This window comes from Sander lucioperca, chromosome 5, assembly GCF_008315115.2.
Source record: "Sander lucioperca isolate FBNREF2018 chromosome 5, SLUC_FBN_1.2, whole genome shotgun sequence".
Classification (NCBI taxonomy): domain Eukaryota; kingdom Metazoa; phylum Chordata; class Actinopteri; order Perciformes; family Percidae; genus Sander; species Sander lucioperca.
In genome coordinates, this window is record NC_050177.1 from 26,310,640 (window position 1) to 26,425,934 (window position 115,295).

General features: G+C 39.8%; 7 protein-coding genes across 18 annotated transcripts in view; 3 read left to right on the forward strand and 4 right to left on the reverse strand.

Moving 5' to 3' along the window:
• Positions 1-279, reverse strand: part of LOC116048264 (rho guanine nucleotide exchange factor 17) — a 57,012-nt gene extending 56,733 nt beyond the window's left edge. For both annotated transcript variants that reach the window (XM_031297257.2, XM_031297256.2), the window contains exon 1: positions 1-279. This exon is cut by the window's left edge. The gene's annotated coding sequence lies outside the window, so the exon portion shown is untranslated.
• A 3,024-nt stretch (positions 280-3,303) lies between these two features.
• Positions 3,304-16,435, reverse strand: LOC116048261 (P2Y purinoceptor 3). 4 transcript variants are annotated; one of them, XM_031297248.2, is made up of 4 exons: positions 16,273-16,435; positions 16,040-16,138; positions 4,815-5,260; positions 3,954-4,626 (listed from the first exon to the last, which is right to left on the reverse strand). In XM_031297248.2, exons 3-4 carry the CDS (start codon positions 5,249-5,251, stop codon positions 3,954-3,956), a joined length of 1,110 nt encoding a protein of 369 aa, XP_031153108.1. In that variant the 5' UTR covers positions 5,252-5,260; positions 16,040-16,138; positions 16,273-16,435. The 4 variants fall into 4 exon arrangements, with proteins under 4 accessions (XP_035857147.1, XP_031153108.1, XP_031153107.1 ...); XM_031297247.2 differs by having other exon boundaries at positions 16,250-16,334; XM_036001253.1 differs by lacking the exons at positions 16,040-16,138; positions 16,273-16,435 and adding an exon at positions 9,868-10,079.
• Positions 16,436-25,895: 9,460 nt separating this feature from the next.
• On the reverse strand, positions 25,896-52,878 carry fam168a (family with sequence similarity 168 member A). Of its 6 annotated transcripts, none has more exons than XM_031297249.2 (9): positions 52,621-52,863; positions 41,854-41,961; positions 41,107-41,198; positions 38,662-38,742; positions 34,635-34,780; positions 34,022-34,048; positions 32,861-33,047; positions 30,129-30,342; positions 25,896-28,847 (listed from the first exon to the last, which is right to left on the reverse strand). In XM_031297249.2, the coding sequence occupies exons 2-8, from the start codon at positions 41,913-41,915 to the stop codon at positions 30,143-30,145; spliced, it is 795 nt and encodes a 264-aa protein (XP_031153109.1). In that variant the 5' UTR covers positions 41,916-41,961; positions 52,621-52,863; the 3' UTR covers positions 25,896-28,847; positions 30,129-30,142. The 6 variants fall into 6 exon arrangements, with proteins under 6 accessions (XP_031153109.1, XP_031153113.1, XP_035857148.1 ...); XM_031297253.2 differs by having other exon boundaries at positions 30,129-30,255; positions 52,621-52,846; XM_036001255.1 differs by lacking the exon at positions 52,621-52,863 and adding an exon at positions 52,341-52,519.
• Positions 52,879-53,817: 939 nt separating this feature from the next.
• On the forward strand, positions 53,818-61,438 carry kbtbd3 (kelch repeat and BTB (POZ) domain containing 3). The gene is made up of 11 exons (XM_031297246.2): positions 53,818-54,300; positions 54,674-54,959; positions 55,055-55,220; positions 55,956-56,138; positions 56,862-57,035; positions 57,124-57,414; positions 57,714-57,956; positions 58,082-58,372; positions 58,500-58,649; positions 59,138-59,290; positions 61,151-61,438. Exons 2-10 carry the CDS (start codon positions 54,685-54,687, stop codon positions 59,258-59,260), a joined length of 1,896 nt encoding a protein of 631 aa, XP_031153106.1. The 5' UTR covers positions 53,818-54,300; positions 54,674-54,684; the 3' UTR covers positions 59,261-59,290; positions 61,151-61,438.
• LOC116048263 (sarcolipin) lies at positions 61,390-62,924 on the reverse strand. The gene is made up of 2 exons (XM_031297255.2): positions 62,660-62,924; positions 61,390-62,186 (listed from the first exon to the last, which is right to left on the reverse strand). The coding sequence occupies exon 2, from the start codon at positions 62,075-62,077 to the stop codon at positions 61,982-61,984; it is 96 nt and encodes a 31-aa protein (XP_031153115.1). The 5' UTR covers positions 62,078-62,186; positions 62,660-62,924; the 3' UTR covers positions 61,390-61,981.
• A 5,360-nt stretch (positions 62,925-68,284) lies between these two features.
• On the forward strand, positions 68,285-80,997 carry alkbh8 (alkB homolog 8, tRNA methyltransferase). The gene is made up of 12 exons (XM_031297245.2): positions 68,285-68,502; positions 69,319-69,452; positions 69,564-69,664; positions 69,900-70,031; positions 70,447-70,542; positions 71,407-71,511; positions 72,467-72,537; positions 74,830-74,936; positions 75,283-75,440; positions 77,141-77,415; positions 79,325-79,474; positions 80,067-80,997. The coding sequence occupies exons 1-12, from the start codon at positions 68,365-68,367 to the stop codon at positions 80,829-80,831; spliced, it is 2,232 nt and encodes a 743-aa protein (XP_031153105.1). The 5' UTR covers positions 68,285-68,364; the 3' UTR covers positions 80,832-80,997.
• Positions 80,998-83,372: 2,375 nt separating this feature from the next.
• Positions 83,373-111,702, forward strand: cwf19l2 (CWF19 like cell cycle control factor 2). Of its 3 annotated transcripts, XM_036001432.1 has the most exons (20): positions 83,375-83,509; positions 84,419-84,529; positions 84,888-85,004; positions 85,221-85,337; positions 85,662-85,781; positions 86,154-86,247; positions 91,495-91,613; positions 95,077-95,362; positions 95,399-95,686; positions 95,902-96,130; positions 98,531-98,651; positions 100,458-100,559; positions 103,713-103,841; positions 104,474-104,611; positions 108,226-108,438; positions 109,806-109,922; positions 110,079-110,234; positions 110,700-110,780; positions 110,896-110,997; positions 111,359-111,702. In XM_036001432.1, exons 1-20 carry the CDS (start codon positions 83,417-83,419, stop codon positions 111,497-111,499), a joined length of 2,874 nt encoding a protein of 957 aa, XP_035857325.1. In that variant the 5' UTR covers positions 83,375-83,416; the 3' UTR covers positions 111,500-111,702. The 3 variants fall into 3 exon arrangements, with proteins under 3 accessions (XP_035857324.1, XP_031153103.1, XP_035857325.1); XM_036001431.1 differs by having other exon boundaries at positions 83,373-83,509; positions 95,077-95,686; positions 98,540-98,651; XM_031297243.2 differs by having other exon boundaries at positions 83,374-83,509; positions 95,077-95,686.
• Positions 111,703-115,295: the final 3,593 nt, after the last annotated feature.

The window sequence follows — 115,295 nt, forward strand, 5'->3', positions numbered from 1 at the left end:
ACGTAGGTGAGTGCTGCTCTTCTATCAAAACTTACATGTTGTCGATTCCCGAAACCGCATCCGTGCAAGGAGGAAAAGCGCTGCAACTTTTTTTTTTGGCCAAAACTTTCCCAACCTGTTCACAAACACAACTTTTCCATTGTTAATCCCTTACTACTTCTAAACCCATCGCCAGGTTAGCACGCCTGCACGGGCCCAACGCATCATCCACTGCTAATTTCCCGAACTGTTTGTGGATTCCTTATTTTTGGCATGATTTGGTTTTCCGTGACTTATATTGTTTTTTGCATGTTAATGCCTGGGATAGGGCAGAGGGGATGGGCGGGACTATGAGTATAGGGGCTGTCATAGCCCCCTCGGGGATTGAAAGGAAAAGACTTTTTCTTTTTTGATGGGAGAAGGCAGATACTGTGGACAAACTAGTGTAATTATAGCCCTTTCCCTTACGAAAAGGACAGTAGCACTGTCAGGAGTTTCATACAGGAAAAAACACATTTTAGAGCAACATTTAAGGACCTGCAGCCTTTTTTGTAAATATCCCTAGGACCATATCACTATAAACACACTTAATTTCTAAGATACAGTATAAACTCAGTATTTCTGTCTTTAGAGGTGAAGGGTCAAAGAGGAAGCCAGATAATATAACACTGATTTAACACTACATAACTGCATATTCAGCCAATAGCTCAATACAACAGTGTGTTATGATAGTGTTCGTGAATTAGTGTCAAAGAAAAACAAAGAAAAATGTTTTCACTCATGCACAATAACCCCTCTGTGGTGCTTGCCATGTGCCTGTCTGGTTAACAGGTCCTTTTGTTCCAGAGAGGAATTCTGTGTTCTGTTCCCTCAGAGATGAGTAGCTGCTGACTGCAGCGCCCTCCACAGGCTGACCTGTTAAATGTCAGGTCACTGTGGTGGTAGATCATGGCCTTTTGCTAAACTCCTTACACACATTTAACACATTAAACATATAGCACTGCGTCAAAGTAATTCCCCTACTTATTCAGTTTGGAAGCTCGGATTCAAGTTTTGGGATATATGTATTCTGCCCAATAAATTCCATGGAAATCTGTAACACACACTGCCAGGTGAAATTGTGTTAATGGAGTGTAAAAGTTCATGTTGTGTTGTGAAAGAGATGATCACAATATACATTCATCAGAAAATTACTTTCCACTGAATGAAGAAGGTAGTAGAAGACATTCATGATAGGCTGTGTGAGTTTTTTTTAATGGCTGTTTTCAGTTACGTTTTGACAACATCCGAAACATTTACACAAGCAAGCAACGCAAGGGGGCTGTATGAAAAAGAAAAGGAAAACACATAAATGTTACTTTGTCATCAACGTAATTATTTATGTCACAAAATTATAATTCTATTCCTGATACTACGCTGTGGCACAATATTTTATAAAAAAATAAAATAGAACTCTTCTAAATAATACTGATTGACACAAATATCTAGGCACGTGCATATACTTCTTAATCTCTCTAAACTGATCACACACACACACACACACACACACACTTCAGACAGATGTGGAAAAATATTAGACATTGCAAATATTCAACCAAACAGACACATAAACAACAAATTCACTTTGTGCTGAAGCCTGGAGCCCAACATACAGTATATTACAGTACTACCTTACTCACGATGCATGCTGTACACACACAAATACATTAAAACGTTTTTTTTTAAACATTTTTAAGTACATGACCTCATATTGTGGTCAAAATGCTCCCTGCATTTAAAATGCATGAACATTACATTCACAGTGGCGTCAGAGCAATTCAAAGGTAAGTCAAAGGTAAATTAAATGTTTAAAAAAAATCTGAATAACAGATTACTTTAGTTGTGGTCGAATTTCAAGCTTACAAACTCATGCTTTGTAAGTTGAGGCCGTGGTATCCCCGAGTCTCATTCAGGTCAGTGTCCAACATAACCTTTCCAGGCAGAGGAGTAATTCAACTCTGTTTCCATGGAAGAAGGGGGACGTAGCAGCTGTATGATAACACAGTGCTGCTCACCCTGCCAAGGCCATAGAGAAAGTAAACACATAACACATTTAGTCTGTGCTGAGATATTTGGGTGTCCACAATACCTTTGTTTACTTTGAAGGTTCAGCTAAACTTAACACCTCCAGCATGAGTTCAATGGGAGAAAAACTTGCTCTGGTTTATTGGCATGTCTTTAAACCAGTTACAATCGTCATGGGCGGCGCTAAGCACCGGACGGAGCCACGGTGCCTGTGCAAAATAGCCTCGGCAAGGAACTTGTTTTGGTGGAACGTGTACGTTCAAAAGTTGTGTTAGTCGGGAAACAGAAAACTCAGATAGTCTAGCTAGCTGTCTGGATTTACCCTGCAGAGATCTGGGGAGCATAATACTCATAAATCAACAGGAGTTTAAAATTCCAAAACAAAGAAAGCTGAAAGATGATGGACATCCAGCTGAAAAAAGAGGGACATCCGGCAGAATTTCTGTCGGCACCATAACAATCCCGGAAGTGGAACGTCGTGGATATAGACTACCAAATCATAAGCTCAGTTACATGGTATATCATAATAAATAGTAGAAGGAAGTTTAATTGTGTAGACTGTACACATTTAAACTTTATTGTATGCAGTTAGAGTTAGAGTAAACAGTACCAAGTACTAAAAAATTCACATTACTCTTTATAAGTAGAGCTCATATTCATAAATTCCTAAAATTCATTATTTGTTCTATGATAACACCTAACTTCCATCAGCAGAATTGATTTCTTGGATCAGAAACCACAGGGTTGAGCCTTAATATAGACCCTGCCCTGAAGTCCTCTAAGCATCTAATGCATATGATAACGACTCTTAAATGTATTAACAGTAGCACATACATCTGAATGGATTTTCTTTGTTCACTCGAGAATTTAAAGAACACATGGAGAAAGCTAAAGACTGATGGCCTATTTTAGGTGGTATGAGCTGGATATTTAGGTTTTGTTGGCATCAGTTGATCTCTGATTGTAGTAGCTAAGATCTTATCTTATTGGATAACTTGTTAAAATCAGTGGAATTTAAGGAACAGAGCCAGCATTTCAGTGCTGTGGGGTTACAACAGGGGGGTGCACACACCATCCAGTGGTGAAAACATGCAACAAATCTTACAACCTTTAGGGACAAGCAGAAATATTTATGTAATAGTGCATATACAAATGCAATTTCAACATGCAGTCATAAACATTTACAATCGCTTTGAGCATTTCACATGGCTTTTGCCATATTTGATTTTATCCCAAAGAATAAATGTATTGATCTTTTCACCTCCACATCACACATATCTCAACATCTTTTACCTTTACTTCTATATAAACTGCAGAGGCCTGCTAAAGTAGAAGAAACTCTTCATTATTTTGTCACGTTACAAAGTGTGAAACCAAAATTATTTACAAAAAAACAGTTTCTCCTTTACTACCCAGTGCACAGCGGAGACTGAAAGTAAACATTTCACAGATAACAGTGACAATGCAGGATGTGAATGCCCTTGTCTGCTGACAGTATAGTACATGTACAGCACTCCTCAGTCACAATAATAATGAAATAAAGACAAGATGTATTCTGTAATCTCAATGAGAAGTGTCCCAAATGCCTGAATTCCCCAAAACAATTGGGAATTTTTCCTCCTAGTTTTCTCAGTCTATGTTTACCTTTCATATGACAAGATTACAACCTTCATTTTGCATTTCAGAAGTCTTCTTGATATGCCAGTACCTCTACATTTCTTTAAGACCCTCTTCGGAAGGTATGGTTCTTTGTTGCAGTGAGTACGAGGTAAAAGCATAAAGGACTTAACATTAGAACATGCACGAGGAAACTCGGCAACCAATCCATGTACCACTTTGCAGCCTCCTAGGATCCACCAGTGGCGAAGCAACAAGGCTTTAATAAAACACTGTTGCGGAATATTGTTGGCTCACACACTGGTGCCCTTTTCCCTGAGGGTGGTGACTTTGCGCATAAACCTTCTGGTGCTCTGGCGGTAGCGTGGCTGGGTGAAGTAGAACAGAATCGGGTCCAGAAAGCTGTTCATGCTGGCAAACGGCCTGGTGCTTTTATAGATGATTGAGAACAAGTTTCTGGTCTCGCAGGGCGCGTCAGGCAGAGTACGCACCACCAGGTACATGGTCTTGGTGAGGTGAAACGGCAGGAAGCTTATGCAGAACACCACCGCCACCACAATAATCATCCTTACCGCCTTGTCCCGTTTCTCCCCAGTCGCCATGGAGACACCCTGGTAGGAGAATGGGCGGCAGAGGATCTGGGCCATCCGACAGTAGCACACCATCACCCCCATGAAAGGCAACAAGAAGCCGAGGCAGGTCAGCGCTATGCCGTAAGGATAATAATCCACTGAATTCTTTGGCGTACTTAAATCATAACACACCGTGTTGTTTCGCTGGATTCCTGTCGCAGCAAAGTGAAACGTTGGCGCGCACAGGGCGACGACGACCAGCCACACCCCTCCACAGATATACCACGCCGACCTGCGACCACCTTGCTTGTGCCACATCGCCATAGGATGGCAAATGCCCACATAGCGCTGCACACTGATGCAGGTGAGGAAGAGGATGCTGCCATGCAGATTACTAAAACAGGAAAAAGGAAATACTGTTGAGTCAAATCTTATTAGGCTGGTTTCTTCTGTACTGTGTTGTGAGAAAGACTAAAAGTGTTCTTATTTAACTGGAAAGTTAAAAAAAAGAAAATGATGGAATGCTTTTAACACACAGTTATACACAGAGACAATTAGCCAGTATTCAGTCAAATATCTCACCTGTAGAACTGAAACCTGACCAATTTACAGGCAAACTCCCCAAAGGGCCAGTAGTCATGACTGCCGTAGTTGTAGATGAGCAAGGGAAGGGACATCACATATAGGAAGTCGGCAATGGCCAAGTTGAGCATATATATGTTGTTTTTGGACAGATTGGGCCGAGTCCTCCATATCTTTAGTATGACAGCAGCATTGAGAGGAAGTCCGAGCAAGAAGACAAAAGTGTACACAGCGGGGAGTAAAATACGTTTAAAGTCTTCCTTATAGGTGCAGCGAAGGACTTCTAACCCGCTGGTGTTGCTGACGTTGCTGACGCTGGCGATGAAGCCGTTTGCTGCGTATGGCTCCGTAGGCCATACGTTGGTAGAGAAGAAGTCCAAAGGGAAGGTTTTCGAGATGAGGGTGTCAGTCGAGAAGAGGTTGACAGAATGTGGCATCTTCGCATCCTGGAGGAGACACAGCGAGAGTCATGAGGGGGTTGTTTACTTTGACAATAATGTCAATATTTTAACGGACAAAAAAAAAAAAACCAAGAGTGATTGTGTTTATATGCACAAAAACAAATGTGATTTTGCACAGTCTATTGGCAATATTAAAATTACATAACAGGAGAAATTCCCACTCAAAATAAAATGTGTATGGATGTTAAAGCACACACTGTACAAACCACACATTACACCAGTTTTACCTAAAACAAATAACACATTATAACATTGACATTAAGTTATATTTTTATATGTTTATATAAAAATGGACAATACAGATAAACATTGTTACAATGGAGGAAGTAATGCAGCACATGTAATGTATATACAGGGCATTTAGCTGAAGCAAGATGCTGTTCGTGGTTGGCCTTTTAAATTCCGGTCAAATCAAATCATAAAGCAAACAAATAGGTAAAATAGATTTAGCATGAAATTGACACACTGTGTGCATGTGTATATGTGTGTATCTATGTATTTTACATGCTTGTGTATGCATTAAAAATATTTTTTTTTTAGTTTTTCAGTGCCTGTGTGATGACTGTATTCAGGTGTTCAGACAGAGAGAGAAAGTCTCCACCAGAGGGCACAAGAGATTACTGTTTGTTTGATTTTGCCATCAACATCTGCAACATCACAGGAAAGCAGTCGTCTTGAGCCCCGTCAACACTGGACTTTTCCTATAATTATTATTTTACTGAAATGAAAGTACATAAGCAGTAGCAATCAAATGTAGTTAAAGTAGTAAATGTACTCATTGTAAAGATTTTTTATTTTTTTTTTTAAATCTCCCCAGGCCTCTTAAAGTTATTCTATATCCTATATCTAACTACAGAAAGTCTAACGGAAGGAATATCTGTCTGTGTGTGAGTGTGTATGTTCGCCTTCCGGATTTCTGTCATTGGAATATCTGGAGAACCGTTCATCTTATGCACTGTACTTGACACTTGGCGGGTGCATTGCTGGGTACCCAAAAGAGCTGGGCGATATGGAGAAAATCAAATATCACGATATTTTTGACCAAATACCTCGATATCGAAGCAATATTATAGGGTTGACAATTGGTGCTTTCAGAAAATTTTTACACAATGAGATTTTTGATAAATAATCATCAGGACTTGCACACATGTCGAATTTGGTGAAGGTTGGACACATTAATAAATTGTGAATAAAAATGAGTGAGCGCACAGTAAAGGTTGGGGGGAGTATGTCTTCTGCAGCAGGCTAAAATGCCTATTTGGAAATGAATACCTCCGCTAAGTGTATTTCACCGTGTGTATGTTTCTGGCGGAAACATGCTGGATAAATTAACGTTATAACTGAACTCTTCTTCACTTCCCTCCATGAGCACGAGCGGATATCCTACAGGAACATCCTCACTCAAATTGTGTAAGTTTACTAATTTATAACATTAATGTTACCGCCAGCAAAATAACTCCCCTAATTAGATCTACGTTTTAAAGTTACTTTATAACCATCAAGCGACCAAGCCTATTTGGAAATGAATACCTCTGCGGCAGTGTTAATTACGTACACCTTTGCTCGTTGTTACAAGGTGGTCACTATGTATTTAGTAGGAGTACTAGTAGTGCTAAATTACTAGATTATACTGCAAAATCATGGCCTAGCCAACCAGCCCATTAGATTATAATAATTGAATCCTTGTATCACTTTATAACTATGGAAGCCGGAAAGCTGCAGGTTTTGAAATGAAAACCACTGCAGACTGTCTGGTGGTCTCCCACTCACAACGTACACTGTCTGGAACAGGTTGTTATACTCAGAGATTAATCAACATCTTAGTTACTGCTCCCACCACCAACATCAATCATATCCATTACCTTCATGGCAGCATGTGGGCGAGTAAGTGATTGTCTTAAGCCACTTCCTTTAAAGCCTCGTCAGACTGTGACTCACTGCATTTCGCAACTAGCTATGTGTGTGTTAGCGTACATGTGGAGTGTTGTGTTAAACTGCTAAAAAAAAATTGTGTGTCAAAAAAAAAAAAAAAAAAAAAGTGTGAGTCTGTAAGAACTTGTTTTAAGTTAACTCCTCTGTGTAGGTGCGTGAACAGTTTGTTGTGAGCAACAGTGACGCATGATTTCATAATTCCTGGAAAAGTAATTTGAAGGAGGAGGAGGGAGCAAAGTGCCAGCAGACAATACAAACATTTCACTACGTTGAACCAATGAGCAGGCACAGAGGAGTAACAAAGATTTTGGAAAGTGCACCGCAGTTTTTGCTGATGACTCATTTTTCTAGTGTAATTCTGATTTTTTTTGATTTGTCGACTAGCCCGTTTCAAGAAAGACCTTGAGACCAATTTCTCAGCTATCTTAAAGCCCAGTGACTTAACTCAAATCACTAAGATTTCTGAAAACACTGCACTTGCGGGCTCTTGTTTGGACTGAAGGTGCCTTTTTTGGCCAGCGCTCATGCTCATGTTTAGGCATGTCTTTAGTCAGTCTTACCTCTAGGGATAAGATGTATATAATGAACACTTTTTGTGACTTTTCTGACTTTGATATTAAAACTGCAATCCATACTGTAACTTTTCACATGTGCAGCCAAGGTGATGGCGCCTCCTGTTTGTCACTTTGTGGTTGTTGGAATTCATAATGTTGGCAATGCATATGCAGTTAAAGTGTCAAAGAGCGAGCAACAACATGAAACCAAACGTGTCATTTACTTTACTAAAAAACTAAACAGGTCACTGGCAGGTCTCCTTTGTGTAGTATTACACTGTAAAGTTTCCTACAATACAGAGGAGGGGAAAAAAGAAAGAAAACTAACTCATTCTGGATACTACAAGCCCTCGCAAGCAAATCATTGATCTACAAAGCAAAGCAGGAATAACAGATGAGATCTGCCAACTGAAACACGCACAGCTCTGATTCCCATATTGAATATCTGCCCCTCATTAAGACTGCCACTGTGGTGCAGATCATCATATACTGTCTCACTGGAGGAAGATATTGTTCACAAGAATTAATGAACTGTTGAGTGTCAATTTCTTTTTAAATTAATAAGGGAAAACAGTCAAACTGAAATGTAAACCTCTTCCTGAGATATCTTATCTGTTCAAAACATGTTTTGCTTTGTTTAGATTGATATGAATGAGTGCAGTTGATAAGCCATATTTGATCACTGGCTTTTATGATTAATCCCTAATGGGTTTTAAGTTTGTAATTGTTCGGCCGATAGTCAAACCACAGATTGAAGAGGAACAATGCAAATTCCGTCCTGGTCGTGGAACAACGGACCAGCTCTTCACTTTTGCAAGGATCCTGGAGGATCTCCATCCACGTATGGAGAAGGCGTATGATCGGGTCCCCCAGGAGATATTGTGGGAGTTGCTGAGGGAGTATGGGGTGAGGGGGTCCCTTCTCAGGGCGATCCAATCCCTGTACAACCAAAGCGAGAGATGTGTCCGGGTTCTCGGTAGTAAGTTGGACTCGTTCCAGGTGAGGGTTGGCCTCCACCCGGGCTGCGCTTTGTCACCAATCCTATTTGTGATATTAATGGACAGGATATCAAAGTATAGTCGTGGTGGGGATCTCATCACTGCTTTTTGCAGATTATGTGGTCTTGATGGCATCATAGGTCCGTGACCTTCAACTGGATCGGTTCGCAGCCGAGTGTGAAGCGGCTGGAATGAGGATCAGCAACTCTAAATCTAAGGGCCATAGTTCTCAGCAGGAAACCGATGGAGTGCCTACTCCAGGTAGGGAATGAGTTCTTACTCCAAGTGAAGGAGTTCAAGTACCTTGGGGTCTTGTGGGGCGAGTGAGGGGACAATGGAGGGGGAGATTGGCCGGAGAATCGGCGCAGCGAGGGTGGTACTACGTTCACTTTATCGCACCGTTGTGACGAAAAGAGAGCTGAGCCAGAAGGCAAACGTCTCGACCTACCGGTCAATTTTCGTTCCTACCCTGACCCATGGTCATGAACGCTGGGTCATGACCGAAAGAACGAGATCCAGGGTACAAGCGGCCAAAATGGTTCCTGAGGAGGGTGGCTAGCGTCTGCCTTAGAGATCATCGTGAGGAACTCTGAGTAGAGCCGCTGCTCCTTTGCGTCGAAAGGAGCCAGTTAAAGTGGGCGCCTCCCTAAGGAGGTGTTCTAGGCACGTCCAGCTTGGAGGGGGCCTCTGGGAGGACCCAGGACTAGGTGGAGAGACTATATTGATGTATAAGTATAAAGAAATATTGCTCTTCTAAAAACAAGGCAAATAATTTTAAATTACACAAAGGTTTACAAGTGTACGGGTTAAGACTATTTTTTGGCAAGATTTACCTGATGAAGGTCTAAGACTGAAACGTAGTATTGTTCTAAATAAATTATTGCTTGCGTGATGGTCAGTGTGTGGGACTTTCTCTAAGCTTTTGATCTGCTACTTTTCATCATATCCTACGCACCTGCCCGACAAAAGAGGTGTGCAAAAAAGCTTTCCTACGTGGCAAGATTCTCTGAACATCAAAATGAAGTGTGAAATGAAGTCATTTCAAGCCACATGTTTACTCCATTGCGGCACTAACCGCAAATACTAATTAAAAACATTGCTCACCGACCTTTGCAGGAATTCATTTGACTAGGTCATTATGGGTGTGAAGGAGTCATCTACTTTTGCTCTATGAAAACAGTGCAGCTTTTTCTGCCCACATAGTTGTAGTGTTTTTGGTAGATTTTCTGAAACTGTGGGAAAACAGACATGTATTCTGTAACAAGACATCTGAAAGCTTTAAAGCTGTTACAGTTATACCACCTTTAGAGGAAAATCATGTGATTATAATGCAATAGTTTTTATTCTCAGTTTAGAATAAATCCATTTCATATATATATATATATATATATATATAAATTGATATTTTACCATAAACTTAAACTGTTTCTTGGATAAAGTGGAGCTCTCCTAGTGGGCAACCATTGCCACTTGTCTGAGAAAGAAAATTGCTGTAAATGCTCAAACATGGTGTACAGTACTTCTGTAAATGTTACAATGAGCAGATTAAAGATCACCTACACTGCATGGCAATAAATATAGCCATTCATCAAGTAATGTGGTCAAAGGTAAAACCGCTCTTCCATGCTGCATTTCCTGATACATCTGAGCATCTGTAAAAATCTGTTTACCCTTAAAAGCATCGTACTGTATTCGTCCACAGCCGAAAAGCTTATTGGAGAATGCAGGCATCGTAGTTGCGCGCTACCTCTCGCATGCTAAGCGAGCGCTCTACCATTTGAGCGAATTCCCCTGCACGCTATACAGAACCACCCAATGACATGTAATTTAGCAGTACACACCCACAGTCCTGCCCACAAGAGTAATGTTACCAGTCAGCGACAGTGACGCTGCCTCAGTCTACACTCTATTTCTCTCTCCCTCTCTTTTACACATGTTTTGACAAGAGAGACAGGTTGCTGCATACTCTGCCCTCAGGCCTGCCAAAAGCTAAGAGCTGAAGGTGACGCAAGATTATTTATAAACCACGATTGCAAGAATGTGACTGCAACTCAGGACAAATACAGGAGATTAACATATCAAACATAACCCCGACAGGGGTTGTAAATCAAACACCACAAATAAAGTTTGAATGATTATTCAGCATGTGGATTTGGTACCGTCAGGACTTTTGAACCCTGGTTAAGGTAATATGAGTCAACCGAGAGTATTTCAACATTCAACATCAAGCTCTGATTAATCCCTTAAATGCTAAATCCCCAGCACTAAACAACGGACACAGCTAGTAACTAGCAGCTGAACATAGAAGAATAACTTTATTGTCATTATGCAAGCACAAAGAAATTTCTATTGTGTCAGCCTCAAATTGTGCATTGTATTAAGGACTTTACACATATTTACAAAGAATAAAATAAGGCGCAAATGAGATAAGAGAGAATAAATATCAGCGCTAAAAAGTAGTACAGAATCTAAGCAATATAAGGCAAAAAATAAAGGCAATTAGAGCTCGGCAATATGGATAAAATAAAATATCACCATTTTTTTGACCAAATACCTCAATATCAATATTGCGGTGATATTGTAGGGTTGACAATTGGTGGTTTCACAACATATTTACACAATGAGATTTTTGATAGATAATCAACGTGCATATAATGACTAAGCAGGTAAAGGCAAATAATAGAACAGCTAGAACAGTCTGGTAAGTTCAGAAAATGACATCACTTCACTGTAATGTAGGCTTGTCAAACCAGGAAAAGACAACACTTGTGTCATATTACGACAAAGACAGAGACATGGTCTCGCATGTACAAAACATGCATGCACACGTCAGCACACAACCATATACTATATCCTCTATACTGAGATAAACAACAAACATTATAACATTTTATCAACAAAGACAGATGCAGCTGCAATGGAAAAACACACACACACAACTGCGTTTGTCTTAATTAGGAAAAAAAAAACACCTATCATCTTGGCTAATATGTTGCAGGCTAATACAAGTCGTTCAATCGTGAGGACAGGCACTGTGGCCAGTACACGGGAGACATTTGAAACCAATCAGCTGCACCATAAATAGACACATGGGTGATGAGGAAGGCTGGTGTTCAACGCACGCACACGCACACGCACACGCACACACACACGCACACACACACACACGAGAATAAAACAATTGCTTGTTGCATATGACCCAACTGCAATCAGTCAACGGTCCTCATAAACAACTATCAAACTCTCCTCAGAGAGCACAGGCTGTCTCTCAAATAGGAAGCAAGCAACCCAAACATTTCAACTAAACCTCCCCTTTTGTGGTATTCTCTGAAACATTACGCATTTCCATTGATTTCCACAGAAGAAGTTTTAGGTACAAATATGGACAATATTTACATGGCTAAAAGGGCTTTTGCAGGAATCTCTTAGAAGATCTCCTTCTGGCAGACCCACACCAATAGCCAGTTACTTCTAGTCCAGTGAAAAGGAGATGGACAGGAGCATCTAAAGTGAAATGGATCACACACACAAGACAATACACAGCGCTCCGCTGGTAATAATTTGTCATAACTTGTGGACAAAAACGTGTTGATGCTCGTTGCTGTAAGGATTTGGACAGAGGATTTTATCAGGCGTGTAAAGACTGAGACAGCAGTTTAAGCTGGCCTCTGTGTGATATCAAGGCGTTGCCATACACAGGGGGGAAGTGAACGCAGCTCCGATGAAACAATGTAAAATCAGAGACAGGATAGTAGGGCATCTGGCACTGCAACCTTCTAGGTTCCTTCTAGCACTTCATTCAGCTTTGCTTTGCTCTAACAGCTCAATAGCTAGCTAATAATATATCCATTCTGCCAAAATCATTTTCAGCCAACACAGATAATTTTGTTAGCCTGGTTCCAGATTTCTGAATCGCCATTCACATCTCAGATTTGTTCAGAGAAGCAAACGACCAATCAGAGTTTAGTAGGCAGGATTAAGATTAAGGATGTCATCCTTCTGCATAGATAGCTAGCATCCCAATTACTTTAATGAAAAACTGTGACAGAATAATGGGGCGATAAGAGCGGATGAGATCAACCACAGCTGTACAACTTGTAAGCCGACTTACAGAAGTTTTAATTGTATCTGTGGCTTCTTAAAAAACAACCCCTATGTAGTACATGCCAATGGTACAACTGTACGTACAAGTAAAGTTGAATTAATCTAAATTAACGAAATTGCTTTAGGCTAACCTGTTGTGGGAGAACCTACTCTAAATGTCTCCAACAAAGCGCTGACCATGTAAATTGTTTCTGTTTTGCCATCAACAAGCACAACATCAAGCGTATTTGAATCGCTGAACGATTTAGGAGATGTTCAATAGCCTGACAAACAGCACTGGTAAGAAACTTATGTAGCACGTTGACACACACACACACACACACACACACACACACACACACACACACACACAATGTCCAGTCCAATTTCATCTCTCTCATTTCTGTCCTTTACACTGCTGATAATAAGGTCATGTTGATAATGCAAACATATTTTCAACTTCTGTTGCTGCCCAGGCACTTGTTTTTGCTCTTGAACGGTAATCATTATTGGTACCTTTTAATGTTGATAGAAAAACATGTTTTTCCAAACAGGCTGCTGCAAGCTGTAACAGCTTGATGCACACCTCTGGTGAGACAAAAAGCTTACCAGAGTGGCAAGTAGTAGTTAGCCGGTGCCCTGTGGTGACTGTTGTCATGGGTTTGTGGTGCAGAGGGTATGTGAATGCAGCTCTGGTAAAAGCAGAGTCAGTAAAGCATAAAGTACAGGAGACAGGACAAAAAGAAAAGAAATGTCTCTACTAACTGATTCCCCAATGCATCTCTGACAATCTTGGAGAATTATACAGTGTCTTTTTTTTTAACATAAGCTCTGGTCATTCTAAATGCTACTCAGACCAGAGAAGTCAGATTTTATCTTGGCTCATTCGTATTAAATTGCCAAATTTAAGAAGACATTTGACTGGCATGTATTGGATGGCTGCCATAATAAAAAGACTGAGCTTTTGATTATATACTTAGGGAGATAATACTGTGCAGTTAACTTTGTCCTATAAACAACCTTGGCTGTTTTCCCTCTCTCTACCCCTCTATCACCTCCTTATCTCTGTCTGTGTGTCTCTAATGGCCCTGACACACCAACCCGATAATCGGCCATCGGACAGTCTGGCGAGGTCAGTGACTCGAGTCGGTTCGGTGTGTTCCGGGCCGTCGTCCGTCGGAGGAGCCGTCGACCTTCATTTGGGCTGACTTGCTGGGTCGGAGGGCGGGCAGTCGGACTCAATGACCAATCTGATTGGCAGAGTGCTAACCCGGAAATAACGAGCGGGATGAGCATGACTAGAGTCTCTCAAAATCGGACGAAAATCTTTTAAACTGACCTTTATCGATCTGAAATGAAGACAGATTCAGCAACTGCATGGCCTATTTCGCTTAAATTGTTTTCAGAAACACGTTTCGGGGGAACTATCTTAGTAAAATATGAGATCGTATTCTGAACGAAGCCGCTATTATGCCCGGTTGAAAAATCTGGGAGCAGCCAGACCCACGTGACGCGTTCGTCCAATCAGCTGCCGGTTTTCATTTTTTGGGCGACAATACAGATTACCGCCGCCTGCTGTTATGGAGACCTATTACATCTCGCTCACGCGCAGAACATACGCTCAAGTCGGCGTCGCTTCGGTGTGTTCCCGAGGTCCAAAAAGTGCCTCGGGGAGCCAACTGATCAGTCTTTTCTGCCAACGGTTAGCCGTTGGTGTGTCAGGGGCTTTAACCAGTGTTATATTAGTCTCTTCCCAGTCAGACAGACAAAATACCTCCAGAAGCCTGACCATTGCCTGGCAGAAAGGAATCTTTACTAAAATCACAATCACCATGCCAAAGCTTCATGGCGAGTGTGCCAGGTCTTCACACAAGACAGCCCATCCAAATGATTCCTTGTTATTACGTCTGTGATGTGACAACTTGTTTTTACTAGAATTGGGTACAATTCCCTTGCTGCTAAAGAAAGTATTGAGAAAACAGTGTGACATATAAAAATGTGTTATTATGAGTTCATTGCAAAAATCTTACATCTGTATTTTTTCCACTGGTGTCATCAACAGCAGAGATGATGTAACGACTGAAGGGACGCAAATCATGTGCACGCAGAACTGAAACAAATATCCAACGACAGGAAAATTGGAAATGTAATTTTTCAAGCAATAATGCAACAGAATTTACCAATTTCCCACTTCTCAATTATAAGGATTTGCTGTTTTTTTGTTGGTCTGATGTGACAGTAAACTGCACATTTAGAGGTTTTAGACTGCTGGTCGAACAAATCACGACATTTGAAGACGTCACTTTTGCCTCTGGAAACTGGGATGGCTATTTTTTCATCTCCAATTCAATGTAACATAAAAAAAAGTCTAAAACATATTTATCAAGTCACTTCTGCAAACAAGACATTATTAAAATTTTCCATCTGTGATGTCAAAAAGTAATGTTTTCTCTCAAGCTGAAAAAAAAAACCGCAAACCAAATTCATGGGAAGAGTGGAAGTTTCCCAGCATGATTTTATGGCCTCATTTGTTTTGGTTTGAGACTTTGGCCTCAATAATTACAATTATCTTTTGGCTTCATTTTCATTGTGATGGTTCTGCAAAACCTGACACTATACAGTGTGTTCTGCAAGTTTCACATAGATGCTGTCACAACTACTTACACCTGGAATAGTATGTGCACAGTAAAAAAAAAAAATAATAATACTGAGGCAAGCCACTGTGCAGTCTGCATCAGATTAGTTTCTTGGGTTGTTTCTTTAATTTCCCAGATTTAGAGAAAACAGGGAAGGGATGCAACGAATCTGATTTACAGCAAGGTGGCTCTGATCAGAAATACAAAAGACAAATCTTCCTCCACCATAACAGAAACTTTACATTTGATTTATTTCAGTACCTAATCGTCCTACTGTTTAGTGTATCTGGTTCATTCCGTTCAGTGTAAGTTCCCAAAACATTACCTGGCTGTAGTAGGCTTATAATTAAATAAAAGATGTAGGAAGGGGTCAGATGTCACCACAAAACTATAAAAAGGAGCTAGCTAGAGCAGATATGATAAGACTGGTATAAGCAACACAGCCACGCTAAGCCCCAATGGGAATATGAAGTTCTCATTTGTTTGATTAAAATGCCTTAGCTAGATATTTATTTCAAAGTGAGAAAAAGAGGCAAAAAACTGTAAATAAATACAACTTACCCTGAATGACAGCAACAACAACAAAAATGAAGTGGCAACATCAACAAGTTGGCGACTCCATGATAGCCTACAAGACTCGTCCTGCTTCTTCCCTCTCCTCTGCAACAAGACAAGTTCAGCGTGGTGGGAAAAACGTTGCGGAAACAAATAAATCACTATGAAGCTGTTTTTATTCAACAAACACCGAGTAAAAGTGTGGTTTAAACTCGCCGCTTCTCTGTCTCCGGACCTACCTGCTGTGACTTCGGCTGAGGCACACACGCTTCACACACTGTTGCTACCTACTACTGCTGTTGTTGCTGCTGCTGCACAACGGCGCGCGCTACACAGGGGCCACGCACGCGCAATGAGTCTCCAGCGCATAACCAGGGCAAAGGGAATGATTCAAAATGAATGTCTATGAGCTTTTATTTTATGCAGTTATTTTGAACCTGCTTATGCATCATTTTTCAAAACAATCACCACTTGTTTTATGAATGCTGGCAGGTGTACTAGCCTGTATCAAACATAGTTCCGGTCAACTATTTGATCACTGTTCTAAATCAAGGCGCTTGGACTAGTAAACCGCAAGTAATATTGGCAACAATGTATGCCTCATGCCAGTTAAGTCAATGTTGAAATCGAGGATTAAAATTACTTATAACAAACTTCAAAAAGTGAATGAATAGTTTGAATAGTTTTTTTCCCCTTTGGCAAGTGGCCATTACCTAGGATCCAATTAAATATTGAGGTCATGAGCATTGACATTAAACATTGACAGCTTTTGGCAAAACATCACTGAGTAACAGCTGGCTTTTGTGTGTCACCGTGTCTCTTCTCGTTGGGATTTTATGAGACTTTTATTGTGCTACTCTTATTTGATTTGGGAACATTGCGGTTTCCTGCTTAGCCTCCGGTTTCAATCAGAGTGTATCTGATAAGATGTAGCCACAACAGAGACATACAAATTTGGGATGCCGCAGAACAACCTGCTATAGCTTCCAGTAAACATCACAAAGCACTAATAATTCATTGATTACTAATTGATGTCAGTTTTTTTTTAACTAAATAGGTGTGCATGGAAACAGTTGTGGCTGTTGCCTCGTGTGCCTTTTGTTCCTTCAGATTTGCAGTAGCCTACTTAATGAATGTTTTTGAAAAATAACTTGATATGTGTGGTGTGTTTTAGATATTTCAATTTTGAGTACCCATGTTAAAGCAGTGGTGAAGTACAGAATATACAGATAAGAAACAGCAGGCCAACCGGTGTATTTATGAAGTAATGGTTGTGCTTTAGATCCCATCTGGTGATTGCAGTTAGAGACCTGAGATCTGAAGGAAACCACTGTTGTCCAATGGCTGTGTTTTCAAGCTACATTAAATACTGTGGTTTATTATGTCCTCTTGCTTTTGTTTTCAGTGTTGTGGCCATTGAGTCACAGCCATATGGCCTCACTCTTATTCCCAGTGAGTCTGCCTTTCATAGTCTAATCATCTATTTTTAACAAACTTATAAATAACAGATGTTACTTAAAGGAGGATAACTGTCTGTTATCATGTTGTTATTTAGCCATTTAATCATTATTTAGAATGATTGATTTGAACAGACTCCACGCGCTGTAACTGTCAAATCCTAAACCTGGAGTATAAGTGGCAAACCTTCCATAACTGAGAAAGACGTGAAAGAAAACCAACTGTTAATTTAATTTGATTTGATTTTATTTTATTGGGATCTCCATTAGCTGGGGCCGTAGCCACAGCTATTCTTCCTGGAGTCCACTCACAACTTGTGCAGCTATACATTGCCGTGCATCATTACATTAAAAACAACCACCAAAAACAACATTCAATACATCACTGAAAGAAAAACTACGAAAAAAAATAACAAGACATAACAACATTCAACACAACACACTACAACACAGGACCTAGTTTAAATTATTCATAGATCATAGAGATGAGATTATAACATTGTTCACTAATAATATGACCAAGCAAATGCACACAGAGACCCCTCAATGATACTGACAGCATTCATTAAATGTCATCCAATACAGAGTTCTGCTCAGCTAGGAGATGTTCTTTAAGTAATACTTTGAATTGAGGTTTTCTATTTTCTTGAATAACATGACTAGGCATTGCATTCCAATTAATCATAGCTCTATATATTACGGTGTTTTTTCCTTTATTTGTTCTTACTTTAGGTAATGTGAATTTGCCCTCTGTAGCATGCTTAGTACTGTAGTCATGTTTATCAGAACTAAGACTAAGTTGCTGATACAACACCCTCGGCTGTTTAGTCACTAAAATATTTCTGGTAAAGATAAGCAATGAGGCAGTTAATCTGTTCCTTACACTTAACCAGGATAAGCAGCCATGCATTGCATCAATGCTTGATCTGAGTGGGCACCATAGTACACAGCGTGCGGCCTTATTCTGAGCAATTTGCAATGTCTATATAGTTGATATGGCATCACCTGACAAAAACCCCTGAACAATAGTCAAAATGAGATAGGACAATCGTTTTAATGACGTTTCCCATTACATTTTTATTGAGAGATTTGAACATTTCCTTATAACTGAGAGACCTCTACCCATTTTTTTTACCACCCCATCAATGTGTTGAGACCAGGATAATTTACTGTCTACTATAACCCCAAGAAGCTTGGCCCTTTGTACCTGTTCAACTACCTTACCTTCAACACATAAATTTAATTTAGGTTCACTAAACAACAGATTTTTTGTTCCAAATACAATGCTTGTGGTTTTAGATACATTAAGAACTAGTTGATTATTTGTTACCCATTCCAATGCTGACTGCAATTCCTTATTCAAAACACTAGTAAGGCATTCAGCTGTAGATGCCGCTATGTATATTGTTGAGTCGTCAGCATACATCGCCATTTTGTAATGGATAATATGGATAATGATGTGGATTGAATCAAGTGTTGTTATACTATATTACATATTATATTATATAAAGTGTGAAAGTATCCAGTATTGTGGTTATGACTTTTGAATTCAAGTGTATTGTTCACAGGAATTAGCTGGGAAAGAGAGGAAAAAAGGATGACTCATTCATTATCTGTTAGTTGCTTGTACAAAAAACACTTGGCAAGAAAATTGTCTGTCATTACCCTCGACATAGCACAAAACTGGTTGTTTTGCAACATCTGCATATAGGAATTTGTAGAATTTATAGAAACTTTGATACAACTGAGGTGGCAACAATGTATTTCACAGTTGTAAAGATATTATAATAAACATAGAGTTCAATATTGTGTGATTTTAAGGCCAACTATAGCAAACACAAAGCAGATATGAACAGTGAAAGATGACAAGGGGGTAAAATCTATCTATCTAAATTATCTGCAGTCTTTCTGCCAATTATAGAGAAAATGAATTATGAAAGTGGATCCAACCTCTTTTTTTCTGAATGAGATCGTTTGTCATGTTGAAACAGAGACATGTGAAGACAGGGAAGTTAATGTTCTTTCAGTAACAAGTTGCTGAAAGCTTAATCAGCAAATTTGGTAATGATTAGCCTCTTTCCGACCAAGTAGTTACAGGAACGTAGTTATAGGAACAGTCCACTTCTAAACAGTTCTACTAACTACTCTCCCCCAAAACCGGTTTTGCCATTTGCATTCACACTGGCCAAGTGGCCATAGGAACTGACCTTTTGTTATTATAATCACAGCCATCTAACCACCACTATGCGGAAAAGGGAAAAGACCCTGCCCTGAAGTAGGAGCTGAAAGAGTTACAGGGACTGTGGCCAGAGGAACTTAATAATCTCCAAATTGGTCCAGTCGGAACAGGAGAAAAAAGGTTTCTAGGACCGTTATGTTCTAGGAACTGCAAAAATCCCGCTTGATGGTGTTTTCTGCCTCCAACGGCACCTTCCAGGCAGCTAACCCTAAACATAATCATTGCCGTGCTGCCTGGGAGGAGACGTTGGGGGCAAAAAATCCCTCCAGTCGGAAAGCGGCTATTGTGGAGCAGCGAAAGACCCTCTTTGATCTAAACACGTCATTTCAGTCCTCCACCCTTCTTTTCGGTTCTGCAATTGCACAGCTCGAAACGCTCGACAGTAACAAACGCATCCTTGTGAAGGGGAAACTGTGGGAGTGCACAAGTAAAAGGGTTAAATCTGGACCTAATTAAACAAAAATTGTATTTAGAATTTTATTTTGCACTGCTCACCATTGGGATGGTCTTGATGGCTGCAGAGTAACCGTTTCACTGTCAACAACCCAAAGCTGAACCAAATAGTCCTTGTATGTGTTTAGGTTTCCCACAAAAGACTTGTATAGACTTGTGTAGACAAATATTCTGATTACCCTGACATACAGTACATGTACACCACTTGAGCTAAAACCTTCATTTCAAACTTGTGCATGAGTGGCTGTTTTCACACACTATTACCGTGTAAATGCCATCAGAGATGGAATGTTTTTACAACCTGCATCTGGTTTTTCCAGGCTGTCAACTGTCACTTGAACTTAAAATCCCTGAAACTACTGTCTACTGTCAGACCGAATTGTGTGTGATTATGTGTCCATCCAAAGTATGCCCAGTACTGTCTGAGAGAGGCCTCTACAGGATGTTATGATTTGCTTTTGATGAGTTGTCTGCTTAAAGAGCTGTGTGTATTTTGTTTGTGTCAGCTGAATATTAATATTAATATGCACTGACAGCTTAAACATGTATACATTGTACAGCACCCAGTCTAGTTTTTAACTATTAAAGATGAACCACAGTATATTAAATGGGAAACCTGGAGGGAAAAGACACAAACTTAATTTGAAAATAGTGTCAGTTGTTAATACATTATCAGGTGTGAATTTACAGAACATTGTATTCCTTCCTTCCTATTATCAGAGATAGGAAGCGAAAGCCTGAGCAGGTGGCACTGCTGTGTAGAAAAAGGCTGTATGATGGGGAAACAGCATACTTACACAATTAAAACAACACATCACATAAAGATCACATGCTCTCCTATTGTGAAATAAAGAGTGCATACTGCTATCGGACGCTGTTGACAATAGAATGATGAATGTTTCTACACAAATACCAACTAAAAAGACGCTGTGATTGAACGAAAGCGCAAGAGACTGGAAAATAAAATGCAGAGACAAAGCTGCAGATGCCCAGGTGCAGAAATTGTTCAATATGGTGCTGTGAGGCCATGTGTTGCTGCATGCCCTGGCCTGCAGATCCCAGTGGATAAATTAAATCATTAGTTACTCAATAATGAACCTCTGTGGCCACTGTCATTAACACTCGCCTCAACTTCATCTGGCAATTCAAAACAACGAATAGCTCAATATAATATATATATATATATATATATATATATATATATATATATATATATATATATATATATATATATATAAATAATATAATAGCCCCTTTTAATATATGCTTTTACTCATGAATATGCTTTTATCTGAAAATCCTTTGACTGTAAAGTGAGACTTTTCAAAAAAAGAAATAACACATCTTTCCTCTTACGGAGGAACAGTTGAATTTAGAAGCAATAAATAAAATACATGCAGGGGTTTACTGCAACTGCCTTACTTGGTCTGGTATGACCAGTAGCTAATGTTATTGTTGTACAGTGGATTTTACAGTTTTAACACTTCATACCATATTGTCACTTGTTGCAACAGTGGCTGATGTTCAGCAGAAGTTATAAGTCTTGGCATTGATTAGAGCTCTGATAAGCCAGTGTGGAACTGGAAGGAATAAACAAGATGACTAGATAACAGGGAAAGAGAAGTGGACACGTAAATAAAAGAAGAAAATACTTCTTGAAACATCCACAAAGGTTTAATATATTTATGACACTGACAGCATTTTTCTTATTACTGTCAAAACTGACTAAATCTTCTAATCCGCATCGTAAGCAGCAACCACTATTGCCAGTGATAAAGATATGAGACGGTGTGTGTATGCGTGTGTGTGTTTTTCGGTGGGGCATTGTGCATTTAAGAGGTGTGTGTCAGTTTGTTCAGTAGTGCGTTTATCTGTGTGAGTGGTGGTTATTGCACAACCCAGTTTGGATGTCTGCTGATGGATGTAGGGAGAAGTGAAAGAGTGAGTGATCTTTGCTGTCAGTCTTTTTCAGCCACTGAGGAAATAATGCTTTCAGGTTCTTCTATTTGAACACTCAACTTTCACAAAAAGTATCACAAACTTTCAGTCAGTGTCAGTGTCCTCACAGCAACCTATTCCACAAAGAAAAGCAAAGACTGCAATGTTGATATGTTATTAAAGGGAGAATATGCTCACCGATACTATTGTTTTGGAACTTTAAGTCAATACTGTGGTGGGCCTATGTCATGCTTTACCTGGTCGCTTGTTCTTGCTCTCCTGCAGGTTAGATGGAACAGTTCACTTACCTGGCCAACACCTCCAGCCACTATAAAAGTCATTACCTCAGCCCCCTTCAGATACTCTCTCCATTGACAATAAAGTAATTTCTTTGTGACGTTTTTTCTTTTCTTTACAGATATAATCTTAAATGTGTCTTGTGGAGTTTTCTTGTAAACACGTTTACATTCAGTGCTTTTCACCAAAACACATTGCTAGTATCCTCATAACGTTTTCAAAAAAAACAACTTGGGAGTCTTCTTTACTGCCTTTGGAGGAGGCATTGCTTGAGTCAAAAACTCAACATAAAAAAAATGGGGCATCAGTTTAGATTAAAAGTCAATTCTAGACCTTGAAAACAGTTGACAAAGAATTCTCACCACAAATTATACACTAATCCCCATCTATGAAGCCACACCAGCTTTTTTTCATCACTACAGACTTGGTCTTTCTGGATAGCTATACAAATACAATTTAAGTTCACAAATCAAAAGTGAGCCTTACATTTTTGCAGGAATATGTGTGAATCCTAGCCTAGAAATCTAGACGCACCCTAGCGGCAGCAAATGTAGTTTGCAGCCAGGGGGTCTAGCAACTCTCCATTGGCTTGCGAGTTGGAAAAGCCAAACTCTAGCCGGGCCAATCACATCGTGTATAGAGTCGGTGGGTGGGCTTAACATAATGACGACAGAGTTACGACGGTTCCGCATGAATTCCCTGCTACTTGAAAACAAAGAAGATGGCTCCTGGCGAACAGCGGTCTTTCGAATCGGCTTTGGCCGCGACTCTGGAAGACTTGGAGTCAAGCTTTTCTTTGAGAAAAGAACAAAGAACGGCACCGAAGTCATTCTTAAAAAAGGAAGATGTGTTTGGAGTTTTGCCGACCGGATACGTTTACTCTATCAACTAGCGTTGCTCTGGTTGGCTATGAGGGCAGAGGGAATTTGAAAGACAACCGTTTATCCCGCCACTCAGATTGAGCCCTGCCAACGGTGAGTTCCCAGACCCAACATCTTGATGTGGGTCTGGCTTGTCAGGCTATGTGAATCCAATTAAAGGGCAACAATTCCCTTTGATGCTTGATTTGTGACTCAGGCAGAGATTTGCATAATGCTTGACCTACAAAGAGTCACGCCCCTTTAATAAGGTGGAAGTTCTGTGTTAAGGTGAGGCTCAGAAAAAAAAGTCACACAAAACAATCTTCCTTTTATAGGAAAATTTTAATAGTTATTCAATGTTCTACATTTTACAGTAAATATACAATTACAAACTTGGCTTAGTTATAGTACTAGATCACTAACTGATCTTTAAAAAAAAAAAAAAAAAAAAACTCAACAAAAAAAAAACAGAACATAAAAAAACAAATTAAAAACAGATTTACACTTCATATCACAAGCCTGACGCTGGTCCTTCACTCTGGACCAAATAGCTAACATACAGTTCACTTCTCTCAACGCTGAACAGACGTTGGGCTTCAGTTTTAAACACAACCTTACGGTAACAGATATACCATAGCATGTGCAAACTGGGTACCAAACTAAAACTTCCAAAGATGGGGTTGTTCCTAATACTCAATCCAGTGAGGGAGGGAAGGGGGGTATACAAGTATGCTTTTTTTTTGGAAGACAAGGAATTTCCACTTTTTGCATCACATTTAGTGTCAAATTAAACTAAAGAGATATCGTTGACAAATTTAAATTAAAAAGCTGCAGCAGAACATCAAAGACATGTAAGAGCCTACTATTCACTGGGATAGTAGTGTTTTAATTTATACTTGTGAAAAAAAACTAAGACTTAGCAACTGCAAGGCAAAAAAAGACAAGGGAAGATGGAAGGAGTGTTGTGAACGGTTCTGGTTGCATTTTCCCTGTAAAGTGAAGAAGCGTAGTTTTAAAATTAACTGGATTAAAAGCTAAAAAGAACTGAGTAATCCTCATTAAAGTTACCACCATTCAACGTTTGGAAATGTCACTGAGGACAATATGATGGGAGGAAAATAAACCCACGATTAAGACAACTTTGCATTTCCCCCCCTCTGAACACATCAAAGTGTTCAAATGTCCATTTTCCCTTAAGTGCAAATTGAAATAAATGAGAGGCAAGGAATGGAGTGAAATGAGGAAGCAGTTTCACCACCCTGACAAAACCAACCTGCTCTGTGGGAGTCTTTAACTTCAACTACCCCAAATGCTCTGTGGGTCTGCCTCTCTACTGTGAGAAGAATTAAAAAAAAAGAAAAAAAGAATTAGTTTTTTTTAAGAGCATTGGTCCATTAAAAAAACTCTTCTTAACACTCAACTCAAAATAATCAACTCCTATAAGAACAAATAAAACCTTATTTTGTGTCTGAAAAAAGGACTTTCCATTTGGAAAAGACAAAAAGATCTCAGTGCTTAGAAGGTGACATCCAATTGTGATTCTCGAATTTAAATGACACCAATAAATCCTTAATCTATCAGTCTGGTACAAAGCCTTGAACCATGGCGATGCCACTTCCATACACTGGCGACATCTAGTGTTTAAAAAGGCTCAGTGGAGATTTCACAAATAAATGGATTATCGTTGTTAGTGACACCAATTTAATGACTATGATATAGTTCATTATGACTGCTACTGCGACAGGGTGGCGAGGGTTGCAAAGGTCAGACTGAAAGCACATAGAGACCAAAAAAATAGAGCACAGGGTTAAAAGTGGACATGAGAGGGAGCAGAACATGTGATCCGACATCATTTTGCATCCCTGAATGTGATAAAAACTGAATATTTGAATGGCTGGAGGGATGCAAAATGGCCTCTGAAGTGAAAATAGGATAAACACAGAGGATAGAGCAAGAAAGATAAAAGTGAGACAGGCAAAATGCATTAACAACAATGTGAGGAATAGGACAGCAATAGGAAAACACAGATTCACAGGAAGCTAGACATAACAAGGACTCTTTCACCAGTTACTTAGGAGAGGAAACTAATATTTACTTAACTGTTGGTGAAATATGGCACAGAACAAAGGGCGTGGAGGCTGAGGGTTTTCATTCATCATTCAATACATCTTTGCACCCACAGAACAGAAACGGACAGCGAAGATGGCCCCCAAAAGCATCATGGCAACCATTTTTCAGTCGACCAAAGAAAAAACAAAAAAAGCTGCTATCCATTTCAATTCTGTCATTAATCCTCCGCTTCCTCAAGGTCTGTGAATTCAGAATTAAATTGTGGGATTTGGTGATGAGAATTTCCACAAGTTTGTTGACAGACCTTGTTCCCCTCATCAGTAACCGACATGTAGAAATGCAGAAAAGGTAAAAAAAATATATATATTAAAAGCACAAACAGTAGCTGCCACACTGATGCAACCATGCTTAGCTAGAAATACATTACTGTACCACTTGCTGTATAAATATACTGCATTTTTTTTTTTTTTTTTACTTAGAGATCCAATGCTATAGTGAAATACACCTGAATATTATGCATACCCATTATGCTCAATTGACCAGAGGGAAAGAAGAAAAAAAAAAAAAAAAACATAAGACTATTGAGAAACACTGACAGAAGTAGTGGTTGGTTAAATAAATCCTAATGACGAGTAACATTACTGCTGTCGCAAGAAAACACACTTTCTGTATTCTTTTCAGTTGTACTGGCTCGAGTTAAAATGTACAAGATCCTTACTTGGTGGGAACACTATATGACCCATAAACATCCATTTATCTTGTAAAATACAAGGGCCGTTTCAAAAATAAGGCTCAAAGATCGACGGTTTTCATCCGACAGCGGTATTATGCAATATTTTCTTGAGAATTAACCTACTAGTGTACAAACATCTGGACTAAGAATACCTCAAACACTCAACCTTATCGTTTTATTTTTTAATTACAATATAAATTGTTTCTTCATCTTGCACTACCAAGATAGGTACCTGTTACTTAGCATTAAATTATTAAATTTTTTTTTGTCTTATGTTCTGCAATATTTCCACAGTTATTCAATACTCAAATGTTTGATATGTTCCTACTTCTCTTCTTAGCAGTAACTGCAATAATTATTGAATGGAGGCTGCATACAGAGCCTGTAATCCATATTTAGAGATTACAATAAGCTTTTTTTTTTTTTTTTAAATCAATTCAAAACACTCAGAAAATAATTACTGTATGTTAACAGTTTGAGGCGTTCCCTCTTATTTTATTGCAATATCAAACCACTTCATCTACATACCCGCGCAGTAAATGCTTTTTGTTATACAAATCTGTACTCTACAGATCATGAACTTGTAATTTGAGTTTTTTTTTGTGTGCGAATCCTGAAAAATACCACACGCCTCACTTAAATATTAAACCCCACCACCACTACTTGGTATGTTTGTAGTGTTTGATTAAAATGGGTCATCATACTGCCTTTGCACATAAATGTCTCTACATGTATAAGCATAAAAGGCAACAGAAAATGAATAGCTGTATAGGGTCCATGTCTCATTGGCTCAAATATTATCCTCATCTGACGACTATCAAGGTTATGCATGGATTTTTAAAAAAAATGGACAATTATGTTTAAATGCAGTCAGTAAAAGCAGATGTGTCAATTTCCAGGAAAAAAAAAAAAGAAAAGACGGTGAACAAATGGATTAATCTTTTTCATAAAAAAATTACTTAAAGTCTAAAAAGCTAACTGGACTGAACCAGTTTACAACTAAGTGGCCGCGTCATCACGGCTCTGCACTCTCGCTAAAATGTCTTAATATTCTTAAACTGTTGTAGCCATGAACACTAACACCAGCACTTTTGACTACAGTGCTCTTGCAATTCATATGGTAATACCGACAAAGTTCAAATTTTGACCCAAATTCAGAGTATAACAAATCATCCCTATGACATGGACCAGATGTACACACACTACAGCCCTCTGATTTGCCATCATTTCTTCCTAAATGTGGTGCACAACCACCCATGTCACTGGTTTGGTCTTTTCAGCACTCACGGAACTGTGAAATGGACTAGCGGACTGAAACCTATCCATTCATCAGCACACATGAATTTGACTGGTCCACTATTAACTGTATACTCGAGAGTGTGGGTTTCTATTTGTTGAGTGTTTGGTTATAAAGTCCTCACCTGAAAGAAGGATGGAAGAGGAGGTGATGTAATCACAGTGAAGAATCAATGTACAATACATGTAGTGCAAAAATAGCAGTGTTTGGGTGGCCTCTTGCAGGTGAGATGTCCCAAACTCAAATGTCTTGTACCTTGAAATGAAATGACCTGACTGTGAACATGTGATCTCCTCCTCCTTCCTTAAAGTCTGCTCTCTCCATCCTGTCCTGCTCTCCTCTCTTTGCGCCAACACAATCCCTTTAAACTCCTTCTCTGCTGTCTGCCATGCACACCCCTAGAAACCCACGTCGTGTGTGTGTGGTGATCAGTAACAACATAACTGGAGGTATTGTATAGTAAGTGCCACTAAGTGATCATGTGTTTTTTCCGACACAACACAGGAGCCCCTGTGTGTGTGTGTGTGTGTCCACCCATGCTGTTGACATGGTTATTATAAAGATTCTTACAGGTTAAGGTTTAGATTTCGATAGTGTCATAACATACTAGCCTGCATAGTATGTAGCATGTAGTAGGTGAAGTTTTCTTAGTGTGTACTATGCTAATGTGGACACAGTGAGCAGCAGCATGGGTAGTGGTCGGTAAGTGATCTGCCTATAGCACTCACGGACACGTAACGGCAGGGATGATGGACTGACTACTGCCTGACAGACAGCTAGGCGCTGGAAGACGACTGAGATTAAACTGAAAATGAAACAAGGCGGAAAAAAAGGATAAAGAGAAGGGTAAAGAACAAAAGGTAGGAAAAAAATGTCTACAGAAAAAAAAAAAAAAAAAAAAAAAGTAATTCAGATGTGTAAAAGTAAGAATATCAAACAATTAAATAAGCGGAAAAACTAAAATGCTTATTATGTTAAAACACTGTGCTGATATCTAGTTGTTAGAAATGTGGCAGCTTAAGTCTTCGTAGTGACTGATGGAGATGATAATGAGTGCACTTCTGAGAATAAGTGCCCAATATTTTCCAGCCAACTGAGCAGCAGCAGGAAGGACCACACACACCAGCACAACACAGAAACAAGTGACAGGAGCAAGTGACACCCGTGATTGGTCAAGAGTCCTTCTGGAGTTCCAATGACAGACACATCAACAGAAAATGAGGAGATAAAATAAAAAAAATAAAATAGCCATACAAAATAAGGTAATGACTGGTTGGCAAATGAACAGAGAAAAAATAAAAGCAGCTTTTGTAAAAACGTTAGAGAATGTCGCATACTAACAGTAACAATAATTGTAAAGTGGCTGTTGCACTTTAGTTTTGTTCTTGCAGACAGGTGTTGAGTCCCCATGGTTACCAATGGGAGCCCGTGTAGGATTTGAGAAGTTGCATACGATGGTGGACTCCAGATCTGGTGGGAAAGAAGAGCAGAAGCACACCTTGGTGAATGATTTAAGGCCGACTCAGACCTCTGAGGAAAAGAGGGGTTAAGAAATATGGGTAACGCTTTGTAATCGCCATCACTTATGAATGGCAAATTGATAGATAACTAAACTTAAGTTATTTTACAGTTAAACAATGAAATGATAATTCATGTTTACGAATGATTAGTAATGCCATGCCGTTTTATGTTCTTTAACAATTTATTGTTGCACACGACATATTACACATTTGTTAATGATTAACAAATGATTTGCAAACCTTTAAGAAATAGTTTGTAAAATTGTGTCAGTTTTAAATAGTTTGCAAACATTATTTGGATGCTATTATAAAGTTGCAACAGATGATTATAATAGATTGTTAATGCTTAATAAATACTTTGTAAAGCATCTATTAACAATTTAGATCGCTATTATCAGTGCACAAGTAATCCTCTTTTATAGATCACCCAAAATGCTTAACTACTAGTTATAATAAACATTCAATATAATAGCATTCACATAATGATTATAGATAGTTTACAAAAGTATTAACCACTCACAAAGTATTAACTATCTAAATTCATAAATGTTATATTACACTGAACTAATGATAAAATAGCATACATTATAGCAATAATGAGTAAACGGTATTAATCATTTCATTGTTAACAGTAAAATAACTATAACATATATAAAATGTCAAGCAATTATAATTCTATTATGTTTGCATTCTTGTCTTTTCATAGTCATAGTTAATATTTAATAATAAGCTATTGCACTGTTCAATCCCTGCACTGTTCTCTTTTGCACTACCACCATTGCACACAGTCTACCATAGCACCTTTAACTCTTTAAATTTGTGATTTTTAAAACTTTAAATTTCGGTGAGTGATTTTTATGTATGTGAGTTATATGTGTGTTTGTTGTGGTATGGTTGTCTAAGCTACTGGATGCCTAAAATGTCCCCCGGGATGGATGAATGGATGAATGGATGAAAGAAAGAAAGAATGTATGTATGTATGTATGTATGTAAGTCAGTACGTACGTTATGTATGTATGTATGTATGTATGTATGTATGTATGTATCTACTAATTGAGTTAATTAACTAATTGGGTGAATTAACTAGCAATTTCCCACTATTAATTTTGTTTATTAGGTTTTACCAAAATGCGAGGCAGCACAGTTGTTCAAGTCAGAGAGACAACAGACGAAAGGAGGAGAGGAGGGGTGTGGTGAGGAGAAGGCAAACAGCAGGTGGGCAGACACTCACATGATGGGTGGGCTCTACCAGTGAGGTGGTACGTAGCTGTACCCAGGTGTCCCTTGGGCCCTGTAGGTTGGCACAGTAACTGGGTGTCCTCCAATCTGGGCGTGCTGGGGCGTTGTCAGCAGGGTCCCTACAGGAAGTAAACACCACCACCATTGATGAGCTTCAGCCATTTTTGAATCCATCTGCTGAACAGCTATGAAGGCTTGGTTTGTTGCTGTAGTTGTGGTCATTGTCAGAATCAGAATCAAAATGAGCTTTAATGACCAAGTAAGGATTAACACATACAAGGAATTTGACTCTGGCTTTTGTTGCTCTCAGCGTTCATACACAGAAATAGACATGCAGCTAAAAGCTAGGACAACAAAACTTAACAAGGTAAATATATATAAATATTTGATTATGTACAGATATAAGTATATAAAAAAGTGTATAGAAAGATAGTACATACACATGCATATCCACATAAATATGCATTCACATACGTACATACACACATGTAGACTAACATTACATAATGACTTTCATGTTTTTTTTTTTTATATATATATATATATATATATATATATATATATATATATATATATATATATATATATATATATGTGATATCAGGATCACATTTTTCTACATTTATTTTTAGATCAATTTTGCTATATTTTGCCTGGTTTTTCCACTATGTTAGCAGCTGTGGCAATTTACTTATTTATTGACTCTATCCACCTGCCTAGTACATATAAAAGTAATACTAAAGAAAGCAGAACGAATCTAAATTATTGATTAATCTCATGATTACCTTCTTAATCAATCTCATGATTACTTTCTTAATCAAATCAGTTCTTAGTCTACAAATTGTCAACAAATGGCAAAAACTGCCCAACAGAAGTTACCAGAGCCAATGATTGTGGCTGGAAATGCAGTGATGTTGATAGGTTTTCAGTCCACGGGAGTATAATCTTTTTTACCATCCTCCTGGAACCGTCCCGAAATACAATCTAAGCCGTCCCGAAATGATTGTGGACTGTCCCAAATTAAAAATCTTTGTTTCAGTCACACCACAAAGAAGGACTCTTGCAAAGTGGGGAAAATGGATGAAATAAAAAAACTTCTTTCAGGGAGCAGAAAATCTTTACCTGTGGTAGATCCTGATAAAACATTTTAATGGTCCTCTCTGTCGAATATAAATGTCCCACTCCTGGTCACTTAAATAAACCTAAATCTCATGTACCATTTCTTAGCTAACTTGACAATACTAACATAGATTAATACACAGTTTGTAATGCATCTCCCCCCCCCCCCCTTTTAAAAAGCTACCTCAACCACTAAAGGCTGAAGGAACTGCAAGGGGAGAGCAAAAATTCACATTTCCCTGCAACCTTAAGGAATGGATATTGAATAATCTCTTTTCATTGTTCAATGGTCTTAAAAGTCAGATGGTCAGTTTACCCCCAGATGGCTCAACTTACTCACTCAGATCAAAGTCATATTTTGAGGCCCCTTTGACATAGACGCATTCTTACAATTTCATTTGATAGGAGACATCCTGAAATAGATATGCAAGACAGTAAATGGGAAATAATATTTTGGGGCATGTTCAGGTTAAAAAAAAAAAAAAAAAAAAAGGGGGGTAGAGAAGAAGAGTTTGAGGAAGTCAATACTGTTAGCAGTGGAGTAGATTGACATGCAGTGTGTGACCCGAGAAGTTCTATAAAAGCTTACCTTCGCCTATCGTGGTCTCCTGTACAGCGGAGCAACAGAAGAGCAGTATACACGAGCTACGGGACAGTAATTATCTGAAGTGATACCGTGAAGTACAGTGATGCAAATATAGCTCCTGTCGGTAACTAACATGCTAATGCTAAAATTGATAAAGTGTTAAAAATGCACACACAAGCATTTACCTATTATCTGTAGATTAGAGTCTGTGGGAGGATTTCAGACTGGACACTGCAGGTCCTGTGTGTGTGTGTGTGTGTGTGTGTGTGTGTGTGTGTGTGTGTGTGTGTGTGTGTGTGTGTGTGTGTGTCATCAAGGAGGTTTAATAAGAACTGTGTGGAGGTTTCCTTTGTGGTTTTGAGGTTTCTTTTGTCTATTTCTATGATTCAACGGATTTGATCACGATTTAGCATTATCAGGGAAAAAATAAGGACACATGGCTGGACAAATGGATGGTGAGTTTACTGCGTCCTTTCGGATTTGAATGCCTCAGAGACGCAAGCCGCGTACCTAGCAACATCACTGAAAGTTTGTCTGACCAACAGCCCAAAAACCACACATTCACTTTACTATCATTGAAGATGAAGAAATCCATCAAATATTCACATTTGAGATGCTCGACCCAGAGACTTTTTTTTGCCATTTTTGCTTTGAAACTACAATTAAATTGATGATCAAAATGGTTGCAATTGAATTTTCTGTCAACGATTCAATTAATTGTCCAATTTATATCCTGCTGTTTTAGGGTATACAGACCTGACCCAGCCAAGCACATACAATCTATCAGTAAGCCAAAACAAAAGGGAACTCTTAAAACAACACTTCCACACACATTCAGAGAGCAACATTAAAAACACATGACTATCTTCAGCATAAATAAATGACTTAAAATGCACAGATTACAGTCAAGAGAGAACAGAGAACAGTGAAGACGTCAATGCCTGCCAACAAGCCAGCAAGTTATCTCTGAAAAATGAAATAAACAAACATTTTGGAGTCAGTGGTGGTTCTGGTCTTACCTGCGCTCATGGCCATGGTTGTCCCAGCGACCATCCCCATGGCAGCCATGCCGTTGTTGCGAGGAGCAGGGACAGGGACGGGGGCAGGGTAGAGGGCTGTGGAGGGGATGCTGTTAGGCTGCACCACGGTGGTGTGATGAATCACATGTGGCTGAGCCGCATACACTGGCTGGGTATAGTATGCTCCCTGTCAGGATGAACACTAATATTAACATTTCCACAAACAACACAAAACAACCCATCACTTCAATTCAAACAATTCTTTCTTCAGTCATCTCATCCACACATTTGTTTTAGTGATAAACTGAAAATCCAAATGGCATTAATCAGGCCGATTGAGATAATCGGAATAGTCCGATGCCTGCGCTTAACAGGCAGAGTTACAAAAAAGGTCTTCAGCCATATCTGCAGGCAGCCTAGCCAGTGTGGCTGCTGCAGAACGAAGTTGGCGTTTCTCCTTGTGTCAATGTTGCTGTTCTACGAGCAGACGTCAGCGTCACGGTAGCAAGCCCCCAAACACCTAAACTAGCTTACAGGGTTTGGAAAAAAGGTCCTAGTCCCTCTCCTGAAGGGTAGAACATTCATCAGATTTGTCATTTGGGATGGTTGTGGGACAGTAAGCAAGTTTAACTGTGAAGCCTTTTAGGGGTCGCCCACATGACACCGGAATGTTTTAAAAACGTTTGATTGCATTTTCAAAACAATGCAAAAAGTTATAGCCTACAACTAAACACTGACTAAACAGAGACAATGCACTCAATAACAGTGCTAAATAAATGTTCATTTAAGTTTAGCAATTGTGCGTCTCATTTGTTATTATTAGTAAATTGTTGCATTTAATTAGATGCAAAAAAAACAACAAAAACAACATGATATCGGCATTATATACTGTATCATACCGTGCCGGAATTCCGTAATTTTAGAGGCAAGGCCACTTGGCCTGCAGCGGGGCAATTTGGTTTTAGGCCACAGGGGCCACATGCCAGGGCATGTAAGTAAGTTAAACAACTCGATTTCACTAAAACAGACAAATCCATTTCTAAAAGCATTAATGCCTTTTTTATTAAACAGTGCAACATTTCTAAAGAAATAAAAACACTTTTTTCTATCAAAAAATGTATTTGTACTTCATATTATTAGAAAAGGTTTAGCATCACATACCATCACAACCATTGTAGCCTCAGGGCACTAAAATGACCAAGTAATATTGAAAAACAAAACAAAACTGATTAATCAGAGTCCTCATCATTTGATGATGGGGAATCAGGGGGTGGGGGGTGCTTCTTTGGCCCATAAGGACTTATGTATATTATTGATTGAGACCTTTTTAAACACGAAACACGTTTCAAGGATACTAGTATATATGGCTTATACTTACATCACAGCTATAAGGATATAACGTGTGAGAACATAAACACTATATGAAGTTTATACATGGCCACTGTAAAATTCCTGCCCCGATATCGGCCATTGATGGCACTGCTCTTTAAATATCGGCATCGGCCATGGAAAAGGCCATATATCGGTGGACCACTTATTTGTTTAAAGCTGAAATTCATAACTATGATGTCGCAAAATCGCTTCACCTAATTGTACCAATATGCTGTAAAGTGTAATCAACTAACCAGATACGTGTGTATATTTACCAAAGTGATTAAGTTAAATGGCACTGCCAACTGACAGGTGTAACACGACAAATCTGATGATCAGTTTTCAGTGGCAGAGTACAGAGTGTGTCTCTAAGGTAAAGTTGTTAATCATTCAGTATCCTTACCTGTGCGTATAGGTTCTGCTGAGGGTAGGCACTGCGAATGGGGTACATGGCTGTTGGGTATGGGGTGGGGGTGGGGGTGTAGGGAGGGGGCGCTCCATTTGACTGAGTGGGGGGCACTTTGTACGGGGTGCCTGCTGAAGTATATCCTAAACAGAGTAAAAAAAAAAAAGAGGGGAGACAAAAAGAAGGATTTAGAAACACATTACACTAGAGCAACCCACTTTATTAATAAGTTTCTGACAATTAAGAGTCAGTGATAATTCTCTGTGGGTTCGTCACTACAATCGACCCCTCTCACATACAAGTAGTCATGTGATCTATTGCCAGCAAAAACAATTTAATTATAGCAGCAAGTTATTACAATTCACCGTGTTACCACCATTTGAAAAAGAAATTCTGAACTGAACATCAGTTGGACAAAAGATATAATCGAAATACTCTAATTCAGGGTCTTAGTCAGTCCTTAGATACGGTCAAAGGAAGATGTGAGTCAGCAGTACTGTGTTTTATGAATAATTCTACTCTATATACAATAAATATACTGTATAAAAAACCCTGAACATCAGGGTTGGATGCGGACCAGTAGAAACCAAATAAGTAAAATAATTAACACAATTTTGTCCCTCCTTTAAAAATATATTTCAACTTTCAAATTTAGTAAATTATTCTGCAACCATTTTGATAATCAATTATTGGTTTAAGTAATTTTTCAAGCAAAAACACCCAACATTTGACAGTTCTATCTTCTAAAGAGGAAGAGTTGGCTACTTTTCCTTGTCTTACATTGTAGTAAAATTGAATATTTTGGGGTTTTGGACTGTTGCTGCTCAGACAAAACAACACTGTATGATGTATTATAAGACCAAAAGGATGATAATCATTAGTTGCATCCCCCATCCACCAGATGGGGGACTAGCGCTGTCTAGTAATGGGACTTGAGTCTCAGAACAACACAGCCAAGGGTTGTGTGTCTTAAAAGCCTAAATTAGCCTTAGTCTTACCATGCTCTTTGAAAATAGCGTTCTACAGAAAGTAGTTCTGCAGTCACTGTATAGAGTATAATCACCTTTTTATGGAGCATATAGAGTCAAGCAAACTACCATCTAAGTGGCACAAACCACCATTTAACTGACACTACACCAAAAAGGTTGAAAGGCACGAGGTCTACTGAAGTACAGTGGAGGCATTTGATTCAAACCACTGCATTAATGTCTGCTGTCAGCTGGGCTCGGCTCTGTGGGGTGCAGTACCTCTGAGCCGCCGCTCGGAGGAGCCTGAAGGTCAAACATGCTACTAGCTAGTTGCTGCTGCGGAGCTTATGAAAGCGCTTCTCTCACACAAGGACAAGGGAACAAAGAGATGCTGGAGCTGCTGTGTGTGTGTGTGTTGTGTGTGTATGTGTGTCCTCTCACACACATGCATGCAGGGCATTAGAGGACAATGGTGTGTGACAATTACACAAAAGCCTCGCTGATAGAAAGCAGTTTGCCTATTCAATGGTCTTGAGAAATAAAGACATTCTCCAAGACATGTTTCTAATCAGAGCATAGCTAGCTTGTCTGGAGGTTGACGTTTGTCTGGGAGACGACATCTGAAAGACTTTCATTTCACCATACATTAAGCACTGCAGAATTCATAGAAATAAATTTGCAGTTAAACAGTATCACTGCTGATTTGAAAACAAACAACAAAAAAAAAACAGCCTCCATATTTAGGTCTTTTTGTTAGAACAAAGCTGGGTGAGCTTTGCCAAAGCATACCTGATATTTTGTTAGACTTCCAAAAGATAAAACCAAACTGGGGGGAGGGGACGAGAGGAAAGAGGCTTCAAAAGCAGCACAGATGAAATCTACAATCCCATCCTGCCTTGGTAAGATAATTGAAATTCAGGAGAAAAGGAAACAATTTAAGTAGCTATTTTCTCCCCTGTTCAGACAATTACATCTTTTATCGATTGATAGTAATTATTACTTTCAAAATGTTTTTATTTAGGTGATCATCTACCTAATGCTTAACATAATACCAGTTACTCAAAGGACTTCATTACCAATTTACCATCCATTTGTCTGGAAGCACCTGAATATCATCTTTAAAGTCACAGACTTCGTTGCTCGTCTTCAAGATCCTTTTGTAAAAATATCTTATTAACTTATTGATTGCAAAGTAATATTTTATTTCACATTGACCTTTTAGTTATTTTAAGGTTTCCTTTTTTGTGTGTCCCTATGGTCTCCCTATTGTCTCCCTTTTTTTTGTTGTAATTTTGACTTATGTATCTGATGTTGTTAATTAAACTTGACCGTTTCTGAGTTTGACATTGTATGAGCCTCTCCCTTTCTCCTTTGCAAATATTACCTATACATTTTTTATATAATGAATTAACAAGTCTGCTAATAAAGCCCAACTGGGACTATGACATTTGAGACTACTTGAGATGAGAATTTGTTGTTGTTTCGTGCTTTCAAATTTCAATTTAAAAAACTTTGATACCTGCCTCAAGCAAATTCATATAAAGCAAATAACTGTATAGTCAAAAAAGAAGTCTTCCTATAATAAGCTTTTAGAAGACACTACAGCTAAGGAGACAGGTGGCAATTTATCTGTGTAGTAGCTTTAAGGGGCCTTAAAGCTACTACAAGCAGGTGAACTAAGTTTTTACATGCAACACCTTATAAAAATAAAAAAAAAAATCATGATATAGCTTTCACCCCCAATTATTCAATTAGTAATTGCCAAAATGTTATTTGTCAATGGAAGTCACTACAAAATAGAGGTTAAACCCATTTCATTTCATTTCATACACAAGCTTTGATCTCATCTTTGACAACTCCAGTGAGATTGTTTTTTAGTCTGGGTTTCTAGGCCGAAAGGTTCAAGACCCTCGTCACACTAAACGATCTTTATCTATACAGACACACCATATCTGGAAAGCAGCGAGACAACTGTTATTCCCATCTGCTATGGGGACCAGACATTGAGCCCCAGCAGAGCACGTATCTGCTGCTATAAGGCCACTGGCAGCTGTTACCGGCTAGCGTCCCACTCACTTCACCATCAATGCCCTTTAGGTTGACCACTTACTCTATCCTGCCTTCACATTACTGCAACCTGTGTGGAGCTCTAAACAACCTCGTTTGCTCAAAATATACTGAGATGAAACACATTTTAAAACAATAATTGTGGTATTACATCCATTTTTTATTCAACAAAATGTTAATCACAAATAACTCAATTACTAAAAATGTGGGGAAACGATTTGCTTTAGGTTGCGTATGCATAATCAACATCAGTTCAGTGCAGCAGTGTAGAGCAGCAGCGGTGATAGATCATCTGACTTTAAATTCAAATTCCATCAGTGTGTAATTTATTAAAAACGTGTTTTCCCCAGCCTTAAACTAAACACTGACTAACTTTCATTTCATACCAAAACCTTACTCAACTTCTTCTTAGAGTGTGAACTGAATATCATGATTACTCATCAGCAATATTTAATATGAATAATAATAAACTGTTAAGATATCCCTCATGGCCAACAGTTTTTATTTGTATTTATTTTTGATTTACTTCCGTAACAGTACTGTCGAATCAGGTTTGCACAGAGGATGGCTGCATTATTGTTGTTAACCTCATGAAATGGGATGTTTAATTCTCAAAGGGAGCCACACAATAACGCTCTTGGCTTTTTTTTTTTGGCTCTGTAGTTTTTACATTTTTCTATTTTGTATTGTGAAAATAAAGAAAAACAATAGGCAATATTATCATATCTACTCCACAAAGGGCAGTCATTAAAACACATATCCTTGCAGTTTAATATTTGTCTAAAACGTGATAATGACGTAAAAATCATCTGCATGTACCAGTGTGTCTGTGTGACATCCCTTAACATTACATTTCAATGGATCCCCTACACTCACTGCCATCTTTGTGGTGTGATTTTAGTGAACTGAAAGCAATTCCTCTCGAGATATTACCTTGTTAAATATAAACAAAGTCATCAACTGGTGTGCGCGTGTGTGTTAGGGCTTACCTGGTGGATACCCAGGACTGCCCGTTTGATAGAGGTTGGGTGTATAGGTGGGAGCCGTGGCAGTATACCCTCCTGGATAGCCTGCAGGACATCACAGACAACAGAGAAATATATCAGAAACCATAGCTTAACAAACAGAGAGGGACACACACACACACACACACACACACACACACACAGGTAGGGCAGTTATTTGGTTTGGAGCAGGATGTGCACAGATGGCGTTCATTAAAAAACTGTCTGCACCAATAACGCAGTCGGCTGAATGCGTCTTACATACAGACGAGACACACCTGCCAATGGTGTGGGGGGGAGGGGGACGACACACACACACACACACACACACACACACACACACACACACACACACACACACACACCAAACAAAGCTTTCACAGATAAAAAGGCGCAAAGAAGGAGGGAGAGAGGAGAAAACTAGGAGAGTTGAGAGACGGCATGTAAGTGAGCGAAGTGCAGCTCATTGCTTGCTATTATTGGCAGTCAATCTCACAGGCTATCTGTTCTGTAGCCTTGAGCCTTTACTATATCTAGCTGCTGTAGGTTGGGCCAGTCGTAACAGGTTTAATACATATCAGCGTAAATCTACGATGCAGCAGAGTCTGAGGGTTGTGATGGTTAACTTATCTGAACTCATTTTAGTCTAATATGTTTTTTATTATAGATTATGCAGGCAGATTTGACAACCAAATCAAAACTAAATAAATGTGTCTTTTTGACAACACAGTATAGCATTAGAGGTATGGCAATTCACAAAATCCCAAGTTAAATTCAATGTGTTATTACCAACATTTGTTTTATTATAGCCCTTCTGTTGCATTATTCCTGGTGTTGTCTGCTGGTCACAATGAGTGTGTAGTTCAGACATATCGGGGCTCATTTTCCTATATTCAGAAGAGGTCATTTACTATCAGTCAGATTTGAAGATAGGAAAATCAACTTTCATGGACTGTTTTATCATTTAAATGAGTGTGTTGAGTGTTTCCACATCAATGGACACACATGAGATGGGCTGCTTACTAACTGACACTCATGTGGAACGAAATTAAGTCTCTGACAGGAAATATTCCTAAAAAACGTGTGGGACACATGTGTGTCTTCTTCACATGCAAATGCAAACTAAACATGAGCGGAAGCCCATAACTGTAAGCTACACCAGTGCTCTCATTTTAACCGCATATAATCTACTTAAATATGTGTGCAACTTGATGGTGAATACATAATCTAAACATTCATCGTTCCTGCGGACACCTTTGACCTGCAGTTCAAACTCTCTACTGTGTTTTGGAAAATAAAAATCCCAAAAGATGGAGAGAAGATAACTCTACAACACCATTCCTCAGAAGAGACTGACTGGCTGGTCTTTAACAGGGGAGTTTTCAATCTGTGTTCTAGAGCTGGGCAATATATCAATATTATATCGATATCGTGATATGAGACTTAATATCGTCTTAGATTTTGGATATCGTAATATGGCATAAGTGTTGTCTTTTCCTGGTTTTAAAGGCTGCATTACAGTAAAGTTATATCATTTTCTGAACCTACCAGACTTCTATTATTTGCCTTTACCCACTTAGTCATTATATCCACATTACTGATGATTATTTATCAAAAATCTCATTGTGTAAATATTTTGTGAAAGCACCAATAGTCAACACTACAATATGGTTGCGGTATCGATAGAGGTATTTGGTCAAAAATATCGTGATATTTGAATTTCTCCATATCGCCGAGCCCTACTGTGTTCTATCTTTTTATTTGTAGTCTGTGTCACTTTTCTATTGTATGCATGCAACTTCTCTGGATACTACATTATTGTGTACAGAGTCACAATTTTATATTTTGGATCTAGATTTCAGATTTGTGTCTTTGTCAGTCTTCTCTATTGCAGCAGCCATATTTTGTTTGTTGGGCTTAAAATGCTTTGTTCAAATGCCCTCTCTCTGAAACACATTCTATAGATTGTGGAAAAAGATTGACGTAGTCCGAGGCCTTCCCATAACTTCTGGGTGATGGTGCCATCAATATCAAACACAATATGCATTTAGAACCCTATTTTGTAAGCCGCATTGCAGTGTTACTGTACAGTCTGATGGTGCAGCACTACATATTTATTATCTATCTTCTGGTAGTTTGTGTAATAGTGTTGTGTAGGGAAGTTAGTTTCTGGATGCATGCAACAGAAACAAAAACAACAATAAGTAAACTTCGCTAGAATAACACTAACCAATTTATAAAAAATAAGGGTTTTCTCTGAACAACTTTTAGAAGCATCAAGAGGCCTTCACTGACTCAAAATTCAGCAGCAATGTTGTGTGTCACTTGCAGCCACCCTTAAAAACAGGTTTATGGTGGTATAGAGGATGATAACTGTGTGTGTGTGTGTGTGTGTGTGTGTGTGTGTGTGTGTGTGTGTGTTAGTCTTACCTGTAAAGGCCATGTTTTTAGGGTTTCCATATGGGGTGCCAGGCTGAACGGGGCTGTAGACTGGATTCATAGCTGAAGCTAACCTGTTCTTACTGAGAAAGAGAGAAAAGGACAGTGTGGAGGAGAGGGCAGGGGGATAAGAGAAGCCAGAGGAAAAATGGAGAAATAGAGATGTAAGCCGTGTAAATTGGAAATAAAACGGTTACGTTTATCAAGCACACATAAACACACACACACACACAGACACACACACACTCATCACGCACATAAATCCCAAACTCAGATTTTTAAGGCGACATCTGACAGCCGAAGGATTTTGCCAGCATGCAATAAAAAAATAAATAAAAAAAATCAAGTCCCCTGAATCCTCACCCTCAAGTAGGCTCAACGTAAGAATGTATTTAAAAACACAGACTTTTGGAATAAATAAGGCACAAGTACTGACAGAAAAGCACAAGTACGCATGGATCCACTGAAAATAATGGTTTGGTTTTCTTGAGTGGCATTACATACAGCTAGCCAAATGTTGCACATCTTCCTTAGTTTCACTACTGCACCAAACAAGGCAGGGCGAGCTCTACCAGCCTGGTTTCTCTGGTCTCACAATGTAGACGAGAAGACCTCAAGTGCTCCAACTTTCAACTTACCTGGTCACGGAGAATATGGGCACGGGATATTGTTTACGTGTGTGTGTGTGTGTGTGTGTGTGTGTGTGTGTGTGAGTGTGTGTGCATGCGTGCCCCGTACCTCTTGTGCGTGTCTGGTTGATACATGAAACTGAATTTGTCTGTGGGATGCCCGCTCGCCATTCTTGCTGTATGCAAATGAGGAAGGAGTGGAAGTGGATATGCAAATCTGAAATTAAAACAGCGAGAGGTCATGATTACAACGAACACAGGAAAAGGAAAAAAAAATGAAATTAAAAAAAAAAATTGAAAAAAGCAAGCACCAGTGCAACAGCAAATGGTTAGTGACCGCAGCAGGGGAGACAGTGATTTAAAGCAGTTGTGTAAGTGACTGCTGTGTCTTTAGCCACCAATACATGCATAAATGTGCTAAACACAAAACAGTGTATATAAATATTGTAATAATTGGACTGTGTTTGCTTCCATTTTTAAATCTCTTATACCATCAGTTGTTTATGTGCATACAAAACAAGCCGTTTCTAGCAGTACTGGCTGATAAAACAGCCTTGAGGTAATATTGTATTAATTCCTGTGTATGTAAAGCCTAGGCTATATGATGTGTGCATGTCAAAGAGAAAGTGAGACGTATGTATGTATGTATGTATGTATCTCTCTCTCTCTCTCTCTCTCTATGTGATGTGCTGTACACAACATCAAATACAAGCAGCAAAGCAAACATTAAGACAGCCAAAATGAAAAAGCACAAACACACCCAGTGATCGGGCAAGTGACAGAGAACAAAATATAGTACAAATAGGTCAAGTCTTGCACCGAGCCATGAATACGCATGATCAAGTGAGCATGAGCCAGAACCACAAGAGCATTACACAAACACAGAGCAGGAACAGCTGAAGGAATAAATAAAGAAAGGGAAGGTGTGTGAGCTGTGTGTCGTTTGAGTTTGTGTGTTGATTTGCACTTCTGTTTCTCAAAGAGATGGGAGCCGGTATGTTACGGCAGTGATCAGGCTGGTTCTGTCTGGTTTTCAGTGTGGCTCTGCATGAAATTTGTTGTGGCAGTCTATCTGCACACAGCACATCAACCATTCACCACGTACAGACTATCAAAACTCATTTGTCCAACTCTGCTTCCTGTAGATTTGTGAATTGGATTGTACAAAAAGACGTACTTAAATTTAACCGATCCATCCTGGGCTTGTGCTTCATGGCCAGTTAACAAATCCTATAGGCGATTATAGCTTCACTGTCATAATTCCTGGACATACACTGTAGCGTAGTGATGCCAAACAGCACCAACTGACACTTCAAATTAGGCAAGGAAGCATTTCAGTGCTCCATCCAAAAACACTGACGTCAAAACGCCCAGAGTCATTCTGAAACTGAATGCAAGCACAAACATGTGGGTGCAGTTGCTTTTGAGTCATTTTACAGATGAATTTCTTAAAAACACACATATGCACGCCTTAAAAATAGTCAAAAACATGAACCTGTGTGTGTTTGTAGGTGTGTAAAAACAACAAGAGTGGTGATATGTCAACTCTGGTTCATTACCCAAATTCATATTTCATAACAAAAGAATGTGCCAGGGGAATTCATTATCATATTGCTGAAGACATCACATAGTACATTCCTCATTAAGCTACTGTATCTCTTATGATTTAAATCCTTCCTCTGGGGCAACTCTGCCTTCTACTTTTTATTCCTTTCTGCCGTTCTTCGTTTAATTTATCATTAGATTTCTCTACCTCACTTAATCAGTCTCTTCATGCAAACATTTAATTCTTAACATAAGATTAAAGCAAAAAGCAAAGATTATTGCAACTGTGCCACACTGCAACCGAGTTGATCTACAACGATCTGCACAAGGAGCAGTATAACACAATAACGAGACTCCTGCTAGCAGCTCTGTGAGGCTGTACTTGGGGACAGCGGTGCTTTGAGCTAAATGCTAACATAATGCTAAGATGCTCACAATGACAACGCTAACAATGCCATGTTTATCAGGTATAATGTTTACCATCCTAGTTTTTGTGTGGAAGCGTGCTAACATTTTCCATTTGGAACTAAACCTAGTACAGCTGAGGCTGATGGGAATGTAACCAGCATGCAGGTATTTGGTCATTTATCAAAGTGCTAGACAAATCAGAATTTGGAACAATGGTGGTCCAAGATGAAAAGTTAAGTTGGTACAGTTCATCCTGAGGGGGGGCCTTAATGTCTGTGCCAGATTTCATGGCAATCCATCCCAAAGATTTCGACAAAATTCACTCAAAACAACAAATGTTAACCCATAAAATGTAATGGCAATCTATCTAGCCTAATTGTTACGATTACGTTAGAGCTATTTCAGTGTGGCGGACCGACGGACTGATTGCCATCCCTAAAGCCAATGCTGAGCCTGTGAGCATGGCTTTTTGATAGTTTTTTTTCCCAATTTCAAGCACCATCATTGTCACAATTTAGGTGAAGACATCATATGGCCATTAGTCAACTTAGTGGCCTCTCATCTTGACAGACGATTATCAAACAAAATCATAAAAATTCAATCTTACAGCAAACCACATAAGAGCTTTAATTAAAAATATTACCTTAATGGTGGTTATTCAAGTGAGCCAAGTTGTATGTGCATGTAAATGTGTAGTGAGGAAAGAATGCCCATTAACACATGGACAGGTGGCTAAGCTAACCCCGAGGTCTAGTGCTACAACACAACACAAACCAAATTACAGCTGTGACTGAATAGAGTATAGAAAGATGCGTTTGTTCATCTGTTACAGCCTGAGAGCCAGAATGTGTAGGCAAAGGTGATGAAAAGTGAATGGGTGAAAACTAGAGGGGCACCACAATGCGTCTAATGAAGGTGTGTGTGAGGAACAGAGGACGGCAGAGATGCATGTGATGAGTAGGAGTGCCTGACCACAACTCCCTTTGTTTTCAGGGGAAGAGGGTGATGGGCCCTTCAGGCTCTCTATTCCTAAATAAAAGCCTATTTCTAGCCAGAAGACCTTCTGTTCATCAGCACACTATGATTGTAAAATACCATTCTCCAGAGGACAGATTCACCATAAAAGAGACAGTACATTTATTTGTAGGTCAGTGTGAAGGGGCAGAGATGTGTAGGCCTACACATCGCCATGGTTTATGCATTTTTAAAGCATAGCCTACTTCATAAAGAAAAGAACCGCAAAAAAATTACACCGCATTGTTGGTTGCCTGAAAATATCAATAACACACCCCTGCTTGATTATAGAGAGTCACCAGCAAACAGCAACTGCTGATGGGTACTCGGACCCAACACTTGTTACAGTTAAAAAGGAACTATCTGCCATTTTGGGGTGTAGACTAATATACATCACTCAGATAATATCAGTTGCCATCTCTGATTAATGCATTATTTTTTCGATGCATCTACAGCTTCAACTTACGACTATTTTCAGTATTGAGTAATTAGCTGATTATTTTCTCGATTAAAATCGATTTGTTAATACATTTTATAACATAGTGAATATTTCACAATCTTAATTTACCAGGACCCTTCAAATGTCTTGTCTGTTGTTTTTGACAATACTCCAAAACCCAAAAGATGTTCAATTTACGATCATTTGAAAGAAATAAGAGTAAATCCATACAATTGAAAAGCTGGAACTGGAAAATGTTTCCATATTTGCAAAATATAAATTACTAGATAATCACAATAGTTGCCCATTACTTTTCTGTCAATCAGCTAATCACCCTCAGGTTCCCAAACCAAGTGACAGATTATTAGGAAGACAGTCCAGTTATTGTTCAGGACATCGTTAAGCTTAAACTCTATTAGTGGAACTTCATTTGGGCTGAACTCACAAGCTATAGCCTCAAGGCCTATGTACAAAAACACAGCATGCAACAAAGCTGGGTGTATTTGTGTGTGTCCATCTTAAACTGTTCTGTGTGAGCTCAGTAATGTGACAGTCAGGTAGTGCTTTGTTTCAAATCTGCAAAGATCATCTCTCTCTCTCTCTCTCTCTCTCTCTCTCTCTCTCTCTCTCTCTCTCTCTCTCTCTCTCTCCTCTCTCTCTCTCTCTCTCCTCTCTCTCTCTCTCTCTCTCTCTCTCTCCTCTCTCTCTTCTCTCTCCTCTCTCTCTCTCTCTCTCTCTCTCTCTCTCTCTCTCGCTCTCTCTCTCTCTCTCTCTCTCTCTCTCTCTCTCTCTCTCTCTCTCTCTCTCGCTCTCTCTCTCTCTCTCTCTCTCTCTCTCTCTCTCTCTCTCTCTCTCTCTCTCTCTCTCGGCCGCGTTTCACTTGGGTCATATGAAAAGGAAACCAAAATGAAAATAACAACCAAGGACGATAATGAGTCACACATGTAATATACTCACAGGCAGCAGCTTCTCAAAAAGTTTGCATATGCCATGGGAGTGTAATCATCTTTTGACATTTTAATGACCAAACAAAACTCACAACTCGTTTTCAAATGTGAAGTTTTTCCTCGTTGACACTAAATATTTATAGAAAAAAATATTGTGCTCATGTACAGTAGGTTGACAGGGCCTTTAACACAGCACTAATCATACTACAGCATGATATCTAACAAAGCACAGACCTTAGGGACAGAGAAACTAATAGTGCCTGCTTTCACAATCAGAACTGACCTCCATAATCAAGTCCGAGACCAAATCCATCTTACAATAGTGCTCAAAGGCAGTGTGATGGAATCAGAAATCCCCCTCCACACAATCAGACCTGCCCTGCAGCAACAAGCTCCAAACAGCCCTAGGCTATTTTAGATCTAGGACAGCACTATACACTTTGGGACAGCATCTCCCCTTTTCTCTGTGCCGGCTTCCTCCGCTATTCTCTTTTCCAAAATCATCCAAGTTACAAACCTCATGGGTCTGCATCCCTGGATTATGTGACAATATTGTGCCGGCCCACTGAAAATGGAAATGTTACATTGAAATATATACCCTTCAACATTATCTATTTATAGAGATTCAATTTCTACCCCCTCCTTGGTTACTAACACACACACACACACACACACTTGTGAAGAGCTACATTATAGTAAATAGTATGGAAAGTTTTCTAAGATGTTGACACTGAGGTCAAGATTTGTATGTTTTGCCATGATACAGTTTGCATTTAAATGTAAGAGTCTATGATGCAGAAAAAAAATCTAATCTCAGTTTAAGGTAAGGAGCAAAGACGGTGGTGACAAAGTTGTCCCAAACAAAGAGTCCTTACTTAATGTGTTAATTAGAGGCTTCTGTCTAACTTTTTTAAAACACAGCATCAAGCAATTTGACTTTTAATGAGCTCTTCTCACAGCATCTGGGGAATTATAACATCAATAGTAGGCCTGAATGATACTGGAAACAACTACAGCCATGCTAGTCGCCTAGTGAGGCTGTAACACTCATTTACACCAGACAACAAAATTGCTGAATGGAGAGAAAAGTGTGTCGACAGATATCAATACCACATACCATCCACACTACCACGAGCCCATGTAAAATTCGTCACTTAAGGAGAGCCAAAACATCATGCAAAAGCTTATGTTCATCATTGCCAACCAAGTTAACTTTTTGGGGGGCACTTGAAGGCATGGCAATTATAATTATAAAGCGTGTGGATGAAATAAATCTTACTTTCAACACCTTCGGACGGAGCCGTGAGCCACCTTCACCCCAGGCTTTCCCAAGCCGGTCGTGGCAAACTGCTACGGGAGAAATGCGGGGAGACGCCTGACCTGTCGTGAACACCCGGGGCAGACTGTGTTGACTGCCACCCGTTGAATTTGTGTACAAATATTTTCGGTATGAAACTGTTGCAGGGCTGCATCTGACCATGTTGTGTATTATTGTTGTGACTATGTATAGGTCTGAAACAGCCCTAATAAAAAGGCCCTGGTGCATCAATGGCTGCCTGTTGCAGTATCTGCACACTTACTAAATGCATAAAGCTTAAAAGGTGCTCCAAATTAATTAATGAACCAGGTGAAATACAATTATATTGATTACTTGCAAATGCTACATTAAGATGGGAGAGCAAATAATGAGCTGCTGGGCAAGTCCAGGTCCAAGTTTGTTTTTTTACGATTATTTTTTGGGGCATTTTGGCCTTTAATTGATAGTACAGTTGTAGACAGGAAGGGGGGAGAGAGAGGGAAGACGTGCAGCAAAGGGCCGCAGGTTGGAATCGAACCCTAAGCCCCAATTTTAAACATGTTTAACACTGCTTTGAATAATAATAATAAAAAATGAGTTAAGGACAAAGGCCTTAATCTTGCAGAAACTTGGGATAACAATTCAACACTTAATTTAACTTCTAGAATCTACTTAAAAGTAGCTCCTATTAGAGCTGGGCAATATATCGATATTATATCGATATCGTGATATGAGACTAAATATTGTCTTAGATTTTTGGATATCGTAATATTGTGATATGGCAGAAAGTGTTGTCTTTTCCTGGTTTTAAAGGCTGCATTACAGTAAAGTGATGTCATTTTCTGAACTTACCAGACTGTTGTAACTGTTCTATTATTTGCCTCTACCCACTTAGTCATTATATCCACATTACTGATGATTATTTATCAAAAATCTCATTGTGTAAATATTTTGTGAAAGCACCAACTGTCAACCCTACAATATCGTCGCAGTATCGATATCGAGGTATTTGGTTAAAAATATCGTGATATTTGATTTTATCCATATCGCCCAGCCCTAGCTCCTATAATTAACAGGCTCTAATAGCCAGTGGTTAAAAAGTGAACCCCCATTCTTCCAAATGTGAGCGTACCTGGATTAATATTCTGAATAATCGGACCCTAGGAGGTATGGGGAGGAAAAAACACACACAAATGAACAAGCATGCAGACACACAAAAGAGAACAAACAGCTTTATGAGCAATGATAGACAATTAATACCTCCAGGCAATATTAACAGCAGACAGGCATTATTGTCTGCGGTGGGACTTCACAAACACAGCGAGGAAAAAAAGGCCATAATGTTGTAGATAACGTAGCAACCAGTAATATTTTACTGTCTCTTTGCACAAAAGCACCATTATTAATGAGATGGGGCTTTTGAGAGTTGGTGATCAATGCCAATCACTTTCTAAACATATAGAGCCAAACTAGGTCTTCTGTGAAAAATACCTATTCAAATAGTATCCCAGGTGTAAGCTAGCTCTCGATTAGATACAGCAGGGCCCTGGGTGTAGAGTCAAAACAAAAACTCATTGTCCTGAATCCATGCTAATACACACCAAACCTAAGGACCGTGCCGTCTTGCAGTAGCAGCATTTGATACAAGACAAGCTGACAGATGTCAAGGTGCAACTTAAAAGGGGACTTTTTATGCTTTTGGTGATTTTCTCTCATTCATATACTGTTCATAATATCGGATTTCCATGTTAAACATGTCCCAAAATATCCTGAACGTATGTAAAATTGCTTCCTGCAAGACAAAGGCCCAGGTTTCAGTCTGCTCTACGCTTTGTGCGTTTTTCTTAACTTTCTCGACAAGATGACATCTGCTCATCGCAGATATCCATATATGGATGCCCGATCTGGGCCTCAGCTCCATGTTCAGCTGGCCCCAGCACAGGAGCAGAATGTAGTCGATTCTATACAAGTTGCTACCTCATTATGGTAAGTGTTACTGGTCTGACATAACTAATGTTTACAGTCCGGATAACACTTGAGGATAGTTAATACAGTAATCAATACACTATTACTTTGATCACTTACTAACTTGACTAATGTTTCACATCTTCTATTGGTACTAAGGATCAACGGATATGTTTTTTTCAGGGACCATACCCATTATTAGTGATCAAGGAGGCCAATAACCGATACTAACTGATATGCATTTGCCAACATAAGCATGTTAAATGAAATGCTGCAAAAGAGAAACGTGCACATTCTCCTTTTGTATCAAGCAGCAAAAAGTTGTAGCATGACGAGTTCAATTGTCTGACATGACATTGCACGCCCTACGATGTGACTTTTGCACATGCGCACATCACAATGTCAACGCTGAAACAATATATTGTGAAGCCCTAGTTTGAACTACACTGCAGACTGGATTCTCTACCAAGTGACAAACAGTGATGGCTGACTCATATGAAAGGGTCCAACGTGAGGTGAATGCAGCAGTGTTGCCAACTATTTTCCGATGAAAGTAGCTAGCACTAGCTCCAAGTCACCAGATGATGACATCGCGCATATTTTGCATAAAGCTTAGTGGATGTGTCAGCTGACCGACTGGGTAATTATAAAGGAAGAATGCATTTGCATGCAACTGGCAGTTGCCAATATATTTGCGCAGGTGTGTGTGGTTAGGATTGGCATTGGGAAATTGACATTTTACAGACTAAATGATTAATCAATTAATAAAAGGAAAAAATAATTAGATAGATGCATACATAACGGATACAAATCAGTAGTTAGGGTCCCAGTTTTAGTAATGAACTTGAATGATGAGGAGGGTGAATCTGGAAGCTGCCGTCTGTAAGCATCTTGTTTACTGATCTCTGATGAGCAACTTAAGTGGTTCAAACCACATGGGACAAAGTGGTAGAAAAACAGTTATAGAACCCACTCACTCTCGTAACGTTAAGTGACTCCAGCTTTCTATAGCCTGACAGTTTTACAGCTGCATTGTACAGCCCCCTATTCATACACATGAGACTGCGCTCAACGCATGCCACCACCCCCCCACCCCCCCTTTTCCCTAGCCTGGCAGACAGGGGTCACCTTAGATTGAAGATAAAATTGAACTAGCCAATACTTCAAAGACACTAACTGATATGTATCCCAACTGAGATCATATTTTAATCATCTGCAAAAAATATAGATTCACTTAAAATGACACCAATATACTGTATTTTTATGTGGATTTCTCAAGGATGAACATTGTCCTTGCATTTAATATGGCTTCATCAGGGGAATGCAATTCTGCCAGCTGCTTTTTAAAATTTCACTAGGGTCTAAAAAAAGATTGTCCACAGCCTTTACCTTTTACTTAGTTTACCTATAATGCGTGTATTTTTTGGGGGGTAGGATCAATATGACTAATGTTGTTTGGCCTCATGAAGCATAACCTAATTAAAAAATGTTAAACAAATCACATCACTGAATGCCTAACATACATGGAGCAGTGAGCTTCTTCCTGTCTCTGCAGAGTACAATTTGAACTGTACACAGATAAAACTGTGTTGCTCTGGTGCGGGCCAAGAACAGTAGCATCTCAGAAATCCCTTTAGACAGATAAGTCTTCTTGAATTAAATGGGATTAGTAGTCAATGACTAAAGCAGGTAATCCCCCCCCCAAAAAAAAAAAAAGAGATGATCGCAAAGAGGATTCATTTCACTGATAAGACTAGTCATAAGAGAGAAGAAGCAAAATATGCCTTCAGCATTTTGTGTAATCCTGTCTCTTTTGAACTATGTGAGGCTCTGTTGAGTTTTTGTGTCGTCAGTGAGTACAGCGATTCCCTGTTAGACGGTTGCATCTCTACTCACTGAACTAGTTGATGACTCAATTAGACAAGAATTCTGATCATTAATTTACCGTTTAAGTTTATCAAGCAGAGATGCCAAACATCTCTATGTCTAGAATGATTTTCTCTGATTATTGTCATTGTAAAATAAAAACATTTTTTGTTTTTGTTTGGGAAAGTTGGTCAAACAAAACAAGCCATTTGAAAAGGGCATTATTTGATAAATTGTAATGGACATTCACCATTTTCTAACATTCTGTAAAATGAACAATACTTGTTTAATCAGAAACTGGTCAGCAACCAATCAATACAGAAAATAACCATTGGTTGCTGCCAAGATAAAATATGTAAAAAAAATATATATATAATAAAAAAAATGCATTATAATACTTATTCTAACAGTAGCTGGTGTCTTCATGTAACCAAAATTGAACATCAAGAGGAAACATGTTTATTATGAACCTACGTGGTGTGCATAGACTTAGTGAAGATGTAACGTTAACGTTACCATATAAATCAAGTGTGCAAATATTTTCATTATGCAGAATAGAAGGTACACTTTATTTTAAACACACTTTTAAAAACACACTACAGATGCAACACAAAACTTCGATAAAAACAAATTAGTTCCACTCCAAAATACGATTGTTTTGTTTATAATTGTGGCTGTAGCCTGGAGGATACAGTCTAGCATGCAGGCGTTTTTATTTACCATCACATACGTGATTCATATGTAGATACATCCATCAGAGTATGTACTGGCAGTGCACCGCATTCCTGAGATAGCAAGCAACGCAAAAACAGCCATGGTTGGACAAAAATGGTCACACTCAAACAAGCTTAAGACACCATTTTGAAAAATCCACCGATTTCTAGATAACAACTCCGAGATGCCATCTTGCCAATTATCACCAGATTAGCTACTGTTAGCATGACAATTCAACCATTCCGAAGCACTCCATGCAGGAATCTATGCGGGTCACATAATACTAACGTTAGCTTAGCTTGTCTGCTAACCTGAAAAGGCAACCGCTAACCCGTAGCATCCCTCGAAACACGCTGTTCAAATTGCTAATTAGCGAGCAAACTGCAATAAAATATACTCACAAAAGATCAGACCGGACCGCACCGCAACCGCAGCAGCTACTTTTTCCGCCTGAACGCAAACCAGTAACACCAACACCCGTACCGATACGAGAACTAGCTAGTATAAGTTTGATTCTGTTGTTAAAGCTAGCTGGTTTAGCTTAGCCCGCTAACGTTAGTTCCCCCACTGTAGCCACCACGGAGGACAATTGAAGGGATACAGAGGGAAAAAAAACGAACAACTAGCAAGTCGACACATGGACATTCCTGTCCTCCATAATAAACATCGGACGAGACTTACCAAAGCCACTAGGTAGAACAATAAAAAGATTCCCCGTGTGCGTACGTGATCTCTCCCGTGAGTCTGTTCTGCCTCTGGTCGGTGCGGACTGGCTCTGCTACAGCAACGTTTTTTGTCGGACCAGTGGCGCAGAGAAGACAGCTTTCACCCGAAGAGACGGCCACCGTGTGGGGGATGGGGATGCACTGCCGGGAGGGAGAGAGGAAGGGAGGGATGCAGGGATGTAAGGAGAGAGGAGGGGGTCCGACCCACCGATAACATAATAGTGGAGCGGCTTTGATACTAGACAAATAGTAGATAAGATAATAAAGATAGATAGATCGATATAGTTCAGACTTATAACCAAAAGAAAAACAGCAAATGAGTGGCAGAATATCCCTAGTTTCTATTGTTCATTTGACTGATTATTACTGGTTCTACTCTCAGTTACCCAATAATGAAGCATTCGATTGTAAGGGTTAGCTAGTGCGACTTTTAAATGATATTCTACTAATAGATAGCTTACATAATAGATCATTTAGATGAAGGAAGATGTTCTAATCGAGACATGTATAATGACACTGTTACTTCTTTGTTCTGCTCTGTGGGTTCGCAATTTTATCGATTGAGTTTTTGGTTTTTGTGTTGCTGAGAAATTACATATCAGTATGCCGTTGCATTATTACCAGGAGTGGCCTAACACGCGCTGTAGTAGCTATAGTGTACGTTTACTGCTGTTAGCTATATATATTTGTAATCAACATTTCCAGGCAGGAAAGTGTGTTATTTGGTCAGCAGCACTGTGGTGGTTGAACGGTACTGCAGAATGGCTGGAAGTTCACGTTTACCAATAATTCAGAGACTTTTGCTAGCCACACATCTTGCTTCACAGCAAGGCGACGCCATCCAGTGGTGATGAGTTGCATTGCACCACAGTGAGTCAATTTTATGAACATACACGGCCAGGATCCCTGCCTGCCTTTTTGCACATATTGTACAGTTTTAGCTTGAATGCAATTTATTTGATCTACTTATTAAATACATATTCTTAATAATAAAGCCTTTCTTGTGATGTGATGTGCATTTACCCCCTACCACTAATAAGAAAAATGTGTCGTTTTTTAAATTAGGTATAATGTGGGAATGGTTGCTGCATTTAGTTTAATATATTGCAGGGGCCATTGCAGTTACAATTGGTAAAGGAAAAACGTTAAAAATAAACGACGCCTTATCTGCAAAGCATACAAAACGAACAGCTCCAGCGAGCTATTACACAGACAAAGGATCTACTAGTGACAGCCTATTCCCGTCTGTAGTATTTGTGAACCCTATTTATCTGCAACTAATTACGGTTTTAAACCTCAAACTAGTAGGCTGTACTAGGCCTTTAGACGTCAAATGAGCACACTCTCACCGAGCTTTTAGCCAAGACCATAAAGCGTCCAATCAGAGAGAACTACAGTTCCCAGCTGCCATTCCTCTACCGCAAACAAAGAGCCGCATACATTCACATACAACTCCAGGGCTTTTATAAAAGAGATACACATCTCAAACAAAACAGCGCACTTTCAGCAAAAAGGATGTTACCGACAAGTATAACTGCAAAAAAAGAAAAAGCTATCCGAGTCATCGCGTGATTTCACGCTTCCGGAAGTTGGAATGGCATGAGAAAGAGAGAGAGCTGTCCTAGGTGCTGACACGGTGAGTAGTGCATGCCCTGCTTCAGAATTACATACGATACCTGTATGTTTCACATGTAGTTCTATCATCTATAAATTGCTTTTAACAGCGATACGTTATTTAGTTATTTAAGGTAGTGTGTATCTGCATTTTGAACTGAATAATTGTGACAATACTAAATGTGCAAGACACAGGTCTTTCTTAAACTGTTCTCAGAAATAATGCGTTCCTCTTTCTTATCTCTACTTACCTCTCTTTGTGTCTCTTACACACAGACACACACACACAAACACACAAACACACATATTCAAATAATATATGAGGACAAACTTAGACTCACTATATTCTGTGAAAATGCATTATGACTTGCGATTATTTTCTTTTTTATTGTCAGAATTTGGGAAGATGGATGAACCCCAAGAGTCATCGTCCTGTATCACCAATGCTCACAACTCCAGCAGAAGCCCCCCCAGTAGTACACCTGGCAGTACTCCACAATGCAACGGTGTCCCAGAGTACCGGACCCTGCTGCAGGTGCCGGAGTCCCACGGACTCCAGCTGCTGGGCGTGCTTAGATCATTCAGGGAGCAAGGCTTGCTGTTTGACTTCACCATTAAGGTCCAGGATCACAGTTTTCCCTGCCATCGCTGTGTCCTTGCAGCATGCAGTGATTTCTTCAGGTATTCCATCTATCTATCTATCTATCTATCTATCTGTCTATCTGTCTGTCTGTCTGTCTGTCTGTCTGTTAATATAGTAACTGCTCTGTGTTTAGGGCCATGTTTGAGGTGGATATGCGAGAGCGTGGTGATGGTTCAGTGACTCTGGGTAACCAGAGTCCAGTGGCGGTGGGTTCTTTCCTGGACTTTGCCTATTCTGGAGAGACACTCATCACTGATGGCAATGTAGACATGTTGTTTCAGCTTGCCTCTTTTCTGCAGGTAGAAATACAAACACTCTTTCTTTTTCTTTTTCTTAAACATACAGTACATCTGGGTACCTTGGTAGCTCACCTGGTTGAGCGTGTGCCCCATATACTAAGAGTCAGTCCTTACCGCAGTGGCCCGGGTTCAAGTCAGACCCGTCTTCAGCTTTCCTATCAAATAAAGGCCAAAAAAGCCCAAAAATAATCTTAAAAAAAAAAAACATAGAGTACATCGTACATTTTTTTTGTGCCATAACCAGCGCCTCCTTGCCAGGCTTAAGGTGTTACTAAACAAAAACTTCACAATTTGACATGTCACAGTTGTAGAAGCACAGGTGTAAATAATACAATTATTGATGGCTGAATTTATTATGGTACACCCGCACAGGTGTTCACTTATTTTGACTAATTAGGCCTCCTCTCAGGACTGTGTGTACAGACTGTTTCATTAGCATTTTGGAGCGTCTATTAGCATTGGAAAACTTTATTACTATTACTTTATAACTTATTGGTACATGAACTTTGGTGACCTCATGTAATTCCCAGCATAGCTCAACCCAACTTCAACCCAAACAGAGTTCTAATCAAGCAAGCGAAAACACTTGTGTGGGTGTACAGGGCCTTCATTCAACAAGATTAACACTAACAGATTAACACAAGATTAACAGTTATTAAAGAAACAGTTCTTTAATAAGATACTTTGCTCTAAAGTGCAGTTTTTTTAAAAAATATGTATTGTATGTGTCCTCAGGTGTCTGTCTTGTCCCAAGCGTGCAGCAACTTCCTGATTGGAACCATGGATCTTTCTAATTGTCTGTCCCTCCTCTCCCTTGCTGAGGCCTACGGATCGGCCTCTCTCCTGCAAAGAGCCAACGAGTTTGTGGTTCAAAACTTCTCTGACCTTTCCAAAACCCAAGACTTTCTGGATATGCAGGTGCTGCTTAAGAACGGCAAGATAAGGAAGTTATTTTATCAGAGAAGCTGAGGTTTATATAAGGATGAATGTAGCGTATTTGTTAATAAATCCATACATTCCTTTAATTAGTTTACACCTTGATTATATATTATGAATGTAGTCTGCATTCTTTCTGCCTGAGCAATGACTTTAACCAGTTTTTCGCTCATTCTCAGTAATTAAAATGACAGCTCATAATCATATTTCATAGCCAGTAAACTGTAACTCTTGATCCAACTCTTGGTATCTAATGTTAAAGAAGGGACATTGAGAAAAATGACAGCATTCATTTTAAATAGCATTTAAAAAAGATATAGCAACAACATTTGTCAATATGTTTCAGCTGTCTTAGCCTCTCTTAAATCTTCCACATGCTGAGAAACAAAACATGTTATGATTTAGATATAAGATATAGCATTTTTTATTTAATGAAATGATTTGAAATGATTTCTCTTTTATGTCAAATGTCTGGCTTAAAAGTATACTGTGCACCTAACTTATCTTATTTGTAAACACAGGGCATTACATTGTTCAGTTAATTACACTTAAGAAATCAGTCTGGTCCTGAAGACCTTGAGTGGGACCTTTCTTAGTGATAATAGTGTAAAAAATGATTTTTATTTGACAAGATACCCATCCTGCGTATATCAAAAAGCCTGACTGAACTTACTCGGTATTTAATATTTCAATTGCTTTTTATAGGTGAATGTGTTGGAGTCATGCCTAAGGTCAGATGCTCTAAACGTGCCCAGTGAGGAGGCGGTGGTGATGTCTCTTCTTAGATGGACACGCCATGATCTTTCGGGAAGACAAAAACTGTTGCCAGGCTTGTTATCGCTAACCAGACTCCACCATCTACCTGCAACTGTAATAAAGGTATGAACACACTGCATGATCTGCAGGATTTTGGATTTTATATGTAATTGTCTCATCCTCCTGTGTCACCCCTCACCTTCTCTCTCAGACTCTGCATGACTCAGACTCTCTCCTCTGCAATGGTGAGTCCTGCCTTGCCTTGCTCTCAGAGGCTCAGAGCAGGCAGGATCAGTACAACGGCCTGCTCTCTGATGCCAGGCCAGCCACCACACAAAGCTACATCTACATCCACAAGACGGAGGAGAATGGAGAGATCCGCCACACCTTCTGCTACTGTCTGGAAACAGACCGGTGGAAAGACCTGGGAACAGGGCATGGAGAGGTGACAGCTACTATGCCAAACCCACCGGGATCGTACATTACCAGCTTTGCTGAGAAGGTACGTTTTAGGAGTCCTGCTGCTGTTTAGATTAGTGGTTCCCAAACGTTTTGCGTTGTGTTCCTTCAAAATTAAGCAAGCTCAACTTGCTTAATTTTACAAGACCCCTTATTACAAGTTATAGCCTTGGTGCGGGCATGTCTTATGAGCAGTTCAACCAAAGAGTAAGTTTTCTTTCCAGACCTGGGAGCTGTTTCCAGACCTCAAGGGGGGGGGGGTTACATTAGCTTTAAATAAGCATGCTCTCCGTTATAGCTTACAGAAGTTCCTGATCTTCTCGTCTTTCCACTGGATCTAAGATATTTGTGACAGGTGGTTGCCGGGGGAACTGTTGCCGGGCAATACGTCTCCACGTGGCCGAGCCGTTCCATTACGCCACGGACGAGGTTTGGTGCTTCTGTCCTGTTACCCTAACCTGCACGCCTGCACCTGCCATGCTGAAGCCCAGAACCACACACACAGCTGTAACATGCCTGGACCGAGTGTATGTCATTGGAGGACGGACCACGGGATCCAGAGGGGGAGCTCCCAGTCTGCTGGAGGTAACAGTGTCTCTTTTATGTACGATTGAGACCATATTGTTGGTTCAGATCTTCTTTCATTACTAGATTATTAAGTGTGGATGTTTATGTGCAGTACAGTCATTCTTTTCTATCATATATTCTAGGTAGAGTATTATAACCCTCTGACCCAGACCTGGAGCTCTGTCAGCCCGCTGCCAACTGCCATCTTCTACCCTGAGGCCAGTGTTTGTGGCAGTGTTATCTATACACTAGGGTCAGAGGTGGAGATCACAGACTCCTTTAACCCCTCACTGGACTGCTTCTTCTGCTATGATGCCCAGCAGGACCAGTGGAGCCGCCTGGTGGCAGAGTTTGGCCAGTTCTTCCATGCTACATTGGTCAAGGCGGTGTCAGTTAACAATACACTGCACCTCTGTGACCTGTCCACTTACAAGGTGAGCCATCAGGGCACTGATGAACGAATGAGTTGTCAGTCATTAAACAGGCTTATGCAGTTTTACTAGCAGGACTGTTTACATAGTGAAAAACAGAGTTCAAAGTGTGACTTTTTTCCCTATCCAGGTCTACAGTTTTTGTCCAGAGACCTGTGTGTGGAAGGGTGAAGGGTCATTTGAGTGTGCTGGGTTCAATGCCGGAGCAGTGGGTATGAGAGACAGAATCTACATCCTGGGTGGAGACTATTCACCGGACGAGATCACTGATGAAGTTCAGGTAGGAGAACCTTTACATTCAGAGAAGCTGCCCTAATTTGACTTTTATTGGTGGTGTTCTAAGTCCTGGTTTCATGAGCTAAGGGTGGAGGCCACTTGATGTGTCGACATATCTAAATATATGCCAGTATGTCTCTATGTGTGTACTGCATGTGTACAGTATGTTATATATAATGTATAATATTACTATATATGTATCACCATTACACAATGAGGAGGAATGGATGTGAGAGAGGGGATGAATGTATGAGCCCAGGAGACGGTAGAGATGGGAGATGTATACACAGGATTGAATAAGAGAGGGGATAAAAGGAGGGATGATCAAATAAATAGTGAAAGGAAAAGGGGTAGGGAGAGTGGGTTGAGATCTTCATTTAAAGTTAATGTATTGCTATTGTTAATGTAAGATGTGATTAATTTATACTCTTTGTTTTTTGGGGCAGAGGGTATTCCTCCTCTAAGATCTGTGTTTTCTTGGGGCCTGTACAGGTGTACCACAGTGGGAGGAGTCAATGGGAGGAAGTGGCTCCCATGCCCAGAGCACTCACTGAGTTCCACTGCCAGCTCATCAGTTTCAACAGATACAAAGATCCGTGGGGTGACACAGCATGATACACAGCAGACACACGCTCATCAACACATGTGAGTGGTTATACATGTATGTGTTACATGTATCATTGATGTATGCAACTACCCACAAGTCCTTAACTTCGTATGTGTGAAGCACCTGCTGTCATTTGTTGTGTCATATTGTCAATCAAAATGTGGTCTCTCCCATGGAGGAACCTTATTGAGAATAAGACTATTTTAGAAATCCTATTTTAGTAGCTGAATATTTTTTCTGCTTTGTATGTTTTAAAAAAAAAATTTCCCCAAAGAGAAGAACTCACACTATCTGTACATTAATCAGCTCTTAGCTCACATATAGAAAAAGGAGACTTTGTTATGTAACACTTTGAAGCTCCATTGACACAGCCTTCAGGAGGGACTCACCCGGATTTTGCACCAGGCGCCCCTGCGCTGCGTTCCTGCTGCGCCGCGGTTTTGTTCCATCCTCCGCCACGTGCCATACCACACTGGGAGCGTCTGAGAAGCAGAGCGTCTTGCCTGCCCTTGTATGTATTGTCTCTAGTATTCAAAAGAACAATCACGTGTTTATTAAGCTAGTATCTACCTTCCACTCCAGGCACTCCTGTTATCAAACTCCATGCCTTCTCTTTTCTGGCGTTGGATCTGTGATGTCCAGTGTTGTAGTCAAGACCACCTAAACCGAGATCAAGTCATTACCAAGACCAGAGTGTATCGAGACCGAGACGAGACCAGGACTTTGAGGGGTTGAGACCGAGTCAAGACCAAGACCAGACAACTGAAACATACAGTATATACACAACTAGTTAATATGTATAGCTATAGCTATGCTTCCTTAGTGCAGATACAAATTTTAGGTGGTCCCCGCTGTGTCAGTTAGCATTAAATTGCAGAATTTACACACTGCTGTGTGTTTTCTTTTAGATGTTGTTTTGCGAAAAAAAAAGTCTTTTAAAAAATATAATAAATAAAATGTAATAAATAAAATGTTATTACTGACGAATTGGCTGACATCTCCCAGACAGCCAAAGCTTCTTCTCCTGTCACCTACAGTGCATTTACTTTGCAAGTTCATGTTAAGGGGGGGGGGTAAACGGGGGTTAACAGTAACACATTTCAAACTAGAAATGAGTCAAGTTATTGGTGGCATTTGAAGCAGGAAGTTTTACATCCAATCACAGTAATGATGTAAACACATAAATCAGATGATACACAGGCAATTTAGTGATATCCCTGCAATTTTGGTCTTGAGCGGTCTTGAAATAAAATCGTCCTCTTTATCCGAGACCGAGACAAGACCGAATAAAAATGTGGTAGATTCTGAGACCTTCGTCTTGAGACCGATCTCGAGTAGGCCTACTACAACACTGGCTGATATCTGTTATGTTTTTCCACCTCCATGATGAATCTCTCGTTGTCCGTGGTGTTGTAGAGGAGACCTATACGATATTGGGGTGTCTTTTGGTAAATTGACTGGATGCTCTCGCTGTTTCACTTCCTGCTCAGCTGTCCAAACTCCCTGCGGCTCGCCTGAAAATTGTACCTGGCGCGTATCTTTAGCGGAGCGGAGAGCCGCGGCTTCCGGAACGGAGCGCAGACGTGCCCGGTGGATTATAGTCCATCAGTTTTGCATCATGAACGGATCAATTTATTTTGTTCTGGTAACATTACACAACACACCTGACCTCATAAGACCTTTTCAGCACACATTATTTTGTAATCTTTTTAGGTAAGGGTCCTATAAGTGGGTCTGTCATGTGGGACGTTCTTTCTAAGTTGTTTTTTTTTCTAGCTGATGGAGACTTGCTCATATATATTACACTATTTATAACTCAACTAAAATAATTGCATGGCAATACTGTCTAAATTATCTGGGTGAATTTTCCTAAACATCTTGCCTTTATTCTGTTTCAGACTACCATGCATGCCCTGTTTCTCCTCTCATGATATATAATTCTACATGTGATCAATACACAGATCACCTGATAATCTTCAGTAACTGCTTGTTTGATGAGACATATGTAACCATAGAGAAATACTCTGTTGCTTCAAAGAATACAATAACTTAACAATAAGTAAAACATGGGCTTCATGGTGTAAGTCATGAATGCATACAGTATGTTTGTGTTTTAAAACAGAAAAATAATCCAACAAATGAAAGACTGTTTAATGTCAAGAAGTAAACATAAACATGTTTCATTATTTGTGTTGATGTCTTATTCTTTGAGTAGATACAGTCTCTACATTTGACACATGCATCACTAAGTAAATGTATCAAGTGGTTCAATGTATCAAGGTACACAGTGACGGGTATAAACTACTGTTTATAGTGACATTGCAGTGTGTTTTTATAGCTGTCACTTTAAAGGAAAAACTAGAGCCTAAAACTCCTGTTTATATTTTTTTGTTCACCCTCCCATCTCTACTGTGACTTCCCATTTGGCTCTTGCCAGAGATTCAAGGCCACATTAAAAAAACACATCAGAATTCAAATACTGATCCAATACTAGTTTGTCATTGACACTCTGCCCTGTCTGCAGCAATCACATGGCAATCAAATACAAACTAGAGTTCTGGACCAAACCAGTGCTCATTGAATAAAAGAATGAAAAGATGTTAACACTGTGTCTGAACAAGAATCAATCAGCAGCAAAGTCCTACAGTAACCATGCTGGCTTCCCTCCACACACATATCTCTCCATGTCCTCTGCCTCTCATTCATCTCCTCTCTTGTTGCTCCATGGTTCAGTCCTGGTAAACTTTCACCAGCAGCCACATCAGCAGCACAGTGATTAAGACGATCATGAAGTTGAGGAACAGCTCCTTCGCCGAGCGGTCCATGGTGGTATCACACCAGAGGAGAGGAAGACGAAGGAAAGGAGACAAGGAGGAAGGATGCAGATGTGTTGGATGTATTTTAAAGAGGTGTGGCTGGTCCTGGACCTGAGAGCTGTAGAGAGAATATGAGCAATAAAAGAAATAATACAGGTATGACCAAGGCAAATAAGATGGTATTTAGGAGTATAAGTGTGTGTGTGTGTGTGTGTGTGTGTGTGTGTGCATGTTTGTTGCCTGTGTTATAGATTAGATGGATGGTCGTTACATGTGTTCACAGATCAGTCACTCAACAGGGAGAGGTGCTAGAGTAACCCCTCATATACATACATGGGACACAACGCACACACCCACAAAGCATACTTAATAATACACTAACGACACACACATGACCAGCATTAAAGTACTGCAGTGAAAAATGTATTCATGTAAAAGATCACCTTTCCAAAGTCCCTTTACACTTAGATGTCAATTACAGAATTTTTCAAAAAGGTTTTAATTGGATTGTTAGCCGACATTATTCTTCCAACTATGACAACCTTATTCAGAATGATAACACAAAATCAGATTAATTCAGTGAGCTGTTACCTTTCTATGAACAAGAAGAAGAGGAAGCAGATGTTCTTATGTGTTCCAGTAGTACTTGACCTCTGATAGCTTCTTACTAGTCTTCTGGAAACTTCTCTATTGTGGCACTTCTTCTCTGCAGCATCTATTAGTAGCTGACCTTCCTGCTGTTGTCCAGCTCTCTGTGGTTGCCAGGGGCAGGGCCCGCTCCTAAAGTAGCCATTCGAAGCGGTCCGCCCATGTTTCACATACACACAGACTGATGTCACGCACCAACTAAACAACCAATAGAGTGTGTTATTTTCCACAATCTCATCCACTGGTGTGTCCCCCAACTATACCCATACAGTCTCTCTCTCGCACACACACACACACACACACACACACACACACACACGCACACACACACGTACACACAACAGAGGAGGGATTTAGGGTTATTTATAAAACATTATTGCAGATACTAGGTGGATTACAGTTGCTCCAAACACAATACTCACATCTTCTGATGGATATAGGAAACTGTAACAGTATCACTCAGTATCTGGGTATGAGCTATGCACAGGGGGAAAGAAGAATAACAGAGCGTCCTCTCCAAAATGCAACATTGGAGACATGTAGGTTTAAATCCATCTGATGCCACAATTCATCATGCTGTCTTCCCTGTCATAGAGAAACTTTCCAAAAAACGGAAGGTTAATTCCTCCCATAGTTAATCAGTATGATGGCATACACAGTCCTTTCTGCCACAGCACGTAAGTTACTTTCAATATTCTTTGTGGCTGCTGGAAATGCCACGACAGCCAGGAAAGACAATACAAGGATGTGTTGGTCATGTGGCAGTGTTGCATGTAGAGGCTGGCACCCTTGCTAAATCGGTTTCTTTTAACTGATGGACAGACAGACACAGGCAGCCGGGCTAAATCAGATTCTGCTCCCCTGAGTGAAGTGCAGACAGGCTGATAGGCAGTGAGGCACCAATATGTATATTCACCGCTGGGAAATATTGGTGCCTCACTGCCTATCAGCCTGTCTGCACTTCACTCAGGGGAGCAGTTTTTTTTATAGCTCTATATTATAGAATGTCCCCTGACGAAATTTTATATCAAACTTGGACCAACAAATCCCCATGTGAATACTTGATTGATACCTCTCTTATGTATGTATGGTAAATATGGAGTTACAGCCATCTGGTTAGCTTAGCTTAGCCTAAAGACTGGAAACAGGGGTAAGGGGTTCTGTGCAAAGGTAGCAAAATCCATCTACCAGCACCTTGTTTATTTTTATTTTTAAATCTATACAAAAAGTGTAAAAATGACATGCTGTGGTTTCACAGGGGTTTAATGGACAATTATTTTTTTCCCTTATATTTTGTGTCTCCACCATGAGTTTGCCGGACTTCAGGAGGTCACTGCTCCCAGCCATATTCCTGCACATAACACACCTGTAAAACCGTATCTTTGTTTTTTTTTACTGTCATGGCCACAGGTGCCATTGATTGGTTGTCATTCTCTAGAGGGTGGACCTTGAGGGTCAGAGAAGAGTAGTAGAGAGTGGCGTGCTATGGAGAGCCTTCTTGTTGAGACTGTGATGGACAATGACTGAGAACCCTCATCCATTTAGTGTTTTTGTTTAGTTTCTGTCATTCTATTTCTTAACCTAAATTAACTGAAACTGACTCTGTGCTACCAGTACTACCTGTCCTGGGACAGTACAGATTTAACAACTAAGATATAATGTGTTCATTAGTAAGCTTTAGAGGTACTGGAAGGCAGATGTTGCTACCTTTTTGGACAGATCCAGGCTAGCTGTTTCCCCCTGCTTCCGGTGTTAAGCTAAGCTGTTTACCGTGCAGTTATGAGATGGTAAACTCATCTAACTCTCCACCAGAAAGCAAAATTTGACTATAAAGCATTCTTTTCTCTCTCTTTTGGTTGTGTATATGTATTGTACTCTTACATTATTCCTCCTTTATGTTATGCTGGCACTAAGAAAGGGATTTTGACAGTTCATCACAGTGAACCTCTCAGCTCATCTCACACTTGACAGCTGCTTAAAACGGTGTTAATTCTGAACTAATGTTAAACCCCCTTGACACACACACCTTTTTCTCATACACACAGACGGGTCACAGCAGGACTGTGTATGAGCTCGGCTCCCTTGAACCTTTCCATCACAGGATTCCAAGGTCATTCCCAGAGGATTTAACAGATCAAAACGGCTGCCATTTTATCTCTCGGCTGCCCTGCCAGCATTGGACTAATAGCTATTTGAACCAGGGATTCCCATTGTCACAGAGATCTAGCACTGGGGTGATTGAATAAAGCGGGGCGAGGTGTGCAGGCATCTCTGTGCGGGGTGGACCACAGCCCACTGTGACAGCTGTGTGTGTGTGTTTAAGATAGAAAAAAGGGGCAGGGTTACCCTCTAAATCAGTGGAGAGACAGAGGGGTGTCAACAAGGCCTTAGAGACACCATTCCACACATTCTGGGACGCTATGTGTGTGTGTGTGTGTGTGTGTGTGTGTGTGTGTGTGTGTGTGTGCGTGTGTGCGTGCGTGCGTGCATGTGTATATGTGTGTGTGTAAGTATGTGTGAGTGTAGGCTATGTGCATATATGTGCATGCAATAAGACTACTGTTCATTATCTAGTTTGGTGAAAATGTCATGCTTGCCAGCTGTGAATGTTATGGCAAAAAAAAAAAAAAATAATGTCGACAAATCAAATCATCCATAATATCTCTCTACAGCAACCAATGTATGCCAGGAGACAATTAGTTTATTAGCATAAATATGGAAAGTAAGAGGGAAACAGCTAGCTTTAAGCTCAATAATTGACATGTTCTATCTTGTTTGTTTAATTCTTACAAAAACCAAAGTGTGACAATGACAAGTTGAGGTTTTGCTTCCAGTCTTTATGCTAAGCTAATCGCCTGCTGGCTATAGCTTCATATCTAGTGTACAGACACAAGAGTGATATCAATCCTAAACACAAGATTAATTCAATTTATTAATCTTATTAACAATCTTAATAGGCTGGCAACACTTTGCCTTTACACTCAATATGAAGCTAGAGCCAAGAGGCGATTGGCTTAGCGCAGCATAACGACTGGAAGAAGGGGGAAACCGCTAGCCTGGCTCTGTCCAAATGTACCAGTGCCTCTAAAACTCTCTAATGAAATATTTATATTTTGTTTAATCTGTATAAAAAACAAAGTGTAAAAATAACATTGGGTTTTGCCTCCAGTCTTTAGACATTAGTGGTATCAATCTTCAATCTTCTCATCTAACTCTCGGCAAGAGGGCAACTAAACATATTTTCTAAGATGTTGAACTATATCATTTCTAAGCTCGAAAGCTGCCATTTCCATACAGTTGTTAAGAAGTCATGAATTGCACACACACGCACGCACGCACGCACGCACGCACCCACACCCACACACACACACACACACACACACACACACACACAAACCATTAATATTTTGGCTCGTTGTAATATTATGTTTGAACATCAGATCTGCTGCCAAAGACCTCAACTAACTTCTGTCCGTCTTATATTCTTTTTAGCTGCCAATTAGTCAATGAATAGACTGATCTTTTACATTCATAGTGCTACAGCATGATGTATCTTCTCTTTTTTCTTTTACATTTTAAATGTTGTGATTACACATCAGTCATTTTTCTTTAAATTGGCCCTCATGAGCAAAAATATTTCAGTCTCGGAAAAAAGAGGTCATGAACGAACCAGCTGAGCTATTTCTGTCCTTTTACCTGTTTCATCACCTTCGTTTTTTATGACTCACATTTTCTCCAAGAACAGACAGACATGTGCTTGAAAAAGATTCCATAGAGATCAGAATCACTATTTTAGAAGGATCTAGTTTCTTTTTCTGTCCATCTCCGTCATGCAGTCTCCAGCTAATTAGAATACAAAGATGCCAGCAACAGGAGTTTGGCCTCTGGCTACTGCCCCTGAATATCAAAGGGTGATGGCATGCCTCAGGGTACACAAGTGGTTCCACTCTAGTTCCCACCGTTACACTGTTTTTTCAGAGCTTGGCTGATGTTTGAGGTGAAACTGCCCTTGAACACAAATATCCTCATAATCTCCATGTTCATAACCTGAAAGTGATTTTTCCACTTTGTAGAACGTTGACACTCATTGTTCACAAGTTCATGAATGGCTGACCAACTCTGAAATATATTGTTAAATTTAGACTTATAAGATAAGATTGAAAGTTTGTCTGGAAACAGTAGTTGAGTAACAAATCTCACTACAAGGTCCAGCTTTTGATCATGGCATGATCTTATTTATTAGACTTGTTTTGTTGTTATGATGCCGGAGAGGGCAGGCATGGTCTCCTGTCTGACCAGCTGTTGTTTTGTAGCCTAAACTGAGCGTGCTGTTAAGACGACGAAGGGTTCCCACTGGCCAGCAGCTCAGCCTAGGACTGTAATTACTGAGATGGCTGAGGACAGGTGAGGGCTTCATTACACAACACACCCGTGTATAATCGCACACAACGACACACACAGATTTTTCATGCTCGCAAACACATACAAAGACCACATCCAGTCCATGCATGCTGGAACACACTCACACCCAAAGGAGCTGTTGTCATGAATCTGGCTGTAGAGGAATACATACACAGGATCTGAGCTAATAGGCTCAATTGAGGGAGGAAGCAGACAGAGAGCAGCAACCTGGGCAGAAAAAAACAATAGACAGAATAGATCAATTACAGTTTAGCAAAATGCCTAAATGTGATCGGCATCTGCCCTGATGTGTAGGGTATTGTGTTTTGTTAAAAAGGATGCATAAGAAGTAGGCCATTTATTAGCCCATTGTGATACTATTTTATTCTAATAATACAAGAGTATCCTCAGTTGCTAGAATTTGAGTGCAGTCTGATGATGGATGAATGAAATGGATGAAAATGGAATGGCAAACCATCTCCTCGGGATAGTTATCCTATATAGGCCTACTTAGATTTTTATCCCTTAGTATCAAGTAAGCAGGGCCTATAGAATGATCCCTAGAGCATTTTTGTCTGTCTTTTGTTGGGAGATTAGGAAGGCATGCAGCATGGATTTGCCATCAGGGTTTAGGTCCTATAAAATGGAACTGCCGGGCAAAACAATGAATGTCAGTAAGGCTTGGATACCAAAGATGGGTAGCTGAGAAGAGAAAAGAGAAGGACAACTTAAACAATGTATCACCGACTAGATGCTATAGATATATACCGCAACAGAACAATATGTCCCTGCTGGCTAGGAAATAAAGAGCAGTATTAGCCTACCCGGGAAGTACAAACACCAAACAGTATTACAATCTTACGAAAGACACACTAATGAATAACAAGGATAGTTACTTATATGTATGGCCTGCAAACACATTACAAAAGGGCACACACAACCAGTGGAAAATAGAGTGAAACTACAATTGAACAGACCTTTTTTCTCAAAACAAATGTATGTTGCCACACACAGGTATAATTGCTGCACATTGCACTATTAACTCAAACAAAACAGCCGCCGTTAATGTTATTAGTTCCTCTTGTGTTTTTTTTCTTATTCGTTAAGTCAAAATATCTGCTCTTAAAAGGGTTTCAAAGGAGCCCCAAAAAGGAGAAACGGTGCTGTGGCCGCTCTCCTGAGATGAGAATCGCCGGGAACATGTGTTTGGTGGTTGTTGCACCCGGACAAAATAAAAATGACGTACCATGGATGCTAGTGTAAAAAACAACGTGATAGCCGTCAGGAGGAGTAAAGAGGACAAGAAAGTTCTTCGTAAACAGTTAAAAGCTAGTCACACTTTGCTGAAACATGAAGGCATTAGTACAGCGCCGCAGCCTACCAAGGTAACAGAAAATAAACATTTATAAACAGGAAGTGCCAGCTGTCAGGCAGCGAAGAGAGCTAGCCAATGTACCTTTTTCTAGCTTACTTCTTCTAAAATGTACTAATTTACGGTTATAAGCCGCAATACATACAGCTCAAAGTTGATTTTCAGCTCATGGCTCAGGCTTTAGGCGACTTGTTATTTGCTATCTTACAACTGGGATCGGTTTTCTAACCTAAAATGATTGTTTTGTGACAAAATGCGTCTCCTAACACAAGTCTTAATCAGTTCATAAAGTTCAGTTATATTGCACAATGAATTTACTTTGGTATATTGTATCCTACGTCTTACTTTAAATATAAAGACAACAGAATATAGATGTCATAAGAAGATAGTACATAAAAGAATGAAAAATGAAGAAATGAGAAGTGAACTGTAAAGTTTGTACGTGTGTCTTGGACTGCAGGGCATTATTATTAGGAAATAACAGTCTGGTTACAGTTTATGCTTAGTTGTCTTTTCAACTGTGAAAAATAAAGTTAACATGAAATAACGTGTCTTCAGGACCAGAGTAGGAAACCAACAAAACATAAAAGCAGACAAAGACAAAAAATATAAAACATTGTGTTAGTTGACTAAGGTGTTTGTTGAGTGTTGGATGACTGTGAGGTGTTCAGTAGACTGACAGCCTGGGGGAGGAAGCTATTCATTCTGCAGGGGTGGGATTCAATACAGTTATTTCTTAAACAGTGATCAGCCTGTCTTGGATGCCATCTTTCCAATTGTGTTGTTGTTAAACTGGTCTGTATAAAATTAACCTCTGTCTCTTCCTCAGAGTTTGGTGGTGGCTAATGGTGGCCTGGGGAACGGCGTTAGTCGAGAGGAGCTGTCTGCAGCGCTGAATGAGATGGGAGAGCTGGAGACACTAATCATGCATCCTCACAAGCCCTATGCTTTTGTCACATACAGGTGCTGTGTGGACAATACTAGGCCTATATCACACCAGAAAGTTATTTTACGTCGTTAAGCCGTTCATTTTAGTTTAAAACTCACTTACTTATTGTCGTTGTGTCTCTCCAGATCTGAAGAGAGTGCTTGGAAAGCCCACATCCACCTCAATGGGAAAAAGCTTCAATGTGGAGAGAACAGTGTAACACTCTACCTCAGTTATGTTGACTCAGGTACCTAAACCTTGGCCTTAAACATTGACACCCTCAGATGCAACCATAAATTACTGTAAGATCTGCTGTAGTCGTTTGAAGCGTTGTTTACCATACATTTTAACAGTAAGTTGGATAACTGAAGCCATTTGATTTGTTTTGTTTTGTGTGCTTAATGCTCTGAAATCATATCTGATAAGAAACATCTTTTTTTGTAGCCAGTAGTACAATCCTTACTGTATGTTCTGTTTTGCAGTAACTTGTGAAAAGGAGGAATCTGTTCCTTTGCCAGAGGGATTAGTCTTGGTGGAGAATTTTGTGTCTCTGGAAGAGGAGGCTCTGCTGCTAGCTGCCATTGACTGGTTGTCTACTAATGAGGATGTAACTGGTGAGGGGCTGCATAATGTGCTTTATCTGTTTGTGTCTGGCTTAAGTTGTTGTGTTGAACTCCTCGTAGTCACCCAGGAACCTGATCATAAACCTAAGTCTTTAACATTGAGCCTAACATCAGTGTTACCATTAGTAATTAGCAGTCTTGATTGGTAAAAAATTGTTTTAAAAAAAGTTTTTTGTTTTTTCAGGCAGTGATGCATCTTTCAAATCACGCATTTACAGTTAAATTTAAGAATTTAAGTAAATGTAAAATTGGGCACCAATACACACATTAGATGCTAGTCTTAATGAATCATGAATAATGTATCGTTTTAATGTACAAAACTATTCTATACAATTTATATAAGAAATACAAGAAATTGAACCTCTTTGCTAACCTGATGTGCTAACTTCATTCTTATGCCTTTTAGCTCAAAAAGCTCTGAAGCATAGAAGAGTCAAACATTATGGCTTTGAATTTCGCTACGATAACAACAACGTGGATAAGGACAAGCCATTAGCTGCAGGTAAGCTCTTAAAAAAAAAAAAAGCGCCCATATTATGAAAAAATCACTTTTTCTGGGATTTGGGGTGTTATGTTGTGTCTCTGGTGCTTCCACACACATACAAACTTTGAAAAAAATCCATCCATGCTGTTTAGAGTGAGATACGGTTTCTGAATGTGTCCTGCCTTCAGTCTCTGGGTGAGCTGTTCAAAATCAGCACGGCTTGTGACGTCACAAGCCGAAACGAGCAGGCTAACCGCAACCATTAGCTCGTAGCATGCTAACGCTAATGCTAACGCTAGCATGCTACCTCGTTCTCAATAGCAAAGCACTGCTACAACACACACAAGTTCACCATAATCTACAAAAGAACTACTTCCATGTGCGCCCTCATTTAGAAGTCTCCCAGCTAATCCTGCCTTGTAACTGACCGAAGTTGTAGAAACAGCCTGTCTTTTACTGTCTATGGAGCTAGCTAGCTGACATGATCTACATCTGAGCTACTGCACATGTGCAGTGCAATCAAAGATAGTACAGAAGAAGAAGAAGAAAAGAGGTCTCACTCTGTAGCTAAAACAGAGACCAGGTGAAAAGAGGATCTGCAGCAGTGAGAGAGAGCACTGCAGTACAACAAAAATATGGTGTTTTTTGAAAATTAAACCATGTAAACCTATTCTGGTACAACCTTAAAATACAATTATGAACCTGAAAATGAGCATAATATGGCTGCTTTAAAACCTATTTTTTTACATAGAAAATACCGAACGAAATCTCCATATTACTATATTTCACCCACAACTCATGTATTGGACAGTGTACCATTAGATAATACATTGTGTGTGTGTGTGTGTGTGTGTGTGTGTGTGTGTGTGTGTGTGTGGCCAGGTATTCCTCAGGAGTGTCTACCAGTTCTGGAGCAGTGTGTAAAGAACAAACACATTGACATCATGCCAGACCAGCTGACTGTCAACCAGTATGAGTCTGGACAGGGTGAGTTATTCCAGTCGTGTCTCTAACTTGGATAAGCTCCCAGGTTGTCATCAAGGCTATGTAAACCTGACTGACAACATGTGGAGTAAATGGCCGCTAGTAAAAATACAGAACATATGCAATGTTATTTAAAAAAATAAATAGTTTATACCCATGCGTAAATCCCAAAAATATCAATGTTTTTACCTCGGAGCGGTTCAGGAATTTAATATTTGGTGGAATAACTAATTCTCGGCGTAATTAGTCAATACCTAATCAAAACCATTTTATCTGGTAAGCTGCAGGGATTTAAAAGAGACATGGCGTGTCAAGGGGGCCTTACAGAGAGCTGTGGGGTCCACAGACAGATACAAATACAGATGTTTTTAATTAATGTGGTGTAGTTTATTTATTGCAGAGACTGCGGCAACACTGTGGAGATGTAAAAGATCGAGAAACTGAAAGTAGTCTTATTGGGTATCCAGACCCTGTGGTTATTTAAACCACTCAGTTGAATGTTCTAACAAAATATAGGCACGCATTTAGATTGTATCGACTTAGTCCACAAGGTGCCAGCAAAACCTTTCCAACATGCATCGATGAGGGCTGATGGAAGTATTTGGTTCCTTTGAGTCGTTTGTTAATATTTACAGTTTTTTACATTTTTATACATACATGTATATACGTTTATACATTTACAGTACTAGCAAACCTTTCAGGGCTGAAATATAATAAGAAATAAGATAAGTAATAGTTATTAGTTATGTTTGTTTTTCATGCTCAAGCACATGAAGTCAAATGTATTATTAAATGTCAGAATGATTTCAGTGTCACACATCACTAAAGGTCCAATGGTGTCCATCAGAAACCCAACACACAAGTTAAAACTAAACACTTTCATATTTTAAAGAACCTTGATGCATTTTGATTGGTCCAACTATTTTAATTCTGCATGTATGTGTTATAATGTTTTCAGGCATTCCTCCTCACGTGGACACTCACTCTGCCTTTGAGGACACCATTCTGTCACTAAGCCTGGGGGCAAAGGTAAGGGTTTTCCACAACCTCCTCCATTGTGTCCAGATAAATTCTCACCACAGCATCCATCAATAATTCAAACGAAAGTTACACATCTAAAGAAAAAGTTAAGATAAAGATGAAAAGTGTTGGTCTAAAGAAAACCCCTTTCTTCGTCGGGTTTCGATCAATGAAATTAACCTTCACTTCGCTGACCTGTGTGTCTCAGGGGGCACAACAACTTGTAGAGATGAGTGTGTGCAACAGTATGTTTGGGTTTGGTGTCCTTGCAACTTACTGAGAACATTTTATCACCTTGCTAGCTATTTTTTTTTTCTCTCTCCCTGATACACTTATACTGTATACTGTCACAATCTCACTCTGGCCTTCAGTTGGTTGATAGATTGATAGATTGATTGATTGATTGATTGATTGATTGATTGATTGATTTTTATTGATCCCAAAAGAAAATGGGAAATTACGGTGTTGCAGCAGCAAAATATCAGACACACAGCACACATACAGAATATACATTAAATAATAGGATACAATATACATGAAATAATAATAGAATAGAATACAAAAACAAATATAAAAAAAATATACAATATTTGTTTTTGTATTCTATTATTATTTATTATATCTATTCTATTTTTTTTTTTTTTTTTATATAGATACAGTATGTTGTCAATGACTCTTTTAAAGTTGTCGCCCTGGTGGTGAGACATTTTGTGAATAATAAATGAACATTAGAGATACAGATTTTCCTTCTTAAAAAAGTGGGTTTTGCTTTGCCCTTGACTACTCCAGGTGTGACCAGATGGTGTCACCTGATACTGGGAGGCTGGTTTCGTCTCTGCTGCGGATGAACACCCATCTGTCACTGCTTGTCTAAAAAGCAGGGGCTGTATTAGCAATCAGCTGTCATCTGTCACACACACAGACTGACAGACAGCAGTTTTTGTGTAGTGCAAAACGTGTTCTATGTCAGAACTCTTCAGGGAAGATTTTGAGCTACAAAAAGTGTACAATAGGCATATTATATCAGGTGCTTACGGAGAAAGGCAGACACAATATCAATATAAAGATTTATTGAGCACAAATATGTTTAAACATTGTGTCCTCATAATGTAAAGCTCTTTTTTACCTTTATTCAACCTAAAAGTTAACAAGAATATGCACACAAAAAAACTCTTGGTACACATGCTTAGCCCAATGTATTGGAGAATTTGACTCAGTCTCATCCTCACTGTGGTTCCGTTAGTTCTTTGTTAATCAGTTGATGTAACAAGTTGCGATTCTTACGAGTATCAGAACATTTCACTTTTAGCCTGGCACCTGATACGATTAATCTTGATTTATTTCAAAGATAAAGAGTTACAAAACTGACTCAGACATCACTGATTGACACGTGTAGACTCTGCAGTTTCATATATGAAACAGTGTTGCACTTTGCAGGTTTATTGAGCTTGTTTGTGTTTGCAGAGAGAGAGAATAAATAACTGTGTGTGTGTGTGTGTTGTGTGAATGATGAATAGTCCTGTAGTAAAGCGTAGCTGTCAGCATCGATTTAGTCACATTCCACCGCTTTCATTGATTAACCAATACTCCACAGTTGGGAACAGCACAGTCCTGCCTGTTGTGTGAGTTGTGGTTTGAGGCGAAGATCAGATAATTTGCTGTTGTTCAATGTACATTGCAAACACTTATATCTCTCTCTCTTTCTCTCTCTCACTCACTCACTCACTCGCTCACACAAAATCCAATTTTCCTGCTGTCAGAAGTTGGAGGAATGCAGTTTGAAATTGTGTAGAAGTAATTTCCCAGCAGAGCTCATGCTGTTATGCCCTGTAAGGAAACATCAGGATCAAACACCAACGCTGGGGTGGAGAAGCTTCTGCTCGTTGTTTGTGAGAGAGCGAGCGGTGTGTGTTTTTATTATTTTTTTCCTCTGGGTGTCGTCATTCAAAACTGTTGACTAAAAGGAAAAAAGGTGGGTGCCTGGGTAGCTCACCTGGTAGAGCGCACACACCCATATAAAGAGGCTTAGTCCTCGACGCAGCGGCCACGGATTCAACTCCTGTGGCCCTTTGCTGCATGTCATTCCCTCTCTCTCTCCCCTTTCAGGTCTAAGCTGTCCTGTCAGAAATAAAGGCATAAAATGCCCAAAAAATAATCTTAAAAAAAAAAATTATTATTAAAAACAATTACATGGCTGTAGCAGCTACAGAATAATAAGGAGCGATGCATGGAACGGTATATGTGCGTGCGTGAGTGAGTGATTACCTCAGTGTTCATATAATTTTCCTATTTTAAATGCAGACGGTGATGGAGTTCCGTCATCCCGACGGTCGTGTAGTTGCTGTGGTGTTGCCAGGACGGAGCCTCCTGGTGATGAAGGGAGAGAGCAGATACCTCTGGACACATGGGTGAGCTCAACTGTGTCAGATGGATGGGTCTCCCCCCGCTAGCAGTCTGTTTATCTCGACATGAACTTTAGGTCGATTCATGGAGGAGTGACAGCCAGGCCTCTTCTTCTATTCCGTTGAAGGGTCGCACAAAAAAACTGAATTTATGATGTCTCTCTGGGTTACAATAGTCTGTCTGTGGACATTTTACCACATTTTAATCACTTTTTAAAACCAGTGACAGGCTCAAGTTTTGGTCATATCCACATCTGTTGGTGTTCACATAAAGCACACCAACTTTACAGATTAGCTGCTGTCAGTTTGTTGAAGATGACCACTACTACAACTGTCTCTTATCTTCTCTCAGGATAACTCCTCGAAAGTTTGACATGGTGCCAGTCTGCGACCCACAATCCCCTGCTCATACGCCTGACCTCGGGACTCGCAGCAATCTCACTTTGTACAAGAGGGGCACCCGCACTTCTTTCACTTTCCGCAAGATTAGACATGAACCCTGCCGATGTGGTGAGAATCTTGCAAGGTCATAATAAAGCACATTGTATGTTTTAGGGCTGGGTATCGCCAATGATTTCCCTAATTGATTCAATTCCGATTCACCAGGTCCAGTTTCGATTACATTTCTGATTTGATATCAGTTAGGGACGTTTCAGTAACAATACTAATTTTGCTTGGATATAAAAGAGATGCTCAGAGATATTTTCTATAATGCACCAGGTTAATGTTTACATTAAGAGTTGACCCCCAAAAAGTTTGTTTAAAGTACTTTTTACTTAAAGCGTAACTCTCGCCAAAATGCAAACTAGGGTCTTTTTTTGTGAATGTACCCGAGTCAAACTTTCGTTTAAAATCATTTAGGACGGAAACGCCACTTTTAAGATTTACCGTATTCTTGTTTTTCGGTCAAATGGCCTTTTGAATGGGAGTGCTAGGGGCACTTTTATGCTAGCCTCAAAATCGCTATTTTTAAAACACTAAGAAGGCTCGACACAACATGAAACTTTGCTCAAAGTATGACCAGGGGCTCTACACCTTAACGACACCGGTGCACAAGGGATATACTCAATCTGTGGCTACTTGTTTTGATATCGACTCGTTTTGACTGCCGAGGTGGTAGCGGCCGGAAACAACAAGAGCTACGGTGAGTTGGTCAAAACCTTGTTTTTAGTAAACTCTGGATACACAAACAATGTTCTCAACGCTTTCGTTAAGGTGTAGAGCCCCTGGTAATACTTCGAGCAAAGTTTCATGTTGTGTCGAGCCTTCTTAGTTTTTTAAAAATAGCTATTTTGAGGCTAGCATAAAAGTGCCCCTAGCACTCCCATTCAAAAGGCCATTTGACCGAAAAACAAGAATACGGTAAATCTTAAAAGTGGCGCTTCCGTCCTAAATATGCTTTTAAACAAAAGTTTGACTCGGGTACGTTCACAAAAAGACCCTAGGTTGCATTTTGGCGAGAGTTACGCTTTAACCAGGACTAACATGACAGTCACTGACAAACTACAGCAGACCACACAACGTAGTGCAACTGCAAACTACAGCCAGTGAGTAGAGTGACCATGTTGAAGAACATTTTTGTAAAACAACTATTCAGCCGGCTGGCTAACACTGGCACATTTACAGAAATGTTGATTAATGTGCATTGTACTAATAAATAAAATTAATCTTAACTATAACATGGTAAACAATGAAAAAAGCCCTCTGTGTGACAAATTAATAATAAAGAAAATGAATACTTCTGGTCTTTACAGTTAAATTTAGACAAGAAAAGGTGATTGTGAGCCGGGTTAAGGGCACCGCGAGGTTACTGTCATTTTAGCGGCCGTTGCAGTTGCGTTTAGCCGACAAAAGGTGACTATCCTGTGGCGACGACAGTTCCCCTTAAGTAGTACTCTCGGGACACGAACACCTTTTCCCTGGGTGAAAGTCTTGTATTTTCCCCTTAACTTCTTCCGGGACGTGAACTCCTTTTGGAATTGTACTAATCGATATCAACTCGCTCAAACGAAGATTTTAATCAGAGAATGAATTATTTTGACCCAGCCCTAGTGTGTTTGATAACCGAAGCCAAAATTTAAGGCAAAAACTCTTCAAAACCCTCCTGTTTATCACCACCTGATAATTATATACAGTCTGATGGACACATTTATCTCACCATTCAACCCCTTCTTTCTTCTCTCTCTCTCTCTCTCTCTCTCTCCTTTCAGCCTTCCCCTCTGCCTGTGACAGTCAGGTAGCTCCCTCAGCACCCTCTCCGCCGTCTCCTCCCTCACTACCCTGTTGCCATGCCGACGCAGCCCTTCTGGAGGAGGAGTATGTGCACCGGGTGTACGACGCCATCGCCTCCCACTTCAGCGGCACTCGCCACTCCCCATGGCCTCGTGTTTGCCACTTCCTGTCGTCGCTCCCACCTGGCAGCGTGCTGGCTGATGTGGGCTGTGGAAATGGCAAATATCTGGGTGTCAACCCAGAGGTGATTGCAGTGAGTGTCATCATGTGTTACAACGATGTCTGTAATTCTGTGATACTTCTGTGATCCCTGTGGGGAAATTTCCTTTTCCATTCTGTTTTTATTGCTACTGCTTCTTAGATTATCCCCACTGTAAAATCTCACATAAAGTCATTTATGTACAGAAACATGTCATAACTGCAGAATGAGGTACAGCTCCTCTGCTGCTACTTCACAGGAGGACAAGGGGACAGAGATGGAGATGACATCATAACACCAGACATCATTTGTTACTTGGTCAAGGCTATAAGGCTAGACTTTGTTGTAAACCACGCTTTAATGCACACGTTGAAACATATTTTGGTAAGGCTTTCGAAATCCCCTTATTTGGTTTCTTTCCGAGGGTTAGATGAGAAGACCGATACGACTCCCAAGAGAAAAAAATACACCCATCAGAACTTTTTTAGATGTCACTAGTATACTTTGTGTATCTTCTTTATGTAATCCATACACAGACAAAAACATAAAACAACAATTTATGGTTTTAAGGGGAGTTACCTGCTGGAACTATTTCAACATAATAGGAGAGTAAATAAGTCTGCTTTGTAGGTGTTGGTAGGTGCATTTTCTCTATTTGGAGAGAGGCAGGCTGGCTGTTTTCTCTTTTTTTTCTTTAAGTCTTTATGCTAAGCAAGGCTAAACTTTAACTTCTAACTCCCACTCTAGTGCTTTACTTAAAATGTAGACATGAAATTCATATTTAAATGTATCCTCTCACTCTTAGAAAGAAGGCATATATGTGAACAATTCCTTTAAATAAAGTCTCTATTGCAAGATATGGATCTGGAAAAAAATAAAAAAATTCTGCGGTTTGCATCATTACACTTTCCTTGGGCAAGAAGCAGCTGTTAACTTATTTACCATGTGGTTAATGCTTTGGTTCTACAGCAAGTCATGTTCACATGAAGGGAAATATCTGTAGTCACTTTTTAAGTTGTCTCAAGTGTAAACATCATGTCTCATTTAAAATGAGCTAAATAATACACAGTCTAGGGATGATATCCTCAGTGCTGAGGCCCGTGTTCTTGCTGTGATGTGTACTGGTTGTCATTGTTTGTATTAGCTCAGTTTCCATGGCAATATCCTAAATTTTCTGTTTACGTATCCACACTGGGATATTCATGTTTGGGATTTGGAGGTGCGTGTAAGCAGCTTATCCTGACTCAGTAACCGTGATGAATCATTACTGATTTGAATCTTGCCATTTTTCTCTCTTCTCCTCTCGTTTCATTCCCTCTGCATTTTCCTTTTGTCCTCTATATTTCACCTGTTCTCTTCTCATTCTCTCTCCCGTTGCAGATTAACACTGCTAACCTTCCCGGTTTCAATTAAAATGAAAAAGGTCGACCTTTGTGTGTTTGCATTTGAGTAACAGATTGTGTGTGTGTGTGTGTGTGTGTGTGTGTGTGTGTGTGTGTGTGGTATTTCTCACTGTCTCTTATCACCTCTGTCTCTTTGGGAGGAGCTCATAAGAAGCTTGATTGAATTGCTCTGTGAGACAAACTGTGTTAAGAATGATTATTACTGTCATCCAATCCCCTCCCTCCTTTCTCCTCTTCCTTTTACTTTTTTTTTCCAACTTCCCTGATTTATACTTTTATCCACTTACTGCATTTCTCTGTTTTTCTTTCACTTCGATCCATTTTTCCTCATTCTCTGTATGTAATCCATATGTCTTTTGCTCATATTCCTTGTTCATTAATTTGCCATTCTGTCTCTGGACTTTTTCTCATCTCACAAAAAAAATGCATCCCTACATTCAACTGAAAATAAGACACACCACACATGTTCTTGTTTGGACCTTGTGTACTGTTCTACTGTACCTTGTGTTCCTGTTTGTGAATAATTGTGTATGCCCATGTGTGTGTGTGTTTCTTTTCAGGTTGGTTGTGACCGTAGCATTGCTCTTGTCCAAATCTGTGCACAGAGGGGTTTCCAGGCGTTTGTATCTGATGCTCTCAGTGTCCCTCTGCGAACAGCCTCCTGTGATGCCTGCATCTCTATAGCTGTCATACACCACTTCTCCACACAGGTACAAACTGGCGTACATTTCTATGAAAAAAAACAACAACGATATAGCAACGTTTCTGAAAGGTGAACCCACATAAAAAAAACAAGCACATCATTAAATTGTTCATCACTTAACATCATAATGTATTTTTTTTAGACTGCAGGAACCGCTGGAATCTTTTTAGGGTCTCTACTACAGGAAGCTTTTTCAAGTTTTAGCTCCTGGGACATGGATCCAAATTTGGGACAAAGCCCTCTGCTCTCAAAGTTGTACTTTCTTATGGTTCAGGAACTGTTGGGATGGAGTGTGTGGCACTGAACGTCACTGATTTGTATTTGGTGACACTGACATTGTCATTGTTGTATTATTCTTAAGATGGGAAATAATTATTATTATAAATAAAAATGTATTATTAGTATTATGCCTTAAATCAAGCAATTGTTTATAATCCTTTATTAGAGTGATTTGCGTAGCCACCACATGCCTTGTGATGCTGTAGCAAAGCAAACACAAATTAAAGCTAATTTCTGGTCCCTGAGTTAGTTTATGAGTTTATTGGGTTACTTAGCAGTATGTGATAGAAATGGTCATATAAATAGTTTGTGTGTTGTAGGAGCGTCGGCTGGCAGCAGTGAAGGAGCTAGTGAGACTTTTGAAGCCTGGAGGTCGAGCACTCATCTACGTTTGGGCTTTTGAACAAGAGTACAACCAGCAGAGGTCCAAGTACCTCAAAGACCAGAACAAAGTGCATCCTGAGTACCCCAGCGCCACTGAAAACACACCAGAAGGCAGCCAGGAACCTCACGAGAAATTGAGTATCCATAGCAGCAGACATTCAGAAGACAACTACAGGCCTGTAGAAAACATTCAAGATGTGACTGATGGCAAACTTAGTGTGCACACCAACCGCACAGCATTTAACACGCAGGACCTTTTGGTTCCCTGGCATCTGAAAGAGGGGAAAAAACGAGTGGAGGAAAAATCAGGAGAGGGTGGGAAGAAGGATAAAAGGAAAGAGATGTCCAAAAAGACTTCAGGTAACACTTGCTCAGCCTATAGTTCGAGTTCCATAGCCAAATTAGACGGTAACCCTGATCCCAGTCCAGGCTTTGACTCCAACATGTCTTCTGGATCACATCTTGACACCAGTGATGTCTCTAAACCCAGTCCAAGTTGCGACACCAGTCAGACCTCCAGTTCTACTCTAAAGTTGGAGTCGGAGAGCAGCCCAGCGCCCGTTTATCACCGCTATTACCACGTGTTCCAGCAGGGGGAGCTGGAGCAGCTGTGTGGTCAGGAGGCTGGAGTCAATGTGCAGAGCAGCTACCATGACCAGGGAAACTGGTGTGTTATATTAGAGAAGGATATGGGGAGATGAACTGACACACTCACAATTTATAATAATTTAGCTACAAATGCACATTTGAACAAGAGAGTTAATGCAATCTAAACAAAGACTACATTAAAGGGTCCTTTAATTGTTTACATGCAGAAAGTGAACAGACAAGTGTCATGAAATAAATGTAATAACTTCACAAAATGCCTGCCTTTGTTGTGCTTTAACTTCTTGCATCGTTCCCAGTGTTAACATTTACATGATCTCAACAGTCCTGTAGTCCATTTTTGCTGAAAATGAATGCAGCTAACCGAAACAAACCTGAAGGTAGTTTGAGGGGGATGTTGAAAAGCACAGGAGGTTGTAAACATATTCTGGTTCTCTGTAACCCAATGGTACAACCAAGGCTCTTCAACATTCTCCAGAGTGCATTCTGCATGGCATGCATGCGCTGTACAGTGGATTGCCAACTGTAATCGTTGTCTCACCACTTTGACCTCTGTGTCTGATCTGCTGTAACTAAGCTGTAAACAGCGTGTGCCCGACCTTTTCAAGTTAAAGGGCAAATGTGTAACAAGGCATTTCAGGCTGTGGGGAGATTTGTTCACATTAAAGAAGCAGAACTATATAATTTGTTTTCTCTTTTTAAAAACGTGTCTGACAGTTATAGATTATTGTCCAATCCATGTAATAACAATGTGCAGTACTTCATCATAGGTTTTACATCACAGTCCTTGTAAATGCATTTTGCATAAGAATAGACAAACATAGTATATGTATGTTTCCTGAAAAGAAAAGGGAATATAGATTTAAACTTTAAACACTGGTTTTGAATGGAATTTTAGCACTTTATTTAGTGTTGGATCAGCAGATGATCAATCAATACTGTATTTCAATTTAGATCTGGTATAATGGAACACTAAAGTATGACTTCAGTCTACAGTATCTTTCTTACACTTGCACACGTTAACACTACATCCTATTAACAAGACACGTTTTACCAGACGGCTGTAAAGACATTAGGTTAATGAGGTGATTGTGGTGAAGTGTGGCGCAGTTATTTGTTGTGGCCCCTCTGTGGCAGGTTGCTAAATGTTCAGCAGCTCCCGGTAAATCTCCTCAATCCTCCAGAACCCACACAAACAAACACACTGTGGGACTGAGATAAGAGATGGTTTGGTGGCTTTTATTGACAGTGGTTTATTTATTAAGGTGAAACAGCATGCTCTCTCTTTGTGTGTGTGTGTGTAATGGTTAATTTTCCCAGTTTTCCAGTTGTGTGATAATCCTCTCATATCATATAAGGAAATTAAATATCCTGGTCATTTTATAACTGATGATTTAAACGATGGCAGAGACATATACAGACAGTGCTGTAAGCTGTATACGCTCAGGCCAACATATTGCTTCGCAAGTTTAGTATGTGTTCTGCAACTGTAAAATGTAACTTATTTAGAGCGTTCTGTACTCCAATGTATACAGCTCATCTCTGGTGGAGCTACAGGAAAAGTAGTCTGCACAGACTCTATGTAGAATGATGCAATGAGGCTGCTGCTTCCAGTCCCCAGATGGCATAGTGCCAGCCAATTGTTTGTATATGCTGGTGTTTCTACATGTGAGGCACTATTGAGGCAATTAATGTAGGCCTATTCATTTATATGTTGTTTGGATGAGTCAGAAAATTGCATCATTGAGGCTCTAACAGTCCTAGAAAGAGCTGCTTTCTATTCTCATCTACAGTAAACTCAGAAAACACTGGCATGACAGCTTGCACACAAATTCTTAAAATGACAGATGTATTGTATTTTGCATGTATGTATATTTTTATAATTCTTTTATATATTTCTTGCTATGGACCTACTTGTGAGTCTGAAATAAAGATATGTTATTATTATTACATGTCTGTCTATCTGTGAAGATCTTCCACTACTCTTTCTGAGATTCTTCTCTGTTAAATGAGTTTTTGTGGAGTTCTAATTGAGAATAAAGGGTGTTTTGTGTTCTACAAATTACAATGTCCTCTGAGGCTAATTTGTGATTTTGGGCTATAAATAAAAAAAGACTTGACACAGATAGGCATAATGTTTCCATATCCTAATAGCCATATAAGTATAGGCCATATTACCACGTAGAAAACATTTTACCTGGTACATTTACAGGCTGGGCAAGCACATCCTAAACTAAAACTGGATTTATAGTTGTTTCCAGCAGGTTCACACATAACAAGATGCCAATGTTGTTCTGTATTAATGGGCAGAAAATAGTCTTCTACCCTTGTAGTAAATAGTCTAGTTTTATATATGTGAATGCAGCCTGTTGCACTGGTATTAAGTACTAGATGGGCCAATTGAATGGACTAGTACGGTCAATAGAGTAGTCTATTGGTAAGTCTACTGGTATTAACGAGTAGTGAAATCTAAACTTTATTGGGCTCCATTATAGAACATTTATATATAATGTCTTACATCACAAGGGGCTTAACCATGATTTATTAATAATAATCTGTATAATTCTATGGTGCTATCTTTCTCATGGATGTGTCGTTTTCACTGCAAGTACCACAAACGAACGGTTGACGTAAACAGCAGCGCTTTACGGCACTCAACACAAACATTGACGACAGTGTCATGGCGGCGCACGGACTCAGTTTTGAGAGTTCGAGCAACATCGAAGAAAGAAAGAATAGTAAACGACATGCACGGCAAGAGGCGATAGAAAAGGTATAAACTATTAGCTTTGTAGCGATCAACCCTATAACTAATCTGAAGGTTAGGTTCATTGGTGTCAGTTTAAATCACAACGTTAGCTGTTTAGTCTGAATGAAAGCTAACAAGCTAAGCAGGCTAGCAGCTGGTTAACGAATGAGCTCAGCGGAATTTGTCCTTAACCGTGATATAAATTGGTATATTTGAGTCTTTTCCATCTCTCAGTAAGCTATCAGTACCTGTGTGTCTTCACATTAACCTGTCTTCTTGTGTCTGGACATGCGGATACTGGTAAATTGCAGGCAGGAAATTACAGGACAAACACTGCTGGGGCTGATAGGAGACCTGTGGCTGTGTTTTGTAGAGGTTTTATGTCCTGTTGGCAGCGTAAAGATTAGGACCGTCTCGTTGCTCTAATCACATATGTACACAGGTGTTTGTTGTGCGTCATCTTTTTACTGTGCAGCTGTGTTTGCATGATACACAGAGCAGATTATGCTGGCAAATGATGCTTTCTGTAGATGAGCACTATAGGTTTTAATGACATTATCTGCACAGTGAAGCTGGGTCTAATTTATTTAGCTGTATTTGAAGAGGAATTGGCTCATAATGACATCAGTGTCACTGCCGTTGCAGCCAGAAGATATATTTGTGCAGCTTAAAAGTCGTTAGATGCTTAAATATTTGCAAATCATAACCCAACAGCAGTATCATGGCAATGCAAAGACGGTGTAGTTCCTTTAGTAATGAGGAAAATGTCACTGTTTTTGGACTTTATTCATCAATAATATCAATAATTTCAACCCAAAGAATCGGCTTAGATGAACATTGTCTGAAAATACAGATGTTAGTGTACCCTTACTTTGATCTGTTGTACTTGTTTTCCTTTTGAATAATCCCTCATGTTTCCATTGTGTCATTCAGGCCAAGCAGCAGTATGAGAAGGACGAGAGGAGGAAGGAGCTGAAGAGGCAGAGAGGGGAGGATACTTGGATGCTCCCTGAGATCAACCAGAGACTGCAGGAGATAGAGGAAGTAAGATACAAAGTGTTTGCGCTGCTTAATCACTGTATTGCTGTAGATTGTTATTGCATGCCAAGTCACAACTGTGCCGTACCTTAAAACAACAGTGACTATGTTGCCGGTCTGCAATATTATACAGTAGCTCTACATCATGACAACATTGTGTAATTGTATCAAACATTTATGTTCGCTTTCACTGCCGTTATGATTTATATTAAAGTAGTTATTCAGAGGAGAAACAGGAAGATATTGATGGTGATGTCAACAGCTATGATGTCTTCTGGTGTAGACAATCATACCTTTGTAAAATAACAATAACGGGACTGATGGAAAAAAAAAAAAAAAAAAACATAATTCATGGAATCTACAGGAGGGCTCTGTAAAGAGCAAGAAGAAGAAAGAGAAGAAATCCAAAAAGAAAAAGGAGAAAAAGAAGAAGGCCAAGAAGGAGAAAAAGACAGCAGAAGATGGCTCTGACAGCTCAGAGGTAAGTTTCAAGACTTTGATAAAACAAAATCTTTATTATACAGGGATGGCGTTTTTTTTATTTTTTTTATTTTTTTAATTCAGCTTTGGGCCTCTTCTTCTATTGTTATTGTCTATTATTTTATTTATTAATTTTCCATCCTTTTAGTTCTGATATGATAATGTCTTGTACTCCTTCACCATCATTTCCCCCTCTCTCCCTCTCTCTCTGTGTCAGGGCTCAGGGGATGAGTGGGTTGAGGCTCACACTCAGACACAAGCTACTAAAGCGTGGCAGGTTCCTGATGCGTCCAAGCCTTCAGAGAGCAACCGCAGCCCAGCACAGAATATCGAGGTAACTTCCTTACCTGGTCTCACGTATACTGAATGTTTTATTTTCATTAAAGATGTTTCTCTTAATACAACAAATAGTTAATACAAGACAATAGTAAAGTCCCTTTTCCACAGTGGAGATGAATAAAGAATCTAAATAGAGCATAGAGTGTCTTGAGGTAGTACTGTATCTAGAGTTATGAAGACGTTTTGGACATACAGACACACGTTATTTGCTTCATCTGCTTTAGTTCCAAACTTACTCACTCACGGCACTATCCACTCAATCTGTATACCTTTCTGTTTCTTTGTGTAACCACCCACACTGCCTGCGTCTGTCCCGTAGAGAGACGAATGGATGACCTTTGACTTTCTGGCAATGAGAACCACGTCCACATCAGAGAAGAGGGCCGAGAAAGAACGACTGAAAGAGGAAGAGAGGGCAAAGGCTGAAGCCATTGAACAGGTGTGTGTGTGTGTGTGTGTGTGTGTGTGTGTGTGTGTGTGTGTGTGTGTGTGTGTGTGGTTCCTCTAATGCATAAGGTGTCCTCCATCGGCAGATTCACATGTATCTGTTATTTGAATCCTGACACAAAATAACCTGAGAGTCTGTGGGAGAGGGAGATGCATAAAGTGGAGTGCACACTATATGAAAACACTGTTGCAGTCAGTGTCCTCATTTTACCAACTGTGTGGTTACCAAGGCAACAGAGGGTGTCCCCTCTCGGACAGCTGTGTGTGTGTGTGTGTACTTATTGTTGTCTGCGTGGTGTTTTTGTGCCCCTGTTGTGCTATTGGCAGTATACATCACTGATTGAAGTGTTTGTGGATCCCTCAGGCTGGTTTGCACAAATTGGAGCTAAACCCGTACTGGAAAGATGGAGGAACTGGTCTGCCACCAGAGAAGATGGCTGGCCCTGCAGCAAAGAAAGGTAATAACATAGATCAGTTGACTCTATTAAGGCATTAAATAGCAGAACATTTTCCAGCTATGTAAAATATACTATAAACATCTTTTGGTCTCAGCACCTCAGAATATTTGTTTCTTTCCAGATTTTAGTTATTGTTAACACTAGAGAACTTTTCCCCTTTTTCTCCTCATCCCTCATCACAATAAACAATTCTCTAAATTCTGTCCGTCCGACCGACCGACCGACAACGCCAACTGCCCAGGACTTTGTGTAACAATTAACTGTTTCCTGTAACCAGTGCTGGAGTACTCGAGTCCTGGACTCGGACTCGAGTCTGACTCAAGACTCTATGCTTAGGAAGCAGCTGGGGAGACATTCCATCCAGGGCTGATGTTCTTTTTTTTTTTTGGGGTAACACCCTTTACTTCACCGACAGTATTAACAAAAGATGAAGCCACCATGTCTTGAGACGCTTCTTGTTTATTGTTAACCGTTAACTCACTTTACATCATCTTTGGGATCTCTTTTTTTTCTCGCTTTTTCTTCACAGCCACATACGCTTCTCAGTCGGACACTGCTACCGCTCGCTCTACTTGCTTGACAACACACTCACTGATGTCACTCACTTAACGCTGCTTTCTCGCTCTTACTTTCACTACTCTCGTAACAAAGGATTTGATATTGATATATGCAACTGTAGTGCATAATTCGCTCCCTACTACATGTTCACATTTGGAAAATGCAGAGAGATGCGCCCCGGATCGTGAAGTTCGCCCACACGGATTTTACATCCAATGCTAGAAAGGGCACCGCTCAATGTTGTTTAGAAAAAAGTCAATAAATAAACTCCCTTTGGAATCGTGACAGTGGTGTCATTTTTGTTTAATGTGGACCCTCTTTTATTAGTATATCAGCTCTTTAAAGGAGAATTCCGGCCAATTTTTACGTTAATCTTGATGGCTATAGATATGCGAGTACTTTCGATAGAAAAAAACTGACTTGGATCGAATTTCATTATCGATTTGTTGTATCAATATGCCACTCAGTCGCGAAGATAAAAAAAATAAATTGAGTTGAGCACAGCGCAGGGCAGCGCGGAGCGAAAGAAAAGAAAAAAGAGCAGAGCGGGGGTAGAGGAAATACGGAGAGAGACCGGAGAGACCCGTAACGTTGTTCTGAAACACATGGTGGAGGCAGAGAAATCAGTACGACCTAACTCATCCAAGGTGTGGGAACATTTCACACTAAATAAATTGAAAACGTGTTAATTGCAAGATAAGCAAAAGCGACATGGCATGGCACGGGCGCACCATGGTGATGATTCAGCACCTAAAACGTAAACATGTTGGAGTCCTTGATGAGGAGGAAGGGAGTTCAACAGCAGGGTAAAGTCACTACACAATCCTACTTTTGTTCCGTTTTGAAGTGAGGAACGTAATGTCCCTCTTCTGGTGCTGGTGTGGTGTTTACTCGTTATCCAGCTTGACTAGCATGACAAGCTAGCGTTAGCTCGTTAATAACAGTAGTAAAGCAGGGTTGGTATAATTTGCAAGACTAAAGACACGTTTTTATACACTCGCCTTTTTTGGCCCATTAATTTTTCAATCTATTGTCATGCATATATTCTGTGCTTCCCATATCAGTTATTGTTGACAAATATATTTGTGTGTGTTGTACTTTTTAATTTCATTTTAAAGTTCTTTTATAGCACTTGGTCATCTTAAGCTGTGTTTAAATGTGGTGTACAAGTGAACTTAACTTGCACTTGCTACAATGATGGTAATAATTTAATGAATAAGTTTCAAGTGAACGTGTGTGTGTGTGTGTGTGTTTTGTCTGTATCTGCTCTTTGGGTAACTTACCTTTACACAATTATTAACTAAAACAACAAGTATGTATGTAAGTATGTATTGAGTTGATGTAAATTAATGCTTTTTTATCCGATTCATCGATTAATCGAAAAAATAATCAACAGATTAATCGATTATTAAAATAATCGTTAGTTGCAGCCCTATATGTCTGTACAACACGAACAGGGCCCTAACGTGACAACAAGATGCGTTTTCAACTCAGACATTGTTTAAATTCACCTACCTTGTCTTGATCCTGCCGGTGGGTAGCTTGGCCTGTTAGCTGCTAGCTACTAGCTGCTAGCTGCCGGCCGTGATAAATGTGTTCAGCCAGGCTTTTCTGAAAGTCATCACACAGCAGTTCCGTGTGTATTTGTAGCTCATCCATTTTGCGTGTGATCGATCTGGTGTTGGTGAGTAGGAGGCTTGTCAGTGTCGATCTGGGTGGTAGTTTCCTTAGCCAGGCAAGCAGCCTTCGTCCTCGCCGCCCGCAGCGGACAAAAATCCCCCGAGCGCCCAGTGGTCTGGTGGATGTCCTCCAGAGTATGGAGGATATATTTATTCATAATTCAAATTGAAAGTCCAAAGAGAAAACGAAGCAAGATCAAATTAAAAATAGTATTATTTTACTACGCTACTAGGAAAAATTATGCCATAATTAAATGTGAAATGTAAAAGCTTAAATGGAAATACTTAAATTAAAATCTCAAATAGAAAAAAAGAAATCATTTTATTTTAGCCTTTCCTTTTATAATTTTTTTTTTTTATAATTTTATCTTTTGAATTTTCTGTTTTACATTTGACATTGGCATTTTAAGATTCACCTTTTACATTTCAATTTAACATTAAGCTTTTCATTTAATAGGAAAAAAGAAATAATTTTATTTTAGCCTTTCCCCTTTATAATTTTCAATTTTCAATTTGACATTTTATCTTTTGAATTTTACGTTTTACATTTGACATGGACATTTTAAGATTCACCTTTTACATTTCGATTTAACGTTAAGCTTTTCATTTAGAAGTGACAGGTGTCAATTTAAATGAGGAGGCGTGGCCCAACGGCTGGTGGGAGGGTCTGAAACCACTTCCAGCTGACAGGGGGGGCTGTGAGTATTACTGGCCGACCAGTAAACAAGTGATCCCGGCCACCGCCAGCTGGCTGTCACCTAAGACTGCTAAGACTGGAGCTTCCAAGTCCGACAACATATCGGAGCAAATGTGCAATTGGCCATCAATGTTTGTAAAACTGACCATATTCAAACTGTACACAGTTAATTTCTCGCATAAAACAGTCTCAGAAATGAATTTAGTGGTGAAATAGCAGACGAAAAAAAAGCAGTCAATTCTAGAATCTAGATCGGGAGTTTGCCGTAGTAGCAGCAGGCAACAACAGGAAACCTTTTACAATTTTCGTCTTACATCTAACTATAAGCGCGGTTCAATCATGCGAGGCTCAGCTGCGGCACATCTAGAGATTTGGCATCATCGCCGCTACAGCGCGTAGCGATGTGCCCCGTCACCGGGCAAGGCAAGGAGACAGGCCCTGTAGCGGCTTCTCCAGCAGGCTGAACCGGCTTCCTCCCTCCCTTCCGGACACGGAATCTCTATGAGCCGCAGCTGAGCCGCGAGATTCTAGAATTGATTGTTTTTTTCGTCTATTTCACCACTAAATTCATTTCTGAGACTGTTTTATGCGAGAAATTAACGGTGTACAGTTTGAATATGGTCAGTTTTACAAAAATGTATGGCCAATTGCACATTTGCTCCGATATGTTGTCGGACTTGGAAGTTCCAGTCTTAGGTGACAGCCAGCTTGCGGTGGCCGGGATCGCTTGCTTACCGGCGGCCAGTAATACTCACAGCCCCCCCTGTCAGCGGGAAGTGGTTTCAGACCCTCCCACCAGCCGTTGGGCCACGCCTCCTCTTTTAAATTGACACCTGTCACTTATAAATGAAAAGCTTAATGTTAAATCGAAATGTAAAAGGTGAATCTTAAAATGTCAATGTCAAATGTAAAACGTAAAACGTAAAATTCAAAAGATAAAATGAAAATTATAAAGGGGAAAGGCTAAAATAAAATGATTTCTTTTTTTCTATTTGAGATTTTAAGTTAAGTATTTCCATTTAAGCTTTTACATTTCACATTTAATTATGGCACGATTTTTCCTAGTAGCGAAGTAAAATAATACTATTTCTAATGTAAAATAATACTATTTTTTTATTTGATCTTGCTTCGTTTTCTCTTTGGACTTTCAATTTGAATTATGAATAAATATATCCTCCATACCAGAGAACAGATCATGCCTTCGCGGCGAAAAATTGTAGTTTATATCCCCCTCAAAAATAGGTAATTGAGCACTGTAGTGGTTATGACCATATCAGTGACTATGTAACTACATGGAAACGGTTGCTAGGACCGATTCAGGTCGGGGTTTTTTCTATCGAAAGTACTCGCATATCTATAGCGATCAAGATTAACGTAAAAATTGGCCGGAATTCTCCTTTAAAGTTGCCAGAGTGGAGAAATGTAGGCAGTCTTGGAATTCAACACAGCCTCAACCTTGACGACTCGACTTGGACTCGAACTCAGGTAATGGTGACTCGACTCTGACTCTTCTTTGGTGACTCGGATTCGGACTCGAACACTGGGGACTCGAGACTCGACTCGGACTCGACAGTTGGTGACTCGACTACAGCACTGCCTGTAACAAACTCCAGCACAAAGCACAGTCACTCATCGATTTTCTTTCTCTCTTTTTTCGTGAAATGAAGCTGCCTTCAAGTGCAGTCGAGATCATGAAAATGATCTGACGGAAAACAATAATTGTGAAATATAAAGTCTACTTGTGCTACATTGGGGGTTTAAAGAACACAACAGGATGTTACACAAATGGGCCATTTAAGTGACACTTCGGCTGCACAACCCTGCAGCGATTCGCCGGATCACTTGCTTACACCAAGCAACATTAACTCACATTCTTTCCCAATTCCTTAATTAACATTTTTTGCAACACACCAGTCCGGATATTTGATTTAAATTTTCAGATGACGGAACTGGTAGTACTGTATTTTATTTCCTTCAACTAAGAAGATTTCAAGTGGCTTAATCTGTGACTTTTTTTTTTTCTTTTTTTTCGACTCCTTTTTTTTTTCCTCATTTCTTCATATACCTCTTTTGATTACCTTTTACTCATCATCTCGGTTTACATATCCGTGCAGTAAAGTCACTAGTGAAGTGACAACTAATTAACATTAGTTGAAATTGCTGAGAAAAATTGATAGACAAATGACAATATGGAATATATGACTTACTCCCTGGAGGCTCAGAATTAGTTAAATTGGCACAAACACGTTATGTTTTTGTATGTGCGTCTTTGTAAAGGTAACTCTGTAACTGTTATTCTCACCTTGTTCCCAGGAGGCCCAGTTGTGAATGATGCAGGTCTGGGCTGGCTGAGGAAGAGCTACCAAAGAATGCAGGAGCAGGCAGAAAGGCAGCAGCGCAGCCTCAATGATGTGGTGGCCGAGAGATACGGAGTGAGAGCTGAAGGCACATTAGCAGCACTCACATACTAGCGTGCACAATTTAGCAGGCACATACAGTTACACGAAAAAGCCAACAAATAGATGACGTCGCGTAATATTCAGTTTATTGTAAATTGAGTTTTGGACATAAAAATATTGATTGATAGTTACTCTGGCTTGTATGTAACTAAATGCACTCAGAAGTTAAGTACACACACACACACACACACACACACACACACTGTGTTAACTATCCGTTAATATTTTGGCTCGTTGTAATATTATGTTTGAACATCAGATCTGCTGCCAAAGACCTCAACTAACTTCTGTCCGTCTTATATTCAGGACAGATGTGTCAGGACCAAATGTATGTTCCTTACAAATGGGGCACCATTTGAAAGGGAACTAAACAGGCTTTCCAACGGTATAAGATTTATTGCCAAAAAGCATTGTTACCACAGAGAAATAATCTACCAAACACAAATTTCCTTTATTTTTGTTCTTTTTTTTTTTTTTTTATTAATATTTTTGACAGACAGTACAACCTATGTCACCATCACAACTAACAAGACATCAATATCATCCACTGTCCCGTTTTATGAAAAAAAACAAAACACAAAAAAACAATAGATAACAAAACAAACAACAACCTCATATGCCTTACATTACATTACATTACATTATTCTACCAGTCAAACGCTATATTGGATTGGATCAGATTGTTATATTCAGACAGACAACCCATCTATTGCCATCAGGAAGGAGCCCCAAACCTGATTAAAGATATCCTCTCTCCCCATTACTCTGTAAGTGACTCGCTCATACGTAGCCATTCTTGTCATTTGTTCAGCCCATTCTCTAAAACAACACAGAGTAGATGACTTCCAGTGCCTCAAAATTATTCTACATCCTGTTGTAGTAGCTAGACGTATCCATAGTCTTTGTCTTCCGGTCAGAGTGTTATTGTCTGGCAGCAGACCCAGAATACACAGAGCTGGGGTCTTGGTGAGTTGTAGTCCGAATATATCATTCAAGAGGGTAACAACCCCATCCCACAAATGTGCATTTTTTTCACAAGAATACAACATGTGTACCAGAGTAGCCACTTCCTTCTCACACCTCCAACATATGTTACTGTCCTTAAGTTTTAGTTTGGCCATTTTACTGGGGGTCCAGTGGTTTCTGTTAAGTAATTTGTACTGAATAAGCTGAGATTGAGCTTCACGAGAACAGTTATGCCAGGATGCAACCAACTTCATCCATCTATCAGCTGAGATCTGTTCGCCCACATCTTTCTCCCAGCACAATCTCAACCCTTCCATGTGGGGTGGACGAGCCTCCCTGAAAATCTCATAAAATTTAGAAGCTCCACATTTTTTATGTTTAGTTACCTGGACTAACTCCTGAATCCTAGTCACGGGGTCAGGATTCTTCCCCCGAGTAGCTTTAATGCAGTGCCCAATTTGTAGGAATTTCCAAAAATCCTCTTGTGTAAGGTTATATTCTTGCTTAATTTCATCAAATGACCTCATTCCATTTTCGCTAAGCAAGTCACAAAGCAAGTTTATTCCAGCGTCTCAGATTATATATTTAGCTTAGTCCACACCAGACAGATTCAGCCTTTTTCACCCATGTTGAGTGGCACCTGTCCCCCGCCGTCCTCAGCTGGACAATCCAATGCTTCCCGGCCGCTAAGAAAACTCTTCACCTCCGCAGGGCTTGAGAACCGGTGCCGCCGGTTATCCAATGTGAAAGTCATAACAGCAGGGTAACGCAATGAGTAATCAATCTTGTGTTGTTGCAGTATACGCCGTACCTCATCATATTTCTTGCGTTTTTCCTGTATCTCTTGGGCGTAGTCTTGGAAAAAGCGGACCCTCATGTCCCTCCAGGTGATCTGTTTCTTTTTCCTTGCAGCTGTGAGAATCGCGGCCTTGGCTTTGTCCCGCACAAAGCGGACGATGATGTGCCTCGGTCTTAAGTCGTTAGCAGGAGCAGGGCCGACGCGGTGGATCCTGTCTATCTCATACCAAGCATCAGCTTCAATGTCCAGCGCTTCCTTCAACAGAGTTTTAAAGCAACCTTCCAAATCCCGGCCCTCCACTCCCTCTCAAATACCAGAGATTCTGATATTCTGGCGTCGGGAAAATCCCTCCAATGCTGTCACTTTTTCCCGCAGTTGCTGGTTCTTTCATGATTGGGTTAGCTTTAGCTTCTTCATCCTCTAACCTGGAGATTCTCTCTTCAGCCTCCGTGATCCTACCGCCGAGGTTGTTAACAGTTTCGTTCAAAGACTCTACCCCGTTTTTCACCTCGTTCATGTCTTTAGCCAGGATCTCGAGGATAGATCGGATGCTGGTCAATTCAGCCGCCACGCTCTCTTTAGGAGAACTATTCGACGTAACAGGTGTCTCCGCCATTGTAGGCCGCAGAGTTACCGGGGGGTCCGGCGCTGACTTTCCTCTGGAATTAAGAGGCTGATTGCGAGTAAAATAATGACTTTTCTGACTCATGCCACCTTCAAGGAATGTCCGAAAACCAAGTGTAATCCGAACAACGACTTAAATTGAAGTTTTTAGGGGGATTTGGGGGAAAGGCGAGCTCTGTTTCTACCTAAGCAGCCATCTTGGGCGGGCGTACCACGTGACTCCCCCTTTATTTTTGTTCTAAGTTTATATGTGCAATTATGTAGTGATGAAAACAGGTAAATGTCAAGAACAAACAGGACGAGAGGCTGACGTCTCAAAATATATATATATAGTTTATTCACAAAATCTGCACGATAAAAGGAGGAGGACAATAGCGCCAGCCTACAGCTACAAGGCTGTTTAAGTACAAGCTTTCAGTCGACATAATGTTAATTCTGGCAGTTAGAGTGGAGATTACACAAAAAACAGCTGAGTAGATAGTGAAATTTGAGGACCCACCTTAACGGATTTAAGTAAACAATAACTTCTGTGTTTTTTCTGACTTATCACTTTTTCATTCGATACAGGTGATTGATTTGTGTTTATCTGATGTTAGTATATTGTTAAACAACTTTACGATAGTATCTAGTAGGTAAATAACACTATGTTGTTATTACCACATTTGCAACAGCTAATGCTATGTGCATAGTCATAACATCAATTTGTTTGATGAACTGGCTTTAAGGCTAGAAAAAGGAAGCCAGCAAAGCCAAAAAGCAGCTGTTTGTTTGACTTAACTGAGAGGATTCCTTTTAAACTACATTGCAAGCATCTTTAGAGTAGACTACACCAGAGGGCAAGTGACAAACCCTCTTAATATGTCATAGTAACCTGCTGGAAATTATGAAACAATAATTAAATCTGAAGGATGCTGCTATCGGTTAGATATATCTGTTGTTTAGCCTCTGAACATTTTCCAAATTACCTTAATGTGTTAAGATCTGAACTGCAAAACCCAAGAAAATGTTTCAGGTATTTTAATATGTCTTGTATTTGTCCTTTTACAGTCAATGGAAGAATTTCAGCAAAGACTTGCAGATGCTGAGAAAGCTGTGTATGGACAGAGCAGAGGAGGGAAAGGAGACAGAACAGCAAGAGGCGGGTGGAAGAGAGGAGAGGACGAGGCCAGAGAGCGATGGAGGAGAAAAGATGGAGATGGGGCAGAGAGAGATCGATGGAGAAGAAATGAGAGGGAAAGAGATTCATCACCCACAGACAGAGAGAGATACCATGCTGGGAGAGGAGAGGATAGAGAAAGGGGAGGATATCGAGGCAGAGAGGAAGATAGAGGTCGAGACAGGTTAAGAGAGAAGGAGAGAGAGAGGGACAGAGACGGAGACAGGTTTAGAGAGAAGGAGAGAGAGAGGGCCAGAGATGGTGATAGAGACAGAGAGAAATATGGAGGACGAGACAGAGAGAGGGCTCGAGGAGGTGACAGAGAAAGAGATAATGAAAGAGACGGAGATGGGGACAGAGACCGAGAGAGAGAGAGGGATAGTGAGAGAATAAGAGAAAGTGCTGCAACATCATCTGGGCAAAACTGGAGTCAACATTCTCCTTCTCTTGGGTCACTTAAAAGTCGCTTCCTCAAACCCTCAGAGGATGACAGTGGTGAAGGTGGGTTGATGTCAAGGCCTTTTGTAGTAGATGTGTCAAGTTTTGCACACGTGGGTTAAACCTTATGCTCTTTTTCTTTTAACCTTTGAAAAGGGAATAACAGGCTCATCTGCTCAATTTCTGTAGCAACTCAGGAAAACTCTAACATGCACTAGCATGCCAAGAGCCTATGAAGCCTAAACATGCTTTGTAATTTCTTTCCTGTGCACCTCCAGAGCGCTGTCCTCCTCCAGCACGGCCAACCACAGGATTCCTGAAACCAAGCTCTGACGATGAAGACTCTGGTCCAAGTAATACCAGCATGTCATCCTGGAAGAAGAGCAGCAATCCTGCCTGTGAATCTGCCAGCTTTGAAAAACCACAAGAGGAGAAAGATCCTGGGAAAACTGTGACTGCTATTCAAGATGTTCTGCGTGGCGATAAAGCCGCTGCGACGACATCAAGGTTTGAAGCTCTTTGTTTTGTTGCCTTGAAAACATATTTTGCTAAATGATGTCGAAATGTATTAATTGAATATTCCAGTTGTATGTGTGTTTGGTCGGACATTATGAATCATCTTAATGGAATGGGAATACATACTTTACTATTGTGTAAGTACCAATAAGGAAAATGTAATCATCACTAGGGTTGGGCACCGAAACGCGGTGCCAATAGGGCACCGGTTCCGACGTAAACGGTAGTAACGAGACCGAATAAGAACGAAAATTTGGTTCCTCATTTCGGTGCCTGACTTTTTTTTTTTTTTTCCAGAAGCATCGCTGCACGGGATGCTACGTTACCGTTAGCTAGTAGCTGGATTAAACACAATGGTTAAAATGCTGACATCTTACGTTAGGCGGTGTAAAGTGTGACTGTATTTCCCTGTAGAGGATTCCAACAACGGGACGTAACAGTCCGCAGCTGCCGTTGTCGGAAAAACAACACAGACGGTGCGTTAACTTGAAACTCGCCAGCCTTGTGGTGCATTTTAAGTTATTGTAAAATACCCTTTTCCCATCTGGTGCTTGTTTTTGTCGTTTACCAACAATTTACTGGTTAAATAAGTCATTGTTATAAGTTATTGGTATTACATTATTAATCAATCATTTAATTTTGACCATATGGCCTTAGCAATAAACAAGCCGTTCTTTAATGTTGCCAACTGTCGTTTTGTGCTCCTTTTTTATATTTTATATTATATACATTATAAATATATTATATATATTTCGGTTCAGGCACCGTTTAGGCACCGGCACCGTTTTAAAAGTATCGATTTAGCACCGGTATCGGAAAAAACCCAAATGATACCCAACCCTAATCATCACATTTCCTTTTGGCAGCTTGTGTAGATGTTGGGTTATAAGTTTGATTAGTAATGAGGTCAAGAACGCGCACGCACACACACGCGCACGCACACACACACACACACACACACACACACACACACACACACACACACACACACACACACACACACACACACACACACACACACACACAGACAAGACAAAACTACTATTGGAACTTCAAGACAAAAGTGACGTAAGTAACTGTTCTCGGTTACGTGCATTCACATGCCTACCTCACCAGAGACTTTCTCACAGTAATCCCTTCTATAAAACCTGGCTGCGTCTTCACATATGTACTTGATAAGTTTTAAGGGGCCTGCAAAAACTGTTAAAAGTCCTTATCTGCTTTTGAACATTAGTCTTGACATTCCCAGAAAAAACTCCCTAGGCCTCTGAACTCTGTAGCTCGTTATCAGTACTATTTCTGTCTTAATAGCTATCTTGTCACCAAAGAACTATGCTTAGTAATAGATATTAAAACACACATAAGCTCTTAACATGATCCGTTGTCTTTAGTCTACACAGTTTCTATTGCTTTCACAAATGACTCCTGCAGAATCATTTTCTCAGTGTTGTTGTCTCTGTTTATTATTTGTTCTTTATATCAACCACCAGTCAATGGATCAGTCAGTATAGAGTATTAGCAGTCATCAGCTCCCCCCCACACAGCATTTACCGTACTAAATACTCAAAGTACTGTGACATTACATTAAGTACAGTGCATGAATATTCTGTCTCACTTAAAGGGACACTGAACAACAATTAGTGGCACAGAAGCTCTTGTAAACTGTGTCAAATAATTGCAACATATATGTTTTCCTACTTTCATTGCAGTCCAACATATAGCGCCGTTGTAGGCCAGATGTCGGAGCTTCACTGCTTTGTAAAGCCACCTTAGTTGTTCTGTGTTTTGCCTCATTAGGCTAAGTTGTTTGGGTAAACCAGCACCCAGAACCCCTGCAGCATGAAATGAGTCTGCAGTGTGGCAGCAGAATGAAATGAGGCTATGAGAAGTGTAATAGCCTAGAATGATGCTTCCCAGGCTGCAGTTCAGATCCTTCTAGGCAAGGCTGTAATGATCTCTGAGGGGGGGCACGACGACTCAAATGAATCATAACAGATAAACAGTATGAGAGCTCACAAGAAAACTAAATGGTCCACAGATACGTTTCCCATTAGAGGGTTTAGACTATTATTAGGGTGGAATAATTAAGTCATTAAATCCTGTTGTATGGGGGATATCTGGAGGAAAAGAGATGAAGTGCTGAACAAGAGGACACTGTGTTTGTGTATCACTAGTATTATGATGTGGGTGTGAAACTTTATGAACCAAATGGACAGATACGTGAAATTGAAAAGGTTTTCTTGTTAAGGTTGTACATTCGTTCTGCCATACATTGGTTGCATAATGTGGTTGAAATGAGGAAATGTTTGGTATTCTTCACTATTTAAATTTCCCTTTCTATCGCTTGGTTTTGGTCTGCCCATCAAACTCTCCTCTTCATGTTTTACCTAGGAGTGAGAGTGACAGTGAGGAAGACGAGGGGGAAGAGGAGGAGGAGCTTCCACTGCTGTCAGAGGAGGAGATGAACAAACTTGGAGCCAAACTGGTGAAAGCAGAGATTATGGGTAACACGGTGAGTTGGTTATCATTATGTTACCGTTTGTCACCATATCGGGCTGAGTATGAGACAACTCTGATTATAAAACGATCCGTCCTTTTCCAACACCTGCTTTAGGAAAAATACATTTTTTAAGATGACAATTTATTAGCCTCGTCCTGTTGGGAAAGGGTCCCTGAGATACTATTAGTCCAAGGATAAAATAGTCTGAAGCCTTTCTCTCGTAAAAATGAAACATAAATTACTTCCATGAAAGCAGAACATAAATCCCACATTTGTGTAGCTTGTTTATCAGTCATATACTCACACACTCTCCTGTCATATTTTTGCTGTGTTCAGTATTCAGAGTAATATTCACTGGCTGTTATCATTTTTCGGTTTGCATTTTTGAGCTCCTCAGTGGGAGACTCCACCGGCTTGTTTTCACTCATCAAGAATTTATTTCCACCTTACGCAAGCCATCAGAATCTCCTGTAGGTTAAAGGTGCTCTAAGCGATGTACATTTTTTGTCACATACAGCAAACATCTCCTCACTATCTGCTAGCTGCCTGTCCCCTGAACACACTGTAAAAAAACGCAGTCTCTGTAGACAGCCCAGGCTCCACAAACGCCAACAAAAACAAACTGCGCCAACCTGCACCACCAACCATAACAAACAGTGTTCCAGCCAATAACTGACACAAAGGATTAGGGGTTGGGGGGTTAGTGCTTTCTATTCTTTAAATATAACACGACCACCAAGTTTTTCATGAATATTATCCCAAAAACAATATTGTCCTTTTTTCTATATTTTTACACTTTATTTACTCATCACGTTTTGGCATTTAAAGATACTAATCACATAGAATTTACAGTGCATTTATATACTGTAACTCCAACATAAAAACAAAAATGAATATACTTATTTGTCAGTTGAAAAACTGTTGATTGAGCTTTTACTCATTGTGATGTATATATACATTATGATTTACATTTTCTCAGCACATTTGCTTTGACTCTTTGTGAAGATTTACAGCCCATCAGGGATCCATTCATTTATAGTGCTCATTGATCTGTGCACTCAACTCCCCCTTTGCCTGACACGTGTCAATGCTAAGTGTGCTATTGGGATCTCTTATGGAGAGCTGTCTGTTACCACGCACGCACACACACGCACACACACACACGCAGACACACGCACGCACACCCTTTTAAACCCCTTTACTAAGTGTTATCAACCAACCTGACCTCTAGCATCTCCCTACATGATAAAGCAATCAAACCGATATTCCCAAACGTGTGTGTGTGTGTGTGTGTGTGTGTGTGTGTGTGTGTGTGTGTGTGTGTTAAATTCCTGTAACAGTTGTGCACTTGCCTTTTATGTCTTGTACATAAAGGTATATATCTCTCATGGCAGTATGGCTTAAGAGGTTCTGGTTGCTTAGGACAAATGTTTTTTTTTTCTCTCAGTCCTCTGTAGTTTCAGTGTTCAGCCTCAAAACCGTTGATCTGGCGATTGTCACACACACACTTGCATTCAGAAAAACTGCAGCTATATATTAAAATGTGGCCTTTAAAACATTTACAGATGGCAATTTCTACAACATATACACCCATATGATATGTATATGATAATTCAATGACAGCTGTTAATATAAGCCTTCCAATGTATTTGTCAGGCTGTACTTTTATAGGCTTTATGTACATGTTGAAATTAGAAAAATAAATTACTTCATTCTTATATTTCCTTTAACACATTGCGTGTTACCAAAAAACCTGTATACAGCAATATTGACTTATTTTGTGTTTCAAATATGTATGTGTGTGTGTGTTTTCTTCAGGCCATGGTTGAGAAGCTGAAATCCCAGCTGGATGCAGCACACAAGGCCAAAGAGAGCCACATCACCCGAAAGAAGCTACAAGAAACAGCCAAGTTAAAGCAGGTCTGTAAATGCGATATGTACATCTTAGGGCGTTTTCAACCTGTAGTACGTTTGCTTTGGTCCGAATCAGTTGATAAGTTTGTAAACTTGGAGCGATTTGCCCTCGGTTTGGTTTGGTTTGGTTTGGTTTCACACCTGGAAAAATCCAAGCGTACCAAAATGCGCCATTACAAATCACGCGTCCGCTCCTCTTATTGGTCGATTGTGTCTGGGGACGGGATCAAGAAAGTAAATACAGGAAGAAGGTCCTGTATTCTGGACTTGTGCATATTTCTTGCATTTCCATGGTCAAACCAGCTCATTTCATTCAAATAATCAGACATTGTTTCGCAAGAGACGTTACTACGTCTGCTCTGGTCTGTCTCCAATTTTAGCGGCAGCTGGTTTGACCACGGAGATGTGAGTGACGGACGGCAAGCTTGACCGCAGTCTATTTCTGTGAGAGAAATACCACAAGCTGCTACAGTTTTCTGCTCTGCCACATCGCAGATTGCTAAACACACCTGACTACAGGAGACATTAGCTCAGCTCAGACTTGCGGAGTATATATAGTTCCTGAGTATCTATATATATATATATATATATATATATAGAGATATATATAGAGATAGATAGATAGATCTAGATCTATATATCTATATAGATATATACTCTCAAATCATGCACAGATGTAAACATGCACACATAGGAATAAATAGAAACAGAGAGTCACGCACAGCCCTTAACCTGACACACACAAACAGACTGAATCTTTCGCCGTCAGATGTATCTGCTTCTTTTTCCTCTCCTATAGTCTAAATGCTAATCCAAACACTCAGGGCTATATCTTTTCTAAACTTCACACACCCACACACACACAGCAGGTTGCGGCAGAATCCATCTCTCTCACTGTGCAGGGAAGAGAAGTGCCCCACACACACACACACACACACACACACACACACACACACACACACACATCGTCTTCAGACGAAACTAAACTTTCTGTTGTTCTGTCTGACTGCTTTTAAAAGGATTTTGTTTGTTTTGAAATCTCTTCGCTGCTCAGCTCTTACGTCTTGCTGCCAGTATGGAATCGGCTCTTGCTTGGCATTTTAGCAGACCCTTATGGGAAACAAATGTCTTTCAGCATGAACGACACTCTCCTACCAGGGGTCATTCAGAGTGTGCCCCCTGTGTTTATGTGTGTGAGAGAACGAGAAAAAGACAGATTGAGAGGGAAACAGTAGAGATTAGATACATTTAGTGAATACAGGCAATTAACAGAGAGCAATGGAAGTGCTCTGACACCTCCGCACTGCTTTATCTCCTCTCTTTGGCATACACACTCTTTCTGTATATGCCGAAATAAATAGAGGCCTATTTCCGACATGAGCAGACTCCAGACAACTTTATAAACACATGGAAAGCAGGCTGTGATTATTTATATAACCTGTATATTATCATTTGGAAGTAACGCCAGATTCATCCCCACTAAGGCTGTCCTGTCCAAATTACAAGACTAGGGTAAAATCCTCAGCAATGTTTAAAAAAAATGTCATAATTCTTCCTGCCTGACTCTTGCTGCCTGTCTGGCTCATATTTTCACTGCACGTGTCGAGCCTTGAAAGGCCTAACTGTCGACCGGAGAGAGGAAATATTCTCTTCTATTATTTAGTTTTTGACAGTCCAGTTTCATTTTCTTGTGACTGCCTCCCATCCTCTCTGCTACTCCCACCTTGTTCTTGTTTCTTGGCTGTCCGTCTCTACCTGTCACGTCAAACTTCAGTCCTTGTGTAACTCAGACTTCAGCTTCTCATAACAAGCAAACTTTTTGATCTTTGAAAAAAGGCTGACCTTTGTTGAGAGCTAAATTGGCGCTGAAGCAGCAGGTTTATGAGATCATTCTACCACTGAAGGTTTTGAACAGAAGTCAGATCTTGTAAAATTTTGTCAAAGGTTCTCTAAGACAAAACATACCAAACTGTCATGTACAAATGCTCTCTATAACTCTTCAAACACGTTTGTCTTCACAGAGGAACAACTTTAATCTAACTCAACTAGGTGATCACTAGGGGTGCTACGGTTCACAAAATCCACGGTTCGTTTCGTATCACGGTTTAACGAAAATCTTTTTAACCGACCTTTTGTCGATCAAAAAAACAGACAGATTCAGCAACTGTATGGCCTATTTCTCGCTTAAAATGTTTTCAGAAACACTTTTCAGTGAACTATTTTCGTAAAATACGAGAACGCCATTAGAGTCTGTTTTGAAATTCGGGAGCAGCAAGAACCATGTGACGCGTTCGTCCAATCAGCTGCCATGTGTTGCGTTCGTCACGCTCATCCCCCTCGTCGTTTCCAGTAAGTGTTTTAACATAGGTGTATAAAGTGGGCACTACGGCAGTAAATGGTTAGTGCACATTAACAGTGTACTGACGAACCGTGCGACACACACACACTCCGAACCGAGACAAGTGAACCGAGCGGTTCGTACTAGGGGTTCGTACCACCCCTAGTGATCACAGAAAGTTTGAATATATTTAGAAAATTGTTGGAATGAATGTTTACATCCTGTGAAATGATTATGACTGATTAAACCCAGCCCATTCGAAACTAAAGACATTTCTTTGAAATTAGCTACTTTGTCTGTCCTGACAACCCCTAATTTCTCCTCTTACTCCCTGACACACATCTGCTATGAATCTAACACATATCCATAATGCCAAATGCGTATTGTTAAACTGCATTATGTTGCATTCTCTAAAATACACAAATGAGACTGGCAAGTCAGTTAAATTGGTAAATGTTACACGACAAATTAAAACACACTTCAGGTTTTTTAGGTATTGCATGTCAATTGGAATCAAGATTTCCATTTTGATTCAGCTTGTAGCTTTAGGCCTCTCCATGATGGGATTAAAGCTTGTGCTTACTAATACAGACATCCATGTTAAATATTATCAGCAAATGTAGCATGTATGACCTGGAATTGGTTGCAGACATTACATCATTGAACATTAGTATTGAGGTATTATCCTTTCTTCACTTGAGTATCTGTTAAATGCCAAAAGGTGCATGCATAAAACATTTGAACTCTTTGGGAGTACTATTAGTCTTGTGCATTGTTATACAAAAGCCAAAATGACCTGGTTGTGTTTTAATTTTTTTTAGGTCACAGGTCACTCTAGTGAGGACCAGGAAATCCTGCTGTTCAGAACGGACCAATCAGGTCGCGCCTGGCCAGTCAGTGCCCCCTCTGGACCCCAGGAGCCCCACGGAGGACGACGGAAGAAGAAAGCGGTAAAGAGAGAGGACTGACTGGTGGAAAGAAAGTAGAAAAACAAATGTCAGGACAGCAAGGAGGGACTACAAAGGGATTAAAGATGAAAATATACTGCTGTGAAAAATAAATCTTGAACTGCATGAGAAAGCCACTACTTAGGGCAAACACAGAGATGATCCTGCACACTGTTGCACCTAGAAGACAGAGGTATTGAGAAAAGGCAGAGCAAATGAGAGGTTTGTGTCCTGCTATTTGTTCCGTGTCGTTAGGTATTCATCAGAGTGTGTAATGATGCAGGGACTCCACCTGCCTATGAGTAGAGACGTGAAATGTAAATAAAGCTTTCCAGTTGACTCTGGTTATTATGAATTTTTAAAGTGGCCCAATCTCCTTTACTGTCGGTCTCCCTCATGATCAGTCTCTCGCTCTGTCCATTTCTGTCTGTCAGAGTTCTTCTTTCCAGGTTGTCTTCTTCTACCTCTCTTCTCTCCACTGTCCTTTTTGTCTCTCATGTTCTCATTCCCCCTTTCAAGCATGTGATTTTGGATGTGATTTGAATAGATGTTAAGATTGTGTCTTTTTTTCTTGTTCAACTCATCTCTCCTTGTCTCTTTTTTTCACATTATTCTCTCTTTCCCTCTCTCTTCAGATTGAGACCCATGTTGACGGGGAGCGTGTGCGCTACTTCCAGGATGATGACAATGTGGGTCTGAAGGAGATGGTGAGGAGGGAGAAGATGAGCTCTGCACAGGATCAGAACGCCCTCTACTCTCGCATGGCTGCCAAGGTAAGAAAACGTTATTCATTCAATCGTATAAAAAACGATTCATAGAGCTGCTGGAGTTCAAAAACACTAGGTTACCTTTCAAAGGTCCCATATCATGCTCATTTTCAGGTTAATATTGTATGTTCGGTTTCTACTAGAACATGTTTACATGCTTCATTGTTCAAAAAACATTCTATTTTTCTAATACTGTCTGTCTGAATATATATCTGTACTCACCCTCTGTCTGAAACGCTCCGTTTTAGCGCCTGTCTCTTTAAGCCCCCCTTCTGAAAAAGCCCAGTCTGCTCTGATTAGTCAGCGTTTACAGGTCTTCTGCATCTGCGCTCTCGCAATCTCTGCACCGCCATTGCAGCCGGGGAATGACTGTAACGGCACTGGAGCGGCACTTTCTACCTATATATGTTATATTTGTGACATCACACCCGTACGGAAGTCCTGACGGCTCGTTTAAAGGCACAGTTTCTGAATACTGGCTGTGTGCATTTCTCTGTGGATTGAGCGTTTTTTTTTTTTTTTTTTTATACATTAACAGTATTTATATAGCACTTCAACCTGCTTTATAATCAAAAAACTAAAATCTCACTTTATACAATATGGGACAAGTTATTCCCCAGCTTGGCAACACACATTTGTAACCTAAGAGCTGGTGTTATCACAATATTGCTACTTTAAACTGCAGTTATGGAGTCAAAGACTGTGTGCACATAACACATAACTGAAATCAAACATAATCAGAGCAGCCAAATGCATTTGTTTGATCATTTAAAATGCAGGTTTGTTATCATTTGAACCTCAAAGCACATCTGGAGTTGCTCTATAGCACAGTGGAGAACCATTGCACTGGACCTGGTGGGTTTGCATATTGTTACTGAGTCAAGGCTGCTGTTTTTACCCTTTCGTCTCTGCTATTGGTCCCTTTTCTTCTCTGTTGTGCTTTCTCTGAACTTTCAGATTGGACGCTACATCAGAGTTAATCAGAGAATCGCGTGCACTCGACATAGTGGCAGCTTTCTGAACTTATGAAGCGAAAATAAACATTTTATTTGCTTTATTTGGGTTGAAAATAATGAATCAATGCGGGACAGAACTGTTTGTACCTGAAGTTGGCAAAAGTTCGGCGGATCAAGTTGGCTTGCACTCTGGCTTTTGTCAGTTGTTGCAGTCACTCCTACCTAATATGGACACAAGTGTATCCACATCACAATTTATATAAGAAATCATTGGTTGGTTTTGGAGGTATTTTGTACAAATTTTATGAAGACTATTTTATAAACTGTTAACTTATACATTTTTAATAAAGCATTGCTTAGATCAAGTGGCAGATGCAATAGAGGGAGATGGATCTCAGACTTGTTGGTGTAGTAGAAAAAAAAGTTTTGATACAGAATTTGTCAGAACAAAACAGAACTCTTATTCACTGCAGTGGGTATCTATTTATTTAGAATAATTTGTGGAGTGATTGTATTCTGTCTGCAACATATTGCATGTTTTGAATTCAACCCGCTGTTTCAGAGCCACAGCTTTCTGAGGTGTGCATGATTATTATTATTATTATTATCTCATAAGAGTCTCTGATAATGGATTCTGTTCCATTTTGGTTCTGGTTCCAGGTCAGCAGAATACTTGTTAAGCTCAGGTGATAATTAATCTCTTATCAAACCCTTTATCTCTCCTCATTCCTGTTTTATTAGCAAAGAGCAATGGAGAACATGCAGGTTCTCATTTTGACATGCATCAGCGGCAGCAGATTAGATTAGCTGCGCCTGAAAACTTGATAAAAACAACATAATGTTGCTCCCCTAATACATACTAAAGTTTTCCCCATCCCCACTGTAGTTATATAAGCTAGATGAAGGCAGACATAGAAATATGGCATGGTAAAAGTACAAATCTACTAATGTGCTATATGTTTGTGTGTTTATGTGAGGGATCATCTAGATTAATTTGGTCATGCTCTTAGGAAGAGGGAAAGGACATACGCTTAGGATTTGTTCTGTCAGTTTGCTATGCATTTGGTTCTGTGTCGTTATGCATTCTTTTCCATCCACTACTACTCTCAGATCTACTTGTCTCTCTTTCTGCGACTCTCTCTCCTCCACTGCGTGCTTGAAATAGCATAGACGAACAAGACGTACAGCCGCAGATGGGCACTGGCAGGTTGTGGTGCGTGTGTCAGTCTATCAGCAGTTTAACAGACTGTACTTTTCCGAGATGAGCCAAGACACATTTTCCTTCTTTCCTCTTCTTGTTTACTTCTTCTCGAGTTGCTATGGCAATAAAAAAAAGACACGCACGCACGCACACACACACACACACACACACACGCTCACACACAAACATACTTAGCCTTACTCCTATATTCATTACACATGCATGTGTACAGTATATACACACATGTTCTGCACCTACAAAGAGTGACATTAAAAATACATCTACAGTTACCATGGCAGGGCTTCTATAAATACCAGTTGTATCCATTGGTCAGAGACAAAGTCTGTTAGCAGACTAGCATTGTCTGGAGATTTAATGTGGTGTGTTTTTTAATAAAACATGAGCAGTATGCCAGACATATGTCCATCCCTTCCACACTCCTGCTACATGCTGAATTCACAATCTATAATTTAAATTGTATCAAGAATGTGTTTATCATTAGCGACAATCATAAGACAAAATCACCAGCAGTGAACCTGAAGGCAGATTTATTTCTACCAACTGTGTAATTAATCTACATGTAAGTGTGTGATAGTATGTGTGTGTTTAAGAAAATAAACCTGCCTCTTGGACACATGCAGCATATGCTGCTGCGCACTTAGGTGCAGTCTTTTGCGCACACACACACACACACACACACACACACACACACACACACACATATATACATTCCCTCCCACACTGTCAGTAACTAATCCAGTTTTCACTCTCACTCACACACTCACTCCTACACAGCGAGTCATGCACACACACTTCAGCCATGCTTGCCTCTCGCTCTCTCACATGCACACAGATTCCAACCTGTTGCCCGGTCGCCATGGTGACAAGACTCAGACATAGAAACACCAGAGTCAATACTCGCAATCCTGCCTCACACTGTTAACACACACCAGAGACCAACTTACATACAGGGCAGTTCAGGCAGACACACACACACACACACACACACACACACACACACACACAGAATATGGCGTGGAAACGGCACAGACGGTAATATTGCGTCAGCACTTACATACACCAATTAGTAGCTACCAGCCAGTTTCTAAGAACAGTCGATATCTCTACAGTAGGATTTCCATTACTTTCTTTCCTGTTTTAAGACGTGTCAGTGCAGAAAAGTTAGTTTTAAGCCTGAAATAAAAAGTGAAAGCTACATTTATTCTTCTTATCAATAAAAAGTATCCAAAATGTATTTAAATACAACACATATATAATTTAGCGTGTCACCTCATTTCTTTTGAAGAAAATACACCAGATTTCGCCAAGAATGATCACACCCCTGTTAAACTCTTCTCACCATTTATCTCTTCTCCCCTGCATCTCCGTCTGTTCTCCCTCTTCTCCTCTCCCTGTCCTCGTTGTCTCCATCACCACCACTTCTACTCCACTCGACTTTCCAGATGATGGGGAAGACAGACGGTGACAACTACACGCTGGATGACATGTTTGTGTCCAGTGCAGCGCAGCGGGAGGGCGAGGGGAGGGAGGAGGAGAGGATGAGGAGCAGAGCCATTGGGGAGAATAGGAGACTGGCTGCCTCCATGGAGAAATGCCAGCGGTGCTTCAGCAGCCAAGAGCTCCAGAAGCACCTCATAGTGGCAATAGGGAGCAAGGTAAGGGATCCTGAATGCAGGATGTTTTGGGACATGGGAATTTGTGCTGAAATCATTAGTCGCTTAATTGATGAGTTAGTCAACAATTTTGACAATCAAAGTAATGTATCATACAAAAATGCAAATCATTCACTGGTTCATGCCTCTTTAAATATGATCATTTGCAGATTTTCTTCTGAAATAGGGCTGCAACGATTATGTTCATTATCATCTAATCTGTTGATTATTTTTCCGATTGATCGTTTGGTCTATAAAATGTCAGATAAGTTTGGAAAATGTTAATTATTTCCTAAAAGTGTTGTCTTTATCCTAACCCCAAATATATTCAGTTTACAATCATAGAAGAATTAGGAAACCCCAGAAATATTTCAACAGGTCCTCGAAAGCATGCATAGCATATACAAACTCAAAGAATGAGTAAATATTTGCAAAAAACAATAAAGTTTATCAGTTTGAAGATTAAATATCTTCTCTTTGTAATGTATTCAATAGAATATACAGTAGTTTGGAAAAGATTTGCAAATCATTGTATTCTGTTTTTATTTACGTTTTTCACAACGTCCCAACTTCATTGAAATTGGGGTTTGTAGGTCATTTATTCCTATCTTCTAATATGACCCATAGGAGTGTTTTTATAAATTAGTGCCCCTTGCGGTGGCAGGAAATATGACCCACAAGAGTGTTTTTTGTACTAACGTAACTATCAGTGTTTTAGACACATTAACGTTGTGAACAGTCACAGTTTGGTCACTACATGGACACTACTTAGTTAGGTTTAGAAAAAGATGTGATTTGTTACGTTCCTTCACTTCAGGTTACGCACGGGTCTCACAGCGTGAGGTAGTTCTGTTTGTTCCATAAAGTTAAAGATTAATTCGCTGTTAACTTTTATTTTCAAACAGGACAGGAACCCTGGTTTCCTGGGTGATTGTTTCACCCATCCACCACCCCAACCTTCCTCCTTACGCAGAGTTTGGTGCTCTTATTATTTGTCACATTACTTCCTGCTTTGCTCCCGTCATAATTGCTATGGCCACTATGGGGCGCCGGCACTATAAATGTAAATATTCATCATAATTGCTGCTTAAACAAATTACTTATGGTGTCGTTTTTTGGGGGGGAGGACAGTCTCAAATATTTAAATTTCCTAAGCTGGAACCAGAGAATTTCCTTTTTTTTAAACAATGAATTGATTATTAAAATTGTTTGCCAATTAATGTTCTATCAGTCAACAAATAGATTAATAGACTTGCAGCTTTCAATTGAAAAACGTTAGGCTTTATACTGTTGGTCAGAAATAAACCTATAGATCAATTCATGCATTTCTAAATTTTGAGTACTGTATGTGTTTGCCGTCTTGTATCCAGGTGTACCTGAGCCTGCCTGCGGGAGTGTCGATGACAGAGGGCCACTGTCACATCTGTCCTCTCCAGCATCACTGCTCTGCCACCGGATTGGATGAGGATGTCTGGTCAGAAATGCAGGTGCTCAAAGGCTAAAGTGACAAATTCCAACTTCTATGACTGTCGTTTTACAGCAGTGCGAGATATACTCAGAACCATTCATTTTCAATTCTTACTTCAAACAAGAATGATTAAAATTCAATCAAGTTCATTTCTGTGCTGCTTTGCTGTTCTCAGCTGTTCCGGCGTACTTTGGTACGAATGTTTGAGTCCCAAGAGCTGGACTGTGTGTTCATGGAAACACACATGAACCCCCGCAAAAGACATCACCTGGTCCTAGAGTGTATCCCACTACCACGAGAACTGGGTGATATGGCACCCATATACTTTAAGGTGTGTGTGTGTGTGTGTGTGTGTGTGTGTGTGTGTGTGTGTGTGTGTGTGTGTGCGCGTGCGCGCGTTTTACTATATTCGTGGAGTCCAAAAACCGGGGAATACAGTATACTTGTGGGGTCTGCACAGCCTTGTGGGGCCCAAAATGCTGGACCCCACAAGGTTAAAGGGCTGTTTGAGGGTTTTAGGATTAGGGTTAGAATTAGGTTATGGTTAGGGTGAGGGTAAGGGTTAAGGTTAGGCATTTAGTTGTGATGGTTAAGGTTAGGGTAAGGGGCTAGGGAATGCATTATGTTAATGACGGGTCCCCACAAAGATAGTGAAACAAACATTTGTGTGTGTGTGTGTGTGTTTGCGCTCATCATTCTGATTAAGTTCATTTTGCCAAGTTTTACACGGGGAAAGCAGTATTGTAGGGACTTGTTGGAGTTGTGTGGTAATACAACAATTTCTGTGTGTCTTCAGAAAGCTATCATGGAGTGCGATGAGGAATGGGCCATGAACAAGAAGGTCGTCGACCTCTCTTCGAAAGACATCCGCCATGCTGTATGCCCTTCCCTTTGTCTGTCTTTTACTCCTGTCATTTTTACAATATTTCTGGTTTGTCTGGTTCTTCTACCCTCCCATCCTTGTTAATTGTTGTTTGTTTATTGCATCTTAGGTTCCTAGAGGTCTGCCCTACTTTGCTGTAGACTTTGGACTCCAGGGAGGGTTTGCTCATGTTATTGAAAATGAACAGAAGTTCCCCCATTACTTTGGCAAGGTCTGTGTGTGCATTAAGGCTGTTTTACTGTGTACTTGGTGCATCAGTATGTGTTCCTCTCTTTTTAGCCAGTTGGAAGTCACGGTCATTTAGTTTCAGGATTTTCATCAAACTTTACTGTGCATATGTGACTGTGGGTCACAGTTACAAATGGGTTGATACAGATGCATTAATGACAAATGTGTCAAATGCAGTCATACATTTTGCCTACAGCTATACTTACAAATGACATGCCAATATTGCTTCAAATGAACATTGTAATGATTTGTATTCCATATTTGATTATTCTGCCATAACAAATTCATTCCAGTTAATTTTACAGCAATATTTCGATGTAACCAAATCCATCTTTCCATCACAGGAAGTGGTAGGAGGCATGATGGACTTGGAGCCGCGACGTTGGAGAAAGTCAATTAGAGAGAATTTTGATGACCAGAGGAAAAAAGTCCTACAGTTTGCACAGTGGTGGAAACCATACGACTGCACCAAGACTGAGGGCTAGCTAGGCACACTCACAGAAAGGTGTACACTTTGCCAACAAGGGAAGATTACACACACACACACACACACACACACACACACACACACACACACACACACACACACACACTTTTGTACCTACCAATTCAGAATTTGATGTAAGATTCCTATTAGAAGTTATGTGAGAACATTTTTACTCAAAATAAAAAAAATACAATAAAATGACCTTGATTCATGTATTTGTTATTTTTATGTTACATAACCATGCCAGAAATGGTTTCTTATCACCATTTATTTATGTTGAAAAGGCCCTCGAGACCTGACCACTAGTTTTTGAAGGTATTTTAGTATCAAATAAAACTCTAGGGGATGTTTTTGTGTTCGTTTTTTTTTTTTTTTTTTTAAACAAACATGTACAGTATGTTGTGGCTTTATTGCTAGATTCTCCCACTTCCTGCCACATATACAGCTAGGTTGGTGGATTGTGGAACATCTATGAAGCAGGTCTTGCGGCCATGACCTAAATTGGAGCCGTGTCTGTGTGTCATACCCTTTTTTTTTTTTTTTTTTTTTACATTCGCTGAATTTGTGTAAATCACAAAAGATTAAGCTCTTTGATATTTATTGCACTACTTGTATATGTGGTCATGGGGAAAAAAAGCTCTTGCAAGCTCTCCAGTCTGACAGTTAATGAACAGAGCATTCTGCTTAATGAATGAATCACTCTTACCCGAAACCTAAAGGAGACACTATCTGGGAGAGTCAGAATAGATATACACGAGATCGGGGAAGATTCCATAGTCAGTAATTTCTTAATATACTATATGTAGGATATTTGTCTATAATCATTTGTGGTACATTTCAAACCCCTATGCTCATCTCTCTCTCTCTTTCTACAATACAATTTCATATATTTCTGTCCCCTGTGATTCAAATATATATGGGGAAGTATTTCTCGCTTCCATAGAAGAAAAAGGGCCATCTCCCTGCACTGTTTTTCAATCCAAAGGAGTGAAATGTTGTAGTCGTAGACTCGAACAATTTTAACACCAGGGCCCTTTCATTTATGATATGATTGTTAACATACTCCTCAGTTTGCATTAATTTCACGCCACATTGAACGAAAAACGTGTTTGCTAAAAGTAATACATTTTTTACAAGGGAACAGGTCCATGTTGAGAGCAGGGAGATTGTCCTTTACTTGCAGGATCCAGACTCCAGTCCCTGTCAGCAAGGACATGGGGGGGCATGGAGGAAAGTTAATTTCTCTAGGAAGAGTTGTTTATTATTATTATTATTATTATTATTTATTATTATGACCACCTTGGTATAGATCAGCAAGCCATGGTGACCATTGTGTCTCTGCTGCTAGGCAGTCAATGGACTGTGGATTATTTATTGTTTATATGTGCATCAGAGGGCCAGTTCCATCATAAGTCAACAGTAATTCAGTTTGTCAGATACCTCTGTTGCCCACCACTTGAATATGATGTAACTGATGACAATAAATCCCACAATCAAAATGTGTATTCAAAGGTCCGATCATAAAATGATAATTTTCAGCAATTTATTCCTGAAATTCATTCTACAACATGCAATTTGCTACTATTTAACCTGATTTGTACCTTTGAAACCATCCCTTGGGACAGTACAGCAGGTTATTTATATAAGGCAAGTGACAGAGAGGCCCAGGTTCATGGTTAATAGTAACAGAGTGGCGTGGAGTGATATATGGTTATGGCCAATTAGATTGGCTGGGGGCAGATTTATGACCCGAGACAGCCATTTTCTCTCCCTGTCTCTGCCGCACACATACGAACACATGTCCTTCCTAGAGTTATTTTGCAACCCCACACCATGCTGTTTCATCCTCTGTAGCTTTTCTTTTTTTTTTTTTTTTTCTTTTTCTCTTTATTTAGAATCACATATCAGCACTAAACACATTCCACATAGTTTGATAGAAACATACAGTGATTCATCTTTACAATTTTTAGTTTTTTTAAAATATACAAATATGAACAGAACATGGGGTGCAAAAAGAAAGAAGAGAATAAAATAAAAAATTACGAGCAGTTAAACAAAAGAAGGGCGTTTAGGAGCAATATACATTTTCCACTTTTCCCAAATTTCCTCAAATCTAGTTTTCTCTAGTCTCACAGAAAAGGTAATTCTTTCCATTATATAGATTTTGTAAATAATGTCATACCATTCCTCTATAGATGGGCCATTTGGCTTAAGCCATTTCTTTGTAATTGCTTTTTTAGCAGCTACGCTCAGAATACCAAACAAGTATTTTGTTTTACTATTTCCACATGTTGAGTGTAGAAAACCAAAGAGAAGTTCGTCCCAAATATCATCACTAATTCTGTGTAGACCTTACGCCAGAAAGCATTTACAAGTGGTAATGGTTTGCTTCCTGAGAACCACATTTTCTCCAGCAACTGGAGGAACCTGAGTGATAAGACTGCTGAACAGGTGAAATAAAATATCTGCTGAGACTCTTCCAGCCAAACGCTCTCCAAGAGATTGAGCTTGATATCTTCCATTGAAATTCACAATATTTGGTCCAGACTCCCTCCTCTGTAGCTTTTCATTCACTCATTTGCTTCTTCCTTTTCTTTACAATTCTTTCACATTCTCTTTTCTATTTCCATTCCGTGTCACAAGTAGGCAGGAGACATATATTTGAAAAAAAGATGAGGCAATAACACTGTCTTCTGTGTTACACAATTGAAACTGACCTGCTTGCTAATGCTAACACACACACACACACACACGCACCACTTAGAATAACTAATATATCTAAAAGCTCTAGTGTGTGGTACACAGCATTCAAGTTGTGTCAGTCTGTGTGGCATGGCGGGCAATGCATGGATGTACGATTGTGTTTTATGTTTGAGTGTGTCTGTATCTCTGGGGAAAACCTGGTTATGACTTACTGGTGTGTGTCACCAGGCTCACCCTCTTATCTTCCTGCATTCCACAACTACACTTTTTTTCAGATTTTGCGGACTCAAACTCTGCTCATCATGTGTGTCGGCTCCTGGATGGTTTTGTCTATATGTGGTTTTTCCCCTGTGTTGTCCACAACAATCCATGCTTTTAGACTGCTGGCAAATATGCAGGGTTGTACCTGAGATGACACTGTAATTCTGTCTGCAAAACATTTAGTTATTTCCTCCTCTTCTCATGTAGTCGTATTCACTGCAATACTGTCAATGTATTGCTTAATATTTTAAAACTTACTTTATACTAATAATATATCTGGCTTAGTGTTGCTTTGTATTGAAATGACTGATTTAATAATTCAACCATCCAGGGCAAAATAAAATTCCTCAACCTTTACATTGCTTATTCGCATAAAATCTTTTGGTTACACTTTACTTGAAGGTATCTACATAAGAGTGACATGACACTGTCATGAACGTGTCATAAACATTATAAATAAGTCATAAACGTTTATGACATAACACTTCTTTTAGTAAGTGTCATTCGGTTTTTGTCATGACATGTTATGGTTAGGGTTAAGGTTAGAGTTAGAGTTAGAGGAAATGTACAAAAAAACGTATATTACTACAGAAAGGGTATATGGATAATTCTTAATTACTGACTACCATCATTTGGAAATATTACTCATCGTATCTATTATAATATAAACACAATCATATGGAAGAGGGCATGACGGTAACCATAATACATCCAATGATTTCATCAATCCAGTTCATTTATAAGGAGCAATGCCACTGAGACTCAGGGTTGGACTGCTCCATACTTCATTTCCATGGTAATGTTATTAAAATGTGATGTCATCCATGTTA

Bases quoted from the DNA above. Each gene is read 5' to 3' on its own strand.
- LOC116048263 (XM_031297255.2), bottom strand. From the start codon at position 62,077: ATGGACCGCTCGGCGAAGGAGCTGTTCCTCAACTTCATGATCGTCTTA.
- fam168a (XM_031297249.2), bottom strand. From the start codon at position 41,915: ATGGCGAGCGGGCATCCCACAGACAAATTCAGTTTCATGTATCAACCA. The intron at 41,199-41,853 runs GTACGGGGCACG...TCTCTTTCTCAG, and splicing joins CAACCAGACACGCACAAGAG to TAAGAACAGGTTAGCTTCAG. The intron at 30,343-32,860 runs GTAAGACCAGAA...CCACAACTACAG, and splicing joins AACCATGGCCATGAGCGCAG to CAACAAACCAAGCCTTCATA.
- cwf19l2 (XM_031297243.2), top strand. From the start codon at position 83,417: ATGGCGGCGCACGGACTCAGTTTTGAGAGTTCGAGCAACATCGAAGAA. The intron at 85,338-85,661 runs GTAACTTCCTTA...TCTGTCCCGTAG, and splicing joins GCCCAGCACAGAATATCGAG to AGAGACGAATGGATGACCTT. The intron at 95,687-95,901 runs GTGGGTTGATGT...GTGCACCTCCAG, and splicing joins AGAGGATGACAGTGGTGAAG to AGCGCTGTCCTCCTCCAGCA.
- alkbh8 (XM_031297245.2), top strand. From the start codon at position 68,365: ATGGATGCTAGTGTAAAAAACAACGTGATAGCCGTCAGGAGGAGTAAA. The intron at 69,453-69,563 runs GTGCTGTGTGGA...GTGTCTCTCCAG, and splicing joins TATGCTTTTGTCACATACAG to ATCTGAAGAGAGTGCTTGGA. The intron at 71,512-72,466 runs GTGAGTTATTCC...TAATGTTTTCAG, and splicing joins CCAGTATGAGTCTGGACAGG to GCATTCCTCCTCACGTGGAC.
- LOC116048261 (XM_036001254.1), bottom strand. From the start codon at position 5,251: ATGCCACATTCTGTCAACCTCTTCTCGACTGACACCCTCATCTCGAAA. The intron at 4,627-4,814 runs GTGAGATATTTG...TTCCTGTTTTAG, and splicing joins GTCAGGTTTCAGTTCTACAG to TAATCTGCATGGCAGCATCC.
- kbtbd3 (XM_031297246.2), top strand. From the start codon at position 54,685: ATGGATGAACCCCAAGAGTCATCGTCCTGTATCACCAATGCTCACAAC. The intron at 57,036-57,123 runs GTATGAACACAC...CTTCTCTCTCAG, and splicing joins TACCTGCAACTGTAATAAAG to ACTCTGCATGACTCAGACTC. The intron at 57,415-57,713 runs GTACGTTTTAGG...ACTGGATCTAAG, and splicing joins TTACCAGCTTTGCTGAGAAG to ATATTTGTGACAGGTGGTTG.